This window comes from Trichosurus vulpecula, chromosome X (assembly GCF_011100635.1).
Source record: "Trichosurus vulpecula isolate mTriVul1 chromosome X, mTriVul1.pri, whole genome shotgun sequence".
Classification (NCBI taxonomy): Eukaryota; Metazoa; Chordata; class Mammalia; order Diprotodontia; family Phalangeridae; genus Trichosurus; species Trichosurus vulpecula.
The window spans coordinates 39,993,301-40,120,959 of record NC_050582.1 but is presented as its reverse complement, the minus strand read 5'-3'; the positions used below and the strand labels follow the sequence as shown (position 1 = coordinate 40,120,959).

Genomic DNA, 127,659 nt, shown 5'->3' with positions numbered 1-127,659 from the left:
AGCCAGGGCCACATTGGAAGCATCATGGCCACACTACACCTGGAGCTGGAACAAGCCATTTGGCCAATCTAAGCCTCAGTTTTCTCCTCTCTAAAATACAGATGATAAGCCTTGAGTTACCTACTTTCAGATGCCGATGTGGAAAAAGTACTTTGTCAACTTCTTTTTAAACTTTAAAAATGAACAAAAAAATGAAGCCCTGATTTGTCTCTGTGACACCTGTCTTGTAACTGAATGGAAGACTCCTATTTCTATTCAGAACAGTAAATCGACTTTTAAGTTTGAAAGGCATAAAATGGAAGGATTTTCTTCTTTCTTACTTTTTCCCTCAGGAACACAGGAGTCAAAAACTGAGACAGGTGAGCTTTAGGCAAAGCCATCATCACCAGCGGGAGCATACAATCATCTCGACAGCCTTTGCCTTGAATCCACTCACTTTGGCGGCACTAGGCTGGTAATTTACAAAAATGTATCATTTGAAAAAAACCTTCAAAGTAACTTCCAAGTCTTTAGACATTGGTATTTCTAGTTGAGAGGATATTGTTGGGTACGTACAATAAGAGCCAGTGGGGATCTATGAATGTTTTGGCTGGTGATTATTCAAATAGTGTACCAAGCTCATCTATGTCTTTTCACCATCCTTCTGGAAATGCATCAAAGAAACACGACCGACTGCAGACTTGTAGGAAGGAGACGGAGGGTGAAGAGCCTGTGGGGGCAGTGAGCACTCCTAGCTCCGATTTTTTTCAAAATGATTCGTGATTGAATTTTATTTCTTTTTAAAATAGTTTTATTATTGTCTTTTTTTCTTTTACACTGCAGCTACTTCCTTTGAATGTCCTACTCACAACCTTTCCCTGTAACAAACCCCTCCTCAAACTTTTCCTTGTAACCAAAAACTTTCCAAGATGCTTAAGCAAGCCAGTCAACATAGCAACTGCGTATGATGGTATATACCACATTCGCTATCCATGGTATCCACCTCTCCACTGAGAGAAGGAAGGGATGTTTCCATATCAATTTTCAAAGACTGAGATTGTTCATTATAATTCATCATATTTCAACTGCTTTTATTGTTGTTTACGTTACAGTAATCGTGAATATCGCTCTCTTGTTTCTGCTTTTTTCATTCTGAATCACAAATCCTCCGATGTTTCTTTGAATCCGACGTAGTCATCATTTCTCAGGATGCAATAAATTTGATTATATATTATTACATATAATAAAATATTATATAAATTTATATAATAAATTTGTTCAATCATTCCTCAATCCAAGGCATGAGGGCCCATATCTTTCCATGTTTCTGTGCCGCTATAAATATGTTGTTATATATATGTATAAATGTACATCCACATACCTCAGTTTCCTCAACTGTCAAATGGAGATAATAGCACCTATCTTGCAGGGTTGTTGTCATGATCAAAGGAGATAATACTTGTAAAGTGGTTTGCAAAGTGTTATATAAATCCTACGTATTACTATTATGCCTCTACTAAAATCCTACTCTGATTATATCACAGAGATAAGTGACCCTGGATTCCAGAAGCAGCTCCATCTGGCTAAACCTTTGAGCCTTTTATTTTATTTTGCTTAATGGTATTTTCTTTTTTTCCAGTTACATGTAAAGATAGGTTTTGACATTCACTTTTTTAAGATTCTGAGTTCCAAAAATTTTTCTCCCCCCTTTCTCCTCCCCAAGATGGCAGCAATCTGATATAGGCTATGTATGTACAATCATATTAAACATATTTCCACATTAGTCATGTTGTGACCTTTGAGCCTTTTAGAACAGTCCCATTGATGTGTCTGTCATCCAAGGGCAGGCCTGGTAAAATTAACAGAGAGAAGTTTATCAACAGATAGTTGACTACCTGGGGATGAGTTTTTCTGACTCATAGCCACTCATAACGACTGCCAGTGAAGATCAGATGGGCTTGCTTGTAACCTGGGTTAGTGGTTGGAGGACACATTGCAGCAAAATCTCAGCCATTTTGAAGTACTGATGAGAATACAAATGACTTTAAATGAGTTTAGCTTCTTTCTTGTGCAGTGGGGACTGGCACATGATATTATTTCCCATTGTGGAGGAGTCTGGGGAACTTGATTCTGGGAGGGTCCTGATGATGCATGTGTAATGGAAGTATCTTAGAGAGACTGTAGCACCCGTAGATGCTCTGTAACTGGTTCAGGTAGGCCACTGTTGTTATTTGTCCTTTGTTTTTGAAGAGGACCAGTGACATCATGGGGTGATGTCTTTATTTGTGTATGAATGAATTAGATTTAAGTGAGGCAGAGTTGTACAAAGTCAGCAGCCTCACTCTTTCTTCCAGAGTCATCAAAGTCCAGTGATGAGACAAAGTCAGGATGACTGGCGGTGGCCCAGGCTGCATGGATGACCTTGGTGTCTTCAATGCCTGACCAACCTCTAAGTGTTACACAGGACCTGTTTCACCGGCTTTCATGGCTGTTGGGACAAATTGTTTTCATCCACCTATTCCACTGGGAGAAGTCTTCACATGCTTGGGGTAGGCCCCCCCGCCCTCGACTCACTGACAAGTTTGAGGCCTGTCAGTTACCTTCAATCTCGTTCAATCTGTCTATGGAGACAGTATATAGTGTGACTGCTGCACATGCTACAGCTTCTTGGAACCACAGGTGAGAGTTGGGTAAATTAGGTGGACAGCAAAGGTGGATGAGCAGCCCTGAGAAGGGGTTGGCTAGCTCTCACACCAGAGGTCTTAGGCCTCCCTGAACACTCCATACAGCCCTCAGGTAGGCTAACTGTGTGCTGAATGGCAAGCTCTTAATTGGCTGTATAGCCAGAAGCGGGGGTGCCTTGGTAGGGCATTTGTCAACCAAAGCCTTACCTACTGCTCTTTAGCTGGTCTCTTTTGGTGGGTCTCTGCCCTTCTTTCGACTCCTTTGACGATGAGTCCAATGGGATGTTATAAGGGGAAAGGACTTGAGCCTTCTCCCTTCAGAGGCTGAGATGTAGCCCTGTGAAAGCAGACTTTGCCTCTATGTCTGTTCTTTCATTTTAGGTGAAGGAAATTAATCTAGAGTCTCCAATCTGGTGAGTTTCAAAAGGGCAGGAGAATGAGACTCCAAGAGTCCAAGAGACTGGGATTTGCAGTCCAAGCTGGGTTTTGCAACCAGCCCAGCAAAGACCCTTCAGGATCCAGGCCAGAAGTAGTGGAGAGGAGGACTCATATAGCAATCATCTGAATGGGAACTTGGTGGGACTAACGCTACGTTTGAGCCTGCTCTACCTAGAGCCTGAAGTTATAAAGGGGAGAGTGTTCCCCCAAGGTGTTGGGTGGGGGAATATTTGTACTTCTGTTTTTTCTAAGCAAATATCTCTTTTGTGAAACCCAATTGATGTGAATGGTTAAATGGAATGGTTAAATGGAACTACTTAGTCACTGGTGGCCAACAATGTGGGGAAAACAACCATGGGGGCTTGCATTGATGGAATTGGAGAAGAGATACCTCAACCCCTTAAGGTTACTCCTAGAATAACTTGACACTGTCTTCTTTATGCATATTGATTTTGACCTATTGGACAAGACTATGACTAGAGATATAACGAAGTACTAGGTCACCAATAAATCTATTAATTAATCACCAAACATTAAACCACTACTATATGCCAGGAAGGGCAGCTAGGGGGCACAGTAGATAGAGACTGTACCTGGAGTCAGGAAGACTCATCTTCCTGAGTTCAAATCTGGCCTCAGATGCTTACTAGCTATGTGACCCTGGGCAAGTAACTTCACCCTGTTTGCCTCAGTTCCTCATCTGTAAAATGAACTGGAGAAGGAAATGCCAAATCACCGCAGAATCTTTACCAAGAAAACCCCAAATGGGGTCACAAAGAGCTGGACATGAGTGAAATGATGGAACAATAACAAAAATGTGCCAGGCACTATGATAGGCACTAGGGTCAGAGAGACCAAAATGAAACAATCCCTGCCCTCAAGGAGCTTATATTCTATCATGAGAGCCAACATGCACATGTATAAGTATATATGAAATAGATACAAAACTAACCTCAATTTTAAGAACTCTCTTTGCCCCAAAGTCTGATAGCAAATGCACTTGTACCCCATGTGTGTCTGATGTGTTTCCATTTTGAGAAAGAGGTGGGGATATTGTAAAGGTTGTAAGAAAAGAACCACAATACTTATAGGATTAAAAAACAGACCCTGTATGGGCAAAAGGAAAGGGGATGGCGATATATAGGAAAGCAAAAGAGCAGACTGATGGGTGACTTGGTGGTTGACCTCAATTATAGGGTGACTTATTATAGGGAGGATGAGGACCATCTGTTCTCCATATCTATAGTGTGCCAGGAAATAGGTTTAGATTCGTGTGAGAGATTGAGCCAAATGCAAAGGAGAAGTCATTGACAACAGGAATTGGTAAACATTAGAGGAGTCCACCAAATGGAGGCCATGAAATCTCCATAGCCAAATTTTGAAAGCACAAGATATCTTCATTATGTTTGGGTTTTTTTGGAGGGGGGGAAGGCAAGGCAATTGGGGTTAAGTGACTTGCCCAAGGTCACATAGCTAGTAAGTGTGTCAAGTGTCTGAGGCCGTATTTGAACTCAGGTCCTCCTGATTCCAGGGCTGGTGCTCTCCTCACTGAGATATCTTCATTATGAATGAGAGTGGAGAGGGTAAAACAGGCAAGCTTAGTGGAGAAAGTACTGAGAATTCCCCCAACATATAAATGATACTTTCTTTCCTTGGTGATTTTCAGCCTCTAATTAGCATGCTGAAACCAATCAGCAATGGTCCTGCCCTTCATTTGGGTTCTGAAAATGCTCCAGAAGTCTAGATTATCTCCTGATTTGAATATACCATTTCCTAGACAAAGAAAGTCTTGTACCTCAGTGATACGTCTCATTCTGTGATCAGTCAGCAGCTTTCCATTCTTTGTATAGATCATTTCTTTTTCCTTTTTTAAAATTCTGAACTTTTAACACCAAAAGTTTGTGTACTTCCATGCACAAAGCAGAGGACATAAGGAGGATCCTATATAAAACCATGAATCTCTATTTCATATTGCTTGCTTTAAAAAAGCATATAATAAACTGTATACTTTGAATGGATAACTTCTCAAACTGTCACTTAGAGATGAGGTAGATGCTGATATTACACCCAAATGCAGAAATGCAGAAACAAATGCAGAAACAGAGACTCGTAGAGCCATCCATAGTGGCCTGTCCCAGTCAGACAGCTAGAAACTGGACTTAAACCCAGGTCTTTTCTGACTCCAAGTTAAACAAATGGCTGAGATGTGGATTTGTTTATAGAAATGGGGGATTTATGATAGCAGGATTAGATCACTACCACCAGAAATTACAGGAAAATTATCTTTAAGGAACCAGGCTTATTGATTCATGTGGATGATGTAATAAGTGGTGCAAACTGTGTAACATATTGTGGCAAAAATTTGGCACCTACTAGATACGTAGAAGATATGACCAGGTGACTAGGAATTAATCATACACCAGAAACTCGCTATCTTTCTTAAACTAGCAGATGGCAAATCTTAGTATTACAAATTCAAACCTGCAGGTATCCTTGAGAATTCAGAAAACAAAAGCCACTGGAATTATAGCATCATAACAGATAGAATTGTTGCTCACAACTGCCTAGACTTCACGTTGAACCATAAAATGTAAGACTAACATTTGTGATAGCTAGAGTCATAATGAATACTCAAAATCTCCAAAGTGCAGAATGAAAAATTTTCAAAACACAGAGCATTAGGAGACAAAGTTAAAACTATGAAGAAATGGGACCACACCACCCCTATCATCTTGTCTGCTTCTGGAGTTGCTCCAGAAATTCATTTCAATTCAGTTCAACTCAATAAACATTTATTCAGCACCTAAGACGTGCCGGGTACAGAGATGGTTTCAGTGAGTCTACAGAAGGCAAGCTCATACCTCAATACTCTTAGTAAATTACAAAAAAGCAGTCATTTTCGTCAACTGCACAATAGTCTACAGAATATTAAACATGAAACAGCGATAGCAAGACAGCAATTTATTCTCAGATCATTTCTATTTGAAGCCTATTAGAAAGACAAGAAGAATGAGATGATGATGATGACAACGACGATGATACATTTAGAGCAATTAAAATGTAGGTAATGTCAGTCTTCACATATACTTTTGGAATGTTAAAATTGATGACAATAGATTGTAAGGGGTATCTGATAATGAAACATAGGGCTCATCACCCCAAGGCAGCTACAGAAAGATGAACACTTCCTCATCCAAAAGGAGAAAGAAGACTGATAGATGTTTTCAGAGCCCTTGAGATAGAAGTTGATGATTTACAGAAATAAATTATCCAGAGGTAAGCCACTGGATCTGTCCAATGTGACTGAAAGTGGTGCGTCTCTGGATGAAGTCTATGGAACGGTCACGATCTAACAGTGAAACCAAAAGGCCATCCATGGCTGACATGCACAGGAAGTCACCCAACGATATGTTGACAAAGAAGCAAGTAGCTTCATACAAGTCGTTGAGTCATGTGGATTTGTTTGTAGAAATGGAGAGGTCTACAACAGCAGTACAGAATTGGGTCACCACTACCAGAAATGACAGAAAGGATATCCTTAAGAAATCCAGGCTTATTGATCAATGCAGATTGTGCAGTAAAATGAGAGAAAACAGCAACAAATAATGGCATATTAGTAAATATAAATAAATTTAGTGTAATAAATAAATTAATCAAAAGTTAGTATCTACCAGGTACTGAGAAAGGCACAATAGAGTAGCTGGAATTATGCACCATAACCTTGCTATCTTTTCAAAATAGCTGATGACAAATCCCCATACTACAAATAGAAACCCCAAAATAATTTAGACAATTGACAATTGTATGAGAATGAAAGCATCATTCCAGATAAACCATCTAGACATAACTTTGATCCAGAAAAATTTTAGAATGCCATTTTTAATTTATATTGTCATTGGACTATTCATAATCTCTAAACTACATAGAATGAAAAGCTTTCAAAATATAGAGATGTAGCAGAAGAAATCAAACTAAGGGGGACAGCTGAGGTACACACCTCCTTTTCTGTCTGCTACTGGAGTCACATCAAAGACATTTTCAGCTAATCTACAAAACGTGGGCTTGCATCCCAATCCTATTATTCTATCATAAAAACCAGTTATTTTACCCACCAAAAAGAACACTAGCAGGATAGTAGCTGGTTCCAGTATCATTCCTATCTGCAATCTGTCAAAACAGATAAGAATAAGACAATAATAATAGCTTTGCAAAGTGATCCACTTATGTTATCTCAATGTATCCTCATAGTAACCGTGTGAGGTAGGTACTACTGTCATTCTCTTTTTGCTGATGACAAAATCAGGTGTCCTGTCAGTATGTGACACAGCTGGTAAATATTGGAGGCGGGATCTGAACACAGATCTCTTCTGACTCCAAACCTAGCATTTTTCCACTATACTACAGAGTCTGTTTAATGTATCCATCTATTTTGAAGACAGTCTTCATAGGACAACCAAAAAAAAGAGTGAAGCTTGGTTCCATCGACAATCAGTCAGTCAACAAGCGTTCATTAAACATCTACCATGTGCCAGGCACTGTGCTAAGTGCTTGTTTAAGCTTATTGCACTCAGGGTATGAATAGGGAATTTATTAAATTGGATCCCTCCTAGCCCTGAGCCCCCCTGGACTGAACTCAATTTAATTTGAGTTGCTTTGGAAAATGTTAAGTGAGCCAATGGCCATTTACATCTGCCACTTGATTAAAGTTGATAGCCATGTGGGAACTGGAGATAAGCCTTGGAGACAATGAGGATAGTTCTCTCCAATGAGCCCGCATTAACCTCTATATTTAATAACACTAGCACCTTGCTCGTGGTGATTTCATGCTCCTGAGGACATACCTGTTTGTCATGTGCTGGGAACCAATTAAAAAGAGGATCTGACAATGAGCTATTCCTGCCAGAGTCAACAGAGCATTATTTCCAACAGTACAACAGGAAGCAAGCCGAGAAGGCATCCAGTGCCCAGTGAGAAGATGCTGAGTTCCCTGCGTGGTACCCCTGTCCACTTAGAGCTGAGTGGGGGGGATTTGGGAAGTCCACTTGGGTCACTTTTTGCTTCCCGATAGCTCCAAAGGTGCTGAAAGTGAAAGGTTGCCAACTGTATTGTGAGTTTTGGAAATAACTCTTGGAGCTGCTAGAAAGAGGTAAGAAAGATGTCTGCAAGATGGTCACAGGATCGTGGATTTAGAGCTAAAAGGGACCTGAGAAGCCATCAAGTCCAACCTCTTTATTTTATAGATGGGGAAACTGAGGTGAGGTTGGTCATACAGGTACTGAGTGTCTGAGGCAGGATTGGAATTCAGGTCTTCCAACATTCAAGTCAAAAGCCCTATCCACCATGGCATGCTGCCTCTGGCATGGTGTGCTGTTTGAAATGGGATTTGATTATTTTCCATGTCATCAAGAATAACTATAAGGACATTAAAAATACCTCCCCCTAAGTTGTCCTCTTCCAATACCTTGTGGGGGTGTGGAGGTCACCTTGAGTTCTTAAAGGGTGTGCTGGCAGGACCTATCAAGCTTGTATGGCTTCGAGGGTAGGCCCAGGAATGGACTGCCTGGGGGAGGGTCTCCTGTCAGAGGGCTATGTTTGGACAGCTTTATCACCAAGTTGGCCACAAAGGAATGACCTTTCATGCCTAGAAATTCTCAAAGACCATCTATGGAGCTGTAGTGGCCTTGAGACCTATGTTGGTGACAGAGTTCCCCTGTAGCTGGAGGCTCTTAACTTCGGACCATTACTTTGCTTTTTGTCTTTAAACATACTGTGATAACCATTATTACAGCTTCCTTTGTAACCCTATGTATTCTGTTTTATGCATTTAAGAATACGATTTGGAGCAAGGGTCTATAGGCTTCCCTAGGCTGCCCAAGGGGCCCAGGACACACAAAGAGATTAAAAAGCTTTGCTCTAGAGCAATAAAACCCTGGATTTTTGAAGTATTGGTGTTTAGCCCAGGAAAGAAGAGAGCTGGGGGAAGCAGGAGGCATGAGAGCTGATTTCAAGCATCGTAAGGGCAAAATGTGGAAAAGGATTGATCTGCTCTGTTTAGCCCCAGAGAGAAGAATCAGGAACAGTGGGTAGGAAATTACAGAGAGGCAGATTTAGACTAGATGTCAGGAAACCCTTCAAAACAATGAGAGCTGCCCCAAAGCAGCATGGGCTGCTTCTGGAGGAAGTGAGTTCCCCATCACTGGAGGGCTTCAAGTGAAGGTTAGATCATCACTTGGTACAGATGTTTAGAAATGTCTTGTTCAGGTATAGCTTGGGTTAAGTGGTCACTGGTGTAGCTTCCTATGTATAGATTCTGGAATTCTGCAAAGAAGCAATGATAATAACTTACAATTATATATCACATTTTTTTTGTTTTTTTTTGGCAGGGCAATTGGGGTTAAGTGACTTGCCCAAGGTCACACAGCTAGTACATGTGTCAAGTGTCTGAGGCCAGATTTGAACTCAGGTCCTCCTGACTCCAGGGCCAGTGCTCTACTCACTGCGCCACCTAGCTGCCCCTATATATCACATTATACTTTTAGAAAGTTAATTTTCTGATTTTCATATTACATTATTTAATATGTAAAGAATAGAGGCACCTTATTTGTATTAGTGCTTTAAAGTTTGCAAATATCTCCTTTTGTCCTCATGACAACTCTGGTAGGTAGGTGCTATTATTGTCCCCATTTTAGAGATGAGAAAACTGAGGTCCAGAGAGATGACTTGCCCAGAGTCACACAGCCAGTAGGCGTAGGGGATTGGATTTGAACTGAGATCTTTCTGATTCTCATCCTGATTCTGGTCCTGAACTCTAGCCACTGCACCACCTAAGTGCCCAAGACCTAGAGCGCTATTCTGAACCTGCAGCAAGGACCATGGGATTGTGGATTTAGAGCTGAAAGGGCCTTGAGAGGTGAGTCACCTGGTCAGACCTTCTCATTTGGTACACTGAGGGCCAGGGATGTTGAGTGAGTTGTCAAAAGTCACATAGAGAGTAGAATGGCAGAGTTAGGTTTTGCACCCTTGTCTCTTGCAACTCCATGTCTAATGTTCTTTCCATTGCACTAGGAAGGCAAAACCTCGTAGGGCAGCTCCTGCTACCTTCCTGCCTAAGCAATGGGCTTCCTATTGCTGTCAGGACCAGCTGAGATGACATTTGGAAAGTGCTCTGCAAACTGAAAAGTGCTACATAAATGTGTGCTGTTATTATTGAGGAAAAAGCTTTGACTTTGGAGGCAAAGGACCTGGGTTCACATCCTGTCTCTATTTCCTGTGTGACCTTGGGCAGATCACTTAACTTCTCTAGGCCTCAATTTCCCCATCTGTAAAATGGGCAGGGTTGGACTAGATGGCCTTTTAAGATCCCTTCCAAAGAGAAATTGATGATCCTATGACTAAATGGCCTCTAAGATCTTTTCCAGCTCGAAATATATGATCCATTGATCAACGTGTCTATGATTTGGTTCTTAGTGGAAGGCCTGGGTTCGAATCTCATAGTATTTTATATTCCATCAAATGAAAATGAAATCTGACCTACTTTTGATCCTCACAACAGCTATGTGAAATAGGTGAGGCAGTTCCAGTAGACAGATAAGGGAACTGAGGCACTCCTCACTCTCATGCACCCCACATAGCCAATCAGTGGTCAGTTCTTGTTTCCAACTCCACAACACCTCCCTGGTCCATCCTGTTCTTCACTCACACAGGCACCAACCTCATCACTTCTTACCTCAATTATAGTCACCTAACTGGTCTCTCTGTCTCAAGTCTCTCTTCACTTCAATCAATTTTCCAAAGAGCAGTCGAAGTAATTTTCCTAAAGAAAATGTCTGACCATGTCTCTCCTCTGCTCAATAAACTCCAAAGGTTCATTGTTACCTCCATGATCAAATGCAAACTCCTCTGCTTCACAACCTGGCCCCATCCTAGCTTTCTGGTCTTACTACACAGTTTTTCCTCCCAGCCAAACTGGCCTTCTTGTTGTTTGTCACGCACAATGTTTCATGTCCCATCTCTATGACTTTGCAGTGGCTGATCCCCAGGCCTCGAATGTAATCCCTCCTCATATCCTCCTTCTTATTCCCAAGCCTCAGCTCAAGCTCTATCTTCTTCACAAAGCCTTTCTTGGTTCCTCCAGTCACTAGTGTTCTTACCCAAAGTAATCTTGTAGCTCTTCTTTATATATTTTTTACATACTTACACAGATGAATATTGACTCCCCCATGAGAACATAAGCTCTTTCATGGCAGGGTCTGTTTTGATTTCACCTTTGTATATCCAGTGCCTAGCCCAGTGCCTGGAACTTAATAGGTGCTTAAAAATGCTTGTTGAATGATGAATTGGTGGAAAGGTTCCATGAATTACCCCATCACACACCTCAGGTCAGCAAGAAAACTGGTACTAGAAGCCAAATTTCCTGATCCCCAAGCCTGATTCCTAATCAAATGCTCTTTCTATTGCTCTCATGATAGTCCAATGAATCTGTGATCTCATTAATGTGAATATTCCCTCCACTCATGCCAACTGCAACCCATCCCTGCCTGCACATCCTGGGTGACTCTTGTCCATGCCCTCCCACAAGTTCACCACAGAGCATCCACTCAACATGTTGAGGTCCTTCTTCGCTTTCTCTATTCTGAGAGCATCAACAGAGCCCTGGTCATCTTCATTTTGAACCATGCATTTCTTTGATCACATCCCTTTCTCTGGTTTTCTTCAGCACTTGCTTACTGGTTTTATGCTTGTAGCTAGCTCACTACGACCACAGACTTGCCCATTGTCCTCTGAGTGATACTAATTTTGAATTCTTCAGCCAACAGTATTCTACAACCAACAGATATATTACAACACCAGCAGGATATTGATTTGCCACTATACCACACAGTAAATTTGAATGGTAATCCTTTTGGTGTAGTCCATCAATCAACCAAGAAACATTTACTAAGTCTATGTGCCAAGCACTGTGCTTGGGGTTGAGTAGATGAAGATAAGAACTGAAATGGGGTTGAGTAGACAAAGATAAGAATTTAAGGAGCTCCCATTTGATTGGGAGAAAAAACCCCTGCAACCATCGGTTTATATAGGATATATACAATGTAAACACAAGTTAATTTCTGGAGGAAGCACTACTCCCTGGTGAGTGGGTGGTATTGATGACACTTAGGAAGGGAATTCTTAACTTGTCCTCCCCTCCCGCCAATTCCAATGGCACTTCAAAATCCTTGCAAGAAAATCCTTGCAAGAATTTCAATAAAAGAATGCAAAAGGAATAAAGACTAATTAGAAGAACAGCCAGTTCATTTAATGTATTTAATTTGCCTGGGGTCATTGCAAGGAATAGCAGTCAGACTACTTTGAATAAAGATTGGAAAGGATCACAGAACAAATACATTTTAACTCTTACTTTGTTAATGTGTTATATATTCTTTCTTTTAAAAATGGAAATAGTCCCGGTCATATGGTTTTATTGGTTCTGCCTGGTCTTTTATTGAAATTACTGTTAAGTTTATATGAAAAAATTTTAAAAGAAAATGATCATTGTAGACCACATGAATGCACTTATTTGTTCCAATAAGAAGAACTACTTTGGAAAGTATAAAATGGCATGTCAATGGTGTGTGACCATCCATAGTAAAGATTCATGGTGGAGTATGTTGAATACTGGACTTGGAGCCATGAAGACCTGGGTTCAAATCCTGCCTCTGATACATATTAGTTACGTGATCATGGCCAAGTCACTTAACCTCTCGGAGACTCGGTTTCCTCATCTGTAAAATGATTTGACAGGATTGGTATGCAGCCAGAAGAGGATGATGTATGTAAAGTGCTATGTAAACTTGAAAATACTTTATAAATGTCATATTATTAGGCAACTTGCTAAGTCTGAGTTGCAGAGGGAGGTGCTGATGTGCAATGGCTGAGCAAGATTCCTCACCCATAGCTCGATGAAAAAGCAATAAGTTCTTAGCGAGTCCAAAACTCCTTTAGCTTCTCATTTGGTTTGCAAATTACGTTCGATCTAAAGTTATTCAATTAACTCAAAATCCAGATGATGATTTCACTTTCAAGCATGAAGAAATATAAGGTAGGGAGAGAAATGTTTTCCCAGAGAAAATCACTCACGAAATGCATTTTATTTAAAATAAGCAGACACCAATGGTTATTGTTGACAGAGCTTTTCCAGTGGGTTTCAGTAAGATGGTAAAGTTTCTGAAATTTTTAATTAGAAAAGTTGTTTTCCAATGAATGATTTTAGGTTCAAATTAATTATGGCGGAACTGGTGGAAGTGATAAGGGAGACGGAGGCTTTGCTTTCCAAATAGGAGCTATTTGTGAGTTCCTCTTGGCAGTAGGGGTTCTTCCAGGAGCTTGTCCTTAAAAAACACACAACAGAGACTGGAGGAGAAAGGAAGTCCTGCAGACTGCTGGACTACACTGGGGGGAGTCTACGGGGTCAAAAGCAAGCAAAGATCTGGGTATTCATGCAGATAATTTGATGTACCTAGATAGATGAATGGAGCTTCTCTCTTGCCTTTGTATGATGTTGCATACAAAATATATTCTTATATAATTACAATTATATTATAATTATTTGATGACAAATAATTAGCAAAATTATTTGTATGGAATTGGAGGGACAACTAATGACTTAATGACTGTTTCAGACTCAAAGGAAGAGACAGTCCTCATTTTTTGAATACTGGTTTAGACAATGAAAGCACGGATCCTTCTACGTCAGAGGCTTGAGAAGAGACTTTGGGGACTGATCCTTGTGACTTGCTTTACCTTCCTCTCCGGTAAGAATTTTTATAGTGATTTTTCTATGTAAATGCCCCATATGTCATATGCAGATATGTGAAAGACCTGTGATTTCATCAGCATAGGAAACTCATCTATGACTCAGCACATATGAAAGACAGAGTTGCTTGAGGCTGAGAGAGATTAACTGATTAACCCATGGTCACATAGCTAGTAGGCAATTGGAGTAGAATTGTGCATTGGGGGTCTTTATTCTAAGTCAAATGCTCTACCCACAATGCAACATTGCCTCTAGAAGGGGCCTTCCAGAGGCACAATGACCAATCAATCGATGAGCATTTATTAAGCACCTACTATGTACCAGGCCCTGTGCCTGGTGTTAGGACTATAAATACAAGATTGACATAGTTCCTGCCCTCAAGGAGCTTATATTTTATTAGGGACATACAACACAGAAGATCATAAGATCACAGATCCAGAACTGGAAGGGACCTCAGAAGGGACCTAATCCCTTTATTTTCTAGATGAGGAAACTAATGGGCAGTGATTTGCCCAAGGTCACATAGGTGGTAAGTAATGGTGAGAGGTAAAATTTGAACTCAGTCTTTCAGGTTTTGATCTCTTTCCACTGTCCTAGTCTACTGCAGTGACCAGAAGAAGGCTGGCAGGGCTGGGCTGAGCTGGTGAAGGTCAGTGGGAGTTTTCCAGTCTCTGCAGATCACTTGGAGAAGGCTTTCTCCCTGTGAGAGTAAAGCAGCTCCAACTTCTCCTTTTCCTAGTGCAGGTTTAAAAGTAAATATTTTGACTCATTTCTTGCTATTTTGAGTTTGTGAGGTGAGGGGTTAGGTCAAAAGCCACCAGGCTACCATCTTGCTCATCCTGGGGTCAGCTATCGGACCAGAGACTTACTCATTTTGAAGTTATGGTCCCAGCCTCCTCCCCATTGCCATTTGCCAACACAAATCCTGTGGACTACAGGTTCTGGGAAGCCAATGACAATATTCTCTTAGATATACCCATGCTCATGGCAGTCTCATCCACACTGACTCTATGCATGCTGTCTTTGGGTACCATTGCCAGGGCTAACTTTCTGAAACCTTGTCCATAACCTTCTTTCATTTTGAGAGAAGGTGGGGAGGTGAGAGGTGTTAAACCTGAAAATTTGGTTGAAGGAAACAACAGAGCCAGGTGATAGAAAAATCCATGTTGTTTATTATTTTCCCTTAAAGCATAGCTAAGCTAGCTTACTTGTACGTACAAGGAGTCAGAGCATAAACTCTGGCTGCCTGAACAAAGGAATGAGAAAACTTATATACGTTATTTTAGCAGAGCTAGCAAGCCTGTATGACCTCATTTTTATGACCCCCATGTATGTTTAACCATGATACAAGAAGAGGATTTTCCTTAATGGAATAGAGTTGTAAAGGATGTTGACAAAAGTCAGTTGAAACTACAGCCCAGCGTCTCTGTGTCTCATTACATTCCATAACATAGTGTATACCTGTAGAATATTAAGCAAGGTAATCTCTCTTGGGGTTAGGGTAATGTCCTTAATGATCTGGCCTTGTTGACAGAGGTAAGGGTATTGCCTGAGCAAACTTTTAGAGAGAACAAAGAAGCCCAGGTCCTGGATCTTCATCCAGTTACTCATTAATGGAGGCTCTGGGTCTGGTTGAAATTAAAAATGATATAAAATAGTATAATATTTTCCACATTGGGAAGCTTGACAGTAGTCAAAAAAGCCACTGTCATCACTCAAGCTTGTTAGGTGAGGTCAGCCTCACCTTGACCTTTGGAATGAAATATACTGGAAACTCCTCTGTTTCACGTTAAAGCCCTTCACGGCCTTGTCCCAAAGTATCTTTCCAGCCTCATTATACCTCGGTCCCTTTCCTGCATTCAGCAAATCTACCCAAATTGGCCCCTCTGTGTCACACCCACAACACGCCATCTCCCGCCTCCCTCACTTTGCTTGGCCGAAATTCAGTGTTCATAAGGTATGACATACAAGTTCCCAGGGACTCCGTAGCAGATGAATATAATTTCGTGTGTCTGGGACTGGTCCCTCTTGTAAAATTTTTGGGAATGTTCCGGTCTTGGGTCAAAGGCTTTCTCTAAAGTGAGCAGGAATCCTTTCTGAGAAGTCAGAGGAAATCCCAAGTCTGTGCTTTTGTTGCCACTGGGATGCCTCACACCCCACTGATCTGGCCTTCAGCTTCTGTCATTCCTTCTCTAGGAAGAACCCTATCTTTTCAAGGAATTCTGGATAAGATGTAGGAGGCTTAGTAACTAGTATGCAAAGCAAATATTCTGAGTGTCAAAAGGACCAAGTGGGGGATCTGACACCAAGTATGGGGTCACTTAGGACAGGAGAACTGCAGAACCAAAGAAAAGGTCAGAGGTTGGAGTCAGGTGAGATAAGGAAGCATAGACTACTTAGAGGCAGAGGCACAATGAATCCTTCTAGGGCCTGGAGTAATGACCACAGGAGTGATCACGGCATAAAAGATACCTTCAAATCAACTTGTTAAGACAAAATGAGTGAGAGGCAGGGTAGCAGAATGGAACTGAGAGCTGGTCAGAAGGCCTGGGTTCAAATCCCACCTCTGACACATATTGGCTGTGTGACCCTGGACAAGTAGCTTAACTTCTCTGTTCTCCTGGCAATGCTCTAAGCCTCCAAGTTGCAGAGAAGGGCCTGATCTATTTTGGTAGAGAGTTTTCTCTCCTGAGAATTCCCTATACCAGCAAACTCCCATATCTAAAATAGAACAGAACAAAAGAAAAAAGCCCAAATTGAGTTGTCAGGGGGTGGAGGACCTTGGACCTTGGGCCATTCAAGTATACAGATCCTTAAATACTGGGAAGCTGCAGCTGGGCAGGCTGGCACAATAGAGATTCCAGCATGGAACCAAGCTGGGAAGGAGTTCATTTGGGATAGGGGAAAGAAGCACACCATCTAGTGGCTTCATATTTAAATGAATTATTCCTGCTGACTAAGCTCAGTTGTTTCCTCTAAATTTCAGCAGCCTGGAGCAAAGTCCCAATTTCCCTGTCCTAGTTATGGTTTTGCACAGGGTAACCAGATAGCAAGTCAGATGAGAGCTGAAAAGTGAGGGGGTGCAAGAGTGAGAGTCTTTTAGAAGGACTCACACATCTCTCCATGCCCTTTGCTTCTTAAAAAGCAAGTAGCTTGCTCATGTGATACATTCAAGACACGGGAAACAGCCTGGTCAAAGGCATGGAGGTGGGAAAGAGTGGGAAATATCGAAGAGACCGTGGGTAGCTCTGTTTGGCTGAAGTGAAGCATATGAGGCATTGAGATGTGGCTGGTAAGGTAGATTCACGACAGTTTGGTGAGGGCCTTAAATGGCAGCATAAGTAGGTTTTTTTTGTTTCAAGTAAATGTTTTTAAAAACATCACTGGACCTGCTTAGTGATCCAATGAGTTGATAGTTTATTCACAGAATCACAGAATGTCAGACTAGGTGATCTTTTTGGTGCTTTCCTACTCTAAATCTAAGCTCTTATAATCTCTAAAGTTCCTTCTGTCTTTAGCCTCCTCATTTTACAAATGATTAGGCCCAAAGTGGGGAAGTGACTCATCCAAGGTGATACATCTGTTAAGTGGAAGAGCTGGGACCACAGCCAGGTCTTCTGACTCCAGGTCCAACACTCTTCCAAATCCAGAGTAGGTAATGCAGGGGCCTTGGAGGGATGGAATTGGTCAGAGGTGGACAGTAGGGAAATTGGCATAGTGGAACCAAGTGGAGTCAGAGGATCTGGGTTCCAATAACAGACACTTAACATTGATGTCCCCTTTGGCAAATTATTTAACCTCTCCAGGCCTCAAATTTTTCATCTGAAAATGAGGGGAGGGGTGACTTCACAGGTCCCTTGTAGTTCTAAAATTATATTAAAATTAATCTAGCAATAGTATGAGTAATGGATTGGAGAGGGGCAAAATGGAGGTATGGAGACTACTGTTCACGAGAGAAATCTGGACTAGAGGGGTGGCAGAGGGAGTTGTAACCAGTGCAGAGACAGTAGCAAGAGTCAATTAACAATGCTGATTTGCCAGCTTTTGGGATTGCAAAGAAGCCTGTCAGTCTCCTGCTCAATAAACTCCAGTGGCTCCCTATTGCTTCCAGGATCCAATATAAAATCTTCTGTTTGGCTTTTAAAGCCTTTCATAACCTGGCCTGCTCCTACCTTTCCAGTCTTCTTACATATTACACCCCTCTATGTACTCTACAATCCAGTGACTTTGGCCTCCTTACTGTTCCTCACACAAAAACACTGTATTTCCTGACTGGTCATTTTCACAGACTGTCCATCATGCCTGGAATTCTCTCTCTCCTTTCCTCTGTTTCCTGACTTGCTTCAAGTCTCAGCTAAAAACCCACCTTCTGGAAGAAGCCTTTCTCGATCCCCTGCAATGCTCATGCCTTTCCTCTGAGGTTACCTCTACTTTATCCTTTATGCATCTTGTAGGTATGCGGCTGTTTGCATGTTGTCTCCCTTTTAGTTGATGAGCTCCCAGAGAACAGAGCCTGGTTTTTGCCCCCTTTTTTGGGTATCCCCTGAGAGCACAGTGCCTGGCACACAGCAGGTACTTAATAAATGCTTGCTGACTTGACTTGATTTGGAGGCCAGCCTTTCTAATTCTCTGGTGCAGCCCATATCCTTTTGGTCCCCGGTGCTGCATTCTGGTAGGAAGCAAAGTCCTAAAACAGAAGCAATCATGTTGTCATTTGGCTTTGGAGGCTGCGTTAGAGAAGTAATTGCTGTTGCGACGCGAATGTGATGAGGCAGTTAAGCTAATAGAAATAGTGACTTTGAAAATATATGTGTGTGGACTATTGGCAGCGAATTGTTCATCTACATCTGGCTTCCCTCCACTTCCCAACACACTCCTGGCCGCTTCCCCAAATTGCCCAGATGGCATGTACTCAGGGAACACAAATCTCATTTTAATATTAGCCTCGGCAAAATATAATTAGGAAGGAAATCTACTGCAAAAAAGAGTTCGTTTCAAAGTTTGACAAAAATTATTTTTGTACAATCCACTCTTATGGATTATTTACACCGTAGAAAATGTTAGCTGTCAACCATACTGCTGTGAATGAGCCCAATCTCATCTGATTCCAGGAGCTAAGCAGAAGTGGGCATGCTTAGTACTTAGATGGGACCTCACCTGGGAATACCAGGTGCTGTGGACACAGAAAAGAGAGGTAGGATGAAGTAATGGCTGAGAAGACCTGGGTTCACCTCTTCCCTCTCGTACATCTGTGACATTGGACAAGTCACTTAACCACTCATTGACCCATCAACTCTCTAAGATTGTAGATGACAGATGAGTTGCCCATTTGTACTGATAAAGGGAATTTCCATACCAGGAGTATCCTACCCTGATGAAATCAGAGGTCCAGCTGTCTAGCCACTCCTACCACTCCCCATGCAAAAGGTGATAAGTTGGACCCTAATTTAAATCATATTGTATCTAGTGAGGTAGAGTGCTGGTCTGAGAACCAAGAGACTATAGTCCGAATACCAGCTTTGATTCTTCCTAGCTATGTGACCTTGAGTAAGTCATTTCCTCTCTGTGAGACTCAGTTTCCTTATCTATAAAATGAGGATAATCATACTTACACTGCCAACCTCTCATGTTTGTTTGGGACAAAACACATTGCACATTCCTATAGAAATAGGAGTTACATGCCATATAACATGGTTCTATTTTTTTCCTCTTTATCAGGTGTGTATTTATTTTGCTATAGTTCTATTCTGAAAACTTATGTGTCCTCTTCTCTTGTCTCTCCCTCTTCTACTTCCCCCCACCTCTCTCCTCATTTGGAAAGATGCAGCTTCCCTGAAAGGAAAAGAATGGACTTCCAGGGAAGACGTGACCAGTCCATAAGGCTGGCCCATCCCATTCCTAAACTTATCCGACTTACAGTCTGTGTTGATCTGTCACTGCTGGATACCAACTTGAAAACTTGGATGGCTTTTTCTTATACTACTAAAAATACTACCTTGGGTACAGAAGATAGGGAACTTGGACTGGAAGGAGACTAGAGGCAGCTAAGAGTCAACATCTCGGGCAAAATGTTTCCGGTTAATCACAGCCTTTCTCTTTTTGGATAGCACAATATGTGCCTGATATGGGATGGGGTGAAAGGCAGCCTAGAGCTGTTCCTTAATAAGACAAGGCTGCTGAGAGTGATGGCCAATTCTCAGAACATGACAGCCAATGGGAGTTTGGTCCTAGGACATTTCCTTCGGAACAAGGGGAGCCAGCCAGATGGCAGGGCCCACAACACCGTGGGCAGCTTGTACCTCTTTCAGCTGTGGGATCACATCTTGGAAAATGAGGACTTTCAGAAATGCTACATTGGAAATGTGGTGAGCTGGGAGGAAGATGATTGGTTTTTCAATGACATAATCCCCACAACTGATGACTAACTGCACTGTTGTGAGTAAATGGTTAAATATTTATTTCTCTTTAGGAAATACGGTATGTATGGATTACACAGGCAGGTTGGGGGAGGTGGGTGTCCCAGGGGAGATGGCTCTTTATCTAAACCCTAGAATATACTGGGATACATAATACTAAGACAAAAATAAGTTATTTTCTTTTTTTGGGGGGGGGAAGGCAAGGCAATTGGGGTTAAGTGATTTGCCCAAGGTCACACAGCTGGTAGGTGTCAAGTGTCTGAGGCTGGATTTGAGCTCAGATCCTTCTGACTCCAGGGCCAAGGCTCTGTTTACTGCACCACCTAGCTGCCCCCAGAAATAAGTTCCTAAAGAGATAAGCCTGCTGAGGGTTAGTAGAGCACCTGATGCGAGAATGTTTCCTGACCAGGTGGTATGAAAGCTGGATTCTGGGTTAGGGGTTGGGGCAAGGGGCAAACACATCTAATGAAGAGGTTTTGAGAGGCAGCATGGCGGGCTAGAAAGAATGTTGGACACAGAGATGGAAGGCCTTGGTTCTGACAGTTACTAGCTATGGGATTCTGGGTAATCTTTCTGAACCTCTCTGTAAAATAGGGTTAATGATATTTATACTTCCTACCTCACAAGGTCATTGTGAAGAAAGTATTTTGTAAACCCAAAAGCAGGAAAAACATAGGAGCTTAGGGCAGTAATGTCCAATTAGGCAATTGATCCCTCAGTCAACAACAACATCCAGGCACTGTGCTAGGCATTGAAGATGCAGAGATAAAAGAAATTCCAGCCCTCTGCCAGGGGAGAAAACCATGCACATGCAAAATTGTATATTAAAAATTTGTGACGAGATAATAGGGTCACAGATTTAGAACTGGAAGGGACCTTAGAGACCATCTAATCTGGGTGTGGGGAAGCTATGGCCTTGAGGCCACATGTGGCCTTCTAGGCCCTCAAGTGCAGTCCGCTGACTGAATCCAATCTGAGAGGAGAGAATTTGATCGAGGGGAGGGTACCAGAAATTTGGAGACCAAGAAAGGCCTTGGGTGTGAGGTAGTGCTTGAGTTGAGCTTTGAAGGAATTTATGTGAGGAGAACTTTGGAGAACTTATCTATTTGAGATGGAATTCATATGACTTAATCACATTAGCCCCTTTCTTCCTTAGGCTTTTTAAAATTTAGATTTTAACTTCCATTGCCAAGTTCAGGTATTCAAACATAGATATGCAAATAAAAGCATAAGAAGAAAAAAGCACATGTAAGTTTCACAAAGAGCACTTAACATTTAACAAAGGAATTGTGGTTCTACTTGTGTTTGTAACCTCTATAATTTCCGGATTGGCTCTCTTATCCCCAAGATGCACTTATTGTCTTTCATGTGCTAGCACCCACAGCATCCTTGTTTTGATCCTTCTGGGCCTGCTTTTCTATGTGGAGAAAATACATTTGTTTTTGCTATTGCTTTTTTCCCATCACATAGTTGAAATAATGCGTAAACTGTTGCTTTCATTATGATTTCTTCACCCACAACCCTTTGTAGAACATATCTTTAAGTTTTTCTTTATGGTACAAGGATATTTGCTCAGTCAGTCTTCAGTGAATGTTTCTGTACAGCTGGGTTGGTTTTTTTTCCCCTAGTGGGAACATCGGGTCAAAGGGAATATACATTTAGGTAACCCTTATTGCATTTTCCAATGTTTCCTTTAATATTCAGTTCTGTTATTTCTTTCTTATTGCTCTTCCTGACTTCTCATATTTTGAAATGTGAAAGACTCTACGTTGCTTTATAGAAATGTTGGCTCTCTTCACGAGTCTAATAGCACTGTGAGGGCACACCTGATGGATGTCAAATGGGATCTCAGTTGCTTGGATTTGTATTACCTTGATTATTAGAGATTTTGAACAGTTTTTGTTTGTTTGTTCTTTTCAGGGGGGAAGGCAGGGGCAATTGGGGTTAAGTGACTTGCCCAAGGTCACGCAGCTAGTAAATGTGTCAAGTGTCTGAGGCCAGATTTGAACTCTGGCACTCCTGATGCCAGGGCCAGTGCTCTACTCACTGCACCACCTAGCTGCCCCAATTTTGAACATTTTTTGAACATGGCTGCTAACAATTTATGTTTCTTCTTTCAAGAATTACCTGCTCATATCTTTTGACCACTTAGCTATTGATTTTATATTTTATATATTTTTATATAATACATATATGTGTAATTTCTATCAGTTCTTTATAAATTTTATTTCATTTGGTCCTGGTGTGTTTTTGCACATCAGCAGCTAGGTGGTGCCAGAGTGCACAGAGCATTGGGCCTGGAGTCAGGAAGACCTGAGTTGTAGTCCAGCCTTGGACTAGCTGTATGACCCTGGGGACGTCACTTCACCTCTGTCACCCTCAGTTTCTCATCTGTAAAATGGGGATCATAATAGCACCTACCTCCCAGGCTTGTCGTGAGGATCAAACGAGATAATCTTTGTAAAATGATTAGTACAAGTGCCTGACAAGTTTGTTATTGTTCAGTTGTTTCAGTCGTGTCTGATTCTTGGTGACTTCATTTGGGGTTTTCTTGGCAGAGATACTGGAGTCGTTTGCTGTTTCCTTCTCCAGCTCATTTTATAGATGAGGAAACTGAGGCAACAGGGTTAAATGACTTGCCCAGGGTCAAACAGCTAATAAGTGTCTGAGAACAGATTTAAACTCTGGAAGACAAGTCTTCCTGACTCGGCTCTATCCACTGCAACACCACCTAGCTACCTTCCATAGCACATAATAGGCACCATATAAATGTTAGCTGTTTATTATAATCTTTGCACATCGGCAGCTAGGTGGCACTGTGGATAGAGCATTGGGCTTGGAGTCAGGAAGAACTGAGCACAGTGCCTGGCCCATACTAGGCACTTAATAAATGCTTGTTTCTTTCCTTCCTTTTTATGTGGCAGTCCATTAATATGCTATTCAATTTATTTTTCTGTTATTATTCTGCTTAGATGATCTATTTCTCATTTTATCATTCGGATGCTTTATATATTTAATGCACTCATCCATTTCTTTTGCATTCTCAGTTTTTCTAGCATAATTGCATGCAATATTCTCAAATACTTTTTAACTTCTCCCTCATTATTCAATGTGATTCTGCCCTTTTTGTTTTGATAATTTGGTTGCCTTGGCTCTAATTTTTGACTTAATTAACTGTTTATCAGTTTTGTGGATCTTTTAAAAACTGGTTGTTTATTTTTTCAATTTGTTGTTCTGTTAATTTCTCCTTTGAATTGAGCTCTATCATCTTTTGTGCTTATTTTAGCGTTCTTTTTATTGATTTTTCTCCTTTTTAATTGCAAACTCGACTCATTAATATTCTCTTCTATATTCTTCCTATAAGAGCACAGGAAAATAGATTTGCCTCTAAGAACTGCTTTCGCTGTGTCCCATAAATTTTAATGTGTTCTTTTATTATTGTCGTTATCTTCAATATAATTTTTAATTGTTTCTATAATTTAGTCTTCGATCTAAGCATTTTTTTTGTTGCAGCCTGGGCTGTAAGTGCTATGGTTACTCATAGGTGCCCACTGCTGATTGGCATGGGAGCTTTGACCTGCTCCATTTCTGACCTAGGCAGCCCCTCTTTAGACAGCCTGGTGGCTCCCTGCTTTCAAGAATCACCACGTTGGGGCCAGACTTTATGCAGTAGGTATTTTGCCTACAGCAGCTCAGCACTCCAGAGCTCAAGTCATCCACCAGTCTCAGCTTCCCCAAAAGAAGAGATTATACACCTGTGCCACCCAACCCAACCCCATGACATTCTAAGAATTTTCAAACAAATCATTTTTTGGCTCCATAATTTTCTCCCATTTCTCTTATAGATTACTATTCTGCATGATGGTCTATAAAAAATATTTAAAATTTCTGGTGTTTTTCCTCTTGCATTTATTTATAAATTCTTTGGGGGCACAGAGCATGATCAATTTTTGTAAATGCCCCATCCACATTTCAAAAAAGAAAAAAAATATTCTCTATTAAACCCATTCAAGTTTTGCCATGAATCTCCAGCACAGTGGTGTAGTGGGTAGAGCTAGTCTCCAAGCTAGGATGACCTCTACTGGTGGTGTGACTCTGGGCAAGTCACTTGACCTCTTGGTAATCTAGGCTACTCCCTATAAATTGCAGAGAAGGCAAACTGGTAAAGACAGTTCCTCAGCAAGAGCTCCCTATACCAATGAAATCACAGTCCCTCTCACTAGCTATTTAATCTCATTTCCCCAATATTCTAGGATTACAGATTTAGAATTGGAAGGAACCATGTGGGTCATCTCTTTTAGAAACACCTCATTTTGTAGATGAGGAAAGTGGGGGACAGAGAGTCTGTGACTTGCTCATGGTCACATAAATGATAAGTGGCAGGGCCAGGATTTGGACACAGCATCTCTGACTACAAACTTAGCATGCTTTCCACCACGCTATCCAGATCCCCCAATTCTGCTCCATTCTACATTTTCTTTATCTCTCTTTTTCAGTCATGTCTGATCCTTTGTGAGCCCATTAAGGGTTCTCTTGGCAAAGATACTGGAGTAGTTTGCCATTTCCTTCTCCAGCTCATTTTCCAGATGAGGAAGCTGAGCAAATAAGGTGAAGTGGCTTGCCCAGGGTCACACAGTTTAGCAAGTATCTGAGGTCAGATTTGAACTCAGGTCTTCCTGACTCCAGGCCCAGTGCTCTATCCACTGCAGTGCTACATGGGTTCCCTTATTTCCCTTTTGCTTCCTATCTATAACTTTTGGCAGCTCAGTTACCTTTTCCTCTGCAAATGTGGCGCCCATGAACAAAGAAGTCTTCTACCCTCTTTCCCTTCACTTTTTTGGGGGTTATATTATTAAGTACATACATGCTATTTCTTTCTTGATTATTCTTTTCCCCTTACTTCCCAAGGCAACTTGGGACCACTAGTAGTCAATCAAAATGACTTTTTGAAGCTAGATATTTGTTAATTGATTTGCGACCCTCTGCTGCCTTGATGACCCCCTTTAATTGTTCCATTGATGGAACCATTCCAACACTTCTGTCCTTGAGATGCTTCTTACTGACTCTGATTCTTTGTTCCTTGAGAAAATGGCAGCTCTTTCCAGTCCACTGTTGTTCCGTTGGTCTTATGCATTCTAATGATGTAGGATCCCTCTCTTAACTTTGTAACCTTTTAAGATGACCAAAGGTTATAACAATAACCTTTAGGATTTTACATACTGTGGTTAACATTTTTAACAAACCTATCATCCAATTTTGGTCCTTCATTTCTGGAGACAATTTCAGGCCTTACCACCTATAGAGGTTAAAAACAACATTTCTGGGTCAGTTGAATCTGAGGTTTCTCTCTGTAGGTATCCTATGAAGTCTATCACTCTTCAGTCTGTCAGCAGCCACTCAAGTCTCCTCTTTTCCACACAGTAAGGAGAATGTCATAACGTATCTGTGTATACCCTGAAGTCCATGTGGGGGTTTGTAGAAGGCAAAGCATAATTGTGGATGCTCATAAGGACTGTGAGCTTATTGGCATTCTCCCAGTCATATGCACACACACACACACACACACACACTCACATACACATGGAAAGATCTGGCATTTCTCCAAGGGATGAAGAGTCACATTCAGTAAGAGGCATTAGAAGGTTAGAAATGTTGGAATAGTTCCATCACTAGAATGATTAGGCCTCAAATCATTTAACTCTAGCTATATGATCTTAGACAAGTTAGTTCCCCTCTCTGAATCTGTTTCTTCATGCCTAAGAGGGGGATAATAAAATAATAAATCCTACTCTATCTATCTCACAGGTAAAGTGGGGAGGGAGTGGTTTCGAAGTATAGAGAACAAAGACCAGGCCATATAGGGTGTTTGGGGAAGGCAGAGGATCATAGATTCAGAGTTTGGGTTGGAACAAAGAGAAAGTAGAATAAGACCAGAAAAGTAGGAAGGTATGAGGTTACAGAGGGTCAAATAGAGGAATTTAAAACTTATTTTTAAGGCAATGGGAAGTTATTGAAGATTTTCTGAGCAAAGAAATAAAATGATCTGCACATCAAAAAGATATAATCCTCTAAAGTCCTTCACAACCTTTCAGTATCCTTGTACTTGACTCCCTTCCATGTATGCTATAATGTAGTGACACTGGCCTCCTTGCTCTTCCTCACACGTGACACTCGTACTTCTCCCAACTCTATGCCTTTGCACTAGCTGTCCCTCATGACTGGAATGCTCTCCTTCACCTACATCTCTTAGTTTTCCTGGCTACCTCAAGACTCAGCTCAAATCTCACCATCCACAAGAGTCCTTTTGTGTTCTACCCTGCTCTTCCATAATGGCTAGTGTTTTCCCTCTGAGACTACCTCCCATTTGTGCTTTATATATCTTGTATGTTTATAGTTATTTGCATGTCATCTCCCCCATTAGAATAGCAGTTCCTTGAGGGCAGGAATCAGGTACTTCCCTTTTCCTTGTAATCTCAGTGCTTTGCACATTGCTTGGCACATTGTAAGCACTTAACAAATATGGTTGACTAATCAAAGGAATTAAACATTAAACACATACATTCTGGCATTGGTATGGATGAAGAGGAGGCTGGAGGTAGAGGGTACTGTCCAACCGATCTATTGCAGGACAGATTAATCCCAAGCCATGGGCATAGGAGATAAAGTAACTGGTACTGCTACAGACAGAACAGTGAAGTCAAAATGAAGAGTAGGTTTAAGAGGAAAGATAATGAGTTTGGGCTTCGGCATTGTGAGTCTGAGGTACTGCTAGAGCAGCCAGGTAGAGATAAGTAGGAGATGTGGGTCTGGAGTGCAGAAGAGAGGCCAGGGCTGGAGATAGAGATATGAGTCATCTGCATACAGGTGGCAGCTGAAGTCACGGAAGTAAATGAGATTGCCAAGGGAGGGAGTGTAGAGAGAGGAAGAGATGGCCAAGGACAGGACTCTTGAGGAATACCTACATTAAAGAAACAGAAAAGGGAAAAGGAGTCAGTGAAAGAGACAGAGAAGTAAATAGGCAAGAGCAAATCCAGAGGAGGGCGGTGTGTCAGCTGGGGAATAGGGAGTCACTGAAGATTTTTGAGCAAAGGAATAGATGCGACAAGATCTATAAATAAAGAGAAGTATTTGGGTATATTAGCTGGGCTGGGAGAGCCAAGGGAAGGGTTTTTTGGGGGACTGGGGAGACCTGAGCACGTTTGTAGGCAGATGGCAAGGAACCAGTGGTGAAGGAGAGATTGAAGATGCCTTATTAACAAACCTTTAGAGGCTTCCTTGTGCTAAAGGAAACTCCCTTGAAAGTCTGCCTACTGCCTGGGGAAATTCTGCTACCAGCTGCCACAGCCACCTGGGCTCATTCTAGCAGGAGCAGTGTCTCTGCCTGATTCACCCACCCCTGATTTACCAATAAAACCTTTGCCCCCAAGAGGGGAATTATGGGAAGGATACAATATCTTATTCATCTCCCAGCCTTTTCTTTTTCCACAGAAGGGAGAAGACATGGACTGAAAGGCAGAAAACTGAGTTTTAGTCCCTAGCTCTGCTGCTGGGACTGACATCCCTTCCCTAATTCCTTCCTCTCTCTCTCCTCTCTTTTGATATTTGTTCTGTGTGTTCCTCTCTCTCTCTGTCTCTCTCTCTCTCTGTCTGCCTCTGTCTCTTTCTCTGTCTCTCTGTCTCTGTCTGTCTGTCTGTCTGTCTCAGTCTCTCTGTCTCTTTCTCTCTCTCATACACACACACACACACACACACACACATTTCTGATTATTTCCCATTTTTTTTTCTAATAAGCAGCACCTCCCTGGCAGATGGGCAAGGCCAATTAAAAAATATTTAACTCTGAAGGAGTCAATTTTCCTTCCCCTTAGTGGCTTGACTGTAAATAGTTCACATCTCTGTGACTGGAAAGGTGGGAAAACCAAGCTTCCTGCTAGTCTACTGCAGATAGTTTTACTTGCTTGTCTCTGCCTCTGGGCACCGCTGTGCCCTGGCCTCAGAGATAGTTGCACAACTCTGATTCCGCTGTATCACTTGCTATGGCTGCCCTACTCTGCTCATTCATGAGTCAAGTTTTATTCCTTGCCTGGTAGAGGAGTTCAGTCCCCATTTTGAAAATCCCTTCTCCTCGTGTGTTTCTTCTGTCCCCCTAGCAGCATCTGATTGGTCTGTTCTAGTCGCTACTTTCCCACTTTGCTCTAATAAATAGATTCGGAATTATAATTTACAGAGGTCATGATCGATGGAAAAAAACAAATGAGATCTGCAGCTGGCAAAACCCAATTTTAATATGAGGTGATAGCGCCAAATCACAAGCTTCCTCAGACACCTTAACAAATGCTCTACTTAATATTCTGCTGGCAGGTACATCTCTAACAGACGCCCTCATCCATATTCAGAGGCTATAGCTTAGCTTCATGGGGTCCAATAATTACCAGGCAGAATTTTGTCTGGAGCTTAGGAGGAAGTGGCATAGAACCCCCTCCCCATTCCCCCTTAGCCTTTTGAATTAGCATGGCTTATCCCCACTTCAGAAACTGGAAGCACCAAGGGTCATCCACGCAAGTGCCATGAACCCTGCTTGCATTGCTGGCTGAAAGTCAGCTACAGAAGTAAAGTTAGGAAACATATGCACTTCTGACTAATACAGAAGTGGTTTTGTGTTAACTTTGGGGGTCAGCTCACAGGGCATAGCTGTTCTAGGCAAATTTTTTTAAAACCCCTAATAAATTCAAGCCCAGTTTGAATACTTTTTTTAGAAGTTAAAAAAATGTTTCTACATGAGTCATTTCTGGATGTCCTCCTCCAAAACCTGAGTGCTTACACTGAAAACCAGTTAAACAAAACCATACAAGGATCTGTCTGCTCTGTGCAACATTCAGGACCCAGAGTCCCCTAACCTCTCTACCAAAAGGAGAGAGGTGCATTTCATTACCTGTAGAAAATAATTTTTCCCTCTTTGTAGAGCACACATGAAACTCAAAAAGGATGAGTGTGGTACTGAGGGCCAAAACAAACCCAACCCAGTACAAACCCAGACTGGAAAATGACAAACTATTTCTTTCCTTTTTTTTGAGGGGGGAGGCAAGGAAATTGGAGTTAAGTGACTTGCCCAAGGTCACACGGCTAGTAAGTGTCAAGTGTCTGAGGCTGGATTTGGACTCAGATCCTCCTGATTCCAGGGCTGGTGCTCTATTCACTGCACCACCTAACTGCCCCAAGCCATTTCTTTACTAGTTGTGTGATCTTGGTCAATTACTTTACCTCTCTCTAGGCCTGTTTCTGTCCCATCTGGCTCTTAAAGTTATGGCTTAGTTCAAAGTTCTATCCTTTTGAAATCTCTTTGGATCCTGACACAGTTACCTGGCATATTCCCAGTTTTTTGTGTCATCCGCTGAGTGAACAGGCTATTCCAAGTCACCCATGTGTCACTTGGGTCCCAGCTCAATTTCTTAAACATGGCCTGCTTAATCACATTTTCCAGTTCAAGGAGAATTTATATCTTCCCCAGGAAATTTAGATATGTTCTGGAGATGATGGGATCCTACCTATCCGTTCTCTGAACCCTTTGAAACCTCTTCTCCTAACAATGTAGGATTTGCTAGATGGTACAATGGATTGAGTGCCAGTCCTGGAGGCAGGAAGACCTGAGTCTTCCAGCTTCAGACACTTACTAGCTGAGTGACCCTAGACAAATCACTTAACTTCTCTTTGCCTCAGTTTCCTCATCTGTAAAATGAGGATAATAATAACAGCGCCTACCTCTTGGGGTTGTTATGAGGATCAAATGAGATAATAACTGTAAAGTGCCTGGCACATGGTAGGCGCCATATAAATGTTAGCGGTTGTTATCATTACTACTTAGGCTTCTCTTCTGTCACAAATTCCAAGGATCTTATCATGACCTCACTGGTATGCATACCTAGAACTTGAGATTCTAAATGAGAGGCAAATATAACCTCATGTCGATACATATCACGGAGACTTATTTGGTGGGATGATCTGAATATGGCCCTGGAGATTGTTGAAAAAGGCCTGGTTTACCCTTCTGGAGCTATAGCCCAGTCATAGGACCACCAGAGTCCCCAGATGCTTGGGAGGGGCAGAGAGAGTCTTGGTTATTGGGTTACTTGGTACTTGGTTTCTGGACTACTTTCCTCCCTCCCCCAAACTGTCTCTGTTCCACAGTGCGCTGTCCTTCCTCAACCCCAGCCCAGGCTCTGATGACTAGGTATCTTTCCAGTGTGCTAAGTATAAAACAAATGGGAAGCTGGTGGGACAAGAAAAGAAGAGGTAGAGGGAAAGAAAGGACTGTACTCTCATGCAGTGAGTGTGAGAAAGACACAACGGGCTTGGAGCCAGGGTGAAGTGTAGGGAGAGAGGCCTGATTCCGATGTGGACTGTTCTCACAGTAGCTGCAGACCACAGATAACCACAGGAAAGTTCCATGTTTCCGGCTCCTGCTGGGTAGATAGATAATTGGACAGCATCACTTCCAGTGCTGGTTTCAGAGTTAAGATTGTGAGAGGCAGATGTTCAAGAAAATTAAGTTAGTTTTGGTAGGGACCAGAAGTCCTACCTCAGGAAGACCCATGAGCATTCTAATGGCTCACTTCTGAACCTGCCTGGGGACCCTGAGGCCTCAGCAGCAAAGCTCATTGGAGTCAGACCAGGCTGCTTGTAGTGCACACATATAATGCCATAGTTTGGAGTCTCAGAGAAGACAGGAAGACTCATAAACTAAATAAATCTCTGAGGACTATTAGTTCCGGGCTTACGAACTTCAGCTCAGAAATGGTAAATGTCAAGACGTGCACAATGACAGTGTGATGTTCATTTATCATCTAAGAGCTCTTGCTGGAGTCCTACTAAGAAATCTTGGTGTTCAGGGCAAATACACGTACATCCCTGGGTAGTTTAGAGATGTAGTGATTTCTTTCAGTCTACAAATCTCCCCAGAGAACCAGAACAGTTGGGGGCACTTCTCAGTATCCGTTCCAAGGAACTTGCTGTGCTCAGATCAGGTGTTAGCTAGATTGCCTGGTGATCAGAACAACTAAGCTGAAAAGGGCCCATTCCCCATTGTAGGGACAATCAGGACTGGAGCCCAGAGATCTGATCCTGAGGCCAAAAGGGCAGCACAGATTTGGGAAGTGCTGCAGGTCATATATGCCTTTTCAACAAAAGCAAGATGTCAAAAGATCAAGCAACGCATATTCCAGATATCTTGGAAATTCAATTCTGCAATCCTCTTGGAGGTTCTTTGAAACTCCTTGGTCCATTTCCTATTCAGATTTGGGCTTCTGAAAAGTCTCTGTGCTTTTATTTCCGCAGCTTGGCCGTGGCTCAGGGTACAATTACTCTCATCCTCCCCAGTGGTATTAAAAGTTGAGGCAGGCATGCTGCCTACTCTTAAGACCACTTTAAAAAACCCTGAAGATTAAGTGGCAGTGAGATATACTTTGGAAAGCAATTTACTGTCAACCTTCAAGGCATCAATCATTTTAAATGTTTAAGCTATTGAGAAAAACCCACTCGGTGTCAGTCTAACACCTTTAAACAACCAAAAAGAAAAAAAAATTGTTTTTCTTGTTTGTGGAAATGCTAAATGAAACAAATTTTTGTCTTATGAGTTAAAGCATGCTTCATTTTTTACCACTGATCCAGAGGGGCTGGTTAGTTAATTCAGTCTACTCAGATGTCTGTTTCATGTATTTGAAAGAAAATTAACTTTAGGAACCTTCAAACTGCTCTAACATTGGGGAATCTCTACCATTTGAACATATCATTTGAATCCAAGAGTATAAAAAGTCTTTTCACTTCTCATTTGCAGTATGACACAAACACATAAAAATTGGTGCAGAATGAGTTTTGCTTCAATTGGAGTCACTCTGATTATTCAGTACCGACCAGCATAGTGAGCAATAATAAACAGCTAACATTATATGCACCTACATGTGCTGGGACTTTGCTAGGTGCTTTTCAACATTATCTCTTTTGATCCTCACAACAATGCTGGGAAATAGGTCCTATTATTATGTCCATCTTACAAATGAGAAAACTGAGACAAGCCTTTGGGGACAGATAAGTGCCTTGCCCAGAGTCACATAGCTAGTGTCTGAGGTCAGATTTGAACTGACTCCAGGTCCAGAGCTTGATAGAGCTATGTTACAGAGTAATATTTGTGAGTCTTGTTGGTTTTGAATGAAAACTTCCCTTGCCCCTTCCCCTGCCAACTAGTGTAGGTAGCCCCTATTGGCCATGGAGGCTTCTTAGTTTTGTAAAAGAAGTTACATTTGGGGGCAGCTACGTGGCTCAGTGAGTAGAGGACCTGAGTTCAAATTCAGCCTCAGACACTTGACACATTTACTAGCTGTGTGACCTTGGGCAAGTCACTTAACCCCAATTGCCCTGCCTTCCCCCCTCCAAAGAAAAGAAAAAGAAATCACATTTCTTTGGCAAAGTGCTTTTTTATATCTGTGGTTCATTATTATCTTTACAGATGAGGAAACTGAGGTACAGAGGGTCCTTTAAATTGTTTACTCAGGGTCACACAGCTAATGTCTGAGGCAGGATTTAAACTCAGGTTTTCCTGACTCCAAGTCCAATCAGTACACTTCTCTGTACTGTTCCACTCAGCTGTCTAAAACGAAAACTTTGCCTTTGTACTCAGTGGTACTGAAATCATGAACGACTTCACATTTGGCCCTCAAGAGGCTAAGTCTGCAAGAGGATTTGAAATCTCATCAGCATCTTATCCAAGGTAATATGGTTATGCAGATGAAGATGCACCAAGCTAGAAGATGCATCTTGGGACATTTGCACCAGAAAGCCCAGTCATGATTTGTATAATCCATAAGGATAAGCTGGCCTCTCTAAATTGCACAAGTGACGAGTGATACAGCTGAGAAAGCAGCACCACATTTTAATTCTACTTAGGATTGCTGCAAGGTTGAGAGGAACCTGGGGCTTGAAACTGGTAAATAGATAGAGAGTTGGGGAAGGGTGAAAGATATATTTTTGATGCCCCTGCCCCTTAAGGACCAAAGCCGAATTCAGCAGAAGCTCCTGATTAGGGTGGATGTGTTCAGAAAGCACTGGTTGAGCGATTCTTGTTGCTATGGAAACAGAGATAGATGCATCTCCAGGTGCTGGGGCCGCTCCCCATGGCCTCCCAGCTGAGCAGCCATTGCCCAAAGCTAGCCTGGCTCATTCCCATTTCACCCTCTTCTTGTTTCTAATCTTTTGTCAAACTGGATACATGCAACCCCTGTCTGAACAAGCTTGTCTCAATCTAATCAAACCTATTATGTCTGGTTCTGAGTACAGGGGAGTAGTACTGCTCATGTATCCGGTCCAGATTGTGAAAAACAACATCTTTTGGATACTTCTCTGTATTATTTGTCCTTGCAGAGTCCACTAAGGTACAAATTGGCATCTCCCCTTAATGGTTTTTGACTGGGGTCCCAGACCATTCAGTATGAAAACTTCATTGCTCTTTCCCTGTCTGTAATTCACAAAGTCCTAATGTGGCCTTAAACCACATTGTCCTGCTACTTTATCCTAAGTTTTGAAAACTCGACTTCACCAATTCCTAAAACGTTGGCATAATTTCATCCTGTGTCATGTTTCTGTGCGAGGCAGTTGACAGTTAATTAAATTCCTTCTACCCGGTATCGTCCCTGAAAATCTTCAGCCTTGCGACCTTCTTATAACCATGAGACAGTTCATTAAAACATCTGTGCCGCCCAGCAGGCCTGCCCCCCCTTCCCTTTCCCTCCTTCCTCCTTCCCCCTTCCTTCCTCCTGCCCCTCCTTCCTCCTTCTTCCCACGTCTTCCTCCCCCTTCCTCCTCCCCCCTTCCTCCTCCCCCTCCTTCCTCCTACTTCTTCCTCCCCCCTTCCTCCTTCCTCTCCGCTCCCTCTTCCCCTGCCCTTCCTCCTCCCCCGCCCGAACTCCTAGGGAGGCTGGAGGCAGGGCGGGGGAGGGCAGGACCGAGAGAACAGTAACAGTTCTGACTGGCCTGTGTGGGGCAGGAGCCCTAATGATGCCCAACGCTGAACCTGTTCTACTTTTACTAATGAAAGAGAGGTGGCAATTAAGGCTTCAGCCCTGTTATATACGTGTCTGGACTCCCACCAGTGCTAAATTAGAAATGTGGCTCTTGGTAGTGGAGAAAACTCAGTCATTTAAATCATGAAGACTGATTTGGGGAGGGGAGAGGGGGCTTGGACTTACACACAGAGGGAGCTCCGATGTGGGGAGGGGACCTAGTCTAGTCCAGAAGCATATGCACTGCTTATAAAGTCAATTCTTCTCAGTGGTCCTTGCCTCAGAGACCAGATTCTATGTTGAATCCTTATCATCCCCATTTAACTGTTGAGACAGAGAATAATGATAGCAGCAGTATTAGAAGTAGCACTTACATAGCACTATATTGCTACATTATCTAAGCATTTTTATAAACCACTGTCTCATTGGAGCCTCACAACAACCCTGGGAATTTAGATGCTATCATTTTATAGTTGAGACACTGAGGTTGAGTGACTTATCCAGGGTCACAGAGTTTTGGACTTAGTCTTCCTAACTTTAGGTGGAGGGCTTTATCCATCGTACCACCTAGTTGCTTGCTGCCCTGAGGCACAAACTACCAACACACAGTATCATTCAGCAGTTGTGTGGGAGCCCACTGTTTTCTACCCCACATGAGTTGTCAGTTGGCGATTGGATATGCTGCATATGCAAGCAAGAACTTCGCTGAAGAACTTGGAACTTCCCTGAGCGCCAACTAGCACTGGCTGGGCCCCCAGGTTCATTCAGGCCCATCTGCCCTCCTTAAAAGGTCAGGGCTCAGTGGAAGCACTATCCTCTTAACCATGGTTGCATTGAATCCTCTGAAGAGTATGATCTCTAAAGATGGATAATGGCAATGAACATGTTTATCACATTTGCAGACCTTGGACAAATCACTTAACCTTTAAAAAGCTGTGTTCTCATCTACAGAATCATGCAGTACGTAGACTGATGTCCTTTTACAGTGTCTTTAAATCTGATTTTTAAATGGGGGCAAGAGCAGAAGTACCATTTATTTAAGTGGACCATTAATTGAATTCAATTCAGTTGAACAAATATTAAGTTCCCATTGGCCTGAGTCAAGGAGCCTGGCTTTCATTTAGTATCAGCAGCCAGACAAAACACGAGGAAGTTTCTTCCCTCAAGGAGCTATTACTCTGGGGACTCAATCCAACATGTACACAGAATGCAAACTAATTCAAAATTATTTTTCAAGAGGGTAAGTGCCACTAAAACTGCCTTGATTTGGGCTGCAATGTCCAGACACAACCAGGTTTAGTCATTGGGATTTAGCTTTCTGGAAATAAGTTCTTAACCTTTTGGTTAATCCTAAACCCCTGTTTGCAGTGGAGTAAAGCCTGACCTTTGTCAGAATGCTGTTTTTAAATGCCTCAAATAAAATACATAGAATTAAACCAATTATGTCAAAATCTAATTATCAAAATGTTTTAAAAACAAGTACGCAAACCCCAGGTGAAGAACTCCATTTCTTTAGAAAAGAGATTGAACAAAGAACTTTTTTAAAAACTGGCTGAATAATTGGTTTAAGAAGTGGAAAATAAGTGTAAAAATTACTCTAATAAACCTTGGCAACAAAAATTCACAGGAAATCCAAATCATTTCATAGTGGGTCACTTTATTTTGTAATCTGGATAAAGGGCAAGGCAGGATAGATGAGAAATGTAGGACTAGGGACAAGATGTGACAGGAGGTAGGAGGGATTGTAGGGAAAGGAGAACTTTCTGGCTACAGAATGGAGAAAGGGTAAAAGATGTGCTCCTTTGTTTCTTGAAGCCAAGGGGGACCTGCCCTGACAAGCACCAAAGTTGAATTCAACAGAAGATCCTGATGATGAGGGTGGAGGTGTCTAGCTTCAAGAAGTACTGTTTGAGTGATGCTCATTTCTCTGGAGACAGAGGTACAGGTGGCTCTCCATGGTAGACAGTACATGAGTTCTAAGAGACCAGCTCTCATTTTCAGGCCTACCAGAGAACGACTCAATGGTAGGCCAGGACAGAGGCCCTTGACTTAGTGAGTACAATTGGCTGCAGGGTCAGGATCCACTATTTGGGGTAAAGGAGCTTCGTATTGAGCCAGGTTGACAGTCTGGCCTCCACTAGCCTGATGGGTGCTTTTCGACATGATATCAAAACCAACCACAAAGACTGAGAAGTAGTCTGCCATTCCTATGGAGAAAGTTCCAAAGGACAAGCTGATCTTCACTCAGAAATATATGAACAAAGCAGTAGAATATGTGTCCTAGGGAATGATGAAGATGATGATCCCTAGGAAGCCAACGGACATCACTCCCATAGCTGACGGAGGAGAGCTAAGGCCCTGGCTCATGGGCTTCTCAGGCGCCTGGGCTGGGGTCTCTGATAGCACTAAGAAGGCTGGGCTTGTGCCCCTTCTATATCTTCCTCTGTCTGGGTAACCTGGTTATTAATCAACAATCTGTGACATTGCAAAGAAGCCAGCTGCCAGCCTGGAGGGAGAGGAGCTGATATGACCATGAAGTGTCAAAATGGGCCCTCGAAAGTAGCACACATTGGGGGCGGAGCCAAGATGGCGGCTGGAAAGCAGGGACTTGTGTGAGCTCCCCCCCAGGTCCCTCCAAACACCTATAAAAATAGCTCTGAACAAATTCTAGAACTGCAGAACCCACAAAATAGCAGAGGGAGGCAGGGCTCCAACCCAGGACAGCCTGGATGGTCGTGGGGCAAGGTCTATCGCACTGTGCTGGGAGCAGAGCAGAGCCCAGCATGAGCTGTGCCTGGACCAACCAGACCAGGAGACAGGCAGAACAGGCCCTATCTCCTTGAATCAGTGAGCTGTGGCAGTTACCAGACTTCTCAACCCACAAACACCAAAGACAACAGAGAAGTTTAGTGGGAAAAGCTCCTGGGACAGGGTGAAGGGAGTTTGCGGTTTGGCCACTACCCCGGGGGCAGTGGAGGTGATGCAGCTCTGAGGCTGCTTACAGAGCTACAGCTGCAGTTGCTTCCAGCCCCAGGCCCACCTGGTAGGAGGAATTAAGTGGCGAATCTGAGCGGGAGTGCAGAGCCAGCTTACATCTGAGTCCAGTGCAGGTTGGCAGTTCTTGGGGGAGGAGTAGTGCTGGTGTGGCAGAGCTTGCTGTGTAGAAATAGCTCTGAAAACAACAGTGCAGCCCCTCAAGCTTGAGACAAAGTACTCTATACTCTACAAGCAGTCATTGTGTTCACATAGGCCCTGGGTTTGTCTTGGCAGGTAGACTGCCAAATATTTTGTAGTATCTACAGTAACTTTAAATAGAATCTCTCTTTCTATCTCTTGCTGTTCGGCTTTGTTAGTGATGTACAGGAATGTCAAGGATTTATGTGGGTTTATTTCATATCCTGCAACTTTGCTAAAGTTGTTTATTATTTCAAGTAGTTTTTTACTTGATTCTCTAGGATTCTCTAAGTAAACCATCATATCATCTGCAAAAAGTGATAATTTAGTTTCTTCTTTGCCTATTCTAATTCCTTCAATTTCTTTTTCTTCTCTTAATGCTAAAGCTAACATTTCTACTACCAAATTGAATAATAGGGATGATAATAGACATCATTGTTTCACTCCCAATCTTACTGGGAATGCATCTAGCTTATCCCCATTACATACAATTCTTGCTGATGGTTTCAGGTAGATCCTATTTATAATTTTAAGAAAGACTCTATTCATTCCTATGCTTTCTAGTGTTTTTATTAGGAATGGGTGTTGTATTTTGTCAAAGGCTTTTTCTGCATCTATTGAGATGATCATATGGTTTCTGCTAGTTTTGTTGTTGATATGAACAATTATGCTGATAGTTTTCCTAATATAGAACCAGCCTTGCATACCTGGAACAAATCCTACCTGGTTGTAGTGTATTATTCTCCTGATAAGTTGCTGCAGTCTTTTTGCTAATATTTTATTTAAAATTTTTGCATCAATATTCATTAGGGAAATTGGTGTATAATTTTCTTTCTCTGTTTTGACTCTTCCTGGTTTAGGTATTAGTACCATATTTGTGTCCTAAAAAGAATTTGGTAGGACTCCTTGTTCACCTATTTTCCCAAATAGTCTATAAAGTATGGGAATTAATTGCTCTTTAAATGTTTGATAGAATTCACATGTAAAACCATCTGGCCCTGGAGATTTTTTCCTAAGGAGTTCATTGATGACTTGCTCAATTTCTTTTTCTGAGATGAGGTTATTTAGGTAATTTTCTTCCTCTTCTGTTACCCTGGGCAAATTGTATTTTTGTAAATGTTCATCCATTTCCCTAAGGTTATCAAATTTATGGGCATACAATTGGGCAAAATAATTCCTAATTATTGTTTTAATTTCCTCTTCATTGGAGGTGAATTCACCCTTTTCATTTTTGATACTGGTAATTTGGTTTTCTTCTTTCTTTATTTTAATGAAAATGACCAAAGATTTATCAATTTTATTGGTTTTTTTTTCATAAAACCAGCTCTTAGTTTTATTTATTAGTTCAATAGTTTTCTTGATTTCAATTTTATAAATCTTTTCTTTGATTTTCAGTATTTCTAATTTGGCATCTAAGTGGGGATTTTCAATTTGTTCTTTTTCTAGTTTTTTCAGTTGTGTGCCCATTTCATTGATCTCCTTTTCATCTATTTTATTCATATAAGCATTTAGAGATATAAAACTTTCTTTAAGAACTGCTTTTGCTGCATCCCATAAGTTTTGGTATGTTGTCTCATTATTGTCATTCTCTTGAATGAAGTTATTAATTGTTTCTATGATTTGTTCTTTGGTCCACTCATTCTTAAGATTAGTTTCCAATTAATTTTTAGTTTATCTTTCCATGGTCCTTTATTACAAATAATTTTTATTGTGTCATGATGTGAGAAGGATGCATTGACTATTTCTGCCTTTCTGCACTGGATTGTGAGGTTTTTATGCCCTAATAAATGGTCAATTTTTGAGTATGTGCCATGTACCACTGAGAAAAAAGTATATTCCTTTTTATCTCCATTCAGTTTTCTTCAGATGTCTGTCATATCTGCCTAAAGGTTGTAAGGTTGTAACTAGACATGAATGTTGTTGCCAGAGCTGTTGTCTCTGCAACTTGAGATATAGGTCACTGACTCAACGCAAATTTCAATACATGCTTGGTCCCTGATGATTCCCTCATCAAGAATGCCTTTCTGTTGGTGTATATTATTCTCACAAAATCTTTATAGAGATGGGAATGCAGCATAGAGGTTGTTAGTTGTTGAGGTTCTCATTGTCACGTTTTTGGGCTATGAATAAAGCCTGACATTTTTTCTGTGCCTTGGGTATCTTTCCTTCATTCAAACACTTAACAAGACAATCTCTCCTTCAACTTGGTCATGACTGTTTGGCTACCAGCATGGCCCTACTATTTGTGCTTGTGGTCTAAGCCAATTGCTTTTCCTGTGTTCTCTTTGGTGATATTTTTGTATCCTTTGCAAGTATCTTCAAGACTTCAAGATCCGAGGCCATCTCCAGTCGTCATTTTCTGTATCTGGCCACTGGACCCAGATGGCTCCGCAGGAGAGAATGAGGCTGGTGACTCTGCACAGCCCTCTCTCACTTAAATCCAATTCACTTGCAAGTCAAGGTGTCACTTCCCTGATGTCATGGTCCTTTTTGACAATGAAGGACAAACAACAAGGGTGGGGATGAGAGAGCAGGGAGAGGTAGAAGGGGTTTTCATCTTCAGAGCCAGGGGAATAACCCCTGCAGAGAAGGTACCTGCCATTCCTCTTCCCCTTCCCCACCTCACTCCCCCACAACTGCCAACCAACTGCCACCTACCTACAGCCAGGTAAACCCTTCTGAAGAACCAAGCACCTTTGCCCAGAGTGCCTGCTCTCAGGCTATCCCCCTCTCTTCCAGCCACACAGGGGAACAACCCTTGAGGAGACAGGGCCAGTTGCTCCCACCAACTGCCAATCAGCTGCCACTGACAGACAGGTAAACCCTAAGTCAATCTCCCCTTCCCTACTGGCTTCTTCCCATTACCCACACACACAAATACACAAGTCTCCCTTATCCTTAGGAAACCCTTACTTATTTGGTTCATCCCCTCAAACTATCATTATGTATCTCTCCTCCCTTTCACAGATAAATCAGAAGAAGCCTGGCATCTCCTCTCCTAGAAGCCATTTGGGCTTTTCCCAAGGGCTAGAGTCTTCCACTGTCCAAATTCCTTTGAATCTATTCCATATCTATTTTGTAGTATTGTTTCCCTCCAGCCACACCTTTTAGTTCTGGGACCACAGCACCACACCAGCTGGGAACACCAACCCTATGGCCCCAAGTCTTCACAACACATCCGTGGCCTCACTGCCTGGGAACAGGACAGTCTCCAATACTGCCAGTGCTATGGCGACTGAGTCCTCTGCAGCAACCATCCAGCCATCCTTCATATTACCCACAGAACTCAACTGGGCTCAATGCAATTAAGACCTTGATGTCATCCATACCAGTTGAGGCTACCACTACAACAAGCAATGCTACTCTGAGGGAGACAATGCTTCCTTCAGCTGTCACCACTGCCATGACTACACTCAACTTCTCAGTAACCCATGAAGCTCCTGACCCAAAGACTCCTTCAAAAGCAACTCAGAAGACACGATCATCTTCAACTATTCCAACCAACAATCTTGCTACCTCTGCAGCAATTCAGCTTTCCACATCAGCCCACATTTCCAGGAAAACATTGGAACCTAGGTAAACTGGACTGGTCACCACTTCACTGCTTGCTGACACAGGATCCATGATGACCCCCATAAGAAATACCACCATGACTACAGATGTGACTGGAAATTCAAAACCATCCAGAACCTCCACTTCATCTACACTACTGATACCCACTTCATCCTTATTAGTCTCAACTAGCCCTATATCTCAAGTTGCAAAGACAATAGCTCTGGCAACAACATTCATGTCTAGTTACAACCTTACAACCTTTTATACTACATTACTGTCTGTAGACTCTGAAACTACACCTCAAGACACAGTGGCAACTATGTCTAGCCTGGGCAAATCCACAACTGTAGATTTCCCTCCTGGGTACCCTACAAGATGCACAGCTACACAGATGGATTGTATCTCTACTATAGGGGTTTCCAAGGCAACCTCTAATGGTCCTGAAAAAGAAATAACATCTACCTTGGGGTTCTCCACACCACCTACATCCACAATGACCATGCCTACAAGTCTGGTTGAGACCTCGAAGATGTCATTGGTATCAACTGAGGGCACAGATGTTGATGCTATAGTTACTCAGACTGGTTCTGGCTCTGTAGATTCTATGGCAACCTCTTCAAGTCTTGAACCCGGGGTCACATCTGCCTTGAGGATCTCTGGCATCAACACGCCACCTACATCCACAATGACCATGTCTACAATTCTGGCTGAGACTGGACAGCCATTCAAATCCCTTGAGACCTTGAAGATGTCATTGGTATCAACTGAGGGCACAGATGTTGACCCTATAGTTACTCAGACTGGTTCTGGCTCTGTAGATTTTATGGTAACCACTTCAGGTCTTGAACCCTGGGTCACATCTACCTTGGGGCTCTCCACACCACCTACATCCACAATGACCATGCCTACAATTCTGGCTGAGACTGGACAGCCGTTGACATCCCCTGAGATCTTGGAGACATCGTTGGTACCAACTAAGGGCACAGATGTTGACACTATAGTTACTCAGACTGGTTCTGGCTCTGTTGATCCTATGGCAACCACTTCAGGTCTTGAACTGGAGGTCACATCTACCTTGGGGCTCTCTGGCATCACTAAACCACCTACATCCACAATGACCATGCCTACAATTCTGGCTGAGACTGGACAGCCGTTGACATCCCCTGAGATCTTGAAGACATCATTGGTATCAACTGAGGGCACAGATATTGATGCTATAGCTACTCAGACTGGTTCTGGCTCTATAGATTCTATGGCCACCTCTTCAAGTCTTGAACCCCGGATCACATCTACCTTGGGGCTCTCTGGCATCACTAAACCACCTACATCCACAATGATCATGCCTACAAGACTGGCTGAGACTGGATGGCCATTCAAATCCCTTGTGACCTTGAAGACATCATCAGTAGCAACTTCCCAGACAGCTGGTGATACTGGAGTTCCTTCTACTGTCCATCAAACCCTTTATTCTGCCATCACCAAGGAGTTCCAACCTTCCAGGATGACTTCTGACATCACACCCACAGCCTCATTTACTAATGTTTCAACTTCACCTGCAAGCACATGTAGCACCATATTCATTTCTACTCTTCCCTTATCCACATTGGTTGGGTTCTCACCATCTATTACTATCCATGCTACAGTCACACAAAATAGTGTTGGGACCACAACCAGAGCTTCTGTGATGACAACCTCCTGGTCAGCAAACCCATCATCCTCTTTGGTGGTACCTACTTCTCCCATGGCTCACACAGTACCTACTGGTTCCTTACCTCTTAATACCACTGCTATAACCTTTGCTGATGCAGTCACATCACCCTCTGTGCCCATGTTCGAGATGCCTTCCAGAGTGACCTCAAATCTCTATTTTTCCTCCTCCATATCCACTTCGGCCTCATCTGAGATCATGCTGCTGGGCTCCATGTTATCCTTTCTATCCACAGGAATGACAAGTTTACCTGATGCTGTCCAGTTCACAGGTGCTACTCCAGGGTGTTGTGTCACTCAAGTATGTGTCTCCTTCCCCCTTCCAATCTGAGATTTGTGAAGGATTGGTCATGTGTCCTCTGAGGAGACCCCTGGCAACTGATGGAAAGAACAATGAATCTAAACTCAGAAGACCCAGGTTCTGTCCTGCCCTGTGTCACCTATTATGGAACCTTGAGTCTTAGTTTCCTTATCTGTGAAATGAGGGGGTTTGGACTAGATCAGCAAGGTCCCGCCAACTCAATGGTATAGAAAACAAGGAAGTAACCTATGTAGTTCCTTCTCTTCTCCTGCTCTCTCACTATGGGTACCACCTTCTCTTGTCTCCCTATAGAACCCAGTTCTTGCTTCCCTGTTATTCCTCTTCTTGCATTAGGAGCCGGCTCTATATGCTACATGTCTTCTTCCAATCTTTACAGATCCGCAGATTATTAAACATCTGAAAAGTAGGAAAGAGGGAGAATTGGCATCTAGCATTACCTAAAAGCAGGGAAACCTTTCCATCTCCCGAGGGAGCCTCTTTGCCTCCCTACCTCCCTTATATGATGGCCATCTGAACATTCTGAGAGGACATGTAAATAATTGGCACTATCATCTGCTTCCAGGCACCGGACAGTTCAGCCACCCTAGTCCTACATTGGCTGCCTCTGGCACCTTTAAACATCTTCAAGTTGAGAAAGAGTGGAGTCCATAGGAGCATCAGGGAAAGGACCTTGGAGATCCACCCATCCCTCCCCTCATTTTTACCAATAACAATAGTGAAGCCCAGAGAAGTGAAATGATTTGTTCAAGGTCACACAGTAGCAGAGGGAGAGTTTGAATCCATGGCCTCTGATTCTAAATCTAGTACTATTCCCGTTATGTCAAAAGGCAAGTAGATGGGCTCTTCAGATGAACGACCATCACTGAATGGGCTGAAAATTGGTTGGAGGTTGACAGCTAAAGTAGCTTCTTAAATTTTGCTGGTCCTCTCCTACCCCATCAACTCCCAGTTTGTGCATCTTTAGTCCCTGCAGCTGAAGTAAAAGAAGAGGGCTATGGGAACTGCACAGATCATTGAGGCCAAACCCAAATAAGTGCTTTAACTTCCCACTTGATCTAGGTTAAGTAACCAATGTTGTGGGCTTTAGAGATTGCCCTTAGGGTCAAGTGAATCAAAGGAAGCAAACTGAAAATCAAGGTTCCATTATTAGGTCAGAGAACATTTCTGACTCAAGATCACAGAATCTCAAATTGAACCCTTGAGAGATCAGGTTTCTAGGAAAATCATTATCCTAAACTAATTATCTGAAATGCACCTACTCTCTTTGTCTCTTATTTCGGTTTCCTTCTACAATATCAAAATGAGGTTCTCAGTGGCTGATGACGAGTCAACAGTTCCCCTCAGCGATACGTTTGTCAAAACCTGGGTAAAAGCTAATTTCTAAGTATGCATGACTAAAGAGAGCAGTGAAATAGTCTGAGGGAATATGATGTGGACAGCAGGATTTTTCACATCTTGTGTTGGATTTTGACTTTTTTTTTCCTACTGGGTCCATCCACTTCAAAAGCACCCTACATTGGGCCTTCGTAGTCTCTCACAAATAAGGTGGGCATTTCTCTCTTCTCAAATCAATAGTTCTGGATTGAGAGCAGATGTTGAAAGCCTCTGTGTGGGATAAGGCGCTGATACTGCTTTTTGGACCCTTTTCCAAACACTGTTCTCATTGTGGTCCAGCAGAAAGAGCCCTGGATTTGGAGGCATAGGATGTGGCTTCCAAATCTGGCTCTGTTACTTACTAGATATGTTACCTTGGGCAAGTCCTTTGACCTCTCTTGGCCTCAGTTTCCTCATATGTTAAATGAGAAGCTTGGTTTAAATGACTTGAAGGTTCTTTTCACCTCCAAGTCTATGAATCCATTGGGTGTTAGCTAAATTTATGTTTTGTTTTGGCAGGTAAGGTTGGGCAGCCCTGTGTGCTGTTTGTGTGTGATGTGATCCTTTGAAATGGATGGTTTGGGTGCATTATTTTGAAGTTCATGAAATAGGATTACAGTGTGACACAGTGGGAGTCAGGAGGTCCAGGTCCCAGTCCTGGTTCTATCACTCCCTAGGTCACATATGACTTTGTTCAAGTGACTGTTCTTCCTCTGGAACTCAGTTTCCCCATTTGCAATGATGGGATTGGGCTAGGTTACTTCAAAGGTCTCTTCTAGTTTTGACATAGCTCTTTAAAGGCAAATAGAAAAACCTGATGAGAGTCTATGAAAATGTTGGGCTAGCTAATATAGTATCAATGATCTGTGATCTCTCAGGATGGGAACCTCCTCTACTTACTCATATTGCAACTCACCTACAACTTAGGAGAAGAATCTTAAAGAGTTGCCAGAGGTTTAGAGAGGTTAGTGGCTTGCCCAAGGTCCCACAACTAGTAAGTATCAACGTTGTTGTTCAGTCGTTTCAGTCGTGTTAGACTCTTCATGTCCCCTTTTGGGGAATTCTTGGCAGAGATACTGGAGTGGCTTGCCATTTCCTTCTCCAGCTCATTTGACAGCTGAGGAAACTGAGGGTAACATGGTGAAGTGACTTGCCCAGGGTCACACAGCTAGTTAGTGTCTAAGCCCAGATTTGAACACTGGAAGATGAGTCTTCCTGACTCCAGGCCCAACTCTATCTACTACAGCGCCACCTAGCCTGCCCCAGTGTCAAATGAGGCATTTAAATACAGGCTTTCCTGTTGCGAAGTCCAGTGTAGAACCCATTGTAGTATGCTGCCTTTACAGAACACAGATACTGCCTGAAAATGATGCTGTCCCAGTGATCTCAGCGCCCTCCCCCGACTTTAAACAATTGGCTGTAGAGTTGTGAAAATGCGTTTTCTTTTGCTTTTACAGTTGAATGAAGTTTTTCAAGATAGTGAACAAATCTGACGGTAAAAATGTATGGCAGGTAGGTACATGTGTATGTGGGGGAGTGGCAGGGGCAGTAGGGGAAGCACAAATCTCATATTCTAAAGGGGTCATTGAATTTGGTGAGCCTTTAAAGTGATCTTTTTTATTCTATATTGTTACTATGGTGTCAATGAGGAAAAAAATATGGAGAACTGGAGCTAATCACTAAGGTCTTTACCAACACAGTTCCACAAAGGAGTGAATTGAAATGGTGGGGTACCCCAAGGGCATGAAGGAATGGCTGGAGGTGGGGTGTAAATAGGCTGCAGTGTATTTGCAATGATGACCTTCGTACAAGGGACCTCCACAGAGGAAACATATGACTGGGTTTGAAAGCCACATATTAGCCCCTTCCTACCTTTTCAGTCTTCCTATACCTTCCTCCCTTCTGAGTTCCAATTCCTGTGGGTCTTGCTGTTCCTTGCATGTGACATTCCATCCCCCCACTCGGTTTCTTCCTATTGCCTGTTCTCCAGGCCTGGAATGCTCTTGTTCCTTGCCTCTGCCTCTTGGCTTCCTTCAAGACTCAGCTCAAATCCCCCCTTTTTCAGGCCTTTTTCAGCCCTCTCCACTCCCCCAGGCCCCCTCAATGGCTAGTGCCTTCCTTGAGCTGACTCCTCATTTATCCTGAGTGCATCCTGTAGGTACAGAGTTGTTTGCAAGTTGTCTTTCCAACACAGTCAGCTCCTCAAAGGCGAGGATGTGTAACCTCCTATGTATTTTATTTAAAACATGATTCCAAGAAAGGGGAATCCATAGGCTCCAGCAGATTGCTAAAGGGGCCCAGGACACCAACAATGGCTAAGAACCCATAGACTAGGTGAAGTTAACTCTACCATGTCCCCTTCTCTAGGAAGGATTTTTGGGACCACTCATGGCTCTCTCTGTGCTTTTTGATGTGTCAATTCCTCCTTGTTCCGAGGGAGAAAAGCACCAAATTGGCACAACCGAAAGCAAGGAAATGATTGTGCTCAATTCAGAATGTTAACATCCAAGATGTAATGGACAATTTGGGTACAAATAGTAAGGGAAGAAAAGGGGACCAGGGACAAGGGAAGGAGTTTGGGATTTAATTAGTAGACACCACACAAAAAGAAAGGGGAATTCTTCCTTCCTAATCAGCTGAGAGTCCTGTGTCTCTGCCAGGGTACAGAGAGCCCACGAGAAAAACAAAACATTGTGTCCTTAAGGCTGGGGTCCATTTCCCTCCACTGATCCATCAACTTGTCCCTTCCTCCGAGCTCCCTCTGAGTAGATCATTAAGGGAAAGGGAGACATATTTGGGATGCACTCCGAACTTTTTGAGGCTATGCGGGACAGCTACTTAGGTCTTAGTTCCTCATGTCCCTTGGTGCTCCTATCAGGGCCAAAACACCAGACTGGACAGACTCCTGGTCTGACCCTGTGTGACATTGCTTCTGTTTTTATCTTTGGGTGCATTTAGTATCTTTTTTATAATCTCTTTTTCACCTTTGATGCAGAAATAAGTTTCAAGAAAAACCAAAGCAGAGTGAGTATGCCTTTAAAAAGATTGCTTCTCATTTTTCTGATTAGATATAAATCAACAACTTTTCTTTCTTGTGTTGTTTTGCTAATGCTTTTTGCTTTTTTTTTACAACACCGTCTCCATAGAACTCTATGTTGTAGCAAAGAAAATCAGTTAAGTATATCTGATAGTGTATGTAGCATCCTGTACCCCTAGTGTACCACCTCTCTACCTAGAGGAAGGAAGCATGGTTCTTTACTGGGCCTCTGGGATTAAACTTTATACCTTTTCCACCCAGGTTAATGTTGTTAAAGAAGATGCCCATTGTGACCACTTGGAGCATATTTCCTTTGGGACACAGGAATCTATCAAGAAAAGTTGCACCTACTACCATTCTGGCAATTTGGGAAAAATATTCTTGTGAAGAAAGTGGCTGTGAAACGACTTTGGAAATCCCATTTTATAAAGTGAACCCTAGGGGGCAGTCACTTTGCAGGAATCCCTGGTCATTTGGAATTTGTTATGTGAAGGCCAAGGCCACGTGTCAAAGTCACCCTGCACTTGGAATATAGTTAGCATTCAGTAAGCCTACAAGAGACAGAGCTCTAAAAGGGCAAATACCATGCTTGAATGAAATGCTGTATCTTCCTCGGCACCTAGAACAATGTTCTCTTCACATGACAGGACTTAATAAATGGTTGTTAAATGACTGTTTGAGTAGCATTATACCAGATGAACAGCAGCTCTTGCATACGGGGCAAAACTGGACCTCTCCGCCTCACCTCCACCCCTACCTCCACTGTCCCTTAGGATATGGCTCTACCATTAACTGCATTAATGTTTAATGTGCATTATTAACATTTTCTCTATAAGTTTCTTAAGCTCAGACAACTAACAAAAAAAGAAATCAAGGCCTGATCTATAGCGTTTGCCAATTTCCAAGGTGGAAATGCTTACACTGAAAATTTAAGAATCAGCTTTCATGGTACAGCTGGCTTCAGCAGACCCCTGCATCACAGTTACCTCAAAGACACATTGCACTCCATTTTTCATATGTATGTTTTTTTCACTGACTTTATCCCCCATGCCTGGAACATATTCCCTCCTTACCTCCACCTCTTAGAATCCCTAGTTTTCTTAAAGGCACAGCTCAAGCATCACCTTATACATGAGGCCTTTCTTGATCTCCTCAGCTACTGATGTCTCCTTCTCCTTTCCCTCCTCCCCATTATCTTGTATTTGCAGCTACCATTAACTAGTTGTGTGACCTAAGGCAAGTGGCTTCCCTTCTCTGAGCTTCAGTTTTCCCTATGCCCCTTCCAGTCTTCAATTCTTATTTTAATGTCTTGAAGATGATGGTATCACAATAAAAGTTTCTAGCAAACATGAAGAGTTTTTCAAAGCATTTATGAACTACATACCTATTTTCACTCTATAAAGTACAGTGATACTTCTAACGTATTCCAAAATTCACTGGTCATGCTAATAGCATAGACCTTGAGGACATTCTCCTTCCTTCCTCAGTGAGGTGCTTAGTTCACAGTCTTTTTCTGCATGCCAACTCCTGCCCTCAGACTAGGCAACTTCAATGGATATATGAATGTTCCCTCCACTATCCTAACTTGCCAGTTTCTCACCTACTCAATTTCCATGACCTCTTCCTCCACTCACTTTGGCTCTGCATAAGGATGGCCCTACCTTTGATGTCACCATCACCCCCAAGTGTCCCCACTTCCATGTTCATGAACTCTGCAATTCTTTCATCTGATCATAATCTTTTATCATTCCCTCTTTCCCTATACCTGACAATTCCTAGCCCTGGTCACCTTCACCATGACCTTTAGTGTCTCCATCCTTCAGTTATTTCCCAATGCCTAGCATGCTGCCTGGCACATACTAAATGCTTGCTGACTGACTGACTAATATAAGCACCTAGCTGAATAATAGCCCTGGGGATTTTTATTGCATAGACTATCATAAGATATTGTCAAGTATTAGTCAGCAAACACTTATTAAGCACCATCTGTGTGCAGAGGACTGTGCTGGATAATAGAGGAAATACAAAATTTAGATAACACCGTCTCTCTCTTCATGTTCCTCACAGTCTTATCCAGAAATATGAGTAGAGTCGAAGCTCTGTTGGGATGCAGTGGGGTATAGGGGGAAGGTGTGCTGAATTTGGCATTGGAGCACCTCCAGTCAAATCCTGGCTCTTCCACTTACTATTTATGTGGCCTTGAAAAAGCTACAAGCCAAGACTAAAGTGGAGGGAGAGTTGGTGCATGACTTTTTGTTTGCAGATGTTTGTGTACTCAATACAGCCTCTGAAGCTAAGATGAAACAGAGTATGGATCAGTTCTCTGCTGCTTGTGCTAATTTTGGCCTAACAATTAACACCAGGAAAACAGAGATTCTCCGCCAGCCAGCACCACACCAGCCACATGAAACCATCAGTTTCAGCAAATGGAGAAATTTTGAATAAGTTCACTTACCTAGGGAGTATATTTTCTGGGGATGTCCACATAGATGATGAAGTTGTCATGCTCATTGCCAGAGCTAGTTTAGTGTTTGGGAGGCCCCAAAGGAAAGTGTGGGAGAAAAGAGGTATTTCGTTGCCTGCTAAGCTGAAGATCTACAGAGCTGTGGTGCTGACCTCATTGTTGTATGCCTGTGAAACCTAGACAGTCTACCAGCACCATGCCATTTGAATTGTCTTAGGAAGATTCTGAAGATCACCTGGCAGGATAAGGTAGCAGACATTGAGGTCCTTTCTTGTGCTGAACTGCCAAGCCTTCAAACTCTCCTGCAGAGAGTGCAACTCCGATGGCCTGGCCAAGCTGGTCAAATGCCAAAAGTATATTTGAATAAAAGACTATTTTATGGAGAACTCACCCAAGGCAAGCTCTCATGTGGAGGTCAGAAGAAGTGACACAAGCACACTCTTAAGGTCTCTCTGAAGAACTTTGAAATTAATCGTGAGACATGGGAGGCACTGGCCCAGGTCTGTCAGGCCTGGCATGCCTGCATCAAAGAAGGCACTGTGCTCCATGAGCAAAGCAGAATTGCAACAGTTCAAAAGATGTGGGAGATGCACAAACTCCTAATGTTCATGTGGACTATTTGTGCCCGACCTGCGGTACAGCCTTCTGAGCTTGCACTGATCTCATCAACCACTGTTGGACACAGTGTACTTTGACCCCAATGGTGATGTTGTTTTGGTCCTCTTCAAGAACAAAGGACAATGACCACCTTGAGCAAATAGATTTTCCCTCTATTCTGGGCCTCAGTTCCTTCACCTGTAAAATGGGGATAATAATAGCACTTAAATCCCAGGGTTGTCATAAGAATCAAATGAGATAATGTAAGGTTTTGCAAACTTTAAATCTCTACGTAAATACTACTTATTATTATTCATAGAGGTGCGAAACAAAGCACTATGTGAGATCAGAGGAGAAAGACTGTTACTGATGGTGGTAGGGGATCAAGGAGGGGACAAGGAAGAGGAGGCATTTCAAATGAGTGACATGAAGTCAAGGATGCTGGCTCATATCTTTGGTCCCTGAAATTGTGGGACTGGTGCTAGTGGATTGCTTGAGCTCAGGAGTTCTGAGCTACAGTAGGGCTAAAAGCTAATTAGGTGTCTGGTACCATAATGGCAAGCCTGTGGAAGTAGAGGATTACCAGGATGCCTAAGGAGAGGTCAACAGGCCCAAGTCAGAAACTGAATAGACCAAAGCTCCTATGCCATGCAACGGAGGGGTTGGACTCATGAGGGGCTGCTGCACTTTCAGCCTGGGTGACATATGGACACCCAGTCTCAAAAAAAAATGAGTGCCATGGTCAGATCTACGTACAAGGAAAATGATTCTGATAGTGGTGTGAAGGGCAGATTGAGGAGGGTGGGCAGCAGCATAAGAGGCAGAAAGTTTACATCAAGGGGCTTAGGCTTATACAGTAAGTTAAAAGTAATTTTTAGTTAGAACTATTGTGCTTGTTGTTCTGTGGTGTCCAACTCCTTGGACCCCATGGAGCATGCTGTCCATGTGGTTTTCCTGGCAAAGATACTAGAGTGGTTTGCCATTTCCTCCTCCAGTGGATTAAGGCAAACAGAGGTTAAGTGACTTGCCCAGGGTCACACAGCTAGTAAGTGTCTGAGGCCAAATTTGAACTCAAATTTGTGTGACACGGTGGATAGAGTGCCAGGCCCAGAGTCAAGAAGACTCATCTTTCTGAGTTCAAATCCAGCCTCAGATACTTGGTATGACCCTGGGCAAGTCACTTAATCCTGCTTGCCTCAGTTTCTTCATCTATAAAATGATCTGGAGAAGGAAATGGCAAACCATTTCAATATCTTTGCCAAGAAAACCCCAAATGGGGCCACAGAGAGTCAGATACAACTGAAAAATGACTAAACAACTTCCTGACTCCAGGCTCAGTGATTTATCCACTGAGCCATCTAGCTGCCTCTAGACAGTACTTACTAGTTTGTTTTAGAAGTGATATCAAAATGGTTATTTTATTTTGATTACCAAAAATATTTGATACTTAAGTTAACTGTATTTTAACTTTATTTTTTAGTATTTGGAACAGAGTAGCCCGAAAATGATGGTTATGTTATACAGGTGGGAGCCAGGTCATTTACAGGTGCTATTTTGTCTTCTCTAGCAGGGGCTCCTCTGATTTGTTCAGCTCTTGGTCAAAGTTGCAAGGATCCTGGGCCACACTACTGTACTGCAGCTGCTGGTGGGGGACTTAGAGATTTGCACAGAATAGACAGACCAGGCCAAAGATGCTGAAAGAAATAGGCTTTTATTATGGGCATGCTTTACCTCACACAAGGGAATTTGCTGAACATGAGATACTTAGGGGGCCAGGAGGAGGAAGATGAAGGAAGACAGGGACAAGGATATGTTGGGACCATAGCAGGGGTGTGCTGGTAAATGTTTTACAACTAGCTTTCTGGGGAAAAAGGTACACACAGCATACTTTTAAGTTGAAACTGCATTATTAACATTTTCTCTATAAGTTCCTTAAGTCTAGACAGCCAACAAGAAAAATCAAGGTCTGATCTATAGCATTTGCCAGTTCCCAAGGTGTAAATGCTTATGCTGAAAATTTAACAATCAGCTTTCAGGGTACAGCTGGCTTCAGCAGATCCCTGGATCACAGTTATGGCAAAGACACGTTGCACTCCATCTTTCATCTGTGTGTCGTTTGACTGGCTTGATCCCCCATGCCTGGAATATATTATTCCTTACCTCCACCTCTTAGAATCTCTAGTTTCCTTAAAGGCACAACTCAAGCACCACTTTTGACATAGGGCCTTTCTTGATGCCTCAGCTGCTGATGTCTCCCCCTTCTCCCACCCCTACTCTCCATTATCTTCTATTTACTTTGTTTTTGTAGCTATTTTGAGAGCTGATGCAGCACAGCAAAGTGAATGAGCTTTCTCAACTGACCACCTCTCTGCAAAGGTAAATTTTTCTCCTCCTCTCAGAGGAGGTTGTTATTTTGCCCTTTGGGGAAGAGAACCAGTTGGGGCAATGATGGATTTTAGATCTGTAAGCCAAATCTTAACTTGCAGTCCAGACATAATAACACACAAACAGTACTCTGAAAAAGCAACCTTTTTTCTCTTTGGAAGAGAAGGCAATAAGTATGGTGGCTCATACTTAAGCAGCAAAAGGATTTTTAACCCTTTTTGCATCACTTTCCTCTATATAATTTTACCTTTGAAACAAGTGTATAGAAATAGACTGACCAAAGTAAATATTTCTAGTATGTTCCTGGCCTGTCATGGCCTTTACATTAAAAGACATTTGAGGCAAAACCATTGAAAGTCTTCAGCAAAAGGTAGAAACATCAGTAGATTTTAAAACAGACTGAAATACTGACTTAACTCTTACACTCCATAAACATGTTAGCCAATATGAAAAAATATAAACATATACGTGCATCTTGTCTTCCCTGACAGCTGAGGGTAGGGACTGATTGACTTTTGTCTTTTGGCCCCATCACCCATAGCAGGGGCTTAAAAATCCAGGCTTGCTTGACGGAGATACATCAGGGGCTCCAAAGGGGCAGGGCGCATTTATGACTAAGTCTTAGCTGGCAGATGAGGCCCAGGCCTTGTGGTCACAACAAGAGGAGGAAGGGGATTGAATGATGGTCATGCCAGCATAGCAGGGTGACCTCCAACGCCCTCCTACCCAAGAGTTCCTTCTGGGCCCAGCAAATAGCCTCGACTCACACCTGCCCTAAAGAGCTCAGGTCAGCAAGTCCAGACCCCAATTTTAGATGCTACATTGCAGATTCCAAGACAGGCCCAAGAGTAAGACTAGGTTCTCCATTGCTCCCAGGGGAGTCCTGAAACCCTGTTTTATTGAGTCTAAGTACCTTTGCAATGGGATGTGTCTGCTCTGTACACACCCCTTTCTCAAGGCTCTCACACCTGGGGTGGGGGCTGATCTTCACAACTGGGCTGCTTTATTAATTAATTATTTAAATTAATCTATTAATGAAAATTTAATTATCTATCTATTTATTTATAAGAAGCTGAAATTGACCTTTTTACAACTTCTCTTCATTGCTCCTAGTTCTCCCCTCTAGGGCCAAAGAGTACAAGCTGAATCCCTCCTCTCTAGAAGAGTCTGTCTGTCCTTCCTTCCTTCCTTTCTTTCTCCCCCTTCTTTCCTTCCCTCCCTCCCTTTCTTTCTTTTTTCTCTTTTCTTTTCTTTCTTTCTTTCTTTCTTTCTTTCTTTCTTTCTTTCTTTCTTTCTTTCTTTCTTTCTTTCTTTCCTTCCTTCCTCCCCTTCCTTCCTTCCCTCCTTCCCTTTCTTTCTTTCCTTCCTCCCCCTTCCTTCCTTCCCTCTCCTTCTTTCCTTCCTTCCTTCCCTCCCTCTCTTTCTTTTTCTTTCTTTCTTTCTTTCTTTCTTTCTTTCTTTCTTTCTTTCTTTCTTTCTTTCTCTCTTTCCATCCTTCCTTCTTCCTCCTTCCTTTCTTCCTTCCCTCTCCTTCTTTCCTTCTTTCCTTCCTTCCTTCCTTTCTTCCTTCCTTTCTTCCTTCCTTCCTTCTCTCCCTCCCTCCCTCCCTCATGTCCTCCAAATTGTCTTTTCCCTAGGCTAGACATCACCCCTCCTTTAGCTGATCCTCTTATTTCCAAATGAGCACACTCAGATCTTAACAGTGTTCACAGGACCATAGGGAGGGGTTGAGTGTTCACCAGAAATGGACTGAAGAGGATCTGTGAATTCCCTCCAATCAAACACTGATTATGGGCTTGTAGCATGCCAGGCACCATACTGGGTACTGAGGGTACAAAGACAAAAAAACAGTCCCTATCATCACAGAGCTTAATGGCAAGTGGCAGGAAATCCGTGTACCCAAATCAATAGGCACAAAGTAACAGTGATTTGAAGAGGAGGGAGGGAGCATCAAGAAAGGCCTGGTGCAGGAGGAAGTACCTGAACTATACTTTGGAGCCAGAATCTAGAAAGTGAAGGAGAGGAAGGAGCGCATACCTGTCATATAAAGGCCTGGAGGTGGGAGACTAAATGTCAGGTACAATTAGGAGGCCAGTTTGACTGGAATCCCTGGTTACGCGGCATCCTATTCATGTAAATGCAACATCTTTCTTATCTCTTTTTGTCTCTAGCTGTATTTGTCAAGCAATCATAAAAGCTCATTCATCTACCGTACCAGCTGATCTGATGAATCAGATAAAGATGAAAATCCTTCGGAACCACACACACGGAAATTTCACACAAGGCCATATGACTTTAAGTGTGAAGTCTGAATATGTAAAAGTCAAGAAATTAGGTAATTCTCTTTGTATTTATTTCAGCCTAAATAAGTCGCCTTGCTATAGCAGCATTGTATGCATAGAGTCCTAGGCTTGGGTTATTGAACATCTGGGTTCAAACCCCACCTCTAACATGTAGTAGCTGTGTGACCATGGGCAAGTCACTTAACCTTTCTTAGTCTCAGTTTTCTCATCTGTAAAAATGGGGATAGGAAGATCGATAGTACCTCAATGAGATGATTTCGACAGTTAGAAGGGACCTCAGAAGGCATGTAGTCCAACCTAGTTGAGAAAAAGAATTCCTTGTCTGATGTAACCAACAAGTGGCCATCGAGCCTCCACTTAGAGACCTTGCTGCCTTCACTCCACTATCTCTCCTCGGGTCTTTTCACCCTGGTACATCCTGCTGCCATGCTGGGCCCCTTCTCCCTTGGGGAGTTCCTTCTGCGGGCCGGCTTTGGTTGGCCATGCTTCATTCCTCTTCCAGCTGTGTTTCTACCTCTCTAGATTTATCCATCATGGCCCAGCTCAGATACCTTCTTTCTTCCCCCCCCCCCAACTTTTTTAGTTCCCTGTCTTCCAGCGCTAGAATGTAAGCTCCTTGAGGGCAAGGACTGTCTTCTTACTTGTTTTTGTGGTAAGTGCTTAATAAATGCTTGCTTTTTAAAAAAAGTTTTCCTTGACATCCAGCCTAAGTTTGCCTTTTCGTATCTCCCCCCTCCACCTCATTGCTCCTGGTTCTGACCTTGGAGGTCAGGCAAACCAAGCCAGATTCTTCTTCCACAGGGCAATCTTTCAAGTAGTTGAAGCTAGCTCTTGTGGCGGGGAGACACAACCTAAACACCCCCATGTCCTTCTCCTGATGTTCATACTGCATGGAGCTTACTTCTAGGTGTTCACTAGCTCAGCAAATTTCTGCTAGGCTGGGTACAGTACTCTGGGCATGCTCTGGCCAGGGCAGAGCACAGTGGGACCAGTTTTCTCCTCAGTCACATGAAGTGGTTGGACCAGGTGGTCTCTAAAGTTTCCTTGAGCTTGTGCAAAGCCCTTGAAGAAATCAGACCTTAGCACTGTGCTATGTGACTGAAAGGAGGGGAGCCATCAGTCTGAGGGGGAAGAGGAAGCTCTTAGGAACGGGGGCTGAAGAGAAGAAATAGACAAGTAAAGGGATGGGTGCTGTGGACAGGTCTGTAATGGATCAGAGGATTTAGAACTGGAAGGAATCAGAGAGGGGTCTAAGCCAACTTCACCGCCTTCTGTTTTACACTGAGGCTAAAAGGTTCTGAGATAATTCCTCTAAACATCTTTGGCACATTTGCTTCTTTGTTTTTTGTTTCTGGTTTTACCAGTGCCTGTGACAGAGGAAAAGGGATGTAGTTGGGGCAGCTAGGTGGCGCAGTGAGTAGAGCATTGGCCCCGGAGTCAGGAGGACCTGAGTTCAAATTCGGCATCAGCACTTGACACACTTACTAGCTGTGTGACCTTGGGCAAGTCACTTAACCCTAATTGCCCTGCCTTCCCACTGCAAAAAAAAAAAAGAAAAGGGATGTAGTAGAAACACAAACCTAGGTTCCAATCTTGGGCCTGGCATTTCTGAACCAAGTGAGCTTTCCTTACCTAAGAAATGCTTGCTCAGTAAAAGGGGGTTGGTTGGTTGGTCCTATAGCAAGAGACAGGAATAATAACAGAGGAACCATCAGGGTGCTGCTCTAGGGCCTTTGAAATGCCAAAGGGCCTGGAGAAAGACCTCTGGGAGACTGTTTTGCTCCTTGAAAGAGGAGCTCTAAGAAAACACAGACTAGAATTGCATAGGATGAGGAGGGACTAGAATTGCATAGGATGAGGAGGGATGGATGGGTTGCCATTTGCACGGATGGATAGAATATCCAAATTGGTGAGATCACAGAGTCATTGAGATAGTGAACTCTAAGTGATATCAGGCAGATTACTTAATCTTTGTGAGCCTCAGTTTTCTCATCTATAAAATGGTAATAATTATTGTATAAGCATTATACTCATACTACCTATCATACAAGGTTGTAAGGAAAGTATTCTGGTAACCTTATAGTTCTAGGGGGAGAGGCAGGAAACCTGTGGTCTTGAGGCCCATGTGGCCCTCTAGATCCTCAAGTGCAGCCCTTTGACTTCACAGAAAGAGTGAAAGTCTCTCTCAAGGCCACAGGTTCCCTACTGGTGCTCTAGATAAATGAAAGCTGAGATTATTAGCATTTTGTCTCAAGCAATTGATCTGAGGCTGTGGGCAGAGGGAGGTGTTTGTTCATTTTGTATTCAAGAAGGGCCGGGTAGAAATCTTTGGTTTGGGAAGCACCCGAGCTCTGGAGAGTGGAGTCTGGGCCACTACCCTCTCCTCCTCAAAGATTAATTCACTAAGTGGGCAGGTCTAGAGGTCCTCGGCCAGATATTCAATACGATTAAATTCAATAAGCATTTATAAAGTATCTAGCACATGAATGATATCACGCTAGGCCCTGGGGAATACAAAGACCAAAAAAAGGGCCTTCTCTAGTAGGTGTGGCTTGAGCCTTGAAAAGAGCTAAGGATTCCAGGAGCCTGAAGTGAAAAGGGAATGCATGATAGGCATTGGGGACAGCCTGGGCAAAAGACCAAAGGGAGAAAATGAGATGTCATGTATGAGAAACATCAAGCAGAACAGTCTGACTGGTGTCTAATAGTGTGAATGAAGGAGAATAATGTGAAATCAGCCTGGAAAGGCAGGCTAGAATCAGATTGTGAAGGGCCCTGGATACAGTCTGACCTTTGCCTTCCTACACACTCAACAAATATGTGTTGACTTATTGATTAAACTTGGGCAGACAAACCAACCGTCCAGAGACGATCTGGGCCATGTTGTGGGGGCGCCTTAAATGCTTGTTCTCTTATGTTGCTGAGATTTTAGTGCTAAAATCACTGCTGCCTGACTACTCCATGTCTCCCACCCCGCCTGCCCATTCTTCACATCAGACATATTGCTGGGAACAGAATCCCCAGTGAAGGTGCTCATGACCCCAGCTATTTTTAACACTGCTTTATGGTTTCAAAAACATCTCTGTCCAGAATCTGAGAAGACCCTCAAAAAACCCAACCCTGAGAGGTAGGTGGGAGCAAGGATTATCATCTTTGTTTTAGAAATGAGGAAACTGAGACTGAAAGAGGGTAAAGGACTTGCCCAGGGTCATATAGGTAATAAATGACAGCATCATGACTTGGTCCTGGATCGTTCTGGTTTTCAGTTGAGAATTCTTTCTACCATACCCCACCGGGGCATACATTTCTTTAGAAAGCATAATTCTGTACAATAAAAGCGTAGTGAAGAGGGCAGACACAAAGGCAAAAATGGAAAGTGAGGCAGAAAGAGGGAGAGGCACCCAGCATGGCACCACACGGGAGTATAGTAAGTAGTAAACATTCGAGAGAATCCTGGATTTCTAACTAGAAGAGACCTCTGAGCCCATCTAGTCCCTCCTTCTCATTTTGCAGAAGGAGAAACTGAGGCCCAGGCAGGGCAAGGGACTCACTCAAGGTCACATAGCTTGTAGTAGACCCTGGATTTGAACCCAGATGCTCTGAGTTCAGATCTAGTGCTGTTCTGGACTGGGGAGACCTGACTCTAGCCAGTTCCCCTGGTAGTTTAGGTTTGATGTTGAAACAAAATGAGATACTTGTGGGTCATTCATTAGTTAACAAAAGGAAATGGACTTAGCCAGAGTGGGGCATCCTGAGCTGATTCCATAGAGTCAAGCTCCTTTGAGTTTCCCACTGGAGCTCCTCTGGCTGCTTTGTTTTGGAGTGACCAAGAAGTGATGTCATCAACCTGAGCCAATAAAGTGTCAAAGATGGTCTCAATACATATTTTTTCTTTTTAAAATAACTTTTTATTGCTGTCTTTTTTAACTTCATCATAATTTCCTCCAGTACTCCTCCCCTTCTTCCTCCTAGAGAGCCAACAAATAGTGGGGTTTTTTAAAGAAAAAGTAGAGGAAAAATTGCTATAACTGATCAATAAGTCAAAAAATCTGAAAATATGTGCAATGTATAGCACTTGTGTGCCTTCTACCTCTCCAAGGTAGAAGGTAGAACAAGCCATGCTTGTTCTTTATTATTTTTTAACATTTACTGTTGATTTTTTTAAAAAATCATCATTCTTTCAGTTTACATTGTTGTAGTCACTGTGTAGGTTATTTTCTTGGCTCCACTCTTCACTCTGTATCAGTTCGTGTAGACCTTTCCATACTTCTCTGTATTCATCACATTCATCGTCTATTACAGCACAGGAATATTTTTCTACAATTTGTTTAGTTGTTCCCCAATTGATGGGCATATATATTGTTTTAAATTCTTTGTAGTCACAAAAAGTGTTCCTATAAATATTTTGGGGGCAGCCAGGTGGATAGAGTGCTGGGCCTGGAGCTAGGAAGACTCGTCTTCGTGAGTTCAAATCTGGCCTCAATCACTTACTAGCTGTCTGGTCCTGGGAAAGTCACTTCACCCTGTTTGCCTCAGTTTCCTCATCTGTAAAATGAGCTGGAAAAAGAAATGGCAAACCACTCCAGTATCTTTGCCAAGAAAACCCCAAATAGGGTCACAGAGAGTTGGACACAACTGAAAACAACAACTCTTTTTTTTAGTAATGGCCTCCTTGGGGTATAAGACTAGTAATGGACCCTCTAGATCAGAAGGTATGGGCAATTTAGTCACTTAATTTGAATAATTCCAAATTGATTTCGAAAGTAGTTGTATTGATTCACAGCTCCACTAATAATGCACTAGTGAGCCTATCTTCCCACAGCCCCTCCAACACTGATTATTCTCATCTTTGCTAATTTATTGGATGTGAAGTGAAACTTCAGGGTTATTGTGATTTACGTTTCTCTGATTATTAGTGATTTGGTGCATTCTTCCATATGGTTGTTAATACTTTGCACTTCTTCCTTCGGGTCTCAATATCTTTAAAGGGAAAGCTAGCCTATCTTTCATACAAGTGGGGTTAGGATGCTACTCCCATTGGCATCATTATATTCTCCCTGAAGGTGGTGATAACAGCCTCAGCAGGGGGTAGAAGATCCTGGGAAATTCTGGTTTTCTACACTCTTTGGGTTAATTTGTCCTCCAAGCAAGAAAACAACTCACCAAGCTGTGGCTGTGCTGAACACGGTCCCTTGCATACAGTAGATACTCAGTAAGTGTTGAATTGGAAGAACATCAAATTCGATTCCACAAACATCGCAGAACTTCATTTTAACATTGGCTTATTATAGCCAATATTTGGACATCCTTTATAATAGCTTGAGAACTGAGAGAGTATAGTTCAAATCTTGCCCTGTGAAAGACAGGCAGCATGGCATGGTGGACAGATGGGGCACTACACTTGGAGCCAACAAGACCTGAGTTCAAATCCTGCCTCAGATCCTTAGTAGCTGTGAGACCTTGGGCAAATCACAGTGCCTCATTCTCTATGCCTTATTTTCCTGATCTATAAAATGATGGAATTGGATTCAATGGCTTCCAAGGTCCTTTCCATCTCTAAAACTATGATCAATACTGTACAACCCTATTATAATACCACTAGCCAGTGACATGAGCGTGCTATCCTTCAGTACCATTATCTAGGCTTCCACTGCTTTCATTGGTCAAGTATGTAGAGTATTAACATAGGAAAAAGAAAAAAAAGTCTCAGCTATCCATTAGTAAGAATAGAGTGACCCAAGGAGCAAGTCTGCCGGAATCTTCCTTTTAAATGGCTATTGGGCTCATAAAAACAGATTCAGAGCTCCAGAGGACTCAGAGGTCATCTAGGTGAAACCCCTCACTTTGCACATGAGGAAACAGCCACAGAGAAATGAAGTAACTGGTCCAAGTTCATACAGGTAGCAAATGGCAGAGCTAGGCTTTGAACCTGGGTCCTCTGACCTCAAATCTCATGTTTTCTCCACCGCACCCGTTACTTTTTGAGCTGTTTAAAGTGAAACTTATTTTAAGTTTCCAAGTGAGATTGGTTAAAATGACCTTGTGAAAGAAGCCTTGATTTTTATTTAGAGCCAAAGAACGCTGGAACTAAGTAGGACCTTGGGGATCATCCAGTTTCCTGGGGCTCTTGTCCAACAGACAACTGGCCCCCACGTATTCTCTCTTTAGAGCCAGAAAGGTGCACGTAAGAAACCACCTGCAGATACAAAGGAACATTTAAGTGGTCATTAACCAATCCCACAGAGACAGTTCAAAGCAGATGTGTTAAGAATCCTAGTCGGAATGCTACCAGAATTTGGTAAGTACAGAATCTATTTCAATTAGCTACAAATTGACATGTGCTGATTTCTTTCATATAACCAATTATGCTAGCCACCTTTCACCATCCTGTGCCACCTCTGGACGTCACTCCTTGCTGTTGCTAACTATATTGTTTTTGAAAGAACATGATTCTCACAAAAAATTAGAAACCAACGTCAGAAATTAAAACTAATTTGATTTCTAATTTGGGTAGGGTTTGAGGTTGGCAAATGGTAGTGGTGGGGGAATGTAGACTTTCTCAATCTTAGAGCTGGAAGGGGCCTCAGTGGTGATAGGATTATAGGCTTTAGAGTTGGAGGTTATCTCCAAAGGTCACCCAGTCCAACCCATCTCTGAGTAGGAATCCCCTTTAGAATCTCCTTCCCTGATTACTGGTTTGACAGAAATTAATGTTATATTATTATATTAATTAGCTAATAACTAGATTTGTGATCCACCCTTATTTCTGTTAAAGCCCATCTCCTGAAAAGGTCAGTCTCTAAAGGGTATGGCTGAATGAGATTTGCTTCTAGCCCTCAAGGCACATGCTTGTTAGTTGGGGGACCCCACCCAAATGGGAAACCTAATTTCTGTTTAGACTATAAAGAGAATCCAGTCTGGGTGAGCCTTTGCTTGAAGGAGGAACCCCCTGTCCTTGGTCCCCTCCAGTAGAGTTCAGGGTAGCCCAGCTCATGAAGGAGAAAACTAGCTAGAGGGGTCAGGATGGAGATGGCTTCCCCTGCCCACACGCCCTGAGGCTGCTGAGTCTCATGATCAAGCCACAGTTCTCAGCAGGAGGAGCTGAAGACTTTTAGTCCAGCTCCTCATCAAATGTCCACTGATCAGGATTGATCATCACTTCTCAGGGGAGTTCTCTTTCGGAAGGGATTTAAGACGGTTCAGGGTCTCCTTTGTTGTCTTTGGTTACTGAGAGAAACCACTGACCATCAATTTATTGACAGCCCTGCTGGCCTCATTGAGAAACTCTGTTTCTTGGGGTTTTCATTCGTCTCAGGTTAATTGCCTCTTCTTGAAGACCCCCAGTGATGGGAAGCTCATTACCTCCTAAAACATCCATTCTTCTTTGGTACATCTTTGATTGTTTCTCTATGTTAAGCTGAAATCTGCCTCTCTGAAGCTTCTACACAGTGCTCCTAGCTCTGCCCTCTGAAGCCAAGCAAAACAAATCTTCTTCTTCTATATTTAAATATTTGAGAATAACTAGCATATCCCACCAAGTTTTCTCTTCTCCAGTCTAAGCACCTTCAGTATTTTCAAGTACTCCTAATACAGTGGGATTTCAAATCTTCTCACTGTCTTGGGTGCCCTCCTCTGGAAACTCTCTACTTGTCCATGTCCCTCCTAAAATGTGGTGCCCAGAACTAACTGCAAGAATGCAGATGGGCTCTGAGCAATGCAGTAGAACAGAGAGCAGGCACTAAATGAAGAGGCAACATGGGAATATGAGCGATTTGAAATCTGATTAACAATGTGAGAAGAGAAAGAAAGAAGTGCCAGCGTGGCTGGAAGTCTAATTTCTACCTAAGATCTTTTCACAGACAATGTCAGCTGCTATTTACATTAGGATTTTTACAGGAATTTCTTGAGAAAGCTAGGCACATAGAGGCATATTTAAGAAGCTAGTGATGCTGTGGCTAGAAAGTTGGGCCTGGAGTCAAGAAGACCTAAATTCAAATCAGGCCTCAGACTCTTAATGGCTCTGTGACCCTGGGCAAGTCAGGTGACCTCTGTCTGCCTCAGTGTCTTCATCTGAAAAATGAAGACAATAAGAATACCTACCTTGAAGGATTGTTGTGAGAATCAAGTGAGATAATGATTGTAAAGCACCTGGTGCATAGTAAGCACTTTATAAATGCTAGTTATTATTATTTTTAAAAAACAGGTAGAAAAAGCCCCTTTGAAGGGAGAAAAGTCCAGTATGTCAGGACCAGAAAGCTGGAAGGGAAATTAGAGGTCATCTAGTTCAATTTCTAGGGCAGCTAGGATGGCACCATAGTGCCTAGACAGTGCCAAGCCTGGAGTCGGGAAGACTCATTTTTGTGAGTTCAAATCTGGCCTCAGACACCGACTAGCTGGGCAAGTCACTTCACCCTGTTTGCCTCAGTTTTCTCATCTGTAAAATTAGCTGCAGAAGGAAATGGCAAACCACCCCAGTATCTTAGCCAAGAAAACCCCAAATGGGATCACAGAGAGTCTGATGTGACTGAAAAGACTCAACAAGAACAATTTCAATTTCCTCATTTGACATGTGAGGAAACTGAGGCCACCAGAGGCAAATGGATTTGCCCAAGGTCAGACAAGTAATGAAAGAATAGGATTGGGGCTCAGGTCATGTGACTACAAGCATGGCTTTTTTCCATTGAGGGTCTTCGAGGGGTTGTTCTGAAGCCCCCCAGTGACTATGCCCTCAGTGCAGGAAGCAGAGAGTTTGCTTTGGTAATTAGCCACAGGAACTTTCAATTCAAAGAGTAAAGAAGTGAGGACCTCATTTCTAGCTAGTACAGAGGGTAAGGAAAATGGCCTCCTGCCTTGCAAAGAGCTTGCCTTTGTATTCCTTTCAGTGTTGAGTAACAGTTCTGTACACTAAGTGCATTTTGGTCTCCCTTTTAGGAGAGAAGATGAAAGGCTGCTCTCTGCTCTCCAGATTACCAGGGAAAATGAGAGATTTCTTGGAAAAACTGCTTCAGGGGAGGAACAAAGGAGAAAATGAATCAGAAGGGGAATGAATTCCAGCCTGTGTGGGAGGGATGTGACAGAAAGGAAGGGAAGAAGATGGACTGTCCAACACTTAGAGCTATATAAGAGGTATGAAGGCCGGAGACCTGGACCCTCGGATGGAGAAGCCCCAAGGATTGTGGGTGCCACCAGAAGAGGCCATCCCATACTGGCTAGGGGAAGAATGTCCATGGTAGGGCAATATTGGCAAGCTGGGCATAATGCCCTAGATTGGGAGGGAGTAGATTTTAAAGAATTCAGAGAAAGGATAGGTAGCACCTCTGAAGGATAACATTCAGTTGATACAAACACAAAAACAAACTATTCCAATTAGGAAGAAGAAGAAGAACTATCTAAGGAATTAATTTGAATGCATAGGGAACTTTCACTGGTCAACTTAGAAACTAAAAAGGCAGCTAGATGGCTCAGTGGATAAAGCACTGGGTCTGGAGTCAGGAAGACCTGAGTTCAAATCTGGCCTCTGACACCTACTAGTTGTGTGACCCTGGGCAACTTCTTTAACCTTTGTTTGCCTTAATCCAGTGGAGAAAGAAATGGCAAACCAACCACTCCAGTATCTTTGCCAAGAAAACCCCATGACTGAAGAGTCACACATGACTGGACAACATATATTTCAGACAAAGCCAATGTGGGAATTTATTTTGCCTGACTATATTTGTTATAGGGCTTTGTAAAATGTAACTTTTGTTACATTTGACTTTTTTTTTCAATTTTTCTTCTTCCAATGCACCCCATTCCCCACGAAAAAAAGACAAAACTCTTGTAAGAAATATGCACAGTCAAGGAAAACAAATTTCTGCATTGGATATGTTTGAAAATGCATATTTTATTCTGTATCTTAAGTCTATCCTCTCTCTTTCAGGAAGTTGTATTATTGGTCCTCTGGAACATTGTTTGGTCTTTGTATTGATCAGAATTCTTAAGTCTTTCTGGGTTGTTTGTCTTTATAATGTTGTATAAATTGTTCTCTTGGTTCTGCTTACTTCACTCTGCATTAGTTCATATTAGTCTTCCCAGGTTTCTCTGAAACCATCCCTTTCATCATTTCTTATGGCACAATATCATTCAATTCCACTCATATAGCCTACGTTTGTTCAGGCATTCCCTCACTGATGGGTACTCCCTTAGCCTCCAGTTCTTTGTCACTACTATAAATATTTTTGTTCATATAGGTCATTTTCCCTTTCCTTGATCTCTGAGAGTATAGGTCTGGTAGAGGTATATAACAGAGTCAAAGAGGTTAGTGATTTGGGGGCAGAGTTCCAAATTGCTTTCCAGAATCCCTGGACAATACAATTCCAATGGTACATTAACTTCTTGTTTTCCTGCAGCCCCTCCCCCATCTGTCACTTTCCCTTTTTGTCAGCTTTGCCAATCTGATGGATGATGAAACCTCAGCAACCCCAGAGTTGCTTCAATTTGCATTTCTCTAATTATTAGTGATTTGAAGCATTTTTAATAAGGCTATTGATGGCTTAGATTTTTTCCTTTGACTATTGCCTCTTCATATCTTTTCATCATTTATCAATTGGGGAAACAAAGGGGTTTTTCCCCCCAAAGGTAGTGGGGCTAATTATAAAGTTGCCAAAAAAGAGAAGGAAACAAAAAGAAAAGAGGATCGTTGAAGCATTTTTTAAAATGTACAGGAGAGAAGAGAAGGAAGACCAGAAGGAATGAATCCTAGACAAGCATGACAGCTTTTGAAAGTTACATGTTTTTCCTTTAAAGGAAAAACAAGATGCACATTATAGAGTTTCATAGTTTTATGAAGATGGAAGTAAGGTGCAGGAACTGAAGATAAACACAGAGTAACAGTACAGAACAATGTCAAAAGAGATGTAAGCATAGTGTCAGCCATACCCTGAGGTTGGTGGTAAAAGCTAAGGATAACAAAATAAAAAGGTCTTTTTAGCCATATTGGGCAACTAAGCTGTGCAACGGCTAGAGCATTAGACCCGGAGCCAGGAATACCAGAGTTCAAATCTGGCCTCAGATACTGACTAGCTGTGTGACCCTGGAAAAGTCATTTAACCTGTCTGCCTCAGTTTCCCTATCTGTAAAATGTGGGTAATAATAGCACCCACTTCCCACAGTTGTTATGAGAATAAAATAATATTTTTAAGCACTTTGCAAATCTTAAAAGACTATATAAATGCTATTATTATTATTATTAAAATTATTATTATGGGGGAGAGAAGAAGAGGAAATAGTCCCTTGTTAATGATCTTTGTTCTGTAGTATGATATCATGGAAAGAACCCTGCATTTAGTTTCAAAGGGCCTAGTTTTAAATCCCAGCTTTGATACTAACTAGCCAGGCAATCTTGGGCAATTCACTTTACCCATAGGGGCTTCATTTTCCTTATATCTAAAAATGGGAGAGTGATCTGTGAGATTCCTTTCAGCTCTGTTGTCTAAGCTTCTATGAATCATAGGATGCACAATGCTTTATTCATCTGTGATTGACTCATCACACTCTCCATGGTCCATGTTCCAAACCTTTGATTCTGTTCTTCTATTTTGGACGTGTTGAGTTCCTAGGTGTTCACAAGTTGGGGGTGAGAGGGCTGGGCGTGGTCGTGGACCTAGACCTTGAGATACCTATTGGCTTATCCAGGAGGAACTCTCTAACCTTCAGTTGGTGATGTATGCATGACTGGAGTTGAGCAAAGAGATAGATTCTGGAGTCATCCCAAATACCATGTCTCAAACTGAACCCCAAAGAATGAATGAGATCACAAAGAGAGAATGTTGAGAGAGGAAAGAAGAGGACCAGGGCAGATTCCAGGTTTGGAAATGAATGATGAGCTAATGAAAGAAACTGAGAAAGAGTCTTTGGATAGTAGGAGGAGAGCCAGGAGAGAGCAGTGTCACAGAAGCTAAGGGAGGAAAGAGGAGGTAGCTCTTAGAATCAAAAATGACAGAGAGCCCCTGAGCTTGCCTTTTACCTGGCGGCCGGAATTGTCAAGACTCCTCAAGAAAGGACAGCAAGAGAATGAAAATCACTCCACCTCTTCTTTTTCAGCACTATTGATGCTGAGAATGGCAAATCAAGCTGGGGAGCCCCCCACTACAGACCATGTAGACTGCTCCAGGAATTTCCAGATAAGATTGTGGACCTTGAAGATATTCTCATAAGTGATGGTGAGAGTTGATTAGACATATATTCAAAGACCGGGGCTAGATTACCTATTTGACATAGGACCAGACAGTGTAGGCGAGCCAGCCACACTTTTAGAAAACCCAATTAAATAATCGGGTCTTATAAAGTAGATAAAATGAGGGGGGTGGGGGTGAGGAGGAGAATCATTATTCACTCTTACAAAAGGAATAATTGCAAGGTCCCTTTAGGTAGCTAGCACTCTGAGAATATTTGAAATGTTATTCAAGTTATAAAAATTCAATTTCGACATAACTTCCCAGGCTCCAATCTATGCATAACACTCAGACCTGTCTACAATGAATTGAAAAGAAATCTAGGTATAGAATTCTTAAGGCCTTGCCCTGAGGAAGATAAAATTACTGGCCAAGGAGCAATGGATTTCTTTTAAAAATATTTTATCGATTTTTAAAATCATGGTTCTTTCCCCCAGTACTCCTGTGGAATCTTCTATTGCAATAAGGTCCTAGAGTTTGAGAAAACAAACCGAAACTGACCATGTCTGACACTGTATCTCTCACTCTGCACCTGCCATTCAACCACCTCTCTGCAAAGAGGAGGGAGATCCCTCATCAACAGACTTCTGGAATCAAGATAGGTCGACTCATTGGTCCAAATTCTGATGCATTTTTGTAACATTTTCCTTTACATTATTGTGGTCACTGTATATATCGAGCAACAGTTAATTTCTCAGCTGAAGAAGAATGTACAATGAATTTGGTTGCCATAGAAACTACATCTTAAGGCGATCAGGACCTATTCTCTTTTTCTGTCGTCAAAACAATTCCAAGAAAAGTTGCTTTCCCCATCACTATAGACAGACAGCCTAGCATGGTAGATAGAGCGCTGGACAGTTAGTTGGGAAGGTCTGGACCTTCTTCTGGCTGTGTGGCTCTAGGCAAGTCACTTGACCTCTCTGAGCCTTAGGAGACTCTTTAAGATTAGAGTATAAGTTGTAGAGTAGTTGTAATCTGTGTTGCTGGAGGAAATTTCCATACAGGCCACTGACTTAGCACCTGATGCTTTTTCTCCTGTGGGCTGGAGTCTTTTGACAAAAAAAAGATGTCCCTACTAGAAGTCATGGAAACCTATCCCCAAGACCACATTTCAGCTCCTACCTCTGACACTTACAAGCTGAGTGACTCTGGCCAAATATCTAGACCTCTCTGTGTCTCAGTTTCCTCATCTGTAAAATGGGATGATATCAGCATGTGTGTAAAAAGCTATGCTATTCAAATAAGTTTATGAAATGTTATAATAACTATGCAAATTTTAAAATGACTATATGAAAATGAATTATTAGTGAGATTTGAACCCAGGCAGGTTCTATACACAACCCCATACTTACAAGAAGGACTTCTTTCGGGTGTGGATTATTTGTATCACTCAAGAATCTTTCCCTTTCCAAAAAGACTTGCCACAGGATTCAAGATGCTCCTTGGGACCTGGATATGCCAGATATGAGTTAGTCACGACTTTGTCAGGAAGGTAGAAATCAAGGTCCCTCCCACTTTCATTTGGTTCAACCCAGCTGGATGTTTCTTTATTTGTCCAAATTAAGGGGAGATGGAGAAGAGTCGAGATAGGGCACCTCCCTTCCTTCCTTAAAGTGGGGGGGGGAAACTATGGGTGAGGAATGGGGCATATACTGCCACACATAGTCAATGTGTCAGTTTTGTTGAGCTGCTTTTCAATTCTTTGTTACAAAGGATGGCTCACTGGGAGATGGAGGATTTATGCAGACATGAATGTGATGTCTAGAAAAGTTATCCATAAAAACAAGTTAAACTTGTTTTAAAGTTAGTGAGAAAACATTAGATGGAAGGACTTAAAAATCCCCACTCTAACACAGCTTCACCATCATTGTCTCCAATCTGTTGTAGAGAATGCCTGTGACGTTGCCGAGCACATTTTAAGTCTGATACATGACTCCCCAGACCTGAACCAAAAAGAAATCAAGATTATTGTTTTGAAGGTGTCTGACATCTCAAAATGTGATGAATTAAGTCTGAATCTAGCACAGATCCTGCTACAGATGCTTGATGTGGCTTGGGGGATGGGATTGCTGCCTGATCAGCCCTTGCTAAACCATGAGTAAGTAAGAAGTAACAAGCTTCTCCAGGCCTCATTTCTCATCTTTTTCCAAGAGAGGGGGTTGGGCCAAATTACCTCTGAGGCCCCTTCCAGCCCTACAGAGAGGTCAAGAGGAGAAAATGGAGGCCTGGAGAGGCCATGTGATTTGCTCAGGTTTATAGGTATCCATTAGAACCTAAGTTGCTTAAGGCCAGGGATTGTTTTTGGATTTCTTTGGATCTTTAGTGCTTGGCACAGTGCTGGGCACACAGTAAGCACCTATTAGTCAACTGACCTCGGCCCTGACTGGCTTATCTGAGCCATGGAAAGGGGGCTCAAGACAGAAACAAACGAGGGCTGGATGACTACTTGGCGGGTATGACATGCCTTTTGGGGAATGGTTTGGACTAGGTGGCCTATGAAATCTCTTCCATCTCTGGAAGTTTATGAGTCTATGACTTTAAGTCACTTTTGTGAAGTGGTTATGATTGCATAATCTTAACCTACCTTATGGCCCAAATCTCATCATCTGCCTAGATGAGTCAACCAATCATCTGCCTATTGTCTTTCCAGTGCTGTGTTGAGGCCCATGAAAGATGCAAATGAATGAGAGCACATGGCCTCTGACCTCAAGCAGTTTTCAAGGAGAGAAGGATGAGTATCTCTTTAGGTCTATAATCTGGTGAACTGAATTTAGATTCTGTGAGATATAGAAAAGGTCCACCTCTGGAGGAGGAAGAGCTGGACACTTACTTACTTAAATCCCAGATGCTGACTACCTACATCCACTCACTGTGGGCAAATTATTAAACTTCTCAGAGCCTCAATTCTTTTTTTTTTAAGAGACTTAATTTAAATTTATTTATTTAACATATTTAGTTTTCAGCATTGATATTCACAAGAGTTTGAATTACAAATTTTCTCCCCATTTCTACCCTCCTCCCCACTCCAAGATGGCATATATTCTGGTTGCCCTGTTCCCCATTCAGCCCTCGGTTCTGTCACCCCACTCCCTTCCCATCCCCTTTTCCCTTCCTTTCTTGTAGGGCAAGATAAATTTCTACACCCCATTGCCTGTGTATCTTATTTTCTAGTTGCATGAAAAAACTTTTTTTTTGTTTTTGAACATCTGTTTTTAAAACTTTGAGTTCCAAATTCTCTCCCCTCTTCCCTTCCCACCCACCCTCCCTAAGAAGTCAAGCAATTCAACATAGGCAACATGTGTATCATTACGTATAACCCTTCCACAATACTCATGTTGTAAAAGACTAACTATATTTTGCTTCTTCCCAACCCATCCCCCTTTATTGAATTTTCTCCCTTGACCCTGTCCCCTTTTCAAAGTGTTTGTTTTTGATTACCTCCACCCCCATCTGCCCTCCCCTCCATCATCCCCCCCCTTTTTTTATCTTCCTCCCTCTTCTTTCCTGTGGGGTAAGATACCCAATTGGGTATGTATGGTATTCCCTCCTTAGGCCAAATCTGATGAGAGCAAGGTTCACTCATTCCCCCCTCACCTGCCCTCTCCCCTCCTCCCACAGAACTGCTTCCTCTTGCCACATTTATGTGAGATAATCCAGCCAATTCTATCTCTCCCTATCTCCCTCTCTCAGTATGTTCCTCTCTTATCCCTTAATTTGATTTTATTTCTTTTAAATATCTTCCCTTCATCTTCAACTCACCCTGTGTCTGCTCTCTCTCTTTTATATATATATATATATATATATATACATATATATATATACATATATATATACATATATATACACATAGATATATACATACATACACATTCACTTATATATATATATATATATACATAAACATATATATATAGAGAGAGAGCCTCAATTCTTAATGGAAGGTAATATGCTGGTAATGGCTTCCTTTTTTCCATCCCAGGGCTGTGCTTTGGATACAATAAAGTATCCTTTGTTATCATTATTACAAAATGTGCCACAGACTACAAGAAGGGAAAAATCCATGGAGGTTCAAGTAGTCAGGGATGACTTCCTGGAGGAGGCTGACCTTAAGCTCAACCCTAGGAGACAGGTAAAGGTCATAAAGGAAAGGGAAGAAGGGAGACCATTCCAGACAAAGGGGCAATGCCATGAACAAATGCATGGAGCTGGGAATGAGTTTGGTATGTACCAAGGACAGTGAGGAGGCCTAGAATAGAGGCTTCACATGCATGAGCATCAGGGGAGCAGGTTGGGGTTGGGCAATTATGGAAGGCCTTGAATGACAAGCAAAGGAGTTTGGATTTGATGCAGTGGGTGATATAGAGTCCTTAAGAGTAATAATGATAATAATAATAGTGACGTTCAGTGTGGTAGAGTAGGTAGAGAACTGACCTTGATGTCAGAAAGACCTGGGCTTAAATCCTGGGCCTCTGTTACATATTGACTGTGTGACCGTGGGTAAGTCATTTAACTTCTCAGTACCCCAAGTGATCTCTAATACTATATGTTTCAGATGAGTTGCTGACCTGCATCTGCAGAGGGAACTTCCACACTGGGAATCCCCTAAATGACAAAATCTCAGGTCCAGACTGACAGTGATGATGACAACAGAAGTCAGTATTATTCCCCATCAGTAGAAGAAGAAACTGAAGTTGAGAGGTTAAAAAAAACCCAATCAAAGTCATACTGCTACTAAATGGTAGATTCAGAAGTCAAACCCAGTTCTTCTGACGCCGCTATACTCTACTTGCCTTCATTAATATTTATTACTAATTGTGGATGGAGTGCCAGACCTGGAGTCAGGAAGACAGAGTTCCAGTCCACCCTCAGACACTTCCTAGTTGTGTAACCCTGGATGAGTCACTTAAACCTCTGTCTGCCTCAGTTTCCTCATCTGTAAGTTAATGGGGATAGTAATAGCATCTATTTCCCAGGGTTGTTGTGAGGATCAACTGAGATATTTGCAAAGCTCTTTGTAAACCTTAAAGTGCTGTATAAATGCTAGCCAACAGTATTGCGTTGCTAGTAGTAGCAGTAATAGAAGCTGACATTTACATGTCACTTTAACACAAGCCCAACTGACACCACCGTAGCTAAGTGCATAAAAACTCATTACCAGGTTGGCCGTAGGAGGAATTTATCGATGCCTTTTGTTTTTACGAAGCCTAAATTTCCCCTTATATCCCTTCCCCAACCTCTCAGAGAGTCCTTACATAATACAAAGACATTTTGAAAAAGAGAAAAGAAAAAGGGAAGAAAGGGGAGGGAAATCAGCAAAACTAACCACTGCATCAAAAGACATCTTACAGTATATGCGACGTTCCACATTCATGGACAACCCTCTCATCTCCCCCCACCCCCAGCTGAGTTATTTATAATTCAATACTCCAACTCCAAAAGAATGCTACAAGCCCTCTGGTATTCATGAGTGATTGTGGTACCTGCCCTGACTGCCGGTCCTTGGAGATGAGCCTCTCTAAATTTAGCCAGGCTGCTCCTTGTGTGATGGGCCTCAACCAGTCTTCAGATGCCAAATAAATAGTCCATCACCAGGACCGGATGTGAAGCTTTTCCAGCTTAGCTGAACCTGCCTAAGCCCTACCTTCTTGTTTTCCATGATAAGAAATCTTGCTTGATGAACGATTTTAGCTAATGACTGCAGCTAGGTGGTACAATGGATAGTACTGGATATGGATAAGGAAGACCTGAGTTCAGATCCTGCCTCAGGCACTAAAGCCGTTGGATACCCTGGACGAATCACCTAGCTTCTAGACTTCAGATTCCTCTTCTATAAAATAAGAATATCAGCACCTCCCTCACAAAGTTGTTGTAAGGATGAAATGAGATGACATATGTAACATACTTTGCAAACCTTAAAGCGCTTTATAAATTCTAGTTATTAAATAACCCTAATGGTGTGGTTTTTAAATAAAAAAAAAACTTTTTTTGTCCTTGAAAGGATCTTGAGGACAATTGACCGGGTAGGTTACAAGATGGAGTTTTCTGGAAAGACTGCCAAAGTAACTGTGGCCTCATGGGCTTTAGCTGTGCTTCAGATGGAGGAGGAATTTGAAGGCATTTCCTTTAGCATTTGCTACTATGAGGAAGGCATAGACCCTGAGGTGAGTGTAATCCAGGGACACCGGATGACAAGCTCAGGGTAGGAGAAGACTCTACATGGGGATGGAGAAAAGCGTCCTTTCTTCAATAGTGTCACAAGGGATCATTTCATTATTCCTGAACTGTATATGTGATGCACGTGGCACGTTTTAGGAAGCAAATGACTCCTTTTCTTTGAAATGTGAAGGCTTTCGGTCTTCTAGAGGTCACCTGGGATGGTAGCAGCCATACTGGACTTGGGGGCCCTGCTCACTGGGTAGAGTTTTTTCATATCTTCCCTCATTTTAAGGTCTCCCACCACAGGTTTATCTAGACAATATACCTCAGAGGACGACTTTGGCTTCCATATATTTGCCTCAATTGCTGAAGAAGAGAATTCCTTTTGACCTACAGAAGATTGTGTTTAGCTTCTTTGGGCAAATATCAATCTTTAAGGTACAGCTTTACATTTAGGGATGGGATCAGGGTAATTAACAATTCCTACCATTTTGTGTTGTTAGTGTAGTAATATTTCTCACTTTCATTTGCTCCACAATTATCTGAATGCACTCCTGGCCCACCACGCGAATAACCATTTCCTGTTTGAAGGATCTGCCAAGTTTTATTCAAAAAGACAAGGGTTTATTAAGCATCTGCTATGTATCAGGCCCTATTCTAGGTACTGGGGAGACAAATATAAAAAGAAAAATCATCTTTGTTCTCAAAGAGCTTACATTCTGCTATGGAAAATAATATGTACAATAAGCAAATACAAATATACGCAAAGGAAATGCAAAGTAATTTCAGGGGTCCCCATCAAAGGGAGTAGGAAAGACTTCCTGAAGGCAGTGGTGCCTGAGCTGAGACTTGAAGATAGTCTAGAGGTTCCAAGGAGTGAGAAGGGAAAACATTCCAGGCACAGAAACAGGAGATGGAACATTGTGCATGGTGGAACTAGACAGTGTGTGAGGGGACCTAATGTGAAATCTGTCAGATTAGAGCCAGTTGATTCATATGGAGGCCTTTTATTTTTTGTATTGCAGTCATTTCCCAATATACTCCCCCCCCAAACATCATTAAACCCCATTTGTAACACACATACACACACCAGTTAAAGCAAAACGGATTGACAAACTATATCTGACATTGTATGCAACATTTTGCACCTGTAGCACCCCACCTCTCTACCAAGAGGAGGGAAGTATATTTCATTGGCCGTTCTTCTTTAAAATTTCATTTAATTTTTTTCAACTGACAAGCATTTATTTTCTCCCTCTCCAATTCTCCTCATCCCATTGATAAAAATAATCATAGTCAAATGGAAGCAAATTTCCTCATTGACCATGTCCAAAAATGTCTGTCTCTTTCTGCACCCTGAATCGATTAACATTTTTTTCACACAAATAAAACTAATGCAGTTATAATTACAAGGGAAATAGCTAACAAACAATCTTTGCAGAATATCCCCAAAAGTCTTAATGCAGTTTTAAGATTTAGTAGCTTAGTTATTTAATAGCTTAAAAGTGCCCTATATAAGGAACTGATTCCAATTTATAAGAAGCCATAGCCTAATAAATAAATGGTCAAGGGATATGAACAGGTAGTTTTCAGAGGAAGAAATCCAAGCTATCAACACCCATATTAAAAAAAGCTGCGCATCACAAATAGAGAAATGCAAATTGAAGCAGCTCTAAAGTTCCAGCTCATACCAATGAAACTAGCAAAAGCAACATAAAAGAAAAAGGACAGACGCTGGAGGGGCTGCAGGAAAACAGGCACACTAATGCACTGCTAGGGGACTTGTGAATTGGTTCGGTCACTCTGGAGTGCAAATTGGAATTATGCCCCTAAACTGCATCTACTTTGACCCTACAACATACCACTACTAGGCCCATACTCCAAAGATCAAAGAATGAATAAAAGGACCCATATGTACAAAAAGATTTAAAGTAGTTCTTTTTGTGGTGGCAATTTAAACTGAAAACAAATGGGTGCCCATCTATTGAGAAACAGCCAAACAAATGATGGTATATGCCTGTAATGGAATGTTATTGCACCCTAAGAAATGACTAAATAGACAATTTCAGAGAAACCTGGGAAGAGCTGTATGAAGTGATACAGAGTACTATTATTATCCACAATTTACAGGAGAGGGAACTGAGGCAAACAGGCTAAGTGACTTTGTGCAGGGTCACTTGCCTAGGAAGTATCTGAGGCTGAATTTGAACTCAGGTCTTCCTGACTGTGCTCTATCTACTCTGCCACCTAGATGCCTCACTAGATATCTAGCTGGAGAGAGAGAGACAGAGAGAGACAGAGACACACACACACAGAGAGAGAGAGAGAGAGAGAGAGAGAGAGAGAGAGACAGAGACAGAGAGAGAGACAGAGAGAGAGAGAGAGACAGAGATGTGCTAGGTATTATGCCAAATACTGGTGATACAAAACCAATAAAATATGATGGTCCTTATTCTCAAGATGTTTATATTCTAATACAGGAAGATAAAACATAAATGGGGGAGGGGGCTAGAAAGCCCAGAGTAGGGGAGGGAGTTGATCTGGAAGTAAGTGATCATGGCTAGGGCCTCTCATGAAATGACAGTCCTAGCCAGGGACTCACCAATCAGGAGAGCAGGCCTCAGGGTCTAACTGTGTTCATTTGGGTCTGTATATTATGAACTTAATTCATGGATTTTACTGATTGGCCGCTCTGTTTTTTAACTAATACCAAAGCTTTTTTATGACTGATCAGGAGTATTGTTTGAGATCTGGCACTGCTAGGCTCTCTTCCTTCCCACTTTTTTCATAATTTCCTTTGAGATTCTTGATCTTTTGTTCCTCCAAATAATGAATAAATTATTAATAGTGATAATAATGAGTAAGTTCATTTTTATTTTTCTAATTCTAGAAAATAGTTCTTTGGTAGCTTGATTGGCATGACACTTAATACATGAATGAATTTAGGTAGTATTGCCATTTTTATTATGCTGTCATGACCTACTCATGAGAAATGGATATTTCTCTGATTATCTAAGTCTGTCTACTTCTGTAAGTGGCAGCTAGCTGGTACAGTGTATAGAGTGCCGGATAGAGATTTCTCTTCCTAACTTCAATCTGGCCTTAGACACTTTCTAGCTGTGTGAACCTGGGCAAGTCATTTCACCCTGTTTGCCTCAGTTTCCTCATCTGTAAAATGAGCTGGAGAAGGAAATGGCCAACTACTCCATTATCTTTGCCAAGAAAATCCCAAATGGGGTCACGAAGAGGCAGACATGACTGAAATGACTGAACAACAACAAACATTTCTGTAAAGAGTATTTTATGGTTGTATTCTTATAGCACCTGGGCAGGTCTTTGGTAGACCTCCCAAATTTGAATGAAATTTCTCTTTCTTTCTGTTCCTGCTAAGATTTGTTGGTACTATACATCCTGCCACTTTGCTTAAGTTATTTTTTCAATTAATTTTTAGTTGACTCTTCAGGATTCTCTAGAGCCCAGTGGTGCCAGACACAAGCAGAAATGGATCTCTGTGGATACATATTGACTTAGAAAACTACAAATTAACATTATCTATGTTGTATTATATTTTTCTTTACTTTGTTAAATGTTTCCTAATTACATTTTAATCTGGTTCAGAGGCACTTAGGAGAAATGCTAGTTTGACATTTCTCATTTAGATCATTATATCATTTGAAAAGTCAATAGTTTTGTTTCCTCTGCCCCAGAGCTCTTGGCTCTGAAAGGTCAAGTTTTCTTTTATCTTGTTGGGGTCCAGGTCCCCAGGCCATTTCCTCCCTCTCTAGGGGGAATCACACATATCTGAGTATTGTTTGCTTGCTATTAATGTCTTCTTTCTGCCTAACTAGATTAGAAGCTCTTAAGGGCAGAGACCATACATAGCACACACTCCTCTTGTGTGGTAGCAGAGGGAAGATACAAACTGATGTTGCATAGATTAATCGTGGAATTAGTAATAGCCATTAATATTTTTCAGCAAAAAGGATAAAAGGACTTTACCAAATTAACCTGCCAATGTTGTGGATGCCTCTCATGTTTCTACAATGAGAGGAATCCCTAGTTATAGGTTAGAGAAATCACAATTAAGCTGAATAGTCAGTGATGAGACCCTCTCTCAACATTTAGCCTTGCTGGTCCTTGGACATCAGAGCTAATGCTGGCTCAGGGATGAAGCCTTTCCAGCATGGGAGGACCTGCAGGAGTGTCTGCTCTGTTGGCTGAGCCTTGTGAGTCCAGGGTCACTTTCAGGAAGTCAGATGAAAGATGTCGGGATGATAGATAGTCATGTTGTCAGTTTAGCCAGTTTTTCTTTGTTACAAGATGGCCTTCAAAAGTGTGTGTGTGTGTGTTTGTGTCTGTGTATATGTGTGTGTGTGTTTGCCTGTCTGTGTGTATGTAGGGTGTATGGGGTGTTCAGGAAGGACTAGCCCTTCTGGTGTGAGGGCTGCTCAGCCCCCTTTGTGTCCCCCTGCCAGCCAACTCTCACCCGTGGCTCCAAGAACCCGTGGCATGCACAACAGCCACACCCTGATCAAACTCTTTAGGCCAACGACCTAAAACCAAGTTGAAAATTACTGACAGGCCTCAAACCTGTGAGTGAGTTAGGGGGATGTCTAGTCCAAGCACGTGAAGACTTTCCCCCACAGAATGGGCAGATGAGAACAATTTGTCCCAATAACCATGAAGGTGGCTGAAGTAGGCACTGTGGAGTGCTTACAGCTTGGTCAGACATGGAAGACACTGAGGTCATTTATTACATCCCGGGCTACCGCCAGTCATCCTGACTTTTGTCCTGCCACTGGACTTGGATGACTCAGGGAGAGAGTGTGAGGTTGATGACTTTGGGCAGCTCTGCCTCACTGAAATCTAACTCACACACAACTCAAGGCATCACCCTTGATGTCACTGTTCCCCTTTGAAAAGGAAGGACCAACAACAGTGTGCGTATCTAAGGGGTAATACATATGTGTATATATGTATATACACATACACACATGTGTATGTAAATTATTATGGTATAAAAAACAAGACATCAATATTTAATCATTTGGATTCAAGATGACTGATTTTCACATTATATTTCCTCATTAATTGGCTGATGTGAAGGAATCTATGGCCAGAGTTCCATATCAGTAATGGGAAAGGCTCTTTTACTAATGGCCGGATCTTGAACCTGGAAGGCCACAGCTGTTCTAAAGAAGCCTGAGAGCATGGCTGCCTGGACAGAAGACTTTTATCTTGGGAAAGTGTACCCTGCTCTCTCATTGGCTGAGCAGTGTCACGTGCTTCCTACATCCCACCAAATGGCCCTCCTTACTGTTCCACAAGCACAGCATTCCATGTCTTACTTTTGTGCCTTTAAGTTTGGGCTTGTTTATTAAAAGCAGAAGAAATTCAGGGGAGTTTATAGCAGTTTTGCGGGGTGGGGGGGCAGCCCACTCTCTGAGCCCATGTCGTATATTGCAAAGATCATTGGATCAGGAGGCCAGAGCCCTGGGTTCTAGTCCTCACTCTCACCCTTTATTAGTGAGATGACTTTCAGCAGGTCCCTTCCTCTGTGGGTTTCAGTTGCTTATCCGTAAAGTGAAAGGATCACAGTAGATGCCCTCGATACCCTTTTTTTTTTAGCACTTCCATTCTTTGGTCCGTGAAGTTTGAACTGAGCTCTTTTCTCTGTTTCTATTCCAGCACCACATTGCCCAAAATGAAAACTTAACCACTTATGTTGTGAGCGCCAGCGCTGCAAATACATTGATTTGGAACCTGGCTTATCCAATAGAATTCACGTTACAGCATATTAAAGAAAACACGGTAACACACATAGCTGCCACTAGACTAGGGCAACTGATCCTTTGGACAAGGGCAAGGATAGGATGCTGCCAGGGCCTGTGCCTGAGTGAGCTCCCCTTCCAACTTACTTATCCTGGCCCTTTCCAAGCAGCGCCCCCCTCCCCCCTAACGATCTTATGTCTCTGCCTGCCCCCTTCTAAGAATGGATTTCATGTCACTTGCCCTGAGTAGAGTTTGTGGTGTCAGCACAAGGCCCAACAATTCCTAGTTACAATTCTAGTGACATTCTTTATCTCTCATTGAAATTCCAGGCTCTCAGTGTATGTATATGTCTTTTTAAAAAGTTTTTCCTAGTTAGCCTATATAATCCTGAAGCAGAGTGTTGGCTGACTGCTAGTAGCTGTCATTTAACTCTGCTAGGCTCCAGTTGGTGGCCAAAGACTTCAGGGCTGGCCCACTTCCCACTGTGACTCCTCTCTGCCCCCAAGAATTTTGAGTCCCCAATAATAATTACATTTTTTCAGTCGAGCCCCTCTACCAGAAGACTCAAGGTCAAATCCAGGCTTTGACACTTATCACTAGATGTGTGACCTTGGGCAAGTCAATTAATCTCTCTGTGCCTCAGTTTTCTCATCTGTGAAATAGGAAGAGTAACACAAACTCTACCTCAGAGGACCGTTGTGAAGAAAGGGCTTTTAAAAACTCAATGAGCCCTAGAAATTTGAGCCATTATTAATGAGAGACAGGGATAAGAGACCTGGATTTGGGGTCAAGAGACCTAGGTAGGCTTTAGCCCTTATTAACTGTGTGACCTTGGGAAAGTCTCTGACACTCAGCACCCACACTGATGAAATCACAAATCTTTTTTCTTCTTCATTATATGCAATGATGCATAACAGCTTACTGAAGTTAAAAGGCTAATAACACAGAAGTATTGTGAATAAACAGCACAGAAGAAATGTGTATTCGGTGCAGTCAGCAGAATAAAATAATAATTGATATTTACATAGGCCTTTAAAGTTGACAAGGTTCTTTACATATTTTACCTTATTTCAGCCTCACAACTGACTGGGAAAATATGACAGCCGTGACTATCACTATTTTGCAGATAAGGAAACTGAGGCTCAGAGAGATTAAGCAATTTGCTCATAATCATATGGCTGGAATAATAATGATATTAATAACAATAGCAACAACAGGTAACACTTATATAGTGCCTACTATGTGCCAGGCACTGTGCTAAACACTTTATAATTGTTATCTCATTTGATCCTCCCCACACCCTGGGGGGTGGGTGCTATTATGAGCTCCATCTTACAGATGAGGAAACTGAGGCAAACAGAGGTCAAGTGACTTGCCCAGGGTCACACAGCAAGTAAGTTTCTGAGGCTGAATTTGAACTCAGGTATTTTTGACTCTGGGCGTAGGCCTCTATCCACTGCATGGTCAAGCACCTGCTAGTATCAGAGATGGAATTTTTACCCAAGTCTTCTTGCTTCCCATGCCAGGAACTCAGAATGTTTGCCTCAGAGAAGAGAAGGCTTGGGAGTAGACAGTTAATGGGGTGGAGAGAGAATACTGTCTGTCTGCAGATTTTTGAAGGAAGTACTATCATGTGTAAGAGGGATCAGGCATGGTGCCAGACGACAGCCAGGGGTAGATGTTGCAAAGACCCCCACTGAGGCAGAACTTCTTAACAATAAGAGCCGTCTCAAAGTGGAATGGCCTGCCTCTAGAGGCAGGGGATCTCCCTCACTAGAATCTGGATGGCCATTCCTTAATTATGGTGTGGAGGACATCCTTTTATTTTTAGGCAATCTGGGTTAAGTGACTTGCTCAGGGTCACACAGCTAGTAAGGATCTGAGGCCACATTTGAACTTAGGTCCTCCAGACTTCAGAACTGGTGCTCTATCCACCTAGTTACCCCTGGAGGAGATCCTTTTGCATGTATGTGCTGGACTAGATGGTGTTGTAGGTTCTTTCCCACCCTGCAATTCTGTGATTTTGTGAGCCGTCTTTTCTGTTAACCCCTATTCAGTGAAAAAAATCTATCTTCTACTCTCCCTAATCTAAAAGGCCTAAGGCAGATTTCAGCTCCATATAAGGGGAAAATAGCCTAACAACTTGAGCTAATCTAAAGCAGAAGAGGCTGTCTTTGCAGGCTGTGCGTTCCCCATCCTCAGAGGTCTGCAAGCACAGCTTAAAGTCATAGAAAGGATTTCTATTTTGATATTAGTTGGGCCAGGTAACCTCTGAGGTCCTTTCCAACCCTAAACTTTTTATGATTCTGTGGCCACTAAGAGGCACGGTGGATAGAAGGCAGAACTGGAATCAGGGAAACCTCAGTTAAAATTTTGCCTTAGACATTCACTTGGCTGGATGATGCCAGGCAAGTCAGTTCACCTCCCTCAGTCTCTGAAAAATGGGGATAGCAATGGCACCTACCTGCTGGGGTTGTTGTGAGGCTGAAATGAGACAACACATGCAAAAGGGTTTGTAAACCTTAAAGTATAATAGAAATGCTAGCTGTTGTTGATGGTATTATTATGAATAATTCTAGAACAATAAAGTATGCTACATTTTTCACTGACTTTATTTCTAGCCAATAGGAAAGAAGCTCATCAAATATGCTATTTGGTGATTTCTTTGAGGCAGCATAGTCCAGGGGAAAAGTCCAGGAGATTTGGAGTCAGAAAACCTGGGTTTCAATGCTATCTTTGCCATTTTATGACTTTGGGCAAGCCACTGAACATCTCTTCTCTGACTCAGTTCCTCCTCTGTAAAATGGTGGTTGAAGTAGATGACCTCTAAGGTCCCTTTTAACTGTGAAACTATGATCCTATGAGTGAAATGTTAGCCGTTCTGGGTTTATGGCCTAATTCCCCTTCCAGAAGATCAGAGTGGCCAAATCTGCCCTACTTGGCCACTGGGTCCTTGTCTTGGCCTCTGCCTTGGTCATCAGAAGATTTTAGGGAGGATTAGGGTTCTTCTGAATGTCTGCTATGGCCTGGAAAGGAGGCAGATCAGCCTAGAACAAATATGATTCAACTTCAGTTCCAAACTTAATTTGGCCCTTTGTCTGAGGTGAGGTCTGAGGCAAGGTATCATGAGACTTTAATTCTACCCGTATAGGGAATACTACCAACCCCCTCTCCTGATCAGGAGAGTGAGTCAAATCTCCAAACATCTCATCAGATATTTGAAATGGTACCTGGCAGATCCTCTGATCTTGTTTAAACATGGGGGAGTCTTTTCATGTACGAGGCACTTCCTAAAACTGACTAAGAAATGCTGTGAGTCCCTACTAAGAGCTCTCAAACCTGACACAACTGAAAAGGTGTTTGTCTTTTTGCCTGGATGCTACAAGAAGAGACTTCATTAATGCCAGGTTGTATTTTCTCCAGAAGCGGGCTCATGTCCAGTGTGTATTCTGGGACTTTGAGAAGAATGATGAGTATGGCAGGCAGTGTTTCAGTTTCTTTAATTTCCCTTGGGAGAGATTTATTTCTCGGATCTTTTGGTGGGTTGGTCTTTAGGAATAATATTATGGGGAAAGAAGGGAGAAGGGGAAGAGTCAAATGAAACCATGACCACCTTTCCATTTTCCACCTGTGGCTCATCCATATGCAGGACTTTCTTCTGTTACCCAGCATGCTTTGGGGCTACCTTGTCTGGCCTTCTATTGGTATACGCTCAGAGAATGCAAAAGAATCTTGGGATTAAGGTGAACAAAAAAAAATTAAAGGGGGTAAATCTGTTGTAAAAAAAAGGAACCATAAATTATTTAATAACCTCAGAAGTTGAGTTTAAAAGGTAGCTCAGTTTAGTGTGCAGAATCCTGGCCTTGGAGTCAGCAGTCCTGGCTCTGGGTCACAGAGGTTTTACTTATTGGCTATGTGACTTTGGGCAAGTCACTTCACATTTCAGGGCCTCAGTTTCCTCATCTGAAAAATGGGGTGCATTGACTAAATCTTCTCTTAGGCCCTTTCTAGTTCTAATATTCTATGAATCTTGTGAAATATTTGGATTGTCTAATGTTTTGGATTTTCATTCTGTTGGTCTTTGCTAGTAGTATGAATCATGGAAATTTGAAGGAACATGTTAACACTCATGATAAGCCACCATCATCAATGTAGCTCACATCAATATGGTACTTTTAAGGTTTTCACATGAATCCATTTTCTCATAACAACTATGTGAGGTAGGCGTTATTATCTTTCCCATTTTACAAATGAGGAAATGGAGGCTCAGAGAGGCTCAGTGCTAACGTGTCTGAGGCAGAATTTGAACTCGGGTCTTCCTGACTCCAAGTCCTGTGTTCTCTAGGCTGCCCTACATTACTTGACTGATGTGAAGGAATCTATGGCCAAAGTTCCATATTAGTAACGAGAAAGGCTCTTTTACTAACGGCCAGATCTCTAACCCCGAAGGCCACATTGTTCTGGGAAGCCTGACAACGACAACGTGGCTACCTTAACAGAAGACTTTTGTCTTGGTGAACTCTACCCTGCTGAGCAGTATCATATGCTTCCTACAGCCAATCAGGGATTAGCAAAAAGCTATGAAAGATTCGGCTAGTCGCATTTCCTTCTCAGAGCTCAGGCTCTCTGGTTAAATGGTGACCTGCGTGAGCTCTGAGGTTCCATTTCTCTGAAAAACCTCCAAACTCAGCCGAAAGAAAACCGGAGATGGGAAGGTTAACGAGGGCAGAGATACTTCTCTGCCTCCTTGCCTTCCTTTCATCCAAACCAACAGGCAGCAATACTACTAGTAGGTTTTGGGGGGTAATCGATTGATACTTTATGAATCGGGGCTATGAATTGGATCAACTGAGTTACTATATTTATGGGGGGGGGGGTGGCTCCCACAATCTGTGAAAGGGCCTACGTGGCACAGTGACTAGAGCACGCAGCTAGGTGGCACAGTGAGTAGAGCACTGGAGCCAGGAGAACCTGAGTTTTCAAATGCGGCCTCAGACAGGACACACTTACTAGCTGTGTGACCTGGGGCAAGTCACTTAACCCCAATTGCCCTGCCTTCCCCCTCCAAAAAAAATGCACAGATGGCCTGTTGTCTTTTAGACCAGCCTTCCTTCTATTACTGGCATGTGCTAGTGGGGCTCCTGCTAATTCTAATCCATCCTAACTAAAAAGGCTTAATACTAAAACAAGAAAAGTGAAATCCAGAGAAGTTATTCCATATACCAAGTCCCCACAGTCATCTTCCCTTTTAGACTTAATTGGATTTCAGTTTTAAGTTATGCTACCATTTCACCAGCCTGCCAGACAATACCAATCATTAACACACGTTCACATGGTGTTTGCCCAATGCAAAGCTAAACATTTCCGAGAAAAATGAAATTGCTTTGAAATTCCCTTCTGTGTCCTGCAGATGGACTAGGCGGATGGAATTCATCAGGCTCTGCAGTAAACAAAATGGATGTCAGTTACACAACCTGTGAGTGTAATCATCTTGCTCACTTTGGAGTCTTAATGGTAAGTTGGCCATGAATCTTTCCCAGAGAGAATTGAGGCAAATGTCATTAAATTGCAAACAACATTTGCATGTAAGCTGAGTCACAGAAGAAACTTTTGTATAAGTGAAAGCTGTTGCTTTGGGGTCTCCAAGGACCTGGGGTAGATCAGACCTAAAGCTCCGGAAAGAAATATTCAAAGATGAGGATGGAATGATAAACATGACGTTATTGCTGGAAATTTACTATCCCAGGTCTGGCTCCCCTCTACTGGACTGTAGTTAGGGGGGGCACAACCAGAATACCTAGGCTTTTTAGTACCCTCCCTATCATACCATACCATCCTCTACTTGAGTTAAAAAGTCCCCTATTACTTCCTACCTGGGCCACTGAAAGTATTTTCTACCCACCACTACCAGATTAATGTATCTAAACACATCATACCCCTGCCTCAAGCCCTTCAATGGCCTCCCATTACATACAGAACAAAATGCAAACTCCTAAGACTGGCATTCAAGTGCTCCACAATTTGGTTCAGCCTGTCTCTTTAGGCTTACCATTTTCTCCTCCCGTTTATATGCTCTTCTGTCACTCTAGCCAAAATGAACCATTTTTCTGTACTCTGAACATGTTCTCTGCTTTCCTGTCACCACATCTTCACATATGTTAAGACCATGCACCCGAAATACCCTTCCCTCTATTACTGTATGCCTCAAGTTTCCCTCCATCTCAACGAAAAGCCATCATGACCATTCTTTAAGGCCCAGATCAAATGTTATGTCTTCTGCAAAAGCTTTTAAATGTCTATCTATAAAGATACAGTAGTTGGAATAGATAATCTCCAAGGTCCCTTCTAGCTCCACCATTCTATGATCCCATGGAGCTTTCCTGGAAGTGAAACCTCCTTCATACCTATATTATGGAGGCATTGTGGTACAGGACAATAGGCAATGGATTGAAGGCAAATGACCCAAGTTTTGCCACTTCCTGCTTATCACTGCCCTGCCTTGTCCCTCCCCAGGTTACTGGACAAAGCTGACTTCTGCAACTATTCTATATTCCTGTGATATCTCTGTGTGTGTATGTATGTATATGTGTGTGGGTAATCCATCCATCCATCCATCCATCCATCCATCCATCCATCCATCCACATACACATATACTCTACAACCAGAGATTCTTTGCAGGGTGGGAAGTTTGGTCCTAATTTGTTGGCATAATCTGCACTAAATTGTTGGCCATGGGGAGTATTTGAGGGGAATTAAGGAACAGAGCTGAGTTTTCAAGTCCACAGCTTTTTATCTTTTTTAAAATGTATTTTTTTTATTTTCTGATTTCATTTGTTTTTTTCTTATTTGATATTTTTTAGTTTTCAGCACTGATTTCCACAAGATTTTGAGTTACAAATTTTCTCCCCATTTCTACCCTCCCCCCTCCAAGATGGCATATATTCTGATTGCCCCATTCCCCAGTCAGCCCTCCCTTCTATCATCCCCCTTCCCCTCCCTCCCATCTCTTTTCCCCTTACTTTATTGTAGGACAAGACAGATTTCTATGTTCCATTGCCTGTATATCTTATTTTCCCGTTGCATGCAAAAACAACCTTTTTTTTCAGCATCTGCTTTTAAAACTGAGTTCCAAATTCTCTCCCCTTCTCCCTCCCCACCCACTCTCCCTAAGAAGGCAAGCATTTCAACACTGGCCACACATGTATTATTATGCAAAACACTCCCATAAATAGTCATATTGTGAAAGACTAACTATATTTCCCTCCTGCCTATCCTGTCCCCCTTTATTCATTTTTCTCCCTTGACCCTCTCCCTTTTCAAAAGTGTTTGCTTTTGATTGCCTCCTCCCCCTATCTGCCCTCCCTTCTATCATCCCCCCTCTTTTATCCCCTTCCCCTACTTTCATGTGGGGTAAGATGCCCAATTGAGTGTGTATGTTATTCCCTCCTCAAGTCAAATCTGATGAGAGTAAGATTCACTCATTCCCCCTCACCTGCCCCCCTTCCCTTCCAACAGAACTGCTTTTTCTTGCCACTTTTATGTGAGTTAATTGACCCCATTCTATCTCTCCCTTTCTCCCTCTCTCAATATATTCCTCTCTCATCCCTTAATCTGATTTTATTTTTTTAGATATCACCTCTTCATATTCAACTCACCCTGTGCCCTCTCTCTCTATATATGTATATTCCCTTCAACTACCCTAATACTGAGAAAGGTCTCATGAATTACACACATCATCTTTCCATGTAGGAATGTAAACAAAACAGTTCAACTTTAGTAAGTCCCTTATGATTTCTCTTTCTTGTTTACTTTTTCATGCTTCTCTTGATTCTTGTGTTTGAAAGTCAAATTTTCTATTCAGCTCTGGTCTTTTCACTGAGAAAGTTTGAAAGTCCTCTATTTTATTGAAAATCCATATTTTGCCTTGAAGCATGATACTCAGTTTTGCTGGGTAGGTGATGCTTGGTTTTAATCCTAGCTCCCTTGACCTCCGGAATATCATATTCCAAGCTCTTCGGTCCCTGGCGCGGCACATGCTGGGCTCTGCTCTGCTCCGCTCCCAGCTCCGTGTGATAGACCCTTCCCTGCGACCATCCAGGCTTTCCTGGGCTGGAGCCCTGCTTCTCTCTGCTATTTCATGGGTTCTGCAGCCCTATAATTTGTTTAGAGCCATTTTCATAGATGTTTGGAGGGACCTGGGGGAGAGCTCATGCAAGTATTTGCTTTCCAGCTGCCATCTTGGCTCTGCCCCCCAAGTCACCAGGTTAAAAAAAAAAGCCATCAATGGCAATGGCAGAAAGTGACTAGTGACAGACCCAAAGAGCCTCCTATTTTGGGATGCCCACACCATTTTCCCCCAGGTCTCTCATGTTGAATCTCTGATATGTATGTATTCTGTTCCTTAGGATTTGTCTAGGTCTAGGATGAATAAGACCAATGAAGAAGTCTTAACAGTCATAACATATGTTGGATGTGGAATCTCTTCCACTTTTCTGGGAGCTGCAATAGTGACTTACTAGCTTTTCAGTAAGTAGATGCAGTCTTTTCTTTGTGTGCCTGTGTATATGTGCATGTATAGTGCTATATCATTGATGCCATTTTCCTGCTTAGTATACACATTTCAAAGGCAGAGAACAAAAGAAGAGGTCTGACCAATTGAAGAATGAAGTGGGCAGGTTTTAAAAGGTTAGACCAATTACTGCTGTGTTGATCAGCAATCAGTTTTTGAATTACATATAATTGGACTGTTAAGAAGTCAAGGGACAGAAGATAAACAGGAAAAAGTCCAAGAAAATACTTGGCCAATTTATACAAGGCTAAACTGTCTTTGTTGGGTAAAACTTAGATTGTACCTACACCTGAGAAATATGCAAATTTGGGGAAATATCATGGAATACAGCTATTTGTTGCATTTGGTGTGAGAGATGGCACTTACCCCTTGTTTAAAAACATTTTTTAAAATCAACAAGCATTTATTTCTTCCTCCTTATTTATACCTTCCCCCATTGGGGAAAAAAATCCAAAACTAAAACGTGTAACAAATATGCATTGTCAGGTAGAACGAATTTCTACATTGACCTTGAATAAAAATTATATGTCTCATTCTATACCCTGAGTCACTCACTTCTTTGTCAGGAATTGTGTAGGTAGCATGCTTCATTATTAGTTCTTTGGAATCAAAGGTTGGTTATTGCATTCATCAGAGTTCTTAAGTCCTTCAGAGATGTTTATCTTTATAATGTTGTTATTGTTTAAGTTGTTCTGGTTCTGCTCATTTCACTCCGTATCATTCCATACAGGCGTTCCCAGGTTTCTCTAAAACAATATTATTTTGTCATTTTTTTATGGCCCAATAGTATCCCATTACATTCATATACCTTAATTTGTTTAACCATTCCCCAATTGATGGAGACATCCCCTTAGTTTCTATGTCTTTGCCACTATGTTTTTCTACATTTGGTTCCTTTTCCTCTTTCTTTGAAGTCTTTGAGATTTAGGACTTGTAATGATACCACTGGGTGAAAGAGTTCTCCACAATTTAGTGACTTTTCGGACCTAGTTCCTAATCATTTTCTAAAATGGATGGAGAGCTTCACAGCTCTGTGTTAGTGTGACTGTTTTCCTGCAGCCCCTCCAGCATGTCATTTTTGTTTTTTGTCACCTTTGCCAAACTGATGGAACTGAGATAATACCTGAGAGTTTCCTGAATTTGCATTTCTATATTCATTATTAGTGATTTGGAGCATTATTCATATGGTTGTTGGTAGCTTGGATTTCTTCCTTTGGAAACTACCTGGTCCTGTTTTCACACTATTTATCTTTTAAAGAACAGCTCCTGTTCTTATAAATTTGAATCAATTCCATATATGTAACACACTTATGTATGTATGTATAGGTTTTGGAATAAGATCTTTATCAGAGAGACTTGCTGCAAATATTTTGGTTTCAGTTTGTAATTTAAATATTTGGTGTGGTTTAGACACAACTTTAGGTAGGGATCGAAGTAGGAGTAGGCCTCAGTGCCTCAGAGTACCTAAAAGTAATAATAGTTACCATTTAAATAGTATTTTAATGCTTTCAAAGTACTTTAGAAATATTATCTCATCTTACAACAACCCTGGGAGTTGTGTTATTATTATCTCTGTTTTACAGATGAAGAAATTGAGGCAAAGAGAGCTTAAGTGACTTGCCCGGGGTCCCATAACTAGTAAATGTCTAAGGCCACATCTGAACTCAGGTCTTCCTGATTGCAGGTCTAGTGCCAGCTAAGGGTCCCCTGTAACCTTGTGACCAGTTGTCCAACCCCCTTACCAGCAGGACTGAGACCTCTGGAAGTTGGCAGTTGCTGTTGCAACTTCAGTTGCCCCCAAGGCCTGCTGCAGGCTTGTGCCCTGGGCCCACTACTGGCTTCCGGTGGCAGTGTGGGGTGCGCACACGCTGTATTGCGGTTCCCCTCCCATTCCGGTGAACCGGACTTTTCTTGCTGTCTTGGGCTGAAAGACTGTTTCACTCCATCCTTTTATGGGTTTTGCCCTCCCAGAATTTATTTTTAGGCATAATTTTAAAGGTTTTTGGATAGAAATTTGAGACAGGTCAGGTGAGTCCCTTCCTTTATTCAACCATCTTGGCTCCGCCCACTTTGCAGCAGAATTTTTGTGCTTCCTGTGAATTTAAAAAAAAAAACCAGTGGTAGTAATCATGATTTCAAATAAGGCTACAGTAAAAACAGACCTGATTGAAAGGGTCAAGCAGGATATCTACATTATTCTTATAGGATTGTAGGTAATTGGTCCACTTGTGAAGGAATTCTATAAATGCAACTACAAACCACTTTCTCTAGAAATAGACAGGTTTAAATCATTGGAAAGATTAATTCCTCTTGGATGGGCCATGCCAATGTAATAAAAATGACTGTCTTACTCAAATTTATTTACTTATTCAATGCCATACAAATTAAACTATCAAATGGTTACTTTATAGAACAAGAAAATAAAATAATAAAATTCACTTGGAGGAACAAAAGGTCAAGAATCTTAAGGGAAATAAGAGAAAGTAAGAAGGAAGGGTACCTAGCAGTACTAGTTCTCAAACTATGCTATAAAGCAGTAACCATCAAAAATTATTTGGCACTTGTTAATTGATCAATGGAATAGAATAGGTATACAAGGTCCAGAAACAAACAGGGAAGCATAGTGTTTGATTAACCCAAGAACCCCTGGTGTTAAGAATAGGACTCATGGGGTAGCTAGGTGGTGCAGTGAGTAGAGCACCGGCCCTGCAGTCAGGAGGACCTGAGTTCAAATCCGGCCTTAGACACTTGACACACTTACTAGCTGTGTGACCTTGGGCAAGTCACTTAACCCCAATTACCTTGCCAAAAAACAAAACAAAACAAAACTTAAGAGCTCTGACCAATGCAACGAACAACCAACCATGCTTGATAAATGCTTTTTCATTCCAATCTCTCCTGTAAAATCCTAGTCATAGTTTACATTTGGAGAGTGCCTTACCATTTACAGAGGGCCTTCTCTTAGCGATAGCCTTGAGGCAGGAGAAACAAATATGATTGATCTCATTTCACAGAGGACCAAGCTGAGGCACAAAGGGGGAGGGCGACTTGTCCAGAGATCACACAACAGTTCAGTATCCCAAGTCAACTCACTCTAAATTCTATGCTCTTTGGACTATATTCTGTTGCCTTGCATACATGTATACATGCATATACATGAATGTATGCACACACATACACACAAACAGACACACACACACACACACACATATATCAACTAGGGGACACTTCATAGAGCACTGGGCTTGGAGTCAGGAAGACTCATCTTCCTGAGTTCAAATCTGGGCTCAGACATTTACTAGGGATGTGACCCTGGGCACGCCACTTCACCTTGTTTGCCTCAGTTTCCTCATCTGTAAAATAAGCTAGAGAAGGAGCCAAGAAAACCCCAAATGGGGTCATGAAGAGTCAGATGCAATGGAAATGATTGAATGATAAAATGTGTGTATATGCATACACATACACATAAACATGTATGCATACGTTATATTTGTATATATTTGTGTGCATGTGTATTCAGTAGGCATAATGTAGAAGAAAGACAGCATGGTGAGGTCAGGAAGCCTGGGATCGAGTCTTGCCTTTGTGGGACTGCTTGTTTAGTTTCTCTGTGTCCTTGGCAATTATCTAAGATTGTAAATTATAGACCAGTTGCAGCTTGGCATCACTAGAGGGAATTTCTACACCAAAAGTTCCCCCACACAGATGAAATCACAAGTTTGCATTAAAAAAGGATGACTGCCAGATGAAAGCCATTTAAAAATGTACAGGGATGAATACTTTGTAATTCTAATGATCAGTCTTGGCCTCATAGAATAGATGAGGAAATGTAGCTTCCTTTTTTCCTTGGAGAAATGGGGAACTATGAGTGTAGAATTCTGATAGACATGGTCAGATGTAAACAACATGTGTCTCCTGGTTTTTCTTAACTGATTTTTTTGGTCTTCGTTACAGATTAAGGTCTTGATCTGAGGTGTATGAATTTGTTTAAAAATATTTTGATAACTGAATTCAATGTAATTGGTTTCTTTTGTAATCCTACACATTTTATACATTTAAAAACCTAATTCTGAGAAGGGGACTATAGGCTTCCCCAGACTGATTGCCCAAGAGGTCAAGGACACCCAAAAGGCTAAGAACGTGCGTTATACAGTAAGGCTCACTGATTTAAGGGAGCGGTATAGCTGGAGATAACTGCTATTAAAACAAACAAAAAAAGCATCCGTAGCACTTAAAAAGCAAGCCAAAACAAACGTGCAGAGACCCCAGCTAAATTCTACTCATTTTTTTTCCTTTTAGAAAACTTCATTATGATAATCCATCCAAACTTCCGCTCAATTTGTGTAGTTCTTTGCTGTTGTAGAACTTATCATTTCTGGCCAACGTCTGGTTTTCAGCCTTCGAAAACTCTGGCCTCTGTGTCACCATGGCTGTACTGCTTCAATATTTTCTCATGTCATCCTTCACTTGGATGGGCCTGCAATCCATCCACGTATATGTTGTTCTGGTCAAAGTCTTCAACATCTATGTGAGCCATTACATCCTTAAATTTTTCCTGGTTGGCTGGGGTAAGTAATGATGCCACTGGCTTTGGGTCTCAAGCCATTCCTCCATTTCATTGTCCCTCCATTCAAATTCCTTAAGAGGTCCCATTTGTGGTGTGCTTCAATGTTTCCAGAGGACTGCATAGGAGACAGAATGGGGAGATAGAAAGCTGTGTTCAGGGAACAGGGAGTTGGCCAGATTGGCTGGGAATGAGGTTATGTGTATAGCAGGAGTGGGGAACCTGCGGCCTCGAGGCTACATGTGGTCCTCTAGGTCCTCAAGTGTGGACCTTTGATTGAATCCAACTGGGCTGCACTTGAGTATAGGGGAGTAAATACTGGGTTTGGAATTAAGAGAGTGGAGTTCTAGTCTCATCTCTGCTCTTGAATACCTGTGTGTAACCTTCCCCTCTCCAGGTCTCAGTTTCCTTTTCTGTAAAATGAGGTCATTGAGCTATCTCAATCTGATATCCTGTGATTATATGTAAAAAATGTATGCCTCAAAGTTCTTGGGACAAGAAAAAAAGTCTTAGAAGATTTTTTATTTGGTCTCTGATTTCATTGAAATTCCCCATATAGAAACTACGGGAGTTTCTGAGGTAGGTCAGCAACTCATCTGGAACTTAGAGATTAAGTGACTTGTCCACAGCCGGTTAGAGGCAGAACTTGAACCCATGCCATGCTATCTCTCAGTGCCAGGATTATACCTCTTTTATAGCTAAGGGGACTAAGACTAAAAGAGTACTGAAGTGATCACTTGGTGAGTTGATGATTCCCTTTTTTCCAAGGTGGCCTGGCAGGCCTCCAGAGGCACGAGGGCCTACTGGAAGCAGTGTCCCAAAGGAGAAAATCAGGGAGCCCTACTTTGGAGGAAGAAGTGCTTGATGAAAATCCACATCCCAGTACACCCACTGCCAAGTTGCTTTTTGGCACGGCTGCTGTTTGCAATGAGCTGTGGGTGCTGTGTTTGAGCCGTTGGCCCACTGTTTCTGTTAGCAGATTGGGAAACTCCTCCTCAGAATGTTTAGCTTTGGAGAAGCCACAAACAATGGTGTTCTGATGCCCGTCCATCTGTGACTCATTTAACATGGCGGGAGGTTTCTTAAGGTATGCTTTCTCTCTCTCTGTTCCTGCCTAATGTGGTCTTTTGTTCACTTCCCACCCCTGACCTGCTTCTCCACTAGGAGTCCCTGCAGTGGTCATGGGCGTCGTACTCTTCGTAAGGAGGGATGTTTATGGCATGTTGAAGACGTCCACACCATTGTAAGTATAAGTGTCTTGAACGAATGAATAAAAACTGTGTGGGGTGGCAGGAGAGGCGTGTGAAGGGGAAGGATGTGCTGGGCCTTTCTAGTGCATAAAGTAAGTGGCCATCTGCTCTCCCAGATTTTAGTAGTTCAAGGATGACTGATTTCATTGGGACAAAACAACTGCTCCATCCCTGCCTCTCCTGCTCCATTCCTCATCCCCCATCACCATGCCTTCCTACAGAGTTATAGTGGTCCGACCAGGGCCAAGGCTACATGAGTCAGACCATACTTTGAGTGCCGTGTTCAGTCCTGGGAGCCACATTTTAGGTGGACTGGGATGCTGAAAGAGCCTTGAGATCATGCTATATAAGGATTGGCTAAAGAAACTATCCCCAGATGGTTAGCCTGAAGAAGAGGAGGCTCAGGGGGCATCTGATAGCCATCTTTGAACAGGAGCAGTGAAGATTTAGTGGGTAAAATGCTGGACCTAGAGCCAGGAAGACCTAGATTTAAATCTTACCTTAGACATTTAAAAGCAGTATGACCCTGGGGAAGTCACATAACCTTCTCTGAACCTCTTTTTCCTCATCTGAAAAAGATGGCCTGAGTCCCCTCCAGGTCTATATGTGTGAGCTTTTTATCTCATATATATATATATAAAGTATAATGTAAATGTTAGTTATTAATGTCAGTTATTATATATTTGAAGTACCATCTTGTGAGAGAAGGCTTAGCTTCATTTTACTTGGTTCCAGAGGGCAGAAAAAGGAATAATAGGTAGAAATTTTCAGAGACACAAATTTTAGCTTAATGGAAAGAAAAAAGTTTCTAACAAATAGATCTAGCTAAAGTGGAAAGGGTTGCCTTGGGAGGAAGTAGATTAGCCTCCACTAGAGGGCAGCAAATGTAGATGACAGCTTGTCATGTCTGCTGTAGCCCGGCCTCCCTTCCAAAGCTTAGACTCTTTTAGATTAACCTAGCCCAGGAAAACGAATGGGGTGGTCACACAAAGGAGAGAATCGAACTCAGTTCTCCAGACTCTGGTGCCACCCTGGGGGAAAGCTTCTTCACACACAGCTAGGCCAAACCTCAGATGACAGAAATATCTTGTAGGCTCCCACTTTTTCACCCTCTTGGAGTTTGGGCTCCCCTGTTGAGAACTCAGCTTTGGAGCAGTCAGAGGACAATGTGTTGTTAGAGAAATTCCATGATACAGTCTCTTTTTGGCCTATGTAGGAAGCTCCCAATGTGAAAATTCCCTCTACCAGTGCAAATATGTACCCACTCTGCAACTTTCTCTTAGTTGTCTGGGGCACTGAGGATTTGTCTGAGGTCTAGAGCTAGCTGAGCCTAGTCAAACCCTTCTGATTCCAAGTTCATTTGACTCCATCAAGCATATAGATTCTCTGGCAGAGCACTGGACTTTCCTGAAGCTGATTCCCCACCACAGAGAGATACTAATAGTCTAATCCCTAGCATATCAGGAATGTCCTCTGAAGGCCTGCAGACTCCTCACTTCTGAAACAATCCACCCCACACTGGGACACCGTGTTCTTCATTGTTAGAGAGTTTTTCTCATGTCAGACTTGTATTTGCCTCTTGCAACCTCCAGTGCCACTGCTGCTACTTCTGTTCTCTAAGACCAAACAAACAAGTCTCATGCTTCTCTTCCAGATGATAGCACCCTCATGAAATAGGCACTTGGGTGATACTGTAGATATAGTGCCAGGCCCGGAGTCAAGAAGACCTGAGTTCAGATCCATCCTCAGAAACTTACTAGCTGTGTGACCCTGGGCAAGTCATTTTAACTTCTGTTTGCCTCAGTTTCCTCACCTGTAAAATGGGGATGATAATAATAGTGCCTACCTCCCAGGGCTGTTGTGAGGATCGAATGAGATAATTTGTAAAGTGCTTACTTAGTACAGTGCTTGGCACACAGTAACCACTATATAAATGCTAGCTGTTTTATTGTTATTGCTTGAAAACACAGCAAGTTTCTCTTTCTGACTCAGTTTCCTCACCTGTAAAATGGAGATCATTATTGTGAGGTTGTAAGGGAGATGCTTCAAAAAACCCTTAAAGTGAGATGCAAATGTTGCTTTGTGGGTCTCCAGAGGTAAGGGGACCAGCAGGCTACAAGAGTGTTTGTTGGCTATTATATTAAATTGGTCTTGTACCCATGTCCCACAACAGAGAGATGATTAATGAATGCCTCTGGTAGGTAATTGGAGATGTTACACATACACCATTGCACACTTCTTAATAGAAAAACACCGTCCACCACCCCCTTAGGGCCTAGCGTTTGCCTTTGTCCCTGTCACGGCTAGAGTGGGAGGCTTGAAATTCACATAACACAACATGTTCCTCCTCAATTCTCCTTCCATTGTGGTTTCATTACCATTGACAGTCTCACTGTATCTGAGAAAATGTGGTGGGATTCAACTTGTTTTGTTAGGCCCTAGGGGTAGAAATGGGAGCAATAATTGGTAGAAACAGTAAGGAAGCAAATTGTGGCCTGATTTGTAAGGGTCATTTATCTTAGCACTGAGATGTGTCCCAGAGTGGAATGGGCTGCCTTAGGAGGTAGTGGCGGCCCCCCTCACTGTAAATCTTCAAGAAGAAGTGGAATGGCCACTTTTCAGTTATTTAGACAGCCTCTGAAAGCCCTTCCAGCTCTTGAGTGTGAACTTTAAAAGAAGGAGCTAGCTCTGTATTGTTCAGATGGGTACTTGCCACTGCCTGCTTGTCTCCTGGTAGAAGAAGCAGTGGACCAGGAGTTCCCAGACCTGGGTTTCTAATTCTAGCTTGGCCACTTGGGACAAGCAACTTAACCCTCTCTGGGCCTTGGTTTCATTTCCTATAACAACAAAGGGGGTTGGACTTCAAAGGTCCTATATTCAGTCCTATCCTGTAATGAGTGAGTTTATTAATAAATGCCATCTTCACGGTGCAGCCCTAGCCTGGGAGTCTGGAGACCCGAGTTCTAGTACCACCTTAATGTGACTTCAGGCAAGTTATTTCCTCTCTCTGGGTCTCATTTTCTTCCTTGGTAAAATGGGCAGGTGGTGGGGCATGGTATTCAGGACCTGATAGTTTGAAAAATTCTTTCGAGTTCTAACAGTCTATGGTTTCTGTTTTTCCTCTGCTTGACATATTTTCCCCCTTTCTCTGCCTTTTTTTTCTCCCACAGCTGCTGGATTCAAGACGATCTTAGCTTTTACATCACCATTATGGCCTACTTTTGCTTCGCATTTTTCATAAATATGGTCATGTTGTGCCTTGTAATTTACCAAATCAGTTCCATACATTTTGAGAAGCAGAGTGTGTGGAGAAAGATTCTACTGAGTGACCTCAAGCATTCCATTAATCTCACCTTCCTGCTTGGTCTCACCTGGGGCTTGGGCTTTTTTGCCTGGGGACCTATGAGGATGCCTTTTTGGTGACTCTTCAACATTTGTAACACAGCACAAGGTAATCATATGAGTTGACCTCTGTAAAGTACTTTGCAAAGCTGAAAGCACTATACAAACACTGGCTGTTACTATTCTAAATTACCATTTATACTAATTATAAATTCAGTGGCCTGACGCTCACTTGCTCCCATTGCCTTTAAGAACAGTCACATGTCTATTATGTCTCAAAGTCATCAGCTGATTGGCTGCAAGGTGATGAATTCTTTTGGCCATTAGGACCTGCGATTTCACCGTTGACACTTAGAAAAGGTCTTGAGTGTGGCTATGGCTGAAAGATTCATTACTCTGTGCGGCACAGAGTGTACATGTTCTCCAAGGCTACTAGCCTTGGAGTACATGACATGATGAAGCATCAAAGAAGGCCATTAGTAGAGGTCTGATGTTCTCAAAGGCAAGGGAGCTGCCACCATATGCTCAGTGTTTCAGCATCTATTGCTCCGATTGGCCTGACAACTGGGCAGCTGTTAGATGTTGAGATTTGAACCACCTTATTATTCAAGGGAGTGGGGAGAAGCCTGAAAAGCAGTCATAGTCCAAGCCACAGTATAGATTTCCCAGCATTTCTTGAAATTCATTTTATTAGCCTGCCGTCACTTTAATCTGACTCATGGTTGAAGATGGTAGGCCAGTGGGAATGACAGCAGACTTAGCAGACTGCCTTTTGTTATTCCACTGGGAGTTTCAGAAGGAGGCAGAAGACTTGGATCTAGTCTTGGCTGTTTTGAGCTACCTGAAATCTTTTGATATAATCACTGCTATGTATCTTGGGCAGGGTGGGGAGAAGGGGGTTTGGGGGAGGAGGAAACAGCAACGGTTTCGGTCATTCAAGGACTGGTGAGAGTTCCAGTTATAACTTTCTCATTCTGTGAAGGGGATGAACTGTATGATTCTAGGTGTAGTCTTAACACCCCTGCTCCTCCATCCCCAAGCCTCAGTTCCTCCATCTGTAATAGGGTTGGGGAGGGAGCTGGGGGATTAGCAATGAAAATCATTCTAGGGCAAGTGAGAGTTCCAGCTCTAACATTTTATTCTATGAAGGGAATGAACTAGATGATTCTAAGTGTAACCTTGACATCTACTGCCCTTCCCTTCCTGGGTCTCAGTTTCTTCACCTGTAGAGGTGTAGGGAAAGAGCAAGGGTATCTATAGTCCTTCTCTTAGAGCTGGTGTGAGTTCTAGTCCTAACATCCTAATTCTTTGTGAAGATCCATGTAGTCTAGCCAGCCTTGAGAACCACTGCCCCCCTTTTCACGGATCTCAGTTTCCCCTGGGGTAGGAGTGAGGAAAGAGCAAGCGTAGTCATTCTAAAAGCCAGTTTGATTTGCAGCTCTAACATTTTGATTCTTGGAGTAGACTGAATTTTATTTACTAAGTCTAGCCTTGACAAGCACTGCCCCTCCTCCCTAGGCCTCAGTTTCCCAACTTGTAAGGGGTGATTGGGGAAAACAATAATGTTATAATCGCTCTAGGGCAAGTTAGGTTTCAGATCTAACATTCTCATTCTGTGAAGGACAGATGGAACTTTATGATTCTAAATGGAGCCTCAATGATCAATGCCCATCTCTGGGTCTCAGTTTCCCCACTAATGGGGGTGGTGGCTGGGAAACTAATACTCATTCAGGCAAAGAGAATTCCAGCTCTAACATTCTGACTCCATGAAAGGGTTGAACTTTATGGTCCCACAATGGGGCCAATTGCTACTCCCACCTCAGGCCCCCTCTTCTTCTGCTCTTCCTTTATTTTCTGAGAAGGCATGAGGACAGTGCTGGCTGTCCTTGGAACAGCAGGGCTCTCAGAGTCCTGACATGTCAGGCCTAGATAGATTTTGGACTCAGGCCTCTGTGAGAGAGAGAGAGAGAGAGAGAGAGAGAGAGAGAGAGAGAGAGAGAGAGAGAAGGGGGAAGCTGGTAAAATTATTTGAGAGAACAGTATTAGGATTCAAAAAAAGCAACCAGTTAAGGGAAAGTGTTTAGCAAACATTCTCTCCCTACCGAACTAAATGAAACCTTTTCAATACAAGGTCCATTTAGGTCAAGGAGCAAGCAGGGCCAAAAGAGACAGGCCAGGTTTGTTTTAGGAATTCCCCTGGTGGAGAGGGTGGGGGAGGTATTTGTTAAATCCTTCTCAGAGATGGAAACTGGCAGAGGGGGTTTGTCAAAACCCACTTAGAAAGGCATCCTGCAATAACTTCCCTACTTTATAGATAAGGAAACAGTAGTTCACACAAGGGATCCCACCATATGCCCCACCGCATCAACCATGTTAGTGAGGTGTCTTCTCAGGCTCTTTAGAAACTCAAGCACTTCCATTTTTAAAAAAAAAAATCCAAAGCCATTATATTCAAAATAACAAAGGCAAATTGTAAATCAGAGTTAGTGGCATCGTAATTTATGGTTCAGTTTTGTAGCATATTTATGGTCAGAAGGAGAAAACAGCCCCAGAGAGAAGTGACCATTGGCAGAAGCTGGGCCAACAAACAGGTCTTCTGTCCAAAAATAGGTAGAGTGAACAAAGAGAAAACAGAGACACAGAGGCAGAGAGAAAGACAGAGGGGGAACAGAATGAGAGAGACAGACAGGGGAAGGAATGAGAGAGAGACATGGGAGGGATGAGGAGGTTAGGAAATGAGAGAGAAAGAAATTGAGTTGGAGTGTGTAAAAGGGACCTTAGAGGCTATTGAATCCACAGGTGGTGAGGATCACATAGGTAAGAAATTCTCCTGTGTTCATCTTGGTTGTATTGTGTCTCTTCCTCAATTTCTGTGCCTAGAAAATGAAAGTTGTACTAGACGCTCTGCCATTGAGGTGGGGATCCTGGAGGGAAAGGATGATTTGGGGGTGGGGCAGGGCCGAAGTAGTCATTGAAGAGCTTTCATGTTCCAAGGGGTATGGGCTTGGTCTTGGGTAGACAGGGTTAGTGATGGGCACTCAGTTTTGTCAGAGTTCAAGAAATAATCAGTCATGTATCATAAATTTGCAGATTCTAGAAAGGGTCACCATTACCCTTCCCTTAGAAATATTTTAGACTACTCCCCCTTCATTTTATAGGTTTTAGAAACCTGGGGCTCCGAGAAGGGGGAATAGAATGCACAATGGGTTTAGTTGTACAGTATGATAGTAACTTAAAATATATATAGGCCTGGTCTTCTTATTCCAAGTCCTTTACTGTACCAGGCTGTGTGGGCAGTATAAAAGGGGGAAGGAAATGAAGGGATTTGTGGGCAAATCCCTGGGCCATAGAATCCCCAGGAGCGAGCAGAGCCAGATACAGTGTGTCCCCCAGCCTCACATTAATGGCATGGGACAGTCCTGACACTATTCAAAGATCAGGGCCGTTCTCCTGGCACATTGGTGAGCCCGCTAACGCTTCCTTTGCCTTTCTTTGCCCGATATAGGATTCTTTATCTTTCTGTACTATTGCCTGTGGAGGGAGAATGTGAGGGAACAGTTGCAAAAGTTCAAGTGCTTTGAGAAGCTTTACCTGCATCACAGCTCTGGCAAGACACCTGGGCTAAGTAATGGCTAAGTTGATTTTTTTAACTTAACATATAATTTCTTTCAGAGCCTCTATTGGCACAAATTCAGACTCCTCGTCTTCTTCCCGCATACACTCTTGGTGTTGGGACTTGGACTTGCCCCAGGATCAAGGGCCATGCAAATGAAAGAATGTTTTAATTGCCCACTTGATTGGAATGTAATGTTTCCTTTTTAGTTGGCCCAGAATATATGGGAGACAGCGGTTGGGCCTCCATCTCAGATGAGCTCTCAGGATCGCTCTTGATCTGTTTTGTTTGAGCTGGACCTTCTACTACTTCTATTGCAAAATCTAAAGGGTGAATGCCATAGTAACTCACCAGCACACCTGAAAACAGGTCTTCATGGATGAATGGGCCGGAGAGGATGGCCAAGTCATCCGGAACCATCATCTGGATTGCAATGACACTGTCATTCTGTAATCGTATTGTTGCTTCAATGTCAGATATCATAGAAAATGATGCCATTCAGGGCCCAGCTAATATACAGACTTTTCTCCTGGTCCTTAAGAGAATTTAATTTCTTTGAATGCTTAGTTTTGAGGGGAGCAGCCAAAAGTCCTTTCTTGAACATCAAGCCAACTCAGGAAAAATGCCAGGCACCCCCAGCCAGCCATTTATATTTGCTTGCCCATGCCATACATCATAATACTATCCTCTGTGTCATCACTGAAAATGACTCATTGAGGCCACTAAGTCATGAGGTTAGCATTTTAATTCACATATTAATTTGATAACATTTCAGATGGTAACAGCAGATCTGGGTTAAATTGTAAAGAGAAGCAGAACAGAACACAAAAGAATTGTGAGAATGGATTGATAACACAGTCCGAGGAGTGCACTAAGGCATAGAATCCACCTCTGTCCAGTATCAGGGGCTTTGAATGAAGGCATAATTTGGTCATGAGTTTCCAAAATGGTGAGAAGCATTCCATGCTAATGCTTGGCTTGGGGGTTGGGAGGAAGAGAAAGATAGAAGGGCTCTTGGATGTTTTCTCCTCAAAGTCAATGTTCATTGGGCAGTGGACAGGATTGAATTTGGAGGCAGAGAACCTCGTTTGGAATCCTAGCCTGTGTGGCCCTGGACAAGTCACTGTCGTCTGGGCCTCATGTTCCTCATCTGAAACTTGAGGGGGTTGGATTGGAATCATTGGGTGGTTTCTAAGTTTCATTCCAGGTCTAAATCTATGATCCTATTAGCCTATGACTCCATGACCTCTGAGATTCCTTCCACCAGGAAATCTGGAGATTTTATGGTGGTCCATGTGAATTTAGGCATGGATAAAGCATGTAACCTTGGCATAATTTCATCCAGTACAACCAAGCTGGGTGAGTGAGCTCAAATCATTAACAAACATGTCCTAATAAGGTCATAGACACAGGGTTTCTTTGCTTATAGGGAAAGCTAGCTGAACACTGAGGTAAAAGGACCGCTAAAGTACCTCATGATAATAGGATGTCACTTTCTAGTTTACAAAGTGGTTTCTTCCCAGGCATGGAGCAAAGTAGAACAAAAGGGTTACTACACTCTCCTGGGAGTCAAAGGAACTGGGTTTGAGTCCTGGCTTGGTGGCTGATGTTGCTTTCCTGTTTTCAAATGAAGAAAGCTGTCCAGCACTTTTAATAGAGAGATTGACATCTATACTAAGCAGCAATGTATCATCAGATTTTATGATGATATTAGAAATAGTATGGACCTGGGTCAGGAGAATGGGGTTCAAGACAACTTTTCTGGGCCTCAGGTTCCACCTGTAAAATAAGAATATTTGACTAGATGATTGGGAAATTGCCCCCCTGTTCTGATGTTCTATGTTTCTTAAGATGTTTCATGGATGAATTGACTTCCTCACCCCATTCCCTGTTGTACCCTGCCTGACTTCACTGAATCCTCCCTTATAACAAAAGAAAGCAATTCAACAAAAACAGCTAACAAAGTGATGACATCTGATGTTCTCTGAAACGTTCTGCCCTCAGGGAAGTCCCAGGACCCCCACACAAAGTGTATGTGCAATCATTTGGGGAACCAAGATTAGGTGCTGTAATTAATCTGAGCTCATCAGCCTTTAAGTGTCTTTATAATCATAGATTTAAAGCTGTAAAGGACCTTGAGATCACCTAGGACAAATGTTTTCATTTATAGTGTCATGAGCATGGGTCCACGCTCTTGTGTTCTGACATTCTGTGTTTCAAGGCGCCTCTCTGATCTAAATTCTGACCTTCTGTGTCCTAAGGTTCTTTCTGTCTCATACATTGTGTATTGTTTCCTAGTCAAGGCTGTTAAGCTCAGTTTATTGGTGCTTCTGAACTAATAAGGTACCCATCGAGGTGATGGAGCTTCATAAGGGAAATCTGTTGAAACAAAAACTCCCCAGCCACAGACTATAGCCCTATTCTTGGAAAGCTGGTTGGTAAATCTGTGCTTGGTGGTCATAATTGGATCCGGGTGACATGAGACCATGATGATGTTAGACTGAAAAAACCCAACCCAAGTATGGGGGAGGGACAAGGGGAGTTGGGACAAGGATAAGAGCACCAGAGGTTTGCTTACGTGCTTCCTCTTTCCATTGGTCCTTGTATCTGATGTAGGTTAGTTTAGCGTCCCTCCTGCCTGCTTAACCACAATCCAATTGGCATATTTGTACTTGTGAGCTAAGTGTCAGCAACATCATCAGGATATCAGGTGTTCTAGTTCAACATATATTTGAGGGCTAGTAAAAAAAGCCTGGCCTCCTCCAGTCCGGGTTTAGCCTCCAAGCTAAACCACTCTAACTTGGTACAAGCCATTTTCCTTCTGGGCCTCAGTTTTCACATTTCATAAAATGAAAAAACTGGGCTATTGGTCAATCACCTAGCATTTATTAAGTGCCTACTATGTACCAGGCACTATCATAAGCATTGAGGATACAAAAACAAAAATGAAAATGTTCCTGTTCTCAACAACTTAGGTTATTGGTGGCAACAGTATGTATACATGAAGGTAAATACCAAGTAATATTGGGGGTGAGGAGAGCAGTATCAAAAATAGGAGAATGGGAAAATCTTCATGTAGCAGGTGGCCCTTGAAGTGAATCCTGAAGGATGTTTTTCATTCTAGGAAAATAGGAGTAAGAGGAGAGAGCATATTCCAGGCATTGGGAACAGCCTTGGCAAAAATATGAAGGCTATGGAATGGCATGTACTGGGAGCACCAAGTAGGCCATATTACCAAGGAAGCCATGTTATGAGTAGCCATGTTGCCAAGTAGGCCACATTACCAAATAGCCCAGACTGCCAAAAATTGCAAAGTCCCTAACGTCTGTACTCAAGTGCCCAAGGCTTGGGGAAATAGCAAGAGGACCTAGAGATCCTAAGACAAGGAAGCAAATGGCCTCAGGTGGGATGAAACTCACAGTAGGAATATGGCTTATTCAAAAGAAACAGACTAGGCTAAAGAGGGGGGGTAGTACTGTATATTAAAAAGGTATACTTGTGCCAGGGACCCTAGGCATAGAGAGGCAGGAAGACACAGTGGAGAGCATTTAGGTAAAGATCAGCAGAGGGAGAAAAAATCAATTTTGTGATCAACACTCTTGGACAGAAAAAGAAAACAGATGAGGAGTTCAGGAAACATCACAGACTTAACATAGAGGCCCAGTATGGTAGTAATGGAGACTTCAGTTATCCAGACATCTGCTGGAGCTCTGCCCAAAACAAAATATTAAGGCCTCAAATTGCAGTCTTAGTGGAAATAAGGCATAAGACTATAGCAGAAGGTGATGAAGGACCTTGAAAACATAAGAATCAGTGAAAGAAACTAGAGATGTTTAGCTTGGATGAGAGAAGACTCAGGCTAGGCCTGATAACTATGTTTTTGAAGGGCTGTCATGAGGAAGATAGCTTGGACTCTTTCTATTTGGTCCCAGAGAGCACAACTAGGAGCAACGGAGAAGGGGGAGGGAGACTTACTGGAAAGCAAGTTTAGGCTGGATGTCAGGAAAAAACTTCCTAACAATGAGAACTGTCCCAAAGTGAAATGGGCTGCATTAAGAGGTGATGAGTCCCACTTCCTTGGAGGTCTCCAAGCAGAGGCTGGACAATCACTTGTTGGGTGTGTTGTAGTAGGGGGATTCCTGTTGGGTACGAGTTAAACTAGATGGCACTAGAAGGCCCCTTCCATCTATAAGATTCAGTGCTTATCTGTAGTTTTGTGACCTGGGGTCTATGCCCCTTTACCTCTCTGAGCCTTGGTTTTCTCATCTGTAAAATGGGTGTAATCTACTTCATTGTTGTAAGGCTTCAATGAGATTAGACATATATAAATGGCTTTGCAAAGGTGTAACATGGGAAAATTAATGCTTACACTGTCCACTTCATGGAGCTGTTGTATGCAATAGGCTTTGCAAGCCATGGGAATATCAGCTATTGTTATGGTTGTTATTATCATCATCAATACTTCAAGGATCTATTACTTTACAAGATGATAGATTTATAGAATGAGAATTGACATGGTATAAGTGGCTAGAGAACCGATCCTGGAGCCAGAGGCCTTCGCTTCACATCCCACCTCTGCCATCACTAAGCATGTGGCCTGAGCTTCCGGCAATTCTAAGACTTAACTATGCAGTTATAGATAGGTTGCAATTTGCATCAGTGGAGGGAGTTTCCACAGCAATGAGGATCACAGATCTTGGATGTGTTTGACTGTTCCCAACTTGCTAGAAGGAAAGGCCAGGTCTATTTGTCCCTAAGGGAATAGGAATCATGGGTCACCATACCTAATGGTAGAGTGGATGGCTGTGTAGTGTGATATAAAAGGTGCCACAAGGGCCCATCTGCCCTGAAAGTTCTCTTTCTCTCCTCACCCCTGCTTCAGCTCCAGCCTGAAATTGCCACCATTAGAATTATCAGCTTGAATGAAAGTTCTGTGCCTCTAAAAGGCATCTGTTAAAATGTGTGCATGGTAGGTGTGGGAGGGGTAATTCATTAGCCCCATGGTACCCACTAAAACCTTAGTGTGGATTAATTTCTCAGATTAGAATCATAAGATCAAGGAAGCTGAGGTTGAGGGGCTCTCTGAGGTGATCTAATCTCACCCCACCCCGGACAAGTAGATTAATCAATCCCCTTTTAACATTCTCAACAAGTGACAGCACCAGTGCCCTGCTGGCAGCCCATTCCTTTGATGGACAACTCTAATTGTTAGAAAGAGCATTGTTTTATTGAACTCCAATCTACTTCCTTCTAACTTCTGCCCATTTGTCCTAGTATTGCATTCAGAAGCTTCCAAAGTATAAGAAATGGACTCCCTTTTCCCCGTGGCAGCCCTTCAGATATCTGAAGACAGCAATCATGTTCCCCTTAGGTCTCTTTTGCAGGCTAAACAGCCCCAGCTCCTTATAAGAAGATGTGGTTTAGAATCCCTTCATCCTCCTGGTTATTAAGCATCTTCTGTGTGCAGGGCACTAAGGAAGGGAAGATGAAAATGATGAAGTCGCTTTCCTCAAGGAGACCATAACGTTCTATTTTACAAGGAGAGGGAGGGTGGTAGGGAACGACAAGTATGCTGGTAAGTCTAATATCAGATTCGCCACAATAAGAAGCCGGGGTTGAAGGAGCAAGTGCTGGAACCTTAATTTGTGTTATTAGCATCTTGATAAGTACCATCACTTCCTCAGTAAGTAACCAGGCCTGTTGGCCACAGTAGATCAGTCAGAAAAAACTCAATGATTCTGGCTAGGGAGGGAGCCATGGAAGGCAAAGGAAAGATCCTGACAGATGCTCTGGAACAATTTAGGGAGAAAGAACGCTTTCAAGTGGGCAGGATCCAGGGACAGTGGAGTGTGGAAGGGAGGAGATGGTACTGGACTGAGCCTCTACTGGACATACGTCAGTTTGTCAGTCAACAAGCATTTATTATTCGCTAACTGCCAGGCACTGTGCTAAGTGATGGGGATACAAAGAATGGTAACAACACAGCCCCTGCCCTCAAGGAGTTCACATTCCAGCGGGAGAGACATCATATAAGACAGACGCAGTGTCAATGGGAGGAAATCTCCAAGGGAAGAAAGTAGCATTGGGCCAAGGGGCTGGGAACAGCCTCTTGCAGTAGGTGGGATCTGAGCTGAATCTGGAAGGAAGCCAGGGAAGCCAGAATCACCAGATTTTTTCCAACTGATCTACTGTAGCCAACAAACCTGGTAACTTATTGAGGAAGTGATGGTACTTATCAAGATGCTAATAACACAAATTAAGTTTCCAGCACTTGCTGCGTCTCCCCAGCTTCTTACTGTGGGGCATCTGATAGAGGGGAAAGGAGCATGCAGGAAATCTGAATGACTACACAGATCACCTTGGCTGTGAAGTGCTACCCAGTGAACCACTCAGAAGGCTGATGGGAACTCCCAGATAACTTAGTAGATGACAAGATCTCAGACCTAGAGCAGGAGGAGACCTCAGAGACCATTCAGTCCAAGTTCCTTATTCTACAGTTGAGGAAACTGAGGCCTATAGAGGTTAAGTGACTGGCCTGAGGTCACACAGCTAGCAAATAGCCAAGCCTTAAGCAGTTATTTGAGGGACATAGAATAGGTGACTGGCTCGGGGTCCAAGAGTCGCAAAAAGAAGGTTATGAACCCAGATCTTCCTGGATCCAATTCAGTGATCCATATACAATGCTATGATCTTTAGAAAGCCTAGTGGACACTGCCATGATAGACCATAAAATGATGGATGGGGTTGTAGATTAGAACTAGAAATGACATTAAAAATGATTGGGTCCAACCCCTTCATCTTACAGATGAGGAAACTGAGGCCCAGAGAGGTCATGTAATGTGCTCGGTCACACAAGTAGTAAGTGACACAGCCAGGCTTCAAACCTAGCTCCTCTGATGCCAAATCCCACACTCTTTGCAATGCCCCACCATCCGTTATTTCCAGCATCGCATTTCTTTATTAGTGGAGAACCCACTGGACTTGGAATCTCCTTGTCTCCTCATCTGTAAAATGTGGCTACTCACACACTGCCTAGCACTTGGCCTAGTTGTAAGGAAGTGCTAGGTAAGCTTGGAAGCCCTACAGAAATGGAGCTGCTATTCATTTTGATCATGAAAAACAGTTTAAGTTGATAAAATTCAATTGACCTCAACAAGCATTTATTAAGCACAGAAGTAAATAGAGGGTAATTTGGAGGGGAGAAAGAGAATAAAGGGCTGGAGGAAAAAGGGAGAAGATGAGGAAAGGCTTTGGAGAGACAATGGTACCTGAGGGGAGCCTTGAAGAATGATGACAGACAGAGATGAGGAGGAAGTACATTCCGGGCATTGGGGATGGCTTATCCAAATATGCTGAGGTGGGTGTGGGGAGCGACTGAGGCAGGGGTGTGCTGCTAACATTCTCCATTATTTCCCCCAGTCTAGACAATCAACACAACACCACATCAAGCCCTGATTTATAGTATTTGCAGATTTCTGAGGCACAGTGAAAACTGAACACTGAAAATCTCTCACACTAGTACCACTGGACTAAGACCCTGTTCACAGGGCAGCTCAAATAGAATTGCCTAAACTCCTATGCACAATGCCAAATCACAAGAGGGGTGTGAAAACCACAGAGTACTGTACTGGACTTGGAGTCAGGAAGACCTGAGTTCAAATCCTGCTTCAGACATTTGCTAGCTGTATGACCCTGAGCAAGTCACTGAATCGCTATCTGCCTCAGTTTCCTTATCTGTAAAATGGGGATAATAATACTTCACAGGGTTGTTGTGAGGATAAAATGCTAGATGGTGATGATGATGATGATTACTAAATAAACCTGCACTCAGGTAATCAGCTTAGTGAGGCAGAAAAAGGGCAAGATCTGGAGTGAGAACATCTGGCTTCAAATACCAATCCTGCTGTTTTGACCTGTGTGACCTTGGACAAGTCTCTTGACTTCTCTAGACTTCAATCCCTGCCTCTTCAAAAGGAGGGGCTGGACTAGGATCCACAAGGTCCCTTCCACCTACTTGCCTGACAGCTGCAGGCAAGAAGAATGACTTCTTTTGGCTTTCTTTTTTAGCTAAGAATAATACCCATTTATAGCACAGTACTCTAAGGTTTAACAAGCGCTTGCCTTCTATCAGGTCTTTGAGGTTGATATCACAAGTATTAGTATCCCCATTTTACAGAGGAGGAAACAGAGTCTCAGAGATGGAAAATGATTGGCCCAGGGTCATGTGGCCATTGGATTTGAGACTGAAATTCAGGTCTTCCTCCTCCCAAGTCTGGTTTTCTTTTCAAGACAAACGCACAAGCATCTACCTGTTCTCATCTTTTTGGGTTGTGAAGGGTGGAGGAAAGTGTGTTGGGTTCCCACCCAACTGAATAGATGCAAATCAATGTCCCAAAACGGTAGACAAATGAGGCATGGTGAAAGTGAATTTTTTATGTAGTCATGTGTGAATTTATTAACTCTGAGGAATTTGATAATAGAAGTTGATTTTAGTCTTAATTTTTTTAATTAGATTTTTTTATTTTTAGTTTACAACACTTAGTTTTACAAGTTCTTGAGTTTCGCATGTTCTTCCCTTCCCTCCCCTCCCCCTCACCCCCCAAGATGGCATGCAATCCGATATAGATTCTACATAAACCTTCGCATTAAACTTACTTACGCAGTAGTAAAGTTGCAAAGAAGAATTGTGACCAATGGAATGAATCATGAGAGAGAAGAAACAAAACCAAAAAAAGAGGAAAAAAAAGAGAGCGAATAGTTTGCCTCACTCTGCATTTAGACTCCACATTTGTTTCTCCGGATGTAGCCAACTCATTCCATCATGAGTCCTTTGGAGCTCTCTTTGAGCCTTGTATTGCTGAGGAGAGTCAAATCTATCAAAGTTAGTCCTCACCGAATCAATATGTCTGTGGTTGTGTACAATGTTCTCCTGGTTCAGCTCCTCTCACTCAGCATCATATCATGTAGGTCTTTCCAGGTTATTATGAAGTCCATATGTTCCCCATTTGTTATAGCACAATAGTATTCCATTACATTCATATAACACAACTTGTTTACCCATTCCCCAGTTGATGGACACCCCCTTGATTTCCAATTCTTTGCCACCACAAAAAGAGCTGCTATAAATATTTTTGTACGTACAGGTCCCTTTCCCACTTTTGTGACCTCTTTGCGAAATAGCCCCAGGAGTGGTATTGCTGGGTCAAAGGGTATGCACATTTTTATAGCCCTTTGGGCATAGTTCCAAATTGCTCTCCAAAATGGCTGGATCTGTTCACAACTCCACCAACAATGTATTAATGTTCCAATTTTCCCACATCCTCTCCAGCATTTATCATTTTCCTGTTTTGTCATGCTAGCCAATCTGACAGGAGAGATGTGGTACCTAAGAGTTGTTTTGATTTGCATTTCTCTAATCAATAGTGATTTAGAGCATTTTTTCATATGCCCTTAGATATCTTTAATTTCTTCCTCTGAAAACTGCCTGTTCATATCCTTTGACCATTTCTCAATTGGGGAATGACTTTTATTCCTCTAAATGTGGCTCAGTTTCCTGTATATTTTAGATATGAGGCCTTTATCAGAGACACTAGTTGTAAAGATTTTCTCCCACCTTTCTGCTTCCTTCCGAATCTTTGTTGCATTGGCTTTGTTTATACAAAAACTTTTCAGTTTAACATAGTGGAAATTATCCACTTTGCATTTTGTAATGCTCTCTATCTCTTGTTGGGTCATGAATTCTTCCCTTTCCCATAAATCTGACAGGTAAACTATTCCTTGCTCTCCCAAATTGCTTATAGTATCAGCCTTTATTCCTAAATCATGTGCCCATTTCGACTTTATTTTGGTATATGGTGTAAGATATGGGTCTATGCCCAGTTTATGCCATCTATTTTCCAATTTTCCCAGCAGTTTTTGTGAAATAGTGAATTAATTCTTAACCCAGAAGCTGGATTCTTTGGCTTTATGAAACAGTAGATTGCTATAGTCGTCGACTTCTGTGTCTTGTGTACCTAACCTATTCCACTGATCCACCGCTCTGTTTCTTAGCTGATATCAGGTAGTTTTGAGGACTGCTGCTTTATAGTACAGTTTGATATCTGGTATGGCTAGGCCACCTTCCCTAGCATTTCTTTTCATTAATTCCCTTGATATTCTGGACTTTTTGTTATTCCAGATGAATTTTGTTATTATTTTATCCAGCTCTATAAAATATTTTTTTTGTAGTTTGATTGGTATGCCACTGAATAAGTAAATTAATTTAGATAAAATTGTTGTTTTTATTATATTAGCTCAGCCTAGCCACGAGCAACTGATGCTATTCCATTTATTTAGATCTGACTTTATTTGTGTGAAAAGTGTGTCATAATTATGTTCATATAGGCCCTGGGTTTGTCTTGGCAGGTAGACTCCCAAATATTTTATAGGGTCTACAGTAACTTTAAATGGAATTTCTTTTTCTATCTCTTGCTGTTGGGCTTTGTTAGTAATATATAGGAATGCTGAGGAATTATGTGGGTTTATTTTATATCCTGCAACTTTGCTAAAGTTTTTTTTATTTCAAGTAGTTTTTTACTTGAATCTCTAGGATTCTCTAAGTAAACCATCATATCATCTGCAAAAAGTGATAATTTAGTTTTTTCTTTGCCTATTCTAATTCCTTCAATTCCTTTTTCTTCTCTTAATGCTAAAGCTAACATTTCTAGTACCAAATTGAATAATAGGGGTGATGATGGACATCCTTGTTCCACCCCTGATCTTATTGGGAACACATCTAGCTTATCCCCATTGCATATAATACTTGCTGATGGTTTTAGGTAGATGCTATTTATAATTTTAAGGAAGACTCCGTTTATTCCTACGCTTTCTAGTGTTTTTAATAGGAATGGGTGTTATATTTTGTCAAAAGCTTTTTCTATTGAGATAATCATATGGTTTCTGCTAGTTTTGTTATTGATGTGATCAATTATGCTGATAGTTTTCCTAATATTGGTGAAAGTGATTTTAATCTCTTCAGGAAGCAACCCAAGAGTTAAGGGAAAAAAACACACAAAAATCAGGATTTAAACAGATAAAAATGGAGAGCTATTATTATCACTACAATCAATCAATTAATCAACAACCATTTGTTAAGCCCCTACTATGTGTCAGGCACTGTGCTAAGTGCTAGGGATACAAAGAAAGGCAAAACACTGTCTCCGTCCTCAAGCTCACATTAAAAACTATGTATGTGCAAGTTACATACAAGGTATGTAGGATGTAGTGTTTGAGGGCAAGACAGTAGCAAATAAGAGAACTAGGAAAGGCCTCTTGAAGAAGGTAACTTTGGAGCTGAGCCTTGAAGGGAGCCGGGGTGGGAAAGCATTCCAGGAAGGGACAATAGCCAGTGAAAAGGCATGGAGTTAGGAGATAAAGCATGATATGTGAGGAGCTTCAGCAGAGTTAATATGTCGAGACCATAGGGGGCTTGGAGAGGAATAATGTGTTGACACTGAAAAGATAGAAAGGGGATAAAATATAAAGAACTTTAAATATCAGAGAGGAGTTTGTACAGTATTTGATTCTAGAAGTGATAGGGAGCTATTGAAGTTTATTGAGTGGAGGTGAGCAGTGGAGATATGACATGGTCAGACTGATGCTTTAGGACAATAATTTTTAAAAATTTTATTTTTAAATTTTATTTCAATTTTATTTATTTTAAATATTTAAATAAATAAAATTTATTTTACTTATTTCAAATTTTATTTATTTTTTCAGGGGGTGCAACCAGGGTTAAGTGACTTGGCCAGGGTCACACACCTAGTAAGTGTCTGAGGCTGGATTTGAACTCAGGTACTTTATTTTTAAATGATTTTTTATCTATTTAATATTTTTAGTTTTCAGCAAAATAAGGAGAATTAACATGGACTCCAGGAAGGGGTTAATGCTGGTGCCCTTTGCCTGCTGCCCTCTACACAGGAGGACTGTTCTGAATGGGCAGGACCAACCTTCTTATCCATTTTTTCCTGCCCATCTTCCCCTTTCTTTTGTTTTTCTAAGAGAATTTTAATGATTCTAAATTTTTACTCAAGTAAATTTTACCTTTGTGTTCACTCCTTAAAAACTTTTTGAGAGTGAGAACTTTGAATTTGCCAAAGTGAGTGAAGTGTACTGGAAGACTCAAAGTGTCTCTTTTTGAGATCTATGCATTTTCCCAATTTGCCTTAGTGCCAAATAGTATACCAAATTCTGAACACATTTCACTTAAATTCGAGGGAAAAGTTTCCTGCTTTCTTTCTTTTCTCTCTTCACATTCCAAATTGGCCAGATTTGGAATGGAGAGAGAAAGAAAGAGTATTTTTTCCAACTACTTCCCAAAAGTTTCCAAATCTTATTTCCTTCTAATTTTGATCTGATACTTCTCCAACTTGCTTTTTCCATAAAAAAAAATAAACAAGAAAACATTTTTCTCTCTAGAGATAATGGACATTACAGAGTGTTAGATTACACACTCCACACGGAAACACAAATACAGAACACAGACACAGAGACAGGAAACACAGAGGATTTTTGAATCCTTTACACAAATTGCTCGGCCCTCAGGCATGTAATGGAGGCCAGGTGCCATGCTTTATTGGGGTCTTGAAGACCCTGCTTTTTAAGATGACCTGGGGTAAATCCCTGACTGCAGGGGAAATGTGCCTGTGGTATTCTCAGTCTCTTTCTCCCGATTGCATTTGCCTCATTTCTGCCTGATGATTACCTTAGAATAGGAAAGTGAAAGTAAAGGAGAGGAAAGATTATCGCCCTCCCATCTTCTTAATCCCCATATAAGCCTGGTGGAAAAAAAGGAAAGTGAAAAGGAAAGTGAAAGTTTTTAGTACCGGAGAAAAGATTACTGCCCTTATACCTTAATCTACTATGTATGTCGACTGGAGCCTCCTTTTTTTTTCTTCTAGGGCGTCTCTACTATGGGAGACTCAACTCTTTCAGAGTCTCTGTCCTCTGAACATCTCTGCTTCAGGTTCGTCTGTGTTTGCTCCGAGCATCCCTGTCAGGTCCATTTGCTTTGTCTGTTTAGGGTGTCCTTGCCTCAGGGTCTCTTGTTCAGGTGCCAGTTGCTGCTAGCGGCTGTGGTGCCGAAATGGCCAGAGATGGCCAAATGCCATGGAGAGTGAAAAGAAAAACACAGGCCAGGTGGAAGAGTAAAGAACAGCTCCGTTTATTTAACTAAGGGACAGGGCTTATTTACCTTTTAGGTGAGCAGAATCAACAAATTCACGTGCGAGGCATTTGCATAATGCATGACTGCCTCATGCTTTTGTTCCTCTTTTGCCATAAACAATATTGTGTTAATAGCCCACAGGTGGTATTTAGCACGTTGTGCCATGGGAGTTTTGGAGAGAGCATGTGTGTACTGAGGAGGCTTGAAGAGCCTTCATCCTGAGGAGCACGTGTATGCCGAGAGGGGGATGGAGAGCTCACATGCCGAGTTATCAGCCCAAGGGCAAGAACAGGCCTTTGGCCTGTATCTTATACCAGAATGGACTTTCTCAGAGCTGGCCCTCTACACATGCCTGGAATCAAACAGAGCTAAGGAAGTTCTTTCCTTCTATTAAGAGATATGACATTGTCCCTTTTTTCTTTTAAAGCAAATTTATATTATCAAGAAGTTTTGTAAGCACAATGCTAAATCTATTAGGTAATAGATGGATATTGGAATATATCTGAGTTATTATAATAGAATACAGGAATGAATAGTTTAGAACTTCAAATAATTTAACCTATGTTCATGGCCAAATAAAAATTAAAATAATATAGAGATAACATCCTCCAAAATGAGGAAATGATTAGGCCAAGTGATAAGACAAAGATGTAATGTGATAGATGTCTAATTAAAAAAGGGGGATAGCGAATTTTGAGAAAAAGCAATAGGATCAGATTGATTCCTCTAAGAATTATATACAGATGTGCATGATTGGCTCCAAAATTTATCTATCATAGAAATTCAAGCTATAAATGTATTTTGGTAATAAGATCTCAAATTTGGATTTTTGCATGAAATTGAATAAGATAGTGGTAAAAAGTGAAATTATATTTCCTTTATAAAGTATCTGCTTGATAATTTTAAAAGGATGATGAGTCAATTTTATGGTTGGACCTTCACATTTTAAAAAGAAATCTTATACCAGGTACAAGACTTAGGTAAGGATAGAAGCAGCAAATATATAAACTGAAATATTCTGAAGTTTCAAAAATGGAGAACCAAATTTAAGTGATTGTAGAGATAACAATTGTTTCTAAATATTAGTGGGAATAATTTGGACAAAGGAAAAAGAAGTCTGTGAAATAAAAATACAAATGTAAGGATGAACCCCATAAACTAAGGCTGGGATTTCAAGTTAATTTGTATGTATGTGGAATAAGGTCCTTAAATGTTTCAAAGTGACATAAGAACAAATTGGGAAGTAATACAAATTGTGCAATTAGTTGCTAGAATTAAATCAGAAACATTTTATCTATCATATTTATATGATCCAATTTTTTAAATGCATGCAAGCTATTTAAAACTAGTCTTAAGCATGTTCCTTAAGCAATGTGAGATTATAGTACAGTAACAGATTTATTAAAAATAATTGATTTTGGAACATCTTAGATTACCATAGGACTGGAACTAGTGTTCCTGTATAAGTTAGGGTCTTCAATTCTTGCTAATGGTATGAAGACAATTAGGTCAAGGGCTTGTGAGAATATTATTTTGTTAATACCATACCTGTCTAAAGCTCTGTTAAGAATGGCTTGTTGTTTATTTTGTAAATGCCGTCAAAGAGACATGACATGACTAAAAGTTTATGATGGTCAACATTGTTAATAATGATTGCATTACTTTGTATGCTTTATGTTTAAGTTTTCTTAGTTATCTAATGCGTAAATGTCAAACATGTGACATGCAAATTTCCCCCTCTCAGTGCCAGTCTATTGTGAGCCATCTAAGTGGCTTGGTCTGTACATGACTCAATGTAATTGTGCAGTTTTGTGAATTGTGAGAAAAACTTTATTGTATGTGTTTAAACTTAGCCCTGCGTGGCTGGGAAACCAAAGCATTTCTATGTGCCTTTAGTCAAGGACCTATGTTGTGCTGTTTTTCTCTCAATTATCAAATCATATGTGTTCTGGGAGCCCCTGTCATGTCTGACTACTCCTATAGCTGCCAACTTGTGGATATGGACACCTTGATCCTTCTTGTCACATCTGAGGACTGCCCCTGCTCCCGAGTGGACATCTGAGCCCATAGGAGACCTTGCCTTCTGGTTTCAAAGGACGACTTCAGATGTAGACCTGACCAGACCGGTACAAAGGACAGCTCCCTTTTCTGAGTCCTTGCATTCCCAAGACTGGTTACCTGTATCTTTGGTATCTTTAGCTTATTTTACTTAGTTGCTCTATTTTCCATTATGCTCCCTACCCTGGTCCCCCTTGCAACTTGATCTCTCTGCTTGTTTACAATTAGTTTACAATTACTGCCCATCTCTGGGGATGCCCAACCACAGGAAGAAAAAAGAACCTGAATCCACCTAGATAAGGATTTTTAGAACTTCACCCCTAAGGAAGATAGAGGTTTTTCCATACCTTGTTGGTCTACAGGTGAAGCCTTTAGCTTACCTTTGACCAAAAGGAGGAAATGTGGAACATTTTATACCATTTTATATCATTTTTGTAATTTCAATAAGATACAGAGTCTGAACTGATTAACCAGAATGAAAGCCTGATCCTAACAGTCTCTTTGTTCTCTTAGTAAACTCAGAATACCTCTATCTTATGTCAACAAGCCCAGATGGAGCATTCTTTCCTCTGTCCATGGCCATTAAGGATGAGAACTTTAGCCCCAAGAAATTATCTTGAATTATGTGACTTTTTCTTATCTTACTATTTTATGGGCATGTACTATGTTATGGAATGTTAATGGTAAATTAAACACAGAGATCTTGAGTTGTAATTCCAATTGACACTTTATCAACTATCCTGACTTATTGTATTTACAAGCTATTCCATTAAGGAAAATCCTCTTCTTGTATCATGGTTAAACATACATGGGGATCATAAAAGTGAAGTAACACAGGCTTGCTGAGTCTGCTAAAAATAATGTATATAAGCTTTCTCATTTCTTTGTTCAGGCAGTCAGAACTTATGCTCTGGCTCCTTGTATGTACAAGTAAGCTAGCTCCACTATGCTTAAGGGAATAAATAAATAAACAATATGGATTTTTCTGTCACCTAGGTCTGTTTGCCTCCTTTATCCAAACTTTCAGGTTAACACCAGGCAAAGATGCTTTGGGCTGGAAAGTTATGGAGACATTAGGGAGTAGATTGACTCAACCTTTCCAAGACCAAAAGAAGAGTCAATTTAGTTCTGGACTGGGGAAGGGAAGAGTGAGCAAAGTGAATCTTGGTTGGGACTTTGCCAAATAGTGGTCTAATGGGGGTTTGTTGTATGTGGGGTCTGGGAGAGGCAGTTGCCAATCAGAAAGTGGTGTGGAGGGAGAAAACGGAATTCAGTGCACAGACACTCCTTGGTTCAAAATTTCTGGGAGGCAGCTAAAACAGCAGCAGATTCACCAAATATATAAAAAATTAGGATTTTGCTCACAAAATTCTGATGTTAAGAATATATTGTTATGTGTGGCCTTTCTTCAAAGACCAGAAGGTCACAGAATCACAGCTGTAGAACTGAAAGATAATAGTAACAGTTGAAGGAATGAATAAAATGCATTTCTCAACCTTACTATATGCTAAGCACCATGGCAAACACTAGGAATACAGAAAGGAAAACAAGGTAGTCCTTGCTCTAAGGGAATCTAACGTCTAGTAAGGGGAGACAGTATTTACAAGAGGGTGGTGGCCAGAGAGAGGTGTTTTGGCTTGAGAAGTCACAGGAATAGTTCAATGGGACCACAGAGCAGTTAGTTGATAGAGCTCTTTCCAGAATCAGTGTGGTCGTCCTGATTTGATTAAGGACACTGTAGCAAGGTGGGTGGCAAGGAGATGGGTGGGGTGGACAATCAGACAGCATGTGTCACATGGTCTGCAGTCTGGCTGTACAATGGGTGAGACACCAATCAATTCAGCAGAGCCCAGAGGCCGGTAGTTCTAAACTGAATGGTTAAGTTAACCAGGGCATTAAAGCAGGAGATCTGGTGGTCCATAGAGATGTTTATCTAGCAAAGAAGTGGGGAACCTGAGGCCTCAAGGCCACATGGGGCTCTCTAGGTCTTCAAGTGTGGCCTTTTGACTTACAGGTTTAGATTCAGCCAAAGGGCCACACTTGAGGACCTAGAGGGCCCCATGTGGCCTCAAGGCCTCAGGTTCCCACCCTCGATCTAGCATTTTAAGGTTTTACAAAGCACTTTATCTATAGTGCCTCATTTCACCCTCACAACTTGGGCATTAATAGGCCCATTTTATAGATAAAGAAAGTGAGGGCCAGAGGGGTGAAGTGAGTTTCCAAAGGTCATACAACTAGTAAGTGTTAGAGGGGGAGGGGGGCAGGGCTTCAAAAGGCCTATGTTGGGGCCAATGAATTTTTCTTTCTACTCGACTAAGTTCTATGAAGGCAGAGACTTTGTGTTGTTTAAACTTTGCATTCCCATGACCCTAGCACATAGCTATGGTTATTATTATTAAATATCACAGTAACTTCCCAATGACCCTCCATTCTTCCATGGTTTGGTCTTTTGGAGCAGATCTGTGATTCCATGGACTGGTTTAGGGAACTTGGGATGAGGAGACTCTCTCTCGATACAGGCTGGCACCTGCTCTTAAAGAATTGCCTGGAGTTCTGTGAAGTTGTCACCTGTTTAGGGTCACAGTGTATATGTCAGAGATGGGAATTGAACCCAGGTAATCCTGACTCTGAGGCCAGCTCTCTATCCACCGTGGCAGGGCTTCCTCTCCTCTACAACAAAGTTAAGAAAAGCCAAGTGTGGCACATCAGCCATACTTGATAAGGAATCCCTCCTTCTGTACCTATCCTCTGCCACCTCCCTGCAGAGAGAAGGAAAGATACGTTTCACTGATAGTCCCTGTAGCCAATCTGTCAGTCAATCAATAAATATCATTGACTACCTACTACGTGCCTGGCACTGTGCTACGGTGCTGGGAATACAAAGACAAAAATGAAAATTCGCACCCTCAAGCAGGGTGTTCCACTGGGGGGAGGTGCCATGTACACATAGAAGTATGGACAACATAAACACAAGGCAACTTTTTGGGAAGAGGTCCTAGAAGTTGGGGGATAGGGAAAAGCAAGAAGATATGGTTTGAATTAAGCTTTGGAAAAAAAAAAAGAGGGATTCCAAGGATACAGAGGTGAGAAGACTGGTTAAGTTACTTGGCAAAGGGCTCAGTTGCAGCACGTGCCCTGACGTCATCAACGTGCGTTGCCCTGGCGTCCCCTATGTCCTGCGTCACTTGGGTGGGACGGTAGCCATTTTGCTCCCTCCAAGCTCCTGAGGCGGATGTTGTCTTGACGCCTCACCGTAACTCGGGCGGGAAGGGACTCTCGCGGCCGTTAACCTGGTTGTGGTCAGTGTTTCCCGTAGCTGTAGGTGCCCCTTTGCTGTGGTCGCCCCTGCTCCGGCCCTAGCCACCATGCCGTCGTTGCCGCTTCGAGTGGCTGTGGTGTGCTTGAGTAACCAGAACCGGAGCATGGAGGCCCACTCTATCCTCCGCAAACGGGGATTCCATGTAAGATCCTTTGGGACCGGGAGTCTCGTGAGACTCCCTGGGCCAGCACCTGACAAGCCAAATGTTTATGATTTCGAGACAACTTATGATCAGATATACAATGATCTTATTAGGAAAGACGAAACACTCTATACACAGAACGGGATCTTGCACATGCTAGCTAGAAATAAGAGAATCAAGCCCGCTCCTGAAAGATTCCAGAATTGCCAAGATTTGTTTGACCTCATCCTTACCTGTGAAGAGAGGGTTTATGACCACGTGGTAGAATATCTGAATTCCAGAGAGCAGGAGACCTGCCAGCCCGTTCACGTGGTTAATGTAGACATCAAAGATAACGAGGAAGAAGCCCTCCTAGGGGCTTTTCTCATCTGTGAACTCTGTCAGCGTATACAACACACAGAAGATATGGATAACGACATCGATGGGGTGTTGCAGAAACTTGAGGCGAAAAGCAGGAAGGCGTTCCTTCACACGGTCTGCTTTTACTGACGTCCCGTGTTGGTTCCCGAGGTTTCCGTCAAATGAAGCGTAGGTCAAGTTTTCTGACTATTCCCTCCCCTCCCTAAAGACCATCTTCAAATCTTCCTTTTGTTAATGTTTTTTCCTTCGTGTTGTTTGTTTTTACTTTCAGGTGTTTTGCCAGAAGGAGGCAGTGTTACCCAAGTAAACTGTACATAAGAAGTGAGAAGAGAGAGCTGCGTAAAGGACATACGAACAAGAAGTTTTTTTTCCTATCCCACTTTTTCTCATTACAAATGGGTTATTAACTATAAAGAATGTTTTTCTCTTAATAAAAAGGTTTATATCGCATTTCTCCAACTTAATACTTCCTTATTTGTGCATTTTTTTTACTGTAATGGGCTAGAGTATACAAAGACCTGAAAGAAACAATGAAGTGTATATTACTAGGTGTGAACTTAGAATTGTCTTTTGACTTCAGAACAGAAAGGGTTAATTGCTCCTTTGTTCTGAAGCCAGATCCAGTCACACGACACTATAGGGAGCCTAGATTCAGGATCGGTTCCAAAAAAGGAAACTTGGCGGTGAGTAGGGGAACAGCAGCAGAGCTACCATTCTGACTGGCCATGGTCAGGCAGACAGTCATCTCCAGGGACCCTGGCCCTCCTTACAGTGTCCATGTCTTCACTCAGAAACCTTGCTGATCTCTGTGTTGGACAAATCTGGTCTTGGTGCACTAGAAAGTTCAGAACAGACTCTTAGCTAACCTCATTGTGGTTTGTTTTGATTTGGTTTTAGATTAATCAAAAAAGTAACCCAGAAGGGTTTTTTATTTTATGACTTCTTAGAGAATCTTCGAGGCAAGAACTTTAGATTCAGGAGGTTTGGTGCCTGTAGCACAAAAAAACTTCCTCACCACCTTGGAGGTCTCTAGATCTTTGAGGAGGCACAGATGGCTAGCTCTGATTTACTTCATTCTGAAGTTTTTGGGGGAGGGGGGAAGGCAAGGCAATTAGGGTTAACTGACTTGCCCAAAGTCACACAGGTAGTAAGTATGTCAAGTATCTCAGGCCAGACTTGAACTCAGGTCCTCCTGACTCCAGGGCCAGAGCTCTACTCACTGTGCCATCTAGCGGCCCCTGATTTACTTCTTTCTGCCTGAGATAGGTTGATGGCTCTGTGAGTAGAGAAGGGCATGGATGGGAGAGATGTCCAAGAGACAGAATCAACAAGATTTTGTGCCTGATTAGATATGAGGGGTGAAGGACAATGAAAAGCTAAGGGTGACGGGGCAGTTTCAAATCAAGATGGATCACTGCGCCAATCAGTGCTGTGAATATTGCTTTCTTTATGTTATCGTGCTTATAGTTATCACCCGTACTTTTCAAAGTCCAGCTCCAATGCCACCTTCTCTAAGAAGCCTTCCCTCATCCTCTTCCTCACCTGAACTCAGAGCCCTTTGTTTAAGGCAATACTGAAAAAGTAGCTAACATGTAGTGCTTTCAAGTTTATAAAGCACTTTGCACACACTATCTCATGCAATCTTCTTTCACAGAAACTCTGTGAGACCCGTAGTGGATGTATTATTGTCTGTCCCAATTTGACAGAAGGGAAAAATGAGACCCAGGTAGGTCCAGTGTCACATAGCTAATAAGTGGTAGAGCCAATACTTCAACCTAGGCTTTGGTGGGAGAAGAAAGCGCAGGAGAAGGAACTGAGCTGAAGAAAGAGATATGAGGGAGATCTGGAGGGCTCGGGGAATTATGAAAAAGACTAAAAATTAAATTTGGAGATGAGAAATCTGGAAGGGCCTGAGAAATGGAGCAGGAGAACATGGAGGACACAAACTGAAGAAGATATGTTAGAGCTTAAAGACAAAGGCTTGAGGTGATGGTGAAGGAATCAAGTAGAAGGACCTGAGGAAAAGGAGGGCCAGAAAGACAAGGGAAGAGGAGGAGGAGAAAGAGGAGCAGGACTCTAGCTGGAGAAGGAAGTTGGCAAGAGAAGGTAAATAACATTATGAAGTCTTGGGCAAGAAATGGAAGACCTTAGGAAAACGGGCAGTATTTTCATAACTGTTGTCAAAGGAGAGAGCTTCAGAAAAAAGGGCTGATTTGGGAAGTGAACAGCTGGATAATATAATTATATCTGAGAATGGGATATGAGTTTCTGGACACAGCTTAAAACACATTATAGGAATGAAAGTCTCCTGGTCAGGGATGGGGTACACCTAACAAGGGTAGCTAAGCATACATTTATATTTTTTATGGTAGCAAAAAATGAAAACAAAGCGTGTGCCCACTAATTGGGAAATGGCTGAATAAAGCTCTGTCTTGGGCCATTCTCCTTTTTTCACGATCTTGTCACCTCTCGTATGTTCAATTATCTTCTCCATTAACATGACACCTAAGTCTCCATAATCACCACTCATCTCTTTTGTGAGCAACAGTCCCACATCACCAGCTGCCTTAATGTCCCACAGGCACTTCAAACTTAACATGTCCAAAATATAACTCATTATCTCCTCCACTTCCCATCCCTTGTTCAATTGTGTCCAACTCTCCATGACCCATTATGAGGTTTTCTTGGCAAAGATACTGGAGTGGTTTGCCATTTCCTTCTCCAGCTCATTTTGCAGATGAGGAACTGAGGCAAACAGAGGTTAAGTGACTTGCCCAGGGTCACACAGCTAGTTGGGTGTCTGAGGTCAGATTTGAACTCAGGTCTTCCTGACTCCAGGCCCCATAACAGAATCATGTTTTTAAATGCATAAAATGAAATAGACGATTACAAGGAAACCGATTGTATTAAAATACAGTTATTCAATTTTTTTAGGTTCACAGACCCCAGGTTAAGAACCCCTAATCTATAGGGATCCATGCATCTTCTATTTGTATTTTGCATAGTACCTAACTTACACTAAGTAATTTGGAGTGTTTGCTGTAAAACCACATTGGGTCTTCATTTAAAAACCTTGCTAATTTCTCTTTCAATTTTCTGATGAACTTAATTTCGCAACTGAGTTATTTCAGAAAAGAGCACTGATTCTAAACATGTGTGTGTGTGTGTATTGTTAAGGGGATACTTGAGGTAAATCAGGAAATGAAAGTAATCTGGAGATGAAAGAGGAAGGCATTAATAATAGGGGGACTAGGAACAATCTCCTGCAGGGATTTGAGATGAGTCTGGCAGTATGCCAGCTAAATTGAGAGGCAGAAGTAAGGGGGCAGAGCACTCCGGGTATGGGAAGACAGTCAGTGCAAAAGTTTGGAAGTGGGAGATGGAGTATCATGTTCAAGGAAGTTCGAGGAAGCTACTGTTGCTGGATCATCGATTTTGTGGAGGGGAGGAAGCTGAAAGAAGGCTGGAAAGGTAGGAAGGGGCCTAGTTATAAAGGATTTTAGAAATAAAAACAATCTATTTGTATATTTATATTCATGTTCCATGCTACTCACTGCAGCAAAGCAATCTTATTACTCCTCCCTAATTGATTTCCTATCAATCTCACTACAGCTGCCGCTCCAGGTCTTCTCTTGTCCAGTCTTCCATGCTACCCACCCCTTCCTCCCACTCTTTTGGCTGAAGACTTTGCCTCACACTTAAATATTGACATCATTTGTAGGATGTTCCCTCAAATACTTTCCCCTTCACTATCTCCCTCTTTACCTCCTACTTCCCTAGCTGGAATGTTTTTCCTGTTCACCTCCACCTCTTAGAATATCTGATTTCCTTTAGGACCCAGCTCAAGTGCCCCGTCACTCTGGATCAGGGGTGGGGAACCTATGGCCAAAGGATTTAATCTGTGAAATTTGGATTCAGTCAAAGGGATGCACTTGAGGACCTAGAGGCTCACATGTGCCCTTGAGGCTGCAGGTTCCCCACCCCTGCCCTGGATGTTTACTCTATTCCTGGCCTTCTCACCCAGAAGATTAACTCCTCACCTGTGGCCCACTCCTCTAATTGGTCAGTCCCTCTCCAAACCTGCATTTGAAGGAAAGTGCCCAGACAAAACATGTCTTCATTCCTTTCTGGACTCCACTCTTGACTCTCTGGACTTCTTCAAAGTGCCTTATCCTTCCTCACACCCCCTCCAACTTTATCTTGTTCTCTTGATCTTTTTTGGTGGGATTTAGATAGAAAAAGACATGAGCCAAGTCATCATCCTACTGGTAGTCGTTTCTATTTAATATTTGGCAGACTACTCCAGGTTTTTTGAGTTTCAGTGAATCTGACTTGTTTTTATAGCCATGGTAGCAGACTTAGGGCACTTGGACCCCCCACCCTATATCATCCCAGCTGACAGTCCCCAACTTTTATAGCATGGACAAAGTGTTGGACTTTGATGGGGTGATGATAATGAGGAGGAAAGAGTGGTAGAGAAGGAGGAAGAGGAGGAACTGGTTGTTGACAAATGATGAAAACCTCAAGGGAAGTGACAGCTCCATTTTTTTTCTTTTTTTGAATTCCACATTTTATTATTTAATATTTTTTAGTTTTCAGCATTGATTTCCATGAGATTTTGAGTTACAAATTTTCTCCCCATTTCTACCCTCCCCCCACTCCAAGATGGCATATATTCTGATTGCCCTATTCCCCAGTCACCCCTCCCTTCTGTCACCTCACTCCCCCCAATCCCCTTTCCCCTTACTTTCTTGGGCGGGATAGATTTCTATGCCCCATTCTCTATATATATTATTTCCCAGTTGCATGCAAAACACCTTTTTTATGCATCTGCTTTCAAAACTTTGAGTTCCAAATTCTCTCCCCTCTTCCCTTCCCACCCACCCTCCCTAAGAAGTCCAGCAATTCAACCTAGGCCACACATGTATCATTATGTATAACCCTTCCACAATACTCATGTTGTGAAAGACTAACTATATTTCCCTCCATCCTATCTTGTCCCCCTTTATTCAATTTTCCCCCTTGACCCTCTCCCTTTTCAAAAGTGTTTGCTTTTGATTACTTCTTCCCCCTATCTGCCCTCCCTTTTATCATCCCCCTTTTTTATCCCCTTCCCTCTACTTTCCTGTTGGGTAAGATGCCCAATTGAGTGTGTATGTTATTCCCTCCTCAAGTCAAATCTGATGAGAGCAAGATTTGCTCATTCTCCCTCACATGCCCCCTCTTCCCTTCCAACAGAACTGCTTTTTCTTGCCACCTTTATGTGAGATCATTGACCCATTATATCCATTCCTTTCTCCCTCTCTCAATATATTCCTCTCTCATCTTGTATTTTAATTTTATTTTTTTAGATATCACCTCTTCATATTCAACTCACCCTGTGCCCTCTGTCTATACATATGTATATTACCTTCAACTACCCTAATACTGAGAAAGGGGTCATGAATTACACACATCATCTTTCCATGTAGGAATGTAAACAAAACAGTTCAACCTCAGTAAGTCCCTTATGATTTCTCTTTCTTGTTCACCTTTTCATGCTTCTCTTGATTCTTGTGTTTGAAAGTCAAATTTTCTATTCAGCTCTGATCTTTTCACTGAGAAAGTTTGAAAGTCCTCTATTTTATTGAAAAGCCCTATTTTGCCTTGGAGCATTATACTCAGTTTTTCTGGGTAGGTGATTCTTGGTTTTAATCCTAGCTCCTTTAACCTCTGGAATATCATATTCCAATCCCTTTGATGCCTTAATGTAGAAGCTGCTAGATCTTGGATTATCCTGATTGTGTTTCCACAATACTCAAATTGTTTATTTCTGGCTGCTTGCAGTATTTTCTCCTTGACCTGGGAACTCTGGATTTGGTGACAATATTCCTAGGAGTTTTCTGCTTGGGATCTTTTTCAAGAGGCGATCGGTTGATTCTTTCAATTTCTATTTTACCCTCTAGATCTAGAATATCAGGGCAATTTTCCTTGATAATTTCTTGAAAGATGATGTCTAGGCCCTTTTTTTGATCATGGCTTTCAGGTAGTCCAATAATTTTTAAATTATCTCTCCTGGATCTATTTTCCAGGTCAATGGTTTTTCCAATGAGATTTACATTGTCTTCCATTTTTTCATTCCTTTGGTTCTGTTTTATAATATCTTGATTTCTCATAAAGTCACTAGCTTCCACTTGCTCCAGTCTAATTTTTTTTTCAAGTTTCTCTCATGTACATTCAAAACACTCTGAACAGAAAAGCAGATCCTCAAAACAGAGGAGACCCATGGTGCCTTCAATTAACAGAGAAAATAACAGCTATGAAAACATTGCCACCAGTGAATTCACCAACAGGTTTCAGGAATTCTGTGCCAACTACCAGGCACCACCTACTGGGCCCATCAGCTGGAAAAGTACATGTTGTTCCCATTGGTGTGATCTATCTCAGGTACTGTTAACATGCAGCTAGGTGGTGAAATGGATGGCTGGTCTGGGAGTGAAGAAGAATCCTCCCGTTGAGTTGAAATTCAGCTTCATACAAGCACTACTTTCATGACCCTGGGCAAGTCATTCCACCCCGTCCACCTCAGTTTCCCCATCTGTCAAATGAGCTTGAGAATAAAATGGCAAACCACTCCAGCATCTCCGCCAAGGAAAATCCCAAAAGGGGTCCTGAAGAGTCAGACAAGACTTTTCATGCTTCTCTTGATTCTTATGTTTGAAAGTCAAATTTTCTATTCAGTTCTGGTCTTTTCAATGAGAAAGCTTGAAAGTCCTCTATTTTATTGAAAATCCATATTTTGCCTTGGAGCATGATACTCAGTTTTGCTGGGTAGGTGATTCGAGGTTTTAATCCTAGCTCCATTGACCTCCGGAATATCGCATTCCAAGCCCTTCGATCTCTTAATGTAGAAGCTGCCAGATCTTGGGTTATTCTGATTGGGTTTCCATAATACTCAAATTGTTTCTTTCTGGCTGCTTGCAGTATTTTCTCCTTGATCTGGGAGCTCTGGAATTTGGTGACAATATTCCTAGGAGATTTCTTTTGGGGATCTATTTGAGGAGGCGATCGGTGGATTCTTTCAATTTCTATTTTGCCCCGTGGCTCTAGAATATCAGGGCAGTTCTCCTTGATAATTTCTTGAAAGATGATATCTAGGCTCTTTTTTTGATCATGGCTTTCAGGTAGTCCAATAATTTTTAAATTATCTCTCCTGGATCTATTTTCCAGGTCAGTGGTTTTTCCAATGAGATATTTCACATTGTCTTCCATTTTTTCATTCCTTTGGTTCTGTTTTATAATATCCTGGTTTCTCATAAAGTCACTAGCTTCCACTTGCTCCAATCTAATTTTTTTTTTTTTTTTGCTTTTTGGCAGGGCAGTTGGGGTTAAGTGACTTGCCCAAGGTCACACAGCTAGTACATGTGTCAAGTGTCTGAGGCCGGATTTGAACTCAGGTCCTCCTGACTCCAGGGCCGGTGCTCTACTGACTGCGCCACCTAGCTGCCCCCTCCAATCTAATTTTTAAAGTAGTATTTTCTTCAGTGGTCTTTTGGACCTCCTTTTCCATTTGGCTAATTCTGCCTTTCAAGGCATTCTTCTCCTCATTGGCTTTTTGGAGCTCTTTTGCCATTTGAGTTAATCTGTTTTTTAAGGTGTTGTTTTCTTCAGTGTATTTTTCAGTATTTTTTTGGGTCTCCTTTAGCAAGTCATTGACCTGTTTTTCATGGTTTTCTCACTTCCTTCTCATTTCTCTTCCCAATTTTTCCTCTACTTCTCTAACTTGCTTTTCCAAATCCTTTTTGAGCTCTTCCATGGCCTGGGACCAGTTCATGTTTTT

At 42.1% G+C, this 127,659-nt stretch overlaps 2 protein-coding genes across 2 annotated transcripts; both read left to right on the top strand.

The window, feature by feature from the left end:
- The first annotated feature begins 19,742 nt into the window (after window positions 1-19,742).
- ADGRG4 (adhesion G protein-coupled receptor G4) lies at window positions 19,743-100,780 on the top strand. The gene is given in 17 exon segments (XM_036739811.1): window positions 19,743-20,319; window positions 44,393-44,484; window positions 52,908-52,966; window positions 55,147-55,310; window positions 61,447-61,576; window positions 67,360-67,478; window positions 69,378-69,588; window positions 73,489-73,651; window positions 73,953-74,084; window positions 79,335-79,457; window positions 82,600-82,603; window positions 84,829-84,932; window positions 87,825-87,949; window positions 92,288-92,556; window positions 93,717-93,795; window positions 96,973-97,253; window positions 100,650-100,780. Coding segments are annotated over 17 exon segments (2,763 nt in total).
- Window positions 100,781-119,384: 18,604 nt separating this feature from the next.
- On the top strand, window positions 119,385-119,969 carry LOC118832579 (RNA polymerase II subunit A C-terminal domain phosphatase SSU72-like). The gene has a single exon (XM_036739871.1). The coding sequence runs from the start codon at window positions 119,385-119,387 to the stop codon at window positions 119,967-119,969; it is 585 nt and encodes a 194-aa protein (XP_036595766.1).
- The last annotated feature ends 7,690 nt before the right edge of the window (window positions 119,970-127,659 follow it).

Coding starts and splice junctions, on each gene's coding strand:
- LOC118832579 (XM_036739871.1), top strand. CDS start 119,385: ATGCCGTCGTTGCCGCTTCGAGTGGCTGTGGTGTGCTTGAGTAACCAG.